The 118,370-nt window shown below is 51.5% G+C and overlaps 2 protein-coding genes across 2 annotated transcripts; both read right to left on the reverse strand.

Moving 5' to 3' along the window:
• Positions 1–3,000: 3,000 nt before the first annotated feature.
• USP10 (ubiquitin specific peptidase 10) lies at positions 3,001–83,501 on the reverse strand (the record flags this gene model as incomplete). The annotated part of the gene is given in 23 exon segments (XM_080703453.1): positions 3,001–3,188; positions 5,034–5,099; positions 6,920–7,064; positions 10,355–10,520; positions 12,471–12,648; positions 13,965–14,064; positions 16,663–16,766; positions 16,922–16,977; positions 17,848–17,957; positions 18,465–18,556; positions 28,379–29,407; positions 32,950–33,010; positions 42,410–42,478; positions 67,640–67,734; positions 67,737–67,802; positions 76,245–76,366; positions 77,595–77,674; positions 77,805–77,942; positions 79,356–79,388; positions 79,613–79,808; positions 79,859–79,873; positions 83,285–83,322; positions 83,439–83,501. Coding segments are annotated over 23 exon segments (3,210 nt in total).
• A 4-nt stretch (positions 83,502–83,505) lies between these two features.
• On the reverse strand, positions 83,506–93,068 carry KLHL36 (kelch like family member 36; the record flags this gene model as incomplete). Its single annotated transcript, XM_080703139.1, has 4 exons — positions 83,506–84,061; positions 86,125–86,282; positions 88,021–89,094; positions 93,009–93,068. The coding sequence occupies 4 exons, from the start codon at positions 93,066–93,068 to the stop codon at positions 83,506–83,508; spliced, it is 1,848 nt and encodes a 615-aa protein (XP_080559265.1).
• Positions 93,069–118,370: the final 25,302 nt, after the last annotated feature.

Raw genomic sequence — 118,370 nt, forward strand, 5'->3', positions numbered from 1 at the left:
CTGGGGACTAGCACCGTTAGGGACCACGACCGGCTGTGCCCCAGCACTGACAGGCAGGAGCCCCGACGCCAGTGGGCAGGCAGCGGAGCAGGAGGTTAGAAGACGCCGTGGGCAGGTCCTTAAGAGGAGGTGAATTGCCCTGCCCATGAGGACACCCTGAGGTGTTGACAGGCCGGCCCTCACCAACACTGGATCTTGGACCTCAGCCACCACAACCGTGAGAAACAACGCCTTGCTTAGTTGGGCGCCATGCTCTGGAACACTTGATATAGCAGCCCGACTGAAAGGGGCCACGCGTACTGCCTTGCCAAAGCCAGCTTTTGTCTTTCTGGTAAGAGTCATTCGAAAGGTCATAGATGAATCCCTCGTTGGCTGTCAGGCGGCAGGCTGACACAAGGGACGGCCAGCGACCTTAGGAGCAGATGCAGCGTCGCTGCAGTCACAGGTGGGTTGAGATGTCTGAATGTCAGTGGACACAACTCATCTCCGAGGACTCCCGAGAGAGAGACTTGCAGCGCTGCCAAGCCCTTCATGACCAGCTCTGGACTTGACAAAACATACATAGTGGGAACTTGGAGGCTCCGTGGAAACCACAGAATGATAGTTGAGAGGACATTTTCTCATATAAATACATAGGATGTATTTTAAGATTGGTGTACCAGTCAGGTGTGGTGGTACACGCTTATAATCCCAGCATTTGGGAGGCTGACGCAGGAGATAGCAGGTTTGCGGCCAGCCTCAACTACTTAGGCCCTTTGCAACTCAGTGAAACCCCGTTTCAAAATAAATAATAAAAGGTAGGCATGGTGGCGCACGCTTGCAATCCCAGCACTTGGGAGGCCGAGACAGGAGGTTCCTGCAGGTTCCAGGCCAGCCTCAGCTACTGAGTGAGGCTCTCAGCAACTTAGTGAGACCCTGTTTCTAGATAAAATATAAAATAGGTCTGGGGGTGTAGCCTGGAGGTACGCGGCCACTGGGTTCCATCCCCAGTACCACACACACACACACAAATAATAAATAAATAATAAAAGCAGGGCTGGGTGTGTAGCTCGGAGGTAGAATGCCCCTGGGTTCTATCCTCAGTACCAAAGGGAAACAAAACAAAACAAAACCCAAGACTGGTATGCCTAAGACATGCACTCTTGTTAGGCCTTGTTCCAGCTCCTATAAAAAAAAAAAAAAAAGGCATTAGCTGGGCGTGGTGGTGCACACTTGTAATCTCCGTGCTTGGGAGGCTGAGACAGGAGGATCGCACAGTATAACATAGGTCTGGGAGTATAGCCCGGAGGTAGAAAGCCTCTGGGTTCCACCCCCAGTACCACCACCAAAAAAAAAAAAAAAAAGGCATTACCCAAATTTTTAAACCTTGCTCCTGAGGGCACCCGGCCCAGGCCCTGGGGCACTGGGGCACAGCGCCCCTTGGCACCACCGACAATGGGCCATGAGAACAGAATGGAGGAGAGTGAGCCCGCGCAGCAGAACCCGGAACTCCACACAGTGCGTCTGCTGCATCTCTGGCCGAGTTCTTGCGGGTGTGGGTTGCTTTCCCCACAGTTAGCAGGCCTCCAAGCTCCATGCGTTCCATAGGAATTGTACATTATTTAATGAGAAGCTAATTACAGTGACTGCAATTCAGCCAAGCAAATCAGAATAGGGTTACAACTGGATAAGTAGGCTAAGCGGATGACGTTAGCACTGGAATCTTTCAAAGTAAGCTTTTTCTACCCCTCCCCAGAGTGGCCCCAGACTGTGATTAGGAACAGCAGCCAGGAAGAGTCTGGAGAGCCTCAGAAAAGGCCCCGCTCTCGGGACTCGGGCGCATTACTGTGCCTGCTGTCTGCCCAGCCCGAGGCAGGGGCGCATGGCTAGGAGCTCACTGCCCACTCTCCCTCGGACGTGACTCCTCTTCTCCCTCGGACAGACGGTGCCACTGGGAGGTGCTGCTAAGCTGCCCCAGCCCACGCAATGAAAAGGAGGCTCGGCCTTATTTAAACCCCCACCTTGATTGAGAGCTGCTGGGACACAGTAATAATGGAGGGAGAGGAAGTGGGGAGGAAACCCCTTCTCCTGCCAGCTGAAGGCTCGAGAGCTTCACTTACCCAGACTGGCACAGACCTAACTCTGGGACGCTAGACGCGCACAGCCAGAGCCCATGAGCTCCGTGTAGGGGGACGGCACTCACAAGGAAACACACCCTTTAAACCAAGTTGGTGATTTTATTGATGGGCGACAATTCATACTCCCAGGTGTCACTAAGCCGTGTTCGGTGGGGACGCGGCACCAGAGAGGAGCGGACAGCGGTCAGACGGCGCAGTCAGCCAAGGCCAGGCTGCAGCCTTTCGCCCATTCTCCGTACTGTACACAGAAGCACGAATGCGATTTGAAATCTTTTAATGGTAACAGAGTTACAATCACCCATCTATGCAGACTAGTGCCTTACTCCAGTTGATCTGCATCCGTAGGTAAGCGCAGCTTTTCATCGCACGATCAGACAAACGTTTTTTCTTGTTAGGAACCAGCAGCTTACTTATGTGTTTCTTCTCAAGTAAGAAATATTTTCTTCTCTGGTAATTGGCTCATTTTATCATTTATCAAAAACTAAAGGGTGGGGAGGAAAGTGTGATGGATTAAAAAATTTACTTTTTAAGGAAAGATAAAATTCATTTTCACAAATTTACAAGTGTCGCTGGTGCGGAGTTTATTCTACTAAGCAATTAGACTGGGAATCAAATGCAAGTCCCTTCTTATCTCAGGAATCAGCATTATTTCAGAAATATGGGTTTCTGTGTATTTTCTTAAATCAAGAGACAGTCTGTTTCAACCAAATGATTTTGACTTGGAAGCTGGAAGTCAACATAAATTACGCTGCGCACAAACCCAAGGCATCTCCTTCTCACTCTAGCCCGTTTCTGCAAAAGGGAGACAGTTTCTCTCTAAAGCGCCACTAGAGAGGCAGAGTTAGTGAGTGGTCTAGAAAGCGGCCCCAGGCACACGCGGCCGTCACAGCAGGTCCACTCGGCGGTAGTACAGGAGGTAGGCCGTGCGCTCGGCGGCGGGCTTCACCACCTGGTACTGGGTGATCACCTTGACTGTCTGGTCGTCGATGCGCAGCCAGCCATTGAGGCCAATCTGGAAGACGTCCGTGGTGTAGTGGCCACCCGTGGCGCTGCTGCCGTGATGGTAAACCACTGCAAGAGAGCAGCGCGCACGTTAGAGGAGCGGACCCATGAGCACCGCTACAACGCGAAGCCCGGAAGGAGCCGGACAGCCATGCACAGCTTCAAGGTAAGGGTGAGGCGCACACAGCTTACATATGGAATCATGTACATCTATATGCATAGAGCCATTTCTGTAAGATCTGTGTCTTATACATCTTAGAGACACACACACACACACCCCTCCCTTAGTGACACTTAAAACACCAACCACCTTCCAGGGGCATCTCCTGCCTACACAACCGTCCGCAGCCACCCCAGTCACTCTTTAAAGACACACACCTACAGACCCGGCCCACGCCCGCTGCTCTAGCTCCACTACAGACTGTCTCAAAGAGACAACACGAATCTTAGACAAAGATTATGGCATCCTTTAAAACAGTGGAAAACCACGTGCCCATTAGAAGGATAAAGCAGATTAGGAAACTATACTGCCATGTGTTTTTCATGAAGTGGACTCCCTGCCAGGTCAGATGGCAGGGTGAAGCCCAGGGTTACTGTGCAGGGGTAGAGAGGGAGGGGTTGGGGCTCCTCCACCAGGGGAAAGCGGGCAAGCCGGCAAGCAGCCCCAGTCCTGCCAACACCCACTCTCCAGCGTTCAGAGAGTTGCGCTCACTCCACACTTCCCAGCCTCACGGCAGCCCGGGTAACAAGGACGGCAACATTCCGCCCACACCTGGCAAGCCCAGCCGAAGGACGGCGCTGAGCATCCGACGGCCTCTGGGGATCTTGCTTTTTAAAATGCACATTATTAACTACATCTCCTGGGTCTCCAAACCATTTTAAAAAAGAATGTCTATTTACATTTTCCTGAAAATTCTAACCAGTCCCATGACCCTGTTTCTGAGATGGTAGATGATGCAGGAAGGGGAAGGGCCCTCCGCCGTGACGTGACCACCAACCTTCCCTGCAAGGGCCCTGGGGATGGATGCACGGAGGAGGAAAGGACGGGGCCACCCCGTTTCTCACCCAGGGCTCGCAGACTGCAGAGCTTGCCCTCCCGAGCAAGGGCAGGCAGCCCTTCCTTCCCCACTTGCCTGGGCCTAGCAGCTCAGGACTGTGACCGACTGCACTGCCTGGGCAGAAACCTGAGCCAGGCACCTTCTGACAGGAGCCAGCGTGCTCACCTCTGGAGTGAGGCCTCGTCAAGCCAGGAGTGGAGGGAGGCAAACAGACCCAGCCCTGCTCCTCACCCGGCCACAGGGCGGGGAGCGTCCCTGTCAGATGCTGGGCTACTAGCCAGGACACTAGGGACCAGAAGACAGGAGAGAGAAATGAGGGAGAAGATGGAAAGGCTGTCCAGCGGAAGGGTCAATAACTGTGCAAGGCCGCCAAGTGGCTGTGCTGCTTTGAACACGGGCTCACAGGAGCAACCACGAGGACAGACAAGGGAGACGAGAGGCCTGAGAGGAGCTGTGGGTGGGGGGGCAGCAGAGGGGCGGGTGCTGCACCTGAGGCTCTGTGCCAGGGGCAGAGGAGGGCGCAGGCTGGACCGGGTGGGCATGCGCCTCCTGGCAACCGCGCGGCTCACTCTAACCCAGCAGAGGACCTGCTGGCAGCCTGGCGCTCACACTGGCTTGAAGGCTCATTTTGAGGAGGCCTCATGCCAAGCCACCATGGGCCCAGATGGTGCCGTCACACCAGAAGCACCAGGCTTCAGGCAAAACACCTTCCCCAGTGATTCCCTGACTCGCTTGCTCCTGACAGAGACCTAACCGCAGCCAGCCTCTCTCAAGGCTAAGTGCGTTACAACAAAGCGCCTGGGCACAGACACATCCGTCCCTGCATCAGTAGGAAGGAATGCATTTGTTTACTTACCTGCGAAGAGCCTATAGGTTCTGTGGCATTTAAAGTTCTTATTTTTAACCCCCGGAGAAAGCAGTTCTGAAAAACAAAACATCAACAGCTTCAATCGATAAAAGCACTTAGAGAAAGGCTCAGAGTTACACGAGCGCATGACCAGAGGCTGTCTCCATCCGCCGACACCTGGCAGAGCCGGGGCTCCACTGGGTTGGAGCTGGCAGTGAGGTGGGCTGTGCGGCGCAGCACTGCGCGGTCCTGGCTGCCTGCCCTACAGCAGCACGAGTGCAGAGCCCACCGGAGCCCTCGAAGCACGCCCCGAGAAGCAGAAAAGAAAAGGCTGCCCGCCAGAAACCAGCAGGACAGGCGGGGAAACCCAAGAGCCAAAACACGTCGCATGGCGGCGTAGCGGGGAGCAACTGTAATCCCAGTACTTGGGAGGCTGAGATGGGACGATCGTAGGTTCTCAGCCAGCCTCAGCTACTTAGTGAGGCCCTCCTCAACTCAGGGAGACCCTACTTCAAAATAAAGAATAGAGCTGGGCATGGTGGCGTGCGCTTGGGGGCGGAGACAAGAGGATCGCGCAGGTTCGAAGCCAGCCATGCTGACTTAAGACACCCTGTTCCCAAATTTAAAAAAGTATAAAAACTGGTCTGGGAGTGTAGCTCGGAAGTAGAAGGGTTTCCAGGAACCCCAGTACCACCAAAAAAGAAAGCGGGGTGTGGTGGCGCACGCTTATAATCCCAGTGTACTTTGGGAGGCTGAGACAAGAGGATCGCAGGCTCATGGACAGCCTCAGCTACTTAGTGAGACCCTGTTTCAAAATGAAGACTAAAAATTAGGGCTGGGGTTGTAGCTGGGAGGTAGCACGCCCCCGGGTCCAATCCTGAGTGCCGCAACAAAATAAGCAAACCCTGTTCCGTGTGAGTCGGCACTGACTTCAGGCGCTCCCCAGCGAGGCCCCCAGGCGGGGCAGAGGCGGCGCCGTGCTCTGCAGCTCTGCGGTCCCTTCCCCTGGACACAGCCTCAGGCAGCTTCTCTTGCCCCCATTTGAGGTGGCAGCTGACACAAAAATACATGTAACAAGCAAAAAAGGGAGAGCCAATGAGATCAGTGCAGAAATCCACCCCAGGGCGAGGCGGCAAGACACCGGGAGGCCTGAGGCCCGCCAGGCTGCAGTGAGACCCCTCCCCAGGAGGAAAGAAGAAAGGCCGCAGGGAGAGGTGAGCGGTGGCCCGGCTCAGCGCGGAGGTGGGGACAAGACCAGCTGAGGCGCCATCACACAAGCAGGCTGGCCCCTCTTCCTGCCTCTGGACCTTGAGTGAGCGAGGAGTGCCTGTGCGTGCGAGGGCAGGGCAGGGCAGACGCACGCCCGGGCTGGGAGGGGCTCCCGACCCCCAGGAGACATGGGCAGGGAAAGCGCACTGCCCGCGCAGATTCCACTGTGGCCCTGCCGGGCCTCGGCGCCCTCCTTTCTGCCCGGGCGACACGGTATTCTGAGCGTGCCGGGGCTCGCACAGTCCCAGGGAGGCTGCAGCACCGCACAGTGCATCTCGCCAATACTCAGCCTCAACAAAGCTGTGCTTTCAGGAAGACAACTGCACTAAGGGAGGCTCTAAACTGCGTCAGGAGCGCACGGGCGCTGCGAAGCCCTGGACGCCGTGGCAACGAGTGCCATAGACCCAACAGGGCGCCGCTGCAGCCAGGCCCACTGCCCCAGGCCGGCGGAGGCAAGGAGCGCCCACCGATGCGCCGGAGCGCTCAGAAGTGATGCTCCTTCTCAGGGACAAAGAGCTCCTGGTTTTCTAAGCTATCAAAATGGCCTCTATTTTTAAGTCTAGAGTTAACATTTTAAAACGAGCAAACAAGCCAAGAAAGGCGCAACAGCCGGGCGCTGGCGTCACCTCTGCTGATCTCCAGGTCCACGGGGTACTCGACGCTCTTAACCAGCTTCTGGCACCCACCGGCCTTCTCGTACACGAACCGCTTCAGGTGCAGCACGAGGACAGGAGGGAGCCTTTCCAGGGTCACCCTCCGGCTCACCTCGACCTGGGGTACAGAGCACAACAGGACGGCCTGTCCCGAGTCTGGCCTGGGCGGCTCGGTTCCACCCGTCCCAGCCCCCCACCAAGCCCTCCATGCTGGGTCCAGGTGAGAGCCCTGCTCCGTGGCGTCAGCGACCCATCAGCCTGGGAATAGAGTGAACCCAGCAGCTCGAACTCAGCATGTGCCAGCCTCTTCTCTGACAATTCTCAGGGCTGTGGCTTGGATATGAGCACCTCCCCCAAGGTCTCAGTGCTGAAGGCTGGGTCCCCAGGCAGCCCCGCTCCGATGGGGCTGGGAAGGGCGGCTCGCCCGCAGCGGCGGAGCGATGATCTGATGCTGCTGGCGGGATGGCTGGTGGAGGCAGTCGGCCGTGCACGTGCCCATCTTCCTCTCTGCCCCCTTCTTTCTGTTCCGCCACCCTCTGCCACCCCTCTGCGCCTCCCTCTGGCCTCAGGCCTCAGCAAGGCGCTGGCCGAGTAGGTGGAGCCTCTCCAACCTTCTCTCCTTTTATTTTACACAGGTATTCTTCGTACAATGAAACACTAACTTACAAACATAAGACTGATAAAACTGATGCCAGTGTCTTTCTTCAATTAGATACTTTAAACAACACCATAGGAACTTACCCTTGCCATTAGGTTTTCTCAATTTAATAGACCCTTGAGGTAGGGATATAGTCAAAGGCCTAAAGACTGCCGCTTTAAAAAAGCTAAGTGTCTTTGTTTGTTTTTAGTAAAACATGTCTTCACTTTATCTAGCGTTCTCTGTACTTACACATTCTTGGATGCCTCCTGTTACTTACTTGAAAACTTTCAGTAGCAACATATTAAGAAAAAACTGCCAGAGGACGACAGACACGCCTGGCTGAAGACATCTTTTGAAAGCACGTGCAGGAGCCACCGCCGGCTGGACGCACTGACCCTGACAGGCGAGGTCCTGCTGCAGGAACCACTACACTCCCAAGTTCCGCTGTGCCTGAACACTCAAGGGTCTAATGTGTGAAGTAAGGAAGGTGGGAGCGTGGCTCAGTTTAACAAGATTAGGACAGGAAGGCTGCAGCCAGGTCCTGCCTATGAGTCCAGAGCGGGACCACAGTATCCACAGGCCACTTTCCAGGGCTTAGAAATCTGACTTCCACACAAAGTTCTCACCCAATGGCCAATCAGGAATTTTTTTTTTTTAAAGCTGGGCATTAAACTCAGGCATTTGACTTCTGAGCTACATTTTACCTCTGCCCTACTTTTTTATTTTTTTAATTTCAAAACAGGCTCTCACTAGGTGATGAGCGCCTCACTACTTGCTGAGGCTATCCTCAAACCTGCGATCCTCCTGTCTCAGCTTCCCAAGTATTAGGATTATAAGTGTGTACCACCATGCCTGGCTTTAAACTTGGTATTTTTAAAAGTCACATTCAAGAAAATGTGTTTTTTATAGTTATTTCCACAGAAGCTGCCCAAAGCCGTCCTTCTCAGCAGCCCGCTTCTGCAGGTGGTCCTCATCTCAGCTACCTGCCAGTCCATGTGTGATGGCAGCGGAAGAAAAGAGCCAGGCACAGGCCAGGGGTCTGTGGGCAGCGCGGGGAGCCTCCAGGCTGCCTTGGCCGGCTCACGGCCAGCAGAGAGGATGGCAATGGCAGCCAGGGTCAGCCTGGACAGTGGTCCACCTCTGGAGAGTCACAGCTGCCGCAGACAGAGCCAGGCTGACACAAACTCAACCACCACCCAGCCTCCCACAGACACACCCGCTCCTGCTCTTCCACCCTCCGCCAGGCCTCTCAGTTATACTTGAAGTCAGCCACCAAGTTTCCTTCCAGGTCCTGGCACTTTTATTTTTTAAACAAAATTGCCAATCAGAAGCAAGTCAAAAAATATGGAGGAGGATTCAGCCTGACTTGGGCGGATCCTCCCAGAACCTGCCTTCTCCAGTCCAGAGCAGGGAGCCCTGGTGTTGGGCTCTGAGACTCCCCTTTCAAAGGCCAGCACAGGGCTGCAGGGTGGGGACAGGCCTGCCCCGTCACCCAACATGGGGACAGGGTTTCGCCTCACAGCCACCATATAATGCTGATATTTATTTATTTTTATTTTTTGGTGGTACTGGGGTACCTGGAAGCCCTTCTACCTCCGGGCTACACTCCCAGACCTATTTTACATTTTTTGGAAACAGGGTCTCCTAAGCCAGCGTGCGCAGCTGGCTTCGAACCTGCGCGATCCTCCTGTTTCCGCCTCCCAAGTGCGGGGATTACAAGCGTGCGCCACCACGCCCGGCGTTATACGGCTGATATTTAAATACAGCCTCACAGAAACAGCGCAAATGGTCCCTAGCCAGCCTACTCACTTCCCCAGCACACGGCCTCTCCCACTCTCAGACACAGAACAGACCTGCTCTACCATGGAGCAGGAAACCAGGAGAGCCCTCCCGAGACCACAGAGCAGGACGCGACCCTTTCTTCTGACAGCTGGTGCTGACTAGCGCTACCACCTGCTGCTCTTAACTCACAGATAGGAGGACGCAGAAGATTTCATCCTCCATAGAGCAAACCAAAGAGCAACAGCATCTGAACATGGCTCGCCACCTTCCAGTGTCCTTAAAGATCCGCAGCCAAACGTGCAGCAGCTGTGCCTAGAAGCCCTGACGTCCTGACTGCTCGATGTCTAGAAGCCTGATGTCCTGACTGCTCGATGTCTAGAAGCCTGACGTCCTGACTGCTCGATGTCTAGAAGCCTGACGTCCTGACTGCTCGATGTCTAGAAGCCTGACGTCCTGACTGCTCTATACACCTGCTGCACCCAGGAGTGCAGAGCCAGCTGTCGGCCTCTGTGGGAGGGGTGCCAATGCTGTGGCACCATGATTAGTCGGACTGATGACCCAAAAGATCAGTGCCCTGTGTCACAGAGCTAGAGCTAAGAGCTTATTGGAATCATCTGTTTTCTAACTACTCCAACTTCAAAATGTGCAAATTCAGTCCAAAAAAGAACTTTTTTTTTTTTTTGCAGTACTGGAGTATTCAACCTCTGAGCTACACCCCCAGCCTTATTTTTTATTCTGTATTTTGAAACAGGGTCTCACTGAGTTGCAAAGGGCCTACGTAGCTGCGGCTGTCCACGAGCCGTGACCCTCTCGTCTCAGCCTCCTGAATGCTGGGATGACAAGTGTGGGCACCACGCCTGGGAAGAAATTCACTTTTTTCTTGAGAGGCAACATTCAATTCCATTCCCCTTTCTCCTTAATTCTGTGTTCTTTCCACCAAACTGGAGCGCCTCAGTATAAAGGTTCAAGACCGACTGTGAACATACCTCTTGTTTGGTCTTTGTGGTATAGCCTTGGACAGACTCCCTTGCCACCAAGCTTTCCAGAGCGTCCTGGACTGTTCGGATCTTGTCAGACTGGATATCCAGCTGCAGCGTGAAAAACGGCTGCAAGGTGGCAGATTCCTTTGAGCTCTGCTGGTAAACCACAGACCTGAGAATCAAAGCACAGACACCAGCTCAAGAGCTCACTCCTGGCCATGCTCCCACGGGCAGCCAGTGGGAGAGGAGTACACATGAAAACCAGGTCGTCTAATAGCAAGCACGTTCAGAAAACAAGCGCATCCAAACAGCGAAGCCGACACACACTGAACCTAAAGATAATTGCCGAGCACCACCTCCTAGCTTTTAGCGGCTGCATCTACCCGCTGAGAAGTCTTCCTTGCTCAGGTGCTCTGGACAAAAACATTCATCTTGCGCTCTTCCGCCTCCACGCCACACTAGTACTTGACACAGCGGCTCGCCAACATGGCCACCGTGCTGAAGCCTCGTGCTGCGGATGAGGGCAGTCACCGGCTGCTCGCCACCAGATCTCTCAGGCCCGCAGCCACGCGGCACGTCCCATACCACGTCTGCGGTGCCACGCGGCACTGCTCAGCGCGGGCATCCCCAGGCCAGACCTGGCACCAGCTCCACAGAGCCTCCAACCAGGAGACAGAGGACACAGAAGGGACTTATTTGAGGTCGCATGGCCGCTCAACTGGCTCCTAGACCACTTCCACCCAGGATCAGAAGCTGGCTTCTTGAGGGCCTGGGTGAAGAGCTGAGCTACCGTGAGCCCGGGAGGCTGCTTGGTCTCAGAGACTGGCCAGCTCCCGATGCCAACAAGGAGTGCTTCTTCCCCACCGCAGCCTGCAGGCCATCCGGCCTCAGTGCTGCTCCTGCACCGCAGTGCCGGGCCACGCTGCGGTCCTGAGGAGAGGCCGAGGAGCCGGTCCCGTTCTCAATTCCACATCACAGCGGGACTGCAAGCTTTGTAAACAGAAGCTGCTGAGGATGCTGAGAATGAGCAGAAAGCTGCTTAGGGAAGGCGGGTCCCGGGTCCGCCGTGTATGGCGGCGTCTCCTGCGACTCCTTCACTTTCTGGCCAACGTGGCTGATTCTAAACGCCAAGATGTGGAGACTACCTAAGTGTCTGTCCACAGACGGACGCTTAAAGAAACCGCCACATACACACCACGGGGTACTGCTCAGCCTTAAGAAAGGAGACCCTCTCGTTTCCCACAACACGGACGGGCCTGGAGCTCATTATGCTAAGTGAAATAAAGTCAATGGGAAAAACGTGTATACTCACTCCGTGTACTCAATCTTAGAAAAGGAAAGTAAAATAAACAGATAGAGGTCAAACACTGACTAGCAGGGCAGGGTGGAAAGGAAATGGGCGCCGCGGGGCAGAAGACCCAGAGCAGCCGCATGGAGGTGCACACGTTCAAGACGGCGCACCACGCTGCATCATAGCAGGACGCACTGTGCTGGGCTTCTGCCAACGAGGGTGTGGAGCTGTGCTTACCACAATCAAATGAGGTCACCGCGTGAGGTGACAGGTGTGGACTCGCGTCTCTATGGCAACCGCTGCACTGCCTAGTCTTCATATCACGTGGCACTCAAACATGCACATCCATGCAAATCAACAACGGAATGCCTCCCGTCAGGTACGTGAAGTTTTTTTTTTTTTTTTTTAGGATCTGGGGATGGAACCCAGGGGCATTCGACCTCCAAGCTACACCCCCGCCCTAATTTTTATTCTTTTTCATTTGAAACAGGGGCTCACTAAATTGCAGAGGGCCTAAGTAGCTGAGGCTGTCCACGAACCTTGATCCTCCAGTCTCAGCCTCCCTAATGCTGGGATTACAAGCGTGCGCCACCACACCTGGCTTCACGTGAATTTCTTAACGAAACCCATGGTTCCATCAGCTTGCCTCTCTAGCTACCTGGCATGACAGCAGGGCTGCAGAGGGCCCTGCAGGTGATGGGAAGGCTGACCAAGAACAGGCAGGCAGGCAGAGCAAAGCGCGGGCTGTTGGGACAGTTCCTACTCCTCCCCCTGGCAAAGCGACCATGTCCTCAAACAGGCAAAACTCCATGATTTTAGAAAGGTGTAAACCTGATGTGTCCACCAAAGATGCCGGTGATCGGGGTCTGCACGAAGTCCGCCTGGCGGGTGACGGAAGCCTTGTTCCTGGGGCCCACTTGCTCCCACTCGTCCTCGCTCCCCGCGCCCGGCTCTTCCTGCTCATCAGCATCTGCCAAGTGGCTTCTGGGGCCGTTGGAAATCCTAAGTTCTGAAAGGATAAGGAAGGCCTGCTTAGGCTACTATTTACAACAGAAAGAAAAAAATAAACACATCTTCTGTTAACCACCTGAACAGATAAGAAAACATGCATGCGTGCGTGCATTTGTGTGACTGAGGACTGATCCCAGAGCATTCTAGCTCCAAGCTACACTCCCAGCCCTTTTAATTTTTGGTTCTGAAACAGGGTGTTGCTAGGTTGCTGAGGCTGGCTTCGAACCTGTGATGCTTCTATCTCAGCCTCCCAAGTACTGGGATTACAGGCATGTGCCACCATGCCCAGTTTCAACTATAATTTTATTTGTGGTTATATTTTTTGGTAATGGGGATTGAACTCAAGGGCATTGGATTCTGAGCTCTACCCCCAGACCTATTTTTTTTTTTTTTATTTTGAAACAGTCTCACTGAGTCCCTAAGCATCGCACATTTGGACTTGCCGAGGCTGCCCTTGAACCTGCAATCCTCCTGTCTCAGCCTCCCGAGTACTAGGATTACAAGCATGTGCCACCTCGCCTGGCTTCAACTCTAATTTTAAATGCAAACTCAGGATGTGTTCTGCACGGAGAGCCCAGCGGCCAGGTGTCACGTGCGCGTCTTCACAGAGCCGCCCTTGTCTGTGCTAACTGTTGCACAAGGCACTCTTGGGACGTCTGAGAGTCCTCAAGATGGGCTGGAAAGTGGAGGCAATTTTGTAATTAGTTGTTTCTTCATCAGATTAGGGCTTGTGGTCATGTGGAGAGGATCCTTATCCTTGGGGAACACATGCTTTAGCAGTGAGGGGCGAGCAAAATTATTATCTGCAACTTGAATCAGTCAAAAAATGTAAACACACACAATGAATGTGTGCGCACACATGAGCCGGGAGGGTGGGTGAACGGGGAGGGAGGGAGGGAGGGAGGGGTCAGCTGCGGTGCCGACCATTATGGAGCTCTATCAAACCATCCTTCCTGCCTTTCTGTATGCTTGGTCACTTTCCTAATTAAAAGCTGAAGGACAACTGCAGAGGGTCTAGGTAATTTCAATTTATCTGTATGTAACATCCTCTATGGTATATAAATGCTAATATAAAAATAAGCAGCTGGGCACAGTGGCAAATGCCTGTAAGCCCAGCCCTTGGGAGGCTGAGACAGGAGGACTGAGGCGTGAAGCCAGCACACTATAACAGAGTGAGACCACTTCAAAATGCAAATAAAAAGGGGTGGAGGTGTAGCTCAGAGGTAGAGTGCCTCTGGGTTCATACCACGATACATACATACATACAGCCTATAAGAACATTAGTTTTACAGGGAACGCAAGGCCGTGACCTACTTTCAGCGCCTGGTGAGAGGAGCTTCTTGAGGCTCAGCATCTCCTCGTGAAGCCCGTTGAGGATGAAGCCCAGGTACTCCTCGGCGTCTTCCTGCCGACCCTGCGAGACCGGAGCACCGCGTTACTCAGACCATCGCCCACGGCGCGCAGGGTAAATGCAGAGGAGTTCCAAAACTGACGGCCAGGACCCCGGGGCAGGGAACACGGGGAGAAACAGATTCAATACTTATCTCTAGCGCTAATGGAGTTTTATATGCTCATTATTGTTTTCAAGTTTAAATTTTTTTCCAATAGATATACATTACTTTATAGTGAAAAGAGGTTATTTAAAGTTACCTTTTTGTTGTTTAAGTGAAATAGAAGACCAAGAACGGGGCACTCAGGGCACCCGTGTGAGCGTGGGGTCTCTCCCAGGGGGCTGTGAAATCAGCCTGCTCACTTTCTTCCGTCCTCGACTCATGGGCGACTTATCAGGGAAGGGACTCGAATCGTGTGTGAAACGGTTCTGATTCAGAGCGAGCTGCTCTATACACAAGCGGGCCGCAGCAAGACTCCAGCTGGTTGGTTGGTAGCGCACACTGGCTCTGTGTGGGTCTGTATTTACCAGGACGGGTTCACACCACGTTCTGGGAGCCTAACTGCCCGTCCCCAGGACTGGCAAGCTCTTCTGTTTGAGATCTCCGGGAAGACTACAGTGGGGTGCATGCGCTCCAGGTATGGAGAGCACTGTTGGGGGAGCCCGCTCGGTGTGTGTGCAGCCAAGGGCAAAACAGCAGGCTATGGCCAGAGGAGAACCGGCCCGCAGGCCTGAGTTGCTTGCCCAGGAATGGCCGACTGGCCGGAGAGCGATGGGACAGCTGCTGAAGCCCGAGTCTGACGATGTCAGGAACTCGATTTCAGAAAGGTTCCACCACTCAAAGAACTGGCAAAGGACTGTGCCCGCACCCTCTGCGAGCACTGTTCTACACTAAACACCTGTGTTCCTCCTGGGCAGCTGAGATTTGGGTTCAGCCTCGGTAGAGGTGCCTGTAAAAGCCCGGGGCAGTCTCCGGCGAGCTTCCCTGGACGTGGATTCCCTACACGCTGCCCCAACCTGGTGCTGGAGGACTGAAGCGCATGGCGCAAGCCGGCGCAGGGGAAGCGGCTGGGGTTCCTCCAGACGGGCCCAGGCACACTCTAAAACCACCAGGCTTCCCTACGCACCAGGTGCTTCCCTTCCCTGACTTTGGCCTCCTCTGCTGCAATTCAACGTAAGCAGGAGCAGCAAGTGGAGCCCTGAGGCTGCCAGACAGTCGCTCGGAGCGTGGCCAGTGAGCTCAATGCACAGGAACGCTCGCTGCACTCCGGCTCCCAAACGCTCCACACACTCCCCGGTGCTGGGAAAATGGACACCCAGGCCAATGCTACAGCTGTACCGGGAATTTAACCCCAACACTCACAGCTCCCTGATGGTCTCCCACGGCCCTGCCAGGACTCTTGTCCTTCAAAGCAACGAGGCTTCCATTTGACTTTATTTAAGTAGCATTTTCTCAATTATTCCTCCTGTCTTAATAAGTCTCCCTAAGGCCAGAGGTGGTGATGCGTTCCTGAAATCCCAGTACTTGGGAGGCTGACACAGGAAGATTATAGGTTGGAGGACAACCTCAGAAAGTAGTGAGGCTCTCATCAACCTAGCAAGACTGTTTCAGAACAAAACTAAACTTAGGGCTGGGGCGTAGCTCAGTAGAATGCGCCTGGGTTCCATCCCCAGTGCCGCACACACCAAAACCTAGATTTCCCTACGCATCCTTTCGCCTGCTCACACTGACTCATCATTAACTTGATCAAGGAAGAAGTGTTCCAGTTAACTGCACTGAAGCCCCTCCTGACTCATCCCCCACAGTCCACACGGCCATTTATAAGGCCTCCCGGCTTCTTTGGTCCTATGACTTCAGTACCAAAATCTAGGATAAGAAATTCAGAAGCCAGGCATGGTGGCGCACGCTTGTAATCCCAGCATTTGGGAGGCTGAGACAGGAAAATCTGTGTTCATGTATAGCCCTCTGCAACTTGGTGAGACCCTGTTTCAAAATAAAGAATAAAAAATAGGGCTGGGGGTGTAGCTCAGAGGTAGAATGCCCCTGGGTTCCATCCTTAGTACCGGGGTGAAAAAAAATCCAGGCAAGTAGGTCAGCGGGGCAGAGCCATGTGCCTAGCACAAGCAAGAGCCTTGGTTCAATCCCTAGCACAGAAAAACAAAAACAAAAACTGTGCTAATAAAAGCCAGGGGCGCTGAACTGAATAGCAGAGGCCCGAGCATGCTAAAGACAGAGCTCTCCTGAATGCTGCAGCCGTTCCAGGCGTGATACACTGCACTCCCCACAGAGCGGCACAGAGCAGCAGCCTGCCACCTGCTCCCGGGCCCCTGGGCCGCCTCAACCTCCAACAGCTAACAAGGAGCCAGTGGCCCGTTGCACTCACGGGTGGGCTGGGCCCACACAAAGCCAGCACTGGGAGCAGCACGCAGTGCACAGGGCACTGCGGAGCCAAGGCCAACTCTCTCAATGCGACTGACCAGCCAGCACCACCATAAACGCAGAAGCACTCAACACTCCCAGCTTTTGGCTGGAGAAAGAGGGCAGGTGCGGATCCAGCGAGAGCTACCAGACACAGGGCGCCACACCAACCCGCCCGACTCGCTCCAAGGGCAGGCTCGGACCTTTTCAGACAGGCTGGACTTGATAACTGTCAGGAGTCTATAAATATACGTAGGTTCGAAAGCAGCTCCGGGGCGGATATCCCTCACGATTTTATCCCCAAGGGCTGCAACGGAAACAGGACAAGGATATTCGTAAGTAAGAGTACATGACAAATGACAGGCTGCAGGCTCATCAGCACCAACCCCACCGCCTGCAGCCAACGGAGCACGGGAGCACTGCTCAAGAGCACCCCGGGCCACGTGCCTGCGCCTTACTTACCCTGCCGGGGCTTGGGAGGTACTGGCATGTTCGTGAACTCGTTCATTAGCCGGACACTAAACATGGGAAAGAAGAGGGAAGCAGGGCATTTTCTGAGAAGACGTGCTTTTACTGCAGAGGCTGGTGGCTAAGTGGAATGGTAATGACGACCATGCAGTGGACATCAGGCAAGCAACCCTGTGACCACGTGTGAATTCTTAAGTCTTTCCTATACACATTTCTGGTACATTTTATGTGATCTCTTAAGCTAGCAAATAATGTTTTCTACTGAATCTAAAGAACACAGATAAACAATGGGTTTTTTTTTCTTTTCTTTTTGCAATACTGGGGATGGAAGCCAGGAGCATTCTACCTCTGAGTGACACCCCCAGACCTATTTTTTATTCTTTTTTTTTTTTTTTTTTTTTTTTGTTGTTGTTTTTGTGTGGTACTGAGGTTCCTGGAAACCCTTCTACCTCCAGGCTACACTCCCAGACCTATTTTATATTTTTATTTGGAAACAGGGTCTCTTAAACCAGCGAGGATGGCTTCGAACCCGTGCGATCCTCCTGTCTCTGCCTCCCAAGCGCAGGAATTACAAGCGTGCACCACCATGCCTGGCTTTATTCTTTATTTTGAAAAAGGGTCTCACTGAGTTGCAGAGGGCCTCACTAAGTAGCTGAGGCTGGCTGTGAACTGCGATCCTCCAGTCTCAGCCTCCCAAATGCTAGGATTACAAGGGTGCGTGTGCCACCGCCCGACTATAAACAATGTTTTAATTCCATTTCTGGTTAACTTCCATATAAAAGCATGAATACTGCTTTAAAAAAAAAAAAAGTGCAGGAATCCCTTATAGAAAATCAAGAACTCTGTTCAACTCTTCAACTCAACTTCTGATTACAGGAGAAGAACCCACCCTTGACAGTACTGTTAAGCACCTTACTTACAAGCTGTCTATCATGGGCGTAGATGTGCAAGGCCTTTGCACTTTTGAGTACAGAGGAATGAACTTCATCAGGTGATACATCGGAGGACAAGCCACCAGCGCCTGCAGGGTCTAGTGTGGGCAGTAAGGAAGTGTAAAGGAAATTACAGACACGGAAACTCTCCTAAAGGGACATTAAGTGCCAGAGGGTACAGAATAAGCCAAGGACGTTGAACTACTTAGAAATGTAAACACGGGAGAATAAACCAAATGATCGAGAATAACTGCCTCGTAAATCCAGGCGTGATCTACCATGCCATCGGGTTACACTCAGAACTCGATCAACCAAGACCAGCAGATCAGAAGAGAACTTCCAGTTCTAAGTGGTGACTCTGTCCTCTCATTTGGGACTGGTGTATTTAGATTAAAGCTTGCAGGACTAGGTCATTCACAAGTCAACAAACGTTCTGGGGGTGGGGGAGTGGAGTCGGGAATAATCCAGTTTATAAGCAAGGTTGTGGGGTTGTGGGATTCCAGACGTGGGCCGGCTGCCTCGGGGGAGCTGCGTGGAGTCACATACACCTAGAGAGACCGCAGCAGTGAGTCGGCGTGGGTGCGGCGTCCCGGAAGGAAGGATACGGCATTAATGTAGCACCAGTTTCCTTTATTGATGAGCCCACGAGGTTGCAGTGATACTGGCTTATGTATCAGGGTTACATTCTCCAATAACTCTGAAAGAGCGAATACGCACAGTTAGAAATAAATGGCACTGCGTGAACGACTCTGAGGTCCTCTAGTGACAAAGAACCCGCCAGCGGAGCGCATCTCAGGAAATGCGCTGCTAAAATTCCATTCAGTTCAATATCAAGCACATTTTTTAATGATTAACTTTTTTCAAATTAATATTTCTCCCAACATTAAATTTTTCTAATCTTCTTGTGGGAATGAAACTAGGAAACAAAACAATTTTAATAAAAAACAGGGGGGAAAAAGCAATATAACATGGGTACTAGAGAACAGATGAAGAGTGCAGGCTTTTCCTCTCACCGCTGACAGCCACGCACACCTCATTAGTAAATAACAAAGCTCCTCAGGCATTAGTGGACAGGCTCCTAAGTGCAAGCCCAAACCCGAGGCTCAATGGCGCTGGGGTGAAGACGCTCCCTCTGGGGACAATCATCTCCTGCTAATTGCGCTGTGTTTTTCCATTAGAGTCCAATTTAGCAACGGTCTTACACACTACCATTCCTTATTCTACTTATAAGCAAGCTTTTTATCCTCAGATTCACCCTCTGATAGCACTCTTTTCAGTGGTAAGAAAGCTATGAATGTCATCTTTATGCAATTAACCATCAGGAACGTTTTAGAATAAGACAAAGTCACTCCCTGTAATAGCCTGGAATAGTGATGGCTGCAATTTATAGGCACTTTTTATTTTGTTGTTGCTTTGGTACTAGGGATTGAACCCAGGAGCGTTCTACCTCTGATTTTTTATTCTGAAAGTCTCACTGGGTTGCTGAGGACCTCACTAAATTGCGAGGCTGGCCTTGAACCCGCAATCCTCCAGCCTTGTCCTCCCAAGTACTGCGATGTCAGAGTGTGCCACGATGCCTGGTGATGGCCATGTCTCACGCTTGGCGTGTTTGTACAACTCACAGATGCTCGCTGGCTGGAGGTGCTCCTTAGTAATCCAGAACACCACCACCAGCACCTTTTCACTGAGAAAGCAAGAAGGTTCAGACTACCAATGGTGACACGGGAGGTGGGCAGCCTGGCCAGGCCTGAATTCCAGTGTGCCACACCACACCACAGCATACCAACCGCCTCATCTTAGGCACCATGCACGGAAAAACCTTCCTTTTCTAAACTGCAGGTGTACTGGCAGACCCATGTGCACAATGCAAACGTGCGCGCACACGCCTCTTGATGCCCTTCCTTTTTCTCTGAGGAACAACGGGGAATAGTTTTCACGTAGTTCCCCGACAGTACTCTCTCCTCTGATATGGAGCGGGCTTCACTTGAAAATGCCGCAGGCGCTCCGCACGGGCATCTGTGCACTTGTCTTTGAGCTGTGTTACCATTCAGCCCTCCGCTCCCAGCGCGTGCCAGACATCTGCAATTACTCAGGACAGCACCATACCGAGAGCCGGTGCGTTTTCACACACACATCCGTACCGTAATTCAATGGCACAATGCTTTTTTTGTGTACTAGGGATTGAACCAAAGGGCATTCTATCGCCAAGCTACACCCCCATATCTATTTAATTTTTAGTTTGAAACAGGGCCTAACTGGGTTGATAAGAGTCTAACTACTTGCTGAGCTGTGCTCGAAGCTGTGATCCTCCTGGCTCGGCTCTCAGGTACTGGGACCACAGGCTGTACCGCCACACCGGCGAACAGCATGACATCTTAAAGCAGCATACCCATGAGTCTTCGGCACAGTATTTTTGCATCTAATAACAATCAGAATTAAGTTTCCATGTGATTATAGTGCGCAGATGATCGGCTGAAATGTCCAGTGACTTCCTACCTCTTGCTGCCAGCTGCCGCCGCCTGGCACAACTAACTGAGCAGCCACCCCTGTAGCCAGCTCACGGGACCTGAGGAAGGGGCTCGGCGTCCCTGCTGTGAGCCCCACACAGTGCAGGCCCAGCTGGGGACGAGCTTAGTGGAATCTGAGGACTGCGGCCAGGGGGCTGACGGCAACGTAAGGAAGCCGCAGAAGAGAAAGACCAGGAGTCAGTGGGGCTAGGTGGGTACCACGCAGAGGAGGACGGGACAAACAGGCCACGCTCTGTGTGTGACGTGAGTGGTTTCAGCCTTGGAAGGTGGCAGGAGGTACCAAAATGATGCCAGTGGATGGCGTACTCACCCCCACACACGCGCAGGCCCCCAGGCTGGGACACACACGGCAAGAGAAGCAGCGGCTCTGGATACCGCGGGAGAGCAGGTGGGGCACAGGACAGGGCCAGGGCTGGGGAGCCAGAGGCAAAGCTGGGCGGCGGCTCCCTGGGGAGCAGAGCCCTCGCCTTCCCCTGCCCTGGGAGCAAAGCCTGGGTGTGGGGGTGGAGGAGGTGGGCAGGCCTGAGCACTCTCATTTCCGCCCAGTAGACACCGGTGGGAGACACAAAGCGAGCAACCAACCAGGGCCTGCACTCAACCTACCTGAAACTCCCCTCGCCTGGCAACTGTTAAGAAACTAAAACCCTGGCTACAGCCAGGCCCAGTGGCGCCCGCCTGTAACCCCTGGACTTGGGAGGCTGAGACAAGAGGATCACAGGTTCAAGGCTAGCATGCTGTAACATGGTGAGACTGTCTCAGAATAAAGAAGGAAGGACTGGGGTATTACAGTTCAGCAGTACAGTGGCCCTGGGCTTAATCCCAGTACCACAAAAACAACACAAACAAAAACTGGTTACAGATAGTCCAGAGGACTTTGAATTCACAACTTGAGTTTAAAAAAATCAAGAGAAATGCTTTAGACAAGATTACAGTCTCAAGAGGGACACGGGTGCCAGGCAATGGAGCGGGCACACTTGGCCCACCCGAGCAGTGCTTTGCATCCTTAAGTGAGCCGTGGCTCAGAACCCAAATGGCCCTGTGAACCAGAGCGCCCAATCTGAAGTCAACTCGAAGCTGATTTCCCTCCAACTGACTTGCACAGAGGCCAGGCAGGAACCTAAGTTAGTTTCCACAGTAACCCGCACGCAGAGCCAGTCTCTGGCTTGAGAAGCCAGCAGCAGGTACGCGGCCCAGCTCCCTGGTTCTCTGCCACAATGTCCAGTTCAAGTCTTTTAGCACCACCTAGTGGTTTGTTCAATAACTGCAACAGAAAGACCACAGAAGGTACAAAACCAAGAGAGCCGCTTGCGCCCGGCACACACAAAGCGCACAGGCGCACTTGCTGAGAAGGCACTCGGCCAGGCTTTCGAGCCCCGGGCATCCTCTGAGAGAGCCTTTTGGTACCATGCTCTTAAGTGCAGAATAGACCTTGATGGACAGAAAGCAGGGAGGAGATGCCGACAGTCTGGGCTGCCTGTGTGCTCTGCTCTCCTAGAGCATTTCCTAGTGCTCTTCCCGGCACGGCCGGCCTGTCCCAGCAGCAGCTCGCGCTCCCTGGACTGGAAGTTCACCTGCACGGGCTAGCTGCTCAGCTGGGCTCTCCCTGCTCAAGGTAGCGGGGCCCAATGCCCTCCTCTGTCCCCACCTGCTTCTCCCACCCCTATGGCCACGGCCCCACACACTCTGCTCTGCTAATGAGGGTGGCCACCTGTTCCTTTCTGGGTGTACGCCTTCTGTGGCCCCCAAAGGCCACCCCGATCTGTGCTCGCTGCCTGGATGCTGCGTGGCACACGGTGCGTACCCAGGAGAAAGCAAGACCCCTGGGTGATTAAAGCCCACGGAGGCCCGAGCTGCTGGCGCCAGCAACAAGTGCACACAGTCCTTGGGGCTCGCTCTCCCTCGCAGCTGGGGAAGCCAGCTGAGAGGCCCTGCCGAGAGGCCCGACTGTGGGCAGGAGCCCAGCACACACCAGGAAGGCCCGGTTCTCACCAAGGCGCCACCGCGCACTCGGTCGGCGGCCTTGAGCGGGCCACTAACTCCTGGCTGTGCCCCTGCTGAGGAGCTGACCACCCTCAGCGAGAGAGGGCGGTGAAGCGGAGCGCCTGTGCCGCCCCGAGGCCTGAAGGCCCGCTCCCAGACACTCCGGAGCCGCCGCAGGACACAAAGAGGAAAGGCAGGCAGAGGGAGGCGCAAGCACATGGGGATTTAAAAAGCCATTTTCAGCATCTTAAGAAATAATTCAACCCTAACTCCCTAAAGCTTGAACTTTTGAATATTCTGTGTATATTAGTAAAGTTCCATTCCAGAAGGAATGGGAGATTGTGAAAAAACTCAGATTGGGTATCTGTTTTGTTTTCGTTCTGGAGATTAAACCCAGGGCACTTCACCTCTGAGCTACACCATCACTTTTTTATCTGGAAGCAAGTTCCCGCTAAGTCGCCGAGGCTGGATCTCGTGTCCGGCCCTCCTCCAGTTCTGTTAACACGTGGTACACTGAACCTTTTCCAGGATCAACTGGAATAGCCATGAAGCAAAACTGACACCAACACACACCAAGCTGGCCAGCCATTCCTGAGACAGGATGGCCGGTTTGAGGACAGCCTTGGTCAGCAGCGAGACCCTCATCAACCTAGTAAGACCCTGTTTCCAAATAAAAGAAATTAAAAAACAGGGCCAGGGGTAGCTTGGAGGTAAAATGTTCTCAGGTTCAATCCCAGGACCAGGGGAGCATGCGCGCGTGCGCACACACACACACACACACACACACACACACTCACTCACTCACTCACACACTCACTCACTCACACACAGTCAACATCCAGCTACTGAACTGAATTCTGTGACAACGAGCGGAAGCAACTACTCTAATGAGCAGGACTTTGAGGCCCGCGCATGAAGCCACGTTCAACCTTCTACTACAGCTCTTCCTTTAACTGAGCTCCTGCTCTGAGCAACAGCATTGCACTATGGAGGCCGAGGGAGCCAAAGGAAGGGGCTGGAGGCACGGCCAGTAACGCCAGTACTAGGGACGCCGAGGCAGGAGGACTGCAAGTTCCCAGCCAGCTCCAGCAGCTTACAGAGCCTGTTCAAAGGAAAAAATGGAATAGGGACCAGAGACAGAACGCCCGGGTCCAATCCCTAGCACCAAAAACAAAACAAAAGAGGAATCAAAATGAGGAAGGGCGACCAGAAGGGAGGGGCAGGCTATCTCTGTGGCTGCACCTTTACCTCTGACCTGCGCTCCAAAGTCATGACTGCTGGAGGGGTGTATTCTGGCTTCCTTTAGGGCAGAAAACCACAAGCGTGTAATAAACGTTCCCCAGGAGCCTCCAACTGCTGGCTGCTGCTGTGCTCTACTGCGGAAACCCACGCAGAAGCCAACCTCAGGACCCCGTTGACACTGCCGCTCCATCTTCTGGTTAGGAGCTGGTGGGGCTGCCCAAGCAGTGCTTATGGAATGGCGAGAAATTCCAAAATGACTCATAAGAGATACCAAATTGAAACTGGTGTCTTCACTTCTGTAACTGCTTAACATTAAAAGGCTGGATTTAAGCTCAACTGCTTTAGGAAATTTGTTGACATACAGAAAAAGAGTTGTTTAATATACCTTCTTTTAGCTCAAGACATAACACTCTCACTCTGACACAAATGATCTGATGTATAAACACAACGGCAACACTAGCATGATATGAACTTCTACATCAACAGAAGTGTGATTAACCTTACACAGTTTTTACACATCAAAGTTCATTTTCCTACAGTTAGGATAGAGGTCACATTACCATTTATAATTCATGAACACACGAGGAACAGAATTCTGATTCTTTTTTCTTGGTCCTGGGGATGGAACCCAGGGGCACTCTACCACCAAGCCACAATCCAGGCTTTTTTCTCTTTTTTTGGAAGGAGGAGGGAGGTTCTAGAGACTGAAATCAGGGGCACTGAGTTACACCCTTGCCCTATTTTATTTTTTATTGTGAGACAGGGTCTCACTCTATCGTGGTGGGTCTAAGTTGCTGAGGCTGTCCTCGAACCTGCGATCCTGCTGTTCGACCTCCCGAGTACTGGGTTTACAAGTGTGTGCCGCCATCCCAGCTAGCCCTTTTTATTTTGAAACAGCGTCTAGGCGGCTGAGGGTCCACTCAGTTACTGGGGCTGCCCTCAGACCTGTGACCTCCTGTCTCAGCCTCCCCAGCGCGGGGAGCACAGCGTGAGCCAGCGCGCCCAGCTTCGCTCATTCTTCAGGCTCAGTAAGTGGCCACACTCGACAGTCTGTGCTGCTCTCTTCCTACATCCAGAACACTCTCTCTGCTCTCTTCCTACATCCAGAACTCTCTTTTCCTCATCCCCACTGCTGGGGAGGAGCACTGGCTATCTCGGCGAGCTAATGTGGTGAAGTGACCCACACACGCCGTTACCCACTGGCTACAGATCAACTTGTTTTTTCAGCTGCATCTCAGGTCAGTTCTATGCAGTAGACACAGGAGAGATACAAGCCAGTGAATCAGCTACAAGCTGAACCCCACCCACGGGGCGGCCCTGCAAACGGGGACACAATGCAGTATCACTGTGAAATATGTGAGCAGTCATCTCAAAGGAGGCAAGTGTACGTGTGACTTCTAAATCACCCAGACACAGAACAAAACATGCTTCCTTTACACTTAAACACATGTGGACGTGGCAATTCTCTTTGAGTAGACCCAACGTGTAATGGCTGCCTTTCCTGGACCATACACAGCGATCTGCCTACCCTCTACCCGCGAGGAATCCCGAGGCCCCAGCTGCAGGGCTCTGCAGTGGGCTAACCTCAGACTTCAGCTACACAGAGCAGAGCCGACTGCAGGGAGCCACAGTTAAAGCCCAATGACTGAACAGACTGCTAAGACTTTTTAAATGAAGGTTTTTTTCTTTCTTATTTTAAATTCAGGTTGAGAAAATGTCCTGGGGATGAGAGCTTTTCCTTTGTGAGGTAACTTTAGGGGGAAAAAGTATAATTACAATACTCTCATGACTGAACTTAGAATGGGCATTTTTAGTTTTTTTATTTTTGAGGGGGTCTGAGGAAAGAACCCAGGGGCATTCAACCTCCGAGCTATACCCCCTGCCCTAGTTTTTTATTATTTAATTTGAAACAGGGTCTCACTAAGTTGCAGAAGGCCTAAGTAGGTGAGGCTGTCCACGAACCGCGACCCTCAGGTCTCAGCCTCCTGAATGCTGAGATTACAAGCGTGCACCCCCACGCCTGGCTTAGAATAATAGGCATTTTTAAATGCACTACTGTGCATTTTTTGTTACAGGTTAAAAAATTAACTTCTAACTTATTAATCTATACAAAGGCTTACACTGTCCTGATTATGAGAGTAGGTCCTTGCAGTTTGGTACACACTTGTAATCCCAGTACTTGGGAGGCTGGGACAGGAGGATAGCAAGTTTGTGGCCAGCCTCCACAACTTAGTGAAACCCTGTTTCAAAACTGAAAATTGAACCCAGGGGTATTATACTTCTAAGCTACACTCCCAGCCCCCACTTTTTTGCAGATCTGGGGATTGAACCCAGAGACATTCTACCTCCAAGCTACACCTCCAGTCCTATTTTTTTATTGTTTATTTTTGAAACAGGGTCTCACTAAGCTGCAGAGAGCCTCACTAAGTAGCTGAGGCTGGCTGTGAACCTGTGGTCCTCCTTCTCAGCCTCCCCAGTACTGGGATTACAAGCATGTGCCACCTCGCTTGGCTCTCCCAGCCCTTTTTATTTTTTCATTTTGAAACAGGGTCTCACTACATTGCCAAGGCTGGCCTCGAAGCTGCGATCCTCCCGTCTCAACTTCCCAAGTAGCAGGATTACAGATGTGTATCACAAAAATGTGGTTTTCTTTAAAAAAAAAAAAAAAAAAAAAAAAAAAAAGATTGCTACCATCCTTCCACCGCCAAGCAGGTGCTGTCACTACTGGAATTCCAAGCACTCCTGAGGGGGCGTGGTGTGCAGCTTGCGCCCAGGTGAGGAGTGCTTTTTTTTTTTTTTTTTTTTTTTTTTGGTGGTACTGGGGTTCCTGGAAGCCCTTCTACCTCCGGGCTACACTCCCAGACCTATTTTTACATTTTTAATTAGAAACAGGGTCTCATAAGCCAGCGCGCGCGGCTGGCTTCGAACCTGAGCGATCCTCCTGTCTCTGCCTCCCAAGCGCGGGGATTACAAGCGTGAGCCACCACGCCCGGCGAGGAGTGCTTTCAGGGCTCTGAGATGTTGCATCGAGGAACATCACACACTGGCTCAAGGAGACGGACGCTGTGGCTTGGCTCACCGGCCAGTGTGGAAAGCTGACTACCAGACTTCCTGACACGCAAAGCCCAAGAGCAGCTTTTGCTTCTGAGGTGAGTACACACAACCACACAGCTAGCTTTTAGCTGTGACTTCCACCTCCACCTTACACACAACTGTGGCTCGTGCCGTGGGTGCCAGGGCGTGTGCGTGTGTGTGGCCTCCCCGCTGAGCTACACCCAGACCTCTTTACTGTTTAGTCTGTGACAGGTCTTGCTAAACTGTGAGGCTGGTCACAAACCTGCAATCCTCCTGCCTTGGCCTCCTGAGCTGCTGGGATCACAAGTGTGCACTTCCCACCAAGCTGCTTTATATTTTTATAGAGTTAAAATAAAATGTTAAGCTAGGCATGGTGGTGCACGTGTGTAATCCTAGTACTTGGGAGGCTGAGACGGGAGGACCGCAGGTTCGTGGCCAGCCTCAGCAACTTGTGAGGCTCTCTGTTACTTAGTGAGAACCTATTTTAAAATAAAGAATAAAATATTGAGCTTGGAGTGGATCTCAGAGGCAGAATGCCACTGGGTTTAATCCCCAGTTCCTAAAAAATAAAATAAAATGTTAACTTTGGGGTGAACTCTTTTAAAAATTTTTTCTTGTCAAGAGCTGACTATGCTGTGCTAAGACAGAATAAAATCCATATGACCAACCCTAATAGTCATTAAAATGAGAAAGACCTAGCCAAGCATCAGGTGCACACCTGTAATCCCAATATTTGAGAGGCTAGAACAAGAGGATCGCAGGTTCGAGGACTGCCTCAGCAAGGCTGTGAGCAACCAGAGAGACTCTGATTCAAAATGAAAAATGTAAAGAGGCTGGGGGTGCAGCTCAGAGGCAGAATGTCCCTGGGTTCCATTCCCAACACCTAACCCATACGTGCACGCATGCGTGCACGCGCGCGCGCGCACACACACACACCACTGGGTATGCACCTATACTTAGAGGCTAAACGAAGACAACAGCAAGTTGGAGGCCAACCTTGAAAACTCAATTTAAGATCATCTCAAAATTAAAATTAAAAGAGTGAGGTATGTAGGTTGGTGGTAGAACAGCCCTGGATTCAATCCCCAGACACCCCCCCCCCGAAAGAAAGGAAAACCCCATTATTAGCAATGACACCTTCTTATATCCTAAGAAATATAAAAAAAGAGTACAAAGTGAGTTTAAGTCAGGATTATCATAACAAAGGTAGAAAACAGCTGGAACACAGGAACCTCTCATTGTACATTAAAAAAGTGAAGAATCGATCAAAAGGCGGAAACTAAAAACGGCACAGAAAGGACTTGTGGTTGCCGCAGACCTCTCTTACTTCACATAAAGGGAAGTCATCCTTCTCCTCCCTTTCCTTTTCAAGCTACACTCCCAGTCCTATTTTTGAATTTGGAAGCGGTGTCACTATAAGGTTCTGGGGCTGGTCTTGAACCTGCAACCCTCCTGTCTCACCTCCCAAGTGCTGGGATTGCAGGCATGGAGTCCCATGCCCAGCTTCATTCTGTTTCTAGGTGGCTTTACGTTCAGATCCTTTAAGACACAGGCAGCCTATAAACACTCCTGGCAGTCTACTGCTGCTGTGGGTGCCACCTGCGGCCCGGTGTGTCAGCCCCACTGTCCTCAAGCCCGTTCACCGGCGCCGAGTCTGGCCCCATCCTCGCTCAGCCTGACCTGTTTAACTGTACCTGCAATCTTTATGGCTACAGGATCCTCTGAAACTGGAACAAGCCCTTCTTTGACTTCCACCTGCTTTTCAGAGACCGGGGGAGATGGGGCAGGAGAGGAGCACTTAGTTTCCACATAGGCCACAGGCGAGGAAGAAGAGGGCTTAGAGTCGTGGAAGAGGCTGGCCCAGGACTTGGCGGGCTGGCCAACAGGGATGGCGCCAGGCACGGCACCGCCGTCAGGAGGTGAGGTGCCCTCGAGCTTCACGGCGTCCGAGTCCATGCTCTCCAGGGTGAGCGAGTCCACCCCGTTGGCAGCTGTGGCCTCGCCCCCCGAGGATTCAAGTATCTGTCCATTTGCAACCACAAGGTTCTCAGTAGTACAGGCAGCAGCACAGGGCTGGGCCACAGCTGTCCTTGGCAGGCCGTCTGCAGGGAGGCAGGAGGGCTCACAGTCAGTCCCGCGGCAGCCCTCGGGCTGCCCGGCAGTCCTGGCTTCTCCGTCCAGGGCTCCTGGGAAAGGCCCATCGGGCACGGAGTCGCCGGGGAAGTCCGTGGGGTTCTGAGGGCTGCTACACATCCGGGGCGTACCAGAGGGGAGCGCGTCGCCCGTGAACTCTGCATCCTCCACACCCTCGCTGCTGGGCGCGGCTGAGCCGGCGTGGCCGTTGACCAGGGCCTCCGTGGGAATGCCTGCATCGCCGCCATCTTTCAAGTAACTGTAATACCCTGGAGGCCGCTTCTTCTTCTTCTTCCGCTCCCTTTGCCCAAGGCCAGCCCAGCTGCCATCACTCTCCAGAGCGTCCGCTCCCACGTGAGAGCTGCTACCCGATGGAAGCGCGGGGCCCGGGCACTGGCAGTCCACGGAGCTGCACTTTCCTTCTGAATCGAGGCCATCGGGGGTCTTCCTGGAGGCCACACAGCCCAGGATAAATTCGGGAGCCTGAGGGTTCAATGTGCTTGAAATACTGTAGCTGGGTGTTCTCGGCAAGGCGTCACTGGGTTCAATCACTTCGTTAACACCAAACTCTATTCTCTGGTATCCGTGTCCTGTTTAAAAGTAAAATGACTGGTAAATCCCACTCATTAAGACCACAGCTCTATCAGCTATAAGAATACCACGTTGCTTTCTTTTTGAAAACTAAAACTGCGAATTCCTTTCCTAATTAACAAAGCTATTACATATTTCTGCACTGAATAGTTTGCTAGAAATGAATAATGCCTATAAAAAATACTTAACTGGGGAAATGAAAACCCAAAACCTGTACTTCTGCTCAGCCCTCTGGGCAGCTAAGGAAGACTTTCCGGAGTCAGGAATTAAAAGCACCTGTCTAGCTGGGAGGCTCACTGCAGCGCACACGCTCACCCAGGCTCAACCCCAGCACCACAGGAAACCACCACCAACAGAGCCTCCAGGAAACCCACCTCAGTGCGCTCACCATGCTTGAGATGCAAGGACACACTTCGGACGTCTTAGTTTTTTAAAAAGCCTGATGACTTAACCAGGGGACTAAGACACCATCCCATCAGCTTCTTAGTGTGAGCCGAGAGCTGCAGACGTGAACTGCAAGGCAGTCCTGTAGGAAGCGCACTTGCTGAGAGGCCCTCTGCTCAGTTCCACCTCTGGAAGCAGCCCTCATGGACGGGTGAGTGTCCACTACTGATCTCAGACTGGAACTACCTTCATGAGTGATGAAGAAGCTTCCAACAACACTACAGATACGTCTGGACTGTGAGCTTATTTTTATTTTAGATCTTTAGAAGCTTTCAGTACTTTCTCCTGGTCACCCACGTATTCTACACATTCATGCATTCTAAGATGTAGTTTTCACAGCTCATACCTCTGAAACTAAGTTGGGTATGAGAACCTTGTCTTTCAACAGACTTCAGTCATCAATTCTGCTTCAAAGGGGTTATACATTTAAGAAAGGGACACATGCCATGTATGTATGTATGTATGTATGTATGTATGTATGTATTTTGTGGTCCTAAAGACTGAATCCAGGAGCATTCTACCTCAAGTTGCATCCCCACCTTATTTTACTCTTTAACTTTGAACAGGGTCTCTCTAAGCTGCTGAGGATGCTGCTAAGTTGCCGAGGCTGGCCTTGAACTTGCTATCCTACTCTCAGCCTTCCAAGTACTGGGATTACAGGTATGTGCCACCATGCCCAGCTGTAACTCATTTTTTAAAGTATAAGTGAAAATGTCTTCAAGTCTAGCATAAGGGGACAATTTTTTTCAAGGATTCTATTTCAAGGAAAGCATCATAATGCCCCAAGAACTATGTTCTACTGCAGGAAACTGAATACATTTTTACCTTGGAAAGGCCCTCTGAAGTCTTTTGTAGAAATGAAAAATACAGCCCCAGAGAGAGGCCAATTACATGCCAACTAGTGGGGGCGGGGGGCTGGGCAGGGCCTACGCCCAGGCTGCTGAGCCGAGCCTCATGTGCTCTGATATCACAGCTGGGCAGGCCAGGGAGTCCTTGACAAGGACACTGACGACGGCTCTAACGGCAAACTGCCATGGAAAGCACACTGGGACAGGCTGATCTTTTGGCCTGAGTATTGGCTTTCACGCCCTTACTTTGAAGAGAAACAAGTTTGTTGTTAGACCTGGTGGCTGGTGCCTTTGATGTCCAGCTCTCGCCTACTCCATCAAGTCTCGAGGCCTCAGTGCTATGTGGATTTAAACAAAACGTGCCTGAACTGCTGGCGCCGCACACAGGAGAGCCCGTGGCCTGGGGCATGTGGTAAAATGCTTTAGAATCAGCATGCACGCGTCTTGCTGCTTATGCAAGAACGGGTAGTTCTAGAAGACACAGTGCCTTCCACCTCTCCATTCTGAGTCTTATCAGGGAATGAAATATTCTAGACCATGAAGTGACATCAACAGAACCATTCGGTACGTGATGGCTACTACCAAGACACTACCAGCGCAGTGTCTGGCGGCATCCTGGACGGCAGGCTCCCAGCCTGGGCAGCTCCTCTTCTCACCAAGGAATGCTCACAACAGACACAGGTGCACAGCACGGTGCAGAGCTCAGACCAGGGGGCCTGTGAACATGGCTTCAGACAGCCCAGCCAGCACCTGGCACCTAAAAGCTCAGCGGCTGTGAGCAGCAGATTTGTTGGGGGAAGGAGACCCACTCAGGAGACGTGACAATCTGAGGACAACAGCGCCAAAGGCAAGGTAGGATGGGGCAGCTTCGGGACGTCTCAATCAGGAGCCACGAGGGGTCCGTGGGCCTGGAGAGCAACGGGGGTGGTGAGAATAGCTACTTCAAGCTTTAGGGTCTCACCAAACAGGCAGCGCTACGGGGAAAGCACGTGCTGTGACAGGCGCCTTGCAGGGCAGGTGCAGCTAAGCTGTGGTGGAAGAAAGAAGAAAGCACTTTAAATCACAGCCAATAGGCGCAGAGGGTTGCAGCATCCCACATATCCGCTGCAGGCTGACGGGCACTCAGGAGCGAGAGCCCAGTCATCAAGAGCTGGGCTGCCGCAGAGGGAGGCAGGCTCATTACCATCAGCAGGTAGGCAAAGACACACGAGAACCCAGAAGGCTTTGGAGAAATGAAAGGGGCCTGTCACTGCGCACGTAGGTAGCAAGACTCCAGTTGCGTTTCCAGCAGAGTAAGAGATGGATTTCGGGACAGGAGCAGAGAGTGGAGGTAAAGAGCTGAGAAGCAGTCTGCAGGGAGCCGGGAGAGTGGGAGCAGGTGAGGTGAGGCCTCGGCACAGGCTGGGCGGGGCCGTGCCCGTCTGCAAGCACAGAGAAGCCCGTGGCGCACGCTCACCACAAGCAGCGGCAGAGGAGCCCACAGACCCCACGCCTGGAGTCGGGCCCAGCCAGCTGAAAAGTGGCTCTGAAGGCTGAGCAGCAGCCCGAGTCCCTGGGGCTTCTTTTATTTTGCAAACTGGCATAAACTATTACTAAATCTGTTCTTTCTCCATGGCTTCCTACCACTGTATTTCTTATAAAATTGCTAATAATTCTAGCTATAGCCACTTTCTTAGGCTACTGTGGATAAAGGGCTTGGTCTGTTCAAGCTTACTTATGTATAAGCCTACACTGTAATTAAGACCCTCAGGAGTCTGACGTCCAAATCCCTGGCTCTCCAAGGAACACTTCCTTCAGCTGCTCAGAGGCACACTGAACTTTGAGCATCAGGGCTAGAGCAATACAAGCACAGCTGCATCTCAACCAGCCCCAACAGGACACCCCAGGAGGGGGAGCCACCACCTGGGGTCGGCCACACAGGGACGTGGATGTGTTGAACGGCAGGCGTGAAAGCTCCAGGCAGAGGAGCCGGGCCCCAGCAACCACCCAACCACCCAAGGAGCTCCCTGGCTGGAGCGCTGGTGTGAGGAAGAGGCCGGGCCGAGGGCTGGTGAGAAGAGGAGCTGCCTTTCAACACCGGGCTCCCAGCCGGTCCACACAGCAATCCCCTGCTGCGCTGCGCTGCTTCACAGCAAGGGCTCCACACGGCCTGGAGACGCTGCCGTGACGTGGGGACGGGAAGACTGTTCAGCAGCTTGCCACCGGCACACCTGCCCGGGCTCCGGGGGAGAGAGGGAGAGCCAGCTTACCAGGAGGCAGTCCATCTGCAGCCCGTGTGCCACACGGAGCTGTTCCGCTGTATGGAGGGAGCTGCACGAGGAATCGGAGAACACATTTTAATTCAACAGAACGTTAAACCCAGCACACACTACTACTGCATTAGGGCGACATTCCACTAAACTCTACCCACGCAACACCTCACAACATGACTCCACCTGAGCAACGCATGTGGAGAGTCGAGGAGAGTCGCCATCACCTTCTCGCAACGAGGATTTAGAACGCCACAGGAATGCTTTCAGATCGCTCTCATTAAAAAACAGATCCAAAAATGGGGTCAAAAAGTGAGCAATGACGGGGCGTGGTGGCGCACGCTTGTAATCCCCGCGCTTGGGAGGCAGAGACAGAAGGATCTCGCAGAAGCCAGCCGCGCCTGCTGGCTTAGGAGACCCTGTTTCCAAATAAAAATGTAAAAATAGGTCTGGGAATGTAGCCCGGAGGTAGAAGGGCTTCCAGGAACCCCAGTACCACCCAAAAAAAAAAAAAAAAAAAAAAAAAGTGAGCAACGGACTCCAAGAGACGTGCGGCTACGCTAGTCTCCTGGCACCTTCTCACAGCTGTCAACAGCTGGGCCCCTGCTCTGCCCTCCAGGAGAAAGGGCCCGGGGCCACGGCTCCCCTGTTCACAGTCTGTTTGGAGGAGAGAGAGTAAAATGGCACGGGCCTGGCTTCTTTGCAAAAGCAGGACAGTAGTGTGGACCTCCCAAATACTTCTTTCCTAGAAGCTGTTCCGCAGTAGAAATACTTCACGTGAAATGGTTAGGAAAAGAAAGTGTAGGAGAAAAGGAGTAAGCTAAACAGCCAAGCCACAGCTCGGCACCGTGGGCACCTGTGATCCCGGCACTCGGCAGGTCAGCAACCAGCGACACCTTAGGAGGCCCTCCCTCAGCAAATCGGGGAGACCCTATTTCCAGTAAGAGGTCAAATCAGCTGGGGGTGTAATTTGGAGAGAGAATGCCTCTGGGCTCAATCCCTAATACCCAAAAGAAACAACAACAAAAACCCAAAATAAACAGACAAATCATTGCTGCCTAAAGGCGGCACAACAGCAACAAGGAACTTCCCAGCTCTGCTCACTGCTGAGCGCAGCTGGCTGGCCTGGCGCCCGCGTGGGCTTGGGGCGGGCCAGGACCAGAGGCTCCAGGTGGGCCTCATGACTGCTACTATTCAAGAATCTCTTGGAGGGTCACACAGGTTGAAGCCAGCCTCGGCTACTGAGTGAGGCTCTCAGCAACTTAGTGAGACCCTGTCTCCAAATAAAGTATACAATAGGTCTGGGGGTGTAGCCTGGAGGTAGAAAGCCCCTGGGTTCCACCCCCACCACACACACACAAAAGAACCTCTGTCTTAGCAACTCCTTCAGCTGATATCTCCAATGAATTGTTAGCAAGCCAATCCAATAACAAGAGACCAAAGTTTCTCTCTCCAGAAAATTATTGGTAAACAGAAAGGCTGAAAAAACAAAACAGGGTGATCTGAAAGAAGCGCCACTCACTCGGGACTTGGAGCTGCACGCGTCCCACCGCCAGGGGCGCCAGCACCCAGCAGCTGAAGAGGGCAGCGCTGCAGGCTGAGGGCTGGCTCCCTTCACCTAGCGTGCAGAGCCATCCCATGCCAGCGCTCAGCTGGCCCGGACGGCAGGGCACGGGGTGCATGCGTAGAGTGGTGTACGCAGAGGTGTCAGGGCAGCTCCAGCCAGGCTAGTGCCCCTCTGCGGTCACGAAAGGCAGCTGAGAAACTCCCAGACAGCGTGCCTGCAGCTCCTGTCAGTGACGCTGCAGAGGCCTGGAGATGCACTCCAGGCAACCGTGAGCACAAAAGATGCATAGAACAAAAAAAATTTTTTACACAGAATCACTGCAACATCAAGAAACCATCTTTTTCAGCGCCAAAACAAATAAACTGATTTCATAATCCCACATATCCTATCAGAACAAAGTTCTCTTCACACATGGCATTCTGGTCTGCTCAGTGAAGAACAAGACTGCGAAGAAAACCTTGAGCCCTGAGAGAGAGCAGCTGGCTGGCCACGTGCGCCAGTGACACCAAACAGTACCGGGGCTGACTGTGTCCCCAGCCCAGCTCATGCAGCTTAACCCCAATCAAAAGTTAAAGATATTAGGACTGGAAACTTCCAGTATTTGGGAGGCTGAGACGGGAGGACCACAGGTTCACAACCAGCCTCAGCAGCCCTGTGAGGCCTTCTGCAACTTAACAAGACCCTGTTTCAAAACAAAAAATAAAATAAAATAGGGTTAGGGTGTAGCTCAGAGGTAAAATGCCTCTATGTTCAATCCCCCATACCACCAATAAAAAAAAAAAAAACAGAAACAATCTGAAAGTGGTGTTCCAATAGAACCTTTGGGAAGTGATCAAGGTCATCAGGGCGGACCCCCAAGACTGAATCCTGGGGACTTTATCATAGGGCAGACCCAGACACAAACGAGCACACGCCCCTGGCAAGAAGGCAGCACAGATGAGGCCCACGCCGTGTCCCCGGACTGTCACCAGAATCAGCCTTCTCTTTTTGTAAGGTTGCCCTGCCTTGGGCTGTTCCATCACAGCACAGAGCACACGGACACACCGTAACTGAGCAAGGATGACTGCGGAGGCAGGACAGCACCAGCCCGCGCCGCGGACCCTGCTGCTCTCCGTGAACTCGGAAGGGGGCCACGGCCATCGGAGAAGACTGTAAGGGGAGATGACAGACCTCAACCAACGCAAGGGCCACACTGCCGCGTGCGCCTCAATCACCGGCTTCGGTCTGCGGCTGGACCAGCAGCGCGGCCGTGGAGAGAGCTAACACGGCACGCTTCCCACAGCTGAGCTGCCCGCACCTGGCTCTGCAGGCCAGTGGCGCTTTTTATTCCACAACCTCCACCACACAAGATACCCTTAGTCTGTGGTACCTGGATAGAATAAACAGTGGAGCAGGACGTGGTGGTGCACACTTGTAATCCTAGTAGTTGGGAGGCTGAAACAGAAGGGTTGCAAGTTCGAGGACAGCCTCAGCAAATAGACTCTCATCAATCTAACGAGACTCTGCTTCAAAATAAAAATTAAAAATAGGGCTGGTGCTGTAGCTTGTAGAATGCCCCTGAGTTCAATCCCCAGCACCACAAAAATCAATAAACAGTGAAATACAACTGTAGGAGTGGTTTAAAGTTCATCCTTTAATTACACAACTACTTATACAAATACAAAATTTAAAAAAATCAAAGCATAGCGGAGCTTGAGACAGGAGGATTGCATGTTCAAGGGTAGTCTCAGCTACTTAGTGAGACCTTGTTTCAAAACAAAAAATAGCCAGAGCTGGGTGTGGTGGCGCACACTTGTAATCCCAGCATTCGGGAGGCTGAGACCAGAGGATCGCGGTTTGCAGACAGCCTCAGCTACTTAGTGAGGCCCTCTGCAGCTCAGTGAGACCCGGTTTCAAAATAAAGAATAAAAAATAGGGCAGGGGGGTGTAGCTTGGAGATCGAATGCCCCTGGGTTCCATCCCCAGACCCGGGAAAAAAAAAAAAAATAGCCGGGCGTGGTGGCGCATGCTTGTAATCCCCGCACTTGGGAGGCGGAGACAGGATCGCACAGGTTCGAACCCAGCCTCTCTGGCTTAAGAAACCCTGTTTCCAAATAAAAAATACAAAAATAGGTCTGGGAGTGTAGCCTGGAGGTAGAAGGGTTTCCAGGAACCCCAGTACCACCAAAAAACAAACAAACAAACATAAATAAAAAATAGAACTGGGAATGAGGGTCAGGGGTAGAATGTCCCTGTACTGCAAAAAACAAAGAAACAAACAACCATAAGAATCCCATCCCACACTGCCGGCGGAGCAGCGTGAGTACCGAGCTGCGTCCTGAGGCTGCCCTCAGGAACCAGCACTCCTCCCTGAAGTCCCACTAAGACACCACACTGAGAACAGCTGTCCTAACTGCACGCTGCCCCAACACAGACACACGTTCACACAACACGCGACACGGCCTGCACTGCCCTGTGGACTTGTTTATTCAGTTATGGCTGAGGTGTATGCGTGCCTCCCACAAAGGGACTCTGGTTATTTTCAGGAATAATTAGCACTTCCTTCCTCCCTATTTTTGAACATCAATAACATGACTATAACTGGGGCTCAAGAATGCTTATTAAATAAGTTGCTTGCATTTTTTCCATTGAAGAATTTTTTTTCCAGTACTGGGGGTGGAACCCAGGGGCATCTCCCTCTGAGCTACACTCTCAGCCCTAGTGTTTTGTTCTTTACTTTGAAACAAGGCCTTACTAAGTTGCAGAAGGCCTCACTCAGTAGCCGAGGCTGGCCAAAACCATGATCCTTTTGTCTCAGTCCCCCAAATGTTAGGGTTACAAGAGGGCACCACCACACCCAGCTTATTCTTTATTTTGAAACAGGGTCTCACTGAGTTGCAAAGGGCCTCAATAGCTGAGGCTGTCTGCGAACCAGAGTCCTCCTGACTCAGCCTCCCAAATGCTGGGATCATAAGCATGCACCACCACATCCAGCTGAAGAAATTCATTTTTAAATCACTCTCACCTAAAAACTAGCACACAGCCCCAGATAAGTTAGTAGTTATCTTTAAGGCATTAGTGTTAACATTTAGTATCACAGACAAAAATCCACCCAAATAATTTTCTCCAGGTTCTATTAAACTAATGTCCACAGTTTTCAAACAAGCAAACTTAAAGACAAAAGCTCTCCGCCTAGACAGGTGATCCTATGGTAAAAAGGTAGAAGGCTGCTGCCTTTTAATACCCCTTCATTTCTTAATTTGGGGTTTTTCCTTTCTTGGCATCATGTAGAAAAAAACGTTTCACTAAGTTCCTAAGAGCCAAAAAGAAGCCTGACAAACAGGGCCAGGTTCTAGTTTATGCTACAGCCAAGTGGCGGCAACAGTGGGCGTAGGGCGTGAATCACTTTACCTGTGAGGCGAAGGCCTGGGAACGGTCGTGCAGGGAAGGACGTGCCAGCACCGACTCCCTCCCAGCCTGAGAGCCTCGGCCCTGCGTACTCACATACTACGAGCGCGCAGACTGCGGACCGCGCTACAGTGATTACTATCAAGCCTGGATCCGACTTTGCTAGTCTGCATTTCCCTTTGGAGGGTAAACAACATTCGTCATACTCCCTCAAACTTTAAGGCACACTCAAAGCCAAGAAAAACACAAGAGCCTAAAGCCCAGAGACACTAAGATTTCTACGGCTGGAACTGATTCTGATGAGACAGCATCATTAAAATGTTTGATCTAGCGGGGCGTGGTGGGCACGCTTGTCATCCCAGCATCCGGGAGGCTGAGGCAGGAGGATCGCGGTTCGCGGACAGCCTCAGCTACTAGTGAGGCCTGTGCAGCTCGGCGCAGCCCTGTGGGCGTAGCTCAGAGGGAGAACGCCCCTGGGCTCCATCCGCAACGCTGCAAACAAACGAAGAAACACACTTTAAAAAGGGAGAAGAAAGACGCAGTGGCAGTGCCGGAGCAGACCAGCTCCCGGCTCTCAGAAGGGAAATCGGAGCGTTCTCCTCTTTTGTCTTCTGCAGACACTAGTTTTTATTCTAATACTGGCTTCACACACGCACACGCACGCACGCACACTGAAAGTATGAACATTGAGCTTTATCATTTTTAAATCCTCAGCTGTCCCTGAGTCGCAAAGGGCCTCACTAGGTAGCTGGGGCTGGCCGGGAGCCCGGGTCCTCCTGCCTCAACCTCCCAAATTTGAGGGTGACGAGCGTGTGCAACCACACCCGGCTTTTTTTCCCCCATAAGGTCCTCTATACACATTTATTTGCCACTGGAAATTTAAACAGCAGCTCAGCTGAGTTTCAGAGTTCTTGCAAAGGATCGCCACATCTTTCTATGATTCAAAGACGTGTTTAAAACGAGAATCATTAGTAGAATTTGTAAAGTACAGCTCAATACTAACACTTAGGAATATGGAGTCTGATTATATGTTTACTAGGTACTTGGGGTTTTCATCAGAAAATATTAATTTAATCCTTGTTCTACAGAAATCTAAAATACATACATTTTATTGCCTCAGGAAATGCGATATAATAATTTAACTTCCACTTCTTTCCGGCTCAGATTGCTAGATCCTTTAATATGACAACATCAATAACCATGCGTGATGGAGAGGATACTGAGTTTAATTCATTTGTTTTTCAAAGTGCAATCTCACATAAACTTTATTTTCTTTCATTTCTTTCTTGTTCTTAAAGTAACAGAGAACAAGCAATCAATCTCTCTTACTTGTATACAGCCTAAATAATATTTCTAGTATAGCCGGGCGTGGTGGCGCACGCTTGTAATCCCCACGCTTGGGAGGCGGAGACAGGAGGATTGCGCAGGTTCGAAGCCAGCTGTGCGCTGGCTTAGGAGACCCTGTTTCCAAAATGAAAATGTAAAAATAGGTCTGGGAGTGTAGCCCCGAGGTAGAAGGGCTTCCAGGAACCCCAGTACCACCAAAAAAAAAAAAAAAAAATTTCTAGTATAATCCCATTTGGTCTTACCTCCGCAGCTCTGACACTGCTTAGCACTTGAGCAGTCAAGCTAGAGGAATGAAGACCAGCACGGCAGGAGCCGGGCCCTGGCCTGCGAGCCCTGCTATGGGGCCGCTCCCTGCCCACTCCACGCAACAGACAGACATGAGATGTGCTTCCAAATATGCACTTGTAGGCTTCACCAAGGGTGGAAAGGGCAAGTTAGTCCTCAGTAACAGCTGAGATTTTACCTGATACACACTTCTCCCCCTTTTATTCCTTTGATGCATTTTTAAGAGTTTCATATTTAAAACATGTATCTGAAATAATGTCCCAGACACATTCTTATTAAACTAAAATAGAAAGCATTAATCACATAAAAAGTGGACATTTTAAAAGATCCGGGGCTGGGATGTGGATCAGTAGGAAAGCTCTTGCCTCGCATGTGAGGGCCCTGGGATGGATTCCCAGCACTACGAGAAAAAGGAAAACCAGAAGACCTGAAGTGAGCCGGCGCGGTGGGCGCGCTTGTCATCCCAGCACTCAGGAGGCTGAGACCAGAGGATGGTGGTCCACAGACAGCCTCAGCTACGTAGTGAGGCCCTCTGCAACTCAGTGAGACCCTGTTTCAAAATAAAGAATAAAAAATTGAGCAAGGGGTGCAGCTCGGAAGTCAAATGCCCTGGGCTCCATCCCCAGACCCGCAAAAAAAGGGGAAAAAAGACCTGAATGAATGGTAAAACATACTACAATTATTTCCAGAAAAACTCAACATCAAACGACATCAGTTCAGCCACGTGGCAGCCCACGCTTGTAATCCTGGTACTCAGGAGGATGAGACAAAAGGCTAACAGGCTCACAGCCAGCTTCAGCAATTCAGTGAGACCCTATTTCAACATTAACAAAACAGGAATGGTGGTACAGTTCAGAGGTAGAATGCCCCTGGATTCACTCCCCAGTAAAACACAAAAACGATATCAGTTCTAACCCAGACGAGTTGGTACACGCCTATAATCCTAGGACTTGGGAGGCAGGCAGAGACAGGAGAATTGCAGGTTCGAGGCCAGTGTCAATAACTTAGTGAAGCCGTTTCCAAACAAAAAATAAAACCCAGCTGAGGGTACAGATTGAAAATAGAATGCCTCTTGGTTCAGCCTTCAACACCGCCCTCCAAAAAAAGGAGTAACAAGTTTCTTACAAAGCAATCCTTAATTTTAATTCATTTCAAAAAGATTTTTCGTGGGTCTTGACATGCTGATCACAAACTCAAATGAAAAAATTAAGATGCAAGGTGGTCAAACACCTGTGAATTGGAAAAGCCAGGTGTGTGCACGACCAGCAAACTAAGCGCGAAGCTGTGCGACCACAGTGAGTGGCTGCAGAGAGACCGGCAAAGGCCCACAGAGCGGGGCCCAGAACGAGACTCCGCAGTGGTGGAGTGTGCGGTGCCGCGGCTCAGCCAAGGATGCTGCTCAGAATGGGGCTGAGCACATCTGCTGCTGCCGCGGAACAGAAGACAGGCCCACACTCACACACAGCATCAGCACCTCAGCCGCAGACGAACTGCAAACCCAAGTGTGAAAATAAAAGGTTTACAAGAAAACAAATGTCTTTACTGTCATAGGGAATAGACTCAGAGGTATTTTTAAAAAAGTAAAAATCCAAAAACAGGGGGGCAGGGATCAATGTACTTGACTTTGAAATTAAAAACATAATTCCTTTACCCAGCAAAATACCCAAAAGTACATTATATATGAAGCTTAAAAGCTCTAATGCTATAGGGAGAGATGATGCAATATACAAAACCAAAGACCATTGAGTCTACAAATCACTAAGAAAAAGACAAGCCATAGGGCTTGAAAACACGAAGGATACAGATAATCATAGAAGACAAAACACAAAGGCTAAACAGCCTTATGAAAATAATGAAACAGTGACCAACTTGGAAAATGTGGATTAAAACAACGAAAACCCATTTATTACACTAAAATTAACAAAAAGTCAAAGTGTGCCAATACTGAGAATTAGCAAGAATCTTTTTTAAAAAATGTGAAAACTTGAATGTGTTGCTGAAGGGAATATGGACTGGAAAATCTTCAGAAAGCAAACCAGCAGGTGGTCCTAAACTAAAGATGCTCCTTCCTGCCCAGCAAGCCCATCTCCAGGTCTAGGTCCTAGAGGCCTCCAGAGGGCAGCGGGAGGAGGCGTCAAGTATGTTCACGCCAACATTTTTAACAGTTGAACTGGAACCTCTAGGAAAACAAGTCAGTCTGATGGCACATTTGATGCATGACACTGAGCAATTAAAACCATAGAACAAGCACAAATGGATACTTAGAAAAACATGAAGAACATAGCAACTTAAAATTACCTACAAAAGGGTGGATACAGCGTATCATTTACATGACACTTAAAGCACTTAAAGCAGGGCAGTTTACTACCTGGTGACAAACATGTAGCTAGTAAAAGGAAGGAGCCCACACTGGCTGCTGCCAGGTCCTTTCTGGAGGAGGGGTGGAGATGAGAGGGGCGCGACACGGGCGGCAGCTGTGTGCTCATTGTTAAAGGTCCAGCCAGCCCGGCGTGGGGGCGCACGCTTGTGATCCCCGCGCTTGGGAGGTGGAGCCAGGCGGATCATGGGGTCAAAGCAGCCTCAGCTCCTGAGTAAGCAACTTAGCGAGGCCCTGTTTCCAAGTATAAATAGGTCTGGGAGTACAGCCTGGAGGCAGAAGGCCCCTGGCTTCCACCCCAGTACCACAAAAAAAAAAAAAAAAAATACAAGCAAGATGTTGTACTAGTCAAATTTAGCTGGCGGGTCCAGGCATTCCTCATGTTAGTCTGTACTTTTCTGTATTTCATAGTTCTTTATTAAAAAGCAAACTAAAAAATGAAAACAGAACCAGTATTATACCTATACATGTATTCACTGAGAATAGTTTTGCCTTACCTCAACTGAAGAACGAGGAGTTACAAAGAACTGATTGAATTCATCCGGACTAAAATCTCCAAAAATATACTAGAAAAAAAAAAAAAGATAACCAGTAATCACATAACTATACAAATTATTTATCACTCACCCCTCACCAAAAAGCTTTATATCTTAATGATCCTCTGAAATATTTGGGCTAGAATTCCCAAAATTCTTTCTTAATTTAACAAATCGAGGGGCCATAAACTGAGATTTTTTTAGATTTAGTATTTTCCAATTTCAAGAAAGAAAACACTTAACCTTGTTCATAAATAGTCAAAGAATACTCTGAAATGATAAGGCTTCTTTTGAAACCCGTGTGTGTGTATGTGCGCGTGCGCGCAAGCACACGCACAGAAGCCAGCCTGTAGAGTCCTGCTTATGGAGAAGAGCTGCGTTCCACCACCTCCAAGTACCTTTGACCTCATCTCCCTTTGCTGACTCATGCCACTACCTCCATTTCCGTTTTCTTTCAGGCACACCAAAGAAAAGCAGAGGGTCAAGTGGCAAGACAGTAATTCCAAAAAAGAAAATGTTAGTGATCCTGGTCAATGATCTTTATATGTGTAACTCTAATTTTAAAAATACACTTGACTGTGATGCACTGACACAGGTGGACATACCTGGCGCTCTAGTTGTATGTCCTGATTTCACAGATCTCTGTACATGGCTTTCTGGGGGGAAAAAGAGCTGTGCAGGCAACAGTCTGGCAGAGTTGCGCGGGCGATGGCATGGCAAGCACCCGGCAGTTCATGTACCCCCTGGAGTTTTAACAAGTCAGTCAGACAAGAATCAGTATGGGCAGATTTTTACAACATTCATTCACTCATCCGTCGATATTTATTTAGCATCTACTAAAGGCCCTGACAATGATCCTGACTGGGTATAAAAATGGAAGCAGAGAGCCGGGTGTGGGGGCGCACATTTGTAATCCCAGCCTTTGGGAGGCTGAGACTGGAGGATCACGGTTCGCAGACAGCCTCAGCTAGTGAGGCCCTCTGCAACTCAGTGAGACCCTGTTTCAAAATAAAGAATAAAAAATAGGGCAGGGGGTGTAGCACAGAGGTCGAGTGCCCCTGGATTCCATCCCCAGACCCACACACACACAAAGAAGGAAGCAGAGCTGGGGCTCCACTGCTCTGTGGAGATTATAACTGATGATTAACAGGGAAACTTACAAGCATGCAACTCAAAAATAACTAAATAAGCCGGGCATGGTGGCACACGCCTGTATCCCAGTACTTGGGAAGCTGAGACAGGCAGATCGCAGGTTCAAGGACAGCTTCAGCTACACAGTGAGGCCCTCCGCAACTTAGTGAGACGCTGTTGGAAAAGAAAATACAAAATAGGGCTGTAGCCCAGAGGTAGAACGTGTCTGGGTTCAATCCCCAGTACCACAAATAAAAATAAAAATAACTAAATAAAAGCAGGACGTGATGGCGCAGCTTGTAATCCCAGCACCTGGGAGGCTGAGACAGGAGGATCATGGTTCGAGGACTGCCTCAGTTAATAATACTTAGGGCTGCCTCAGTTAATAATTAGGGCCCTTTGCAACTCAGTGAGACCCTATTTCAAAATAAAGAATAAAGCTGGGTGTGGTAGTACACACTTGTAATCGCAGTACTTGGGAGGCTGAGACAGGAGGATCACACAGGTTCAAAGCCAGTCTCACCTACTTAGTGAGGTTCTCAGCAACTTAGTGAGACCCTATATTTTTTATATTTTATATTTTTATATTTCAAAATAAAATATAAAATAGGTCTGGGGGTGTAGCCCAGATGTGGAGGCCTCTGGGTCCCATCCCCAGGACCACAAAAGTAAATAAAGAATAAAAAATAGGAATAGGGGTGTAGCTTGGAGGTAGAATGCCCCTGGCTCCATCTCCAGTACTACAAAGAATAAATAAATAAAATAAAGAATAAAAAATAGGAGCTTGGTGAGACTAGAGGATCGCAGTTCACGGACAGCCTCAGCTACTTAGTAAGGACCTCCGTAACTTAGTGAGATCCTGTCTCAAAATAAAGAATAAAAAATATTGGACAAGGGACGTAGCTTGGAGGTCGAATGCCCCTGGGTTCCATCCCCAGACCCGCAAAAAAAAAAAAAAAAGAATAAAATAGGGCTGGGGGTTCAGCTTGGAGGTAGAATGTCCCCGGGGTTCCATTCCCAGTACCAAAAAAAAAAAAAAAAACCTCTTCCTAAATATTACATAAATAAATAATAATACTATTATGAGTACAAAAAGTGGCAGCCAACTCTCACATCCTGTTGGTAAGAATGCACAGGGGAGAACCCTGCTAGAGGGCAGCATCTACCAACACTAAACAGTAAAACAAAAATGTCTTCACCTAATAGACAAGTCCACAAAGAGACTGCACAGACAGTAATGGTCTCAAAATGATTTACCATCTGCAGCAGGAGGGAAAGTTTATCTACGTTTTACCCAGGCCCGTACCAAGAAAGGGAAGGGAGAAATATCTAGGTTAAAGGAAAATAAAAACTAAGGACAAGCCAGGCGCGGTGGCCCAGGCCTGGAGCCCAGTACTAGGAAGGCTGGGATGAGAAGATAGCAGGTTCTAGCCTCAGCAACTTGACGAGATCCAATTTCAAAATAGATGAAAAGCATGGCGATGTGGCTTGAAGGTGGCACCGCCTGGGTTCTGTCCCTAGCACTGAAGTTCAATGCCGCTCTTCTTGGTCATGACTTTAAGAACTGAGCACCAGTGTGGCTTTTCTTCTTTCCTAAACTGCATCCCTACGACCACCCGAGACACACCTCTATGTACTGGCTGTTAGCAGTACTTCAGTCGCCTCTGCTTTACCCTCTGGAGAGTGGGGTGCTACCTCAGCTAGCAGGGTGCTCTGGGAAGGGGTTGTGCAGAACTGGACACGCCAATGTTGGAAATAAAGAAGTTACACTCCAAAATGAAGCTAAGTTTCCCAATCTGAGACCAAGGAAGGGCTCAGGGAACATGTTTATGTTCACCTGTATATCTGCAGCTCTTCGAGACAGATCCAAAGGAGCCACAGAAAACTACTTTATGAAGAGAGCAATCTGGAGACGAGCACTCCAACAGCACTAGAGGGCGCCGGAGCACTGCGCTGTTGGCCTGAACTTCCCTGGTCCTCTCCCCATGCACATTTAAATATGCGGACTGCCCCAAATCAATGTTCTTCGCCGTCAAAAAGGATGACACTGAGAGATCTGGCTCCCAGGCAAGCCCTCAGGTAACGCTGGCCAGCGGGTCATTCGAGCAGTCCCACGGAAGCTGGCCAGCCAACACAGGGGCTCCAGAGACAGTTCCCTCTGCGGACGTGAGGCTGGGCCTGGCGGGGCAACGGCTCGCAACACAGAAGCTGAGAGGCAGGTTTCTCCTCTCTCATTTCCTGATGCAAGTGGATTTGAGCATGTGAAGAAATATTACAGAGAAATAAACTGCCTTGAGTGATGAAAGCTTTAATTTCATCTGTAAAACAAAGGTGTACTGGACTGGACACCCTCCAAAGTTCTTCAAAGTTCCAAAGGATGCCCAGATTGGACGCAAACTAAGAAAATGAGCAGAAAATGTCAGTCTAGCACTCAAGAGACACGATGAACCCTGAAACCATGATGCTAACGGAAAGAAGCCAGACACCCAAGGCCACAGACTGGATGAACCCACTGACAGTCTATCTCCACAACAGGCAAATCTGATAGAAACGGAGAGTAAGCTGTGGTTATGAGGCTAAGGCACAGGACAGTGGACAGTAACTGCTAATGGAGAGGAGGTTTTCTTGGGCGAGATAAAATATCCTGACTGACTGTGGTGAAAGGTGCACAACTTATGAAAGTATTAAAACCCACTGAGACGCACACCTGAGAAATGGTGGGCAGAATGGCACAGGAACATCTCAGTAAAATAAGAAAAAACAGGCCAATGGCTGCATCAAAAGGGAAAGCTTGGGGTGCGCTGGGAATTAAACCCTGTGGCGTTCTACCTCTGACCTACACCCCAACCCTTTTTATTATCATTATTCTTTTACTTTGAAACAGCTGCTAACGTGCTCACTGAGCTGATGACAAAAGGCGAATCGCTAATCCCAGCATCGCCATGATGGGCACGAGGATATCCACTCAACACACGCTGCTTTCGCCTCTGGAAGTGATACAAGTGGCCTGGGCACATCCCAGGACGGCACCGCTCAGGCAAGGCCAGGCAGGAATTCCACTACCAACGCCTGCATGAGGGTGTGGACAAACCAATCCATTGATAAACACAGGACATCTGACCTGCAAACTGTAATGAGTTACCTATGGTGAAAGTAAGCAGCGGCCAGCAAGGTGCAGAGCCTTGCTTCTCCACTGAATGAGCCGCGGCGGGATCCAGCTTTACTCTGATGGGAGGCAGGATCCTGAGAAGGGCACAAAACATATGCCGGGCTATAAAAGCATTCCCAGAGGCCATCTCTCCCACTTACAACTAGAGCATCAAAGTACTATGGCTTAGTATCTACTTCTATGTTTGTGTATTTGAGGCCGATTATTAAAATCCTATCAAAAAGTAGTCCTCTCAGCCAGGCATGTGGCACATGCCTGTAATTCCAGAACTTGGGAGGCTGAGATAGGAGGATCACAGGTTCAGGGTCAGCCTCAGCAATTAAGTGAGACCTTCAGCAACTTGGTGAGGCCCTGTTTCAAAATGAAAAACTAAGCCAATGGTGGCGCACGCTTGTAATCCCAGTACTTGGGAGGCTGAGATAGGAGGATCACACAGGTTCGAAGCCAGCCTCAGCTACTTGGTGAGGCTCTCAGCAACTTAGTGAGACCTTGTTACCAAATAAAATATAAAATAGGTCTGGTAGTGTAGCCCAGAGGTAGAAAGTCCCTGGGTCCCATCCCCAGTACCAAAAAAAAAAAAAAAAAAAAAAAAAAAAAAAAAAAAAACTAAAAAGGGTTGAGGGTATAGTTCAGAGGTAGAATGCAACTGGGTTCAATCCCTAGTACAAAGGAAGGATGGATGGGAGGAAGGGAGGGAAACACCAGGTGTGTTGGTGCATTCTTGTAATCCCAGCATTTGGGAAGCTGAGACAGGAGGATTGCGGCCAGCCTCAGCTACTTAGTGAGCCCCTTTGTAACTCAGTGAGACCCTGTTTCAAAATAAATAAAATAAAAAATAAAAAGACCTGAGGTTGTAGCTTAATAAAATGTCCCTGGGTTCAATATCCAATACAAAAAAAAAGGGCGGGGGATGGATGGATGGATGGATGGATGGATGGATGGATGGGGCAGCTGTCAGAACTAGCAAAACAGCTCTTGGAGACCAGGGGATGGTTTTAATATTTCATTCACATAAAAAGAATTCCCAACCTAGTACTGTATATTTGTAAGCACCCACACATTGGGATTTTTTTTTTAAGTTTTGTATTCCACGGCCCAAAGATTCTAAGAAGTGGCACAAAACACCACCTAAAATGTTGCGTGCTGTGTGCAATGCACCCACCTTTAAGTCCTTGTCCCGTCATCCTGCCTGGCTCAGTCTTTCCAGCCACTGAGACCCTCACACCATGTTCTCAAATTACACGCTACACAGAAGACAACCATTGCCAAAAACACGGAGGCAAAGCTAGAGTGTGTGGCTAAACAGAGTGCTACACAGGCAGAAGCCTGCAAGTGCCATCTGTCCTACAGAGTTTTTCACTTAATGAACCTGCTGGAGCTAAACCAACCAAAGCTGGGCTGGGAAGGCCACCTGCCAGGAAGAAAACACATCCCTAAACCAGAGCCATTCGTGAACACGGAAGCCTGACTGCCACACTGTCTTCTAACTTGGTGGCTTAGAAAATCCAGAGCTGCCTAATGGGAAAGACCAACGTGGGCTAAGACAAACTCCACTCCTTTCAATTTAAAAAGAAGTCCATAGAGAATTTATCCTTTAATGAGTTGCTTAGGTTTAATGAAAACTGAAGTTTCATTAGATGGATTAGTTAAAGAAGGATAAAGCTGCAAAACCACTATTTATAATAAAAATAAAGTAAAGCAAGAGAGCCCTGACAGCGACGGGCTCTGCCCACGTCCCTAAGTGCAGCCCCACTGCTAACTTTTCTATTTAACACTCACCTCATCACCCGCTGAAAATGTCTTCCATGGGTTTTAAGTATGCCCGTATAGTTTACTCAACTAGCACCAATTATGTTTGGACATGTTATTTAATTGTGTATTTAAGCTCAACTATTAATCCCAGCATTCAGGAGGCTGAGACCGAAGGATCGCCATTCACAGATAGCCTCTACTTAGTGAGGCCTCCTCAACCTAGCGAGACCTCATTTCAAAATAAAGAATTAAAAATAAAAAAAAAAGCAGGGGGTGTAGCTTGGAGGTCGAATGCCCTTGGGTTCCAGACCGAAAAAAAGAAAGAAATATGCAGCCTGTCCCCTTAGGGTGAATAAGTGGCGCTCAGGGTGAACAGCTGGAAGAGGGGTTTTCTACCACTCGGCTCACAACTTGTTTCTGTACAAGTAGGACGCTAACCTGGCTGCACTCGCCTAGCAGGGGAGCAGGTCAGCCTGCCAAGACCCAGGCCCACCCCAGGTGCTCTCAAGCCTGACTGCTGCTACACTGCACTATCAGGACACCCTCAGGCATACATGCAAACCCCAGACAGTGGTCTGGGGTGAAGGCAGCCTTGTCTAGATCAGAAATGCTCCCTCCTGAATCTGAGGTGAGTAGGAGTGTTCACAGACCCAAGAAAAGTCTCTACCACGGCGCCACTGAGAGGGTAGGAGAAACCAATCAGAAAACCCGATTGGTGAACAGAGCTACTTCTCCATTTACCCATGCCCAAAACAAAAGATGTGGTGAGTAAATGTGTGACGATTATGCCCTTTCCAAGCCAGCAGTGGTGTGTAAATGGGAACCCTGTCAGTGCTGCTAAAGGTTCACTGATCACCACCAACCAACGAAGGCAAGAAAAGCTAAATGCCAGTCCAAGAAAGCCCACAGCGCAACTACACTAGAAATAACTTGATAATGCCCCTCAGTTCCATCCCCAGCCCCCACATACACAAATTCCTTTTGAACAAAAGACACCTCTTTTGTAACTGAATTCATTTCCTCTTTGCTTTTCAATTAATTGAGCTCTAACTTTCACCTCAACACACATTCTGAAAAATAACATCCCACCCAAGATCACTGCTGACTTCCCAAGCCAGCCAATCCCTGTGAAGCACTGATCACTGTCACACACATGGTCATAACTTTTCTTCAGTGATGACTTCCACACCACACAACCCAAGCCCATCTTTTTAGGGGCTTGTGATTTTTGTTTTTGTGGTACTGATGACTGAACCTGCGGTGTTCTACCTCTGAGCTGTAGCCCCAGTCCCATTTTGTTTTTTTATTTTGAAGTGGGGTCTCAGTTGCAGGGCTCTCACTCAGCTGAGACTGGCCTTGACCTGCAGTGCGCCCACACCAGCTCAAGCCCGTCCTGCAGCCGCTGCTCTCTCCTCTTCTGGGTCGCATCTAGGTACTCCCCCGAAGCAGCTCACTTCCTCTCACAACTTCAACAATGGTAACAATTTCAAATTCACATCTTCCACTTGGACTGTTCAATATATCCCAGTTCCATTTTTCAGGCTGCCAAATCTAGAAACAGTTCTACTTTATGTTCTAATTTAACCTTAAATGCAAAAGGTCCATTATTTTCTCAAAAGCAGGTTCTACACTTATGTTAATGGCGCACTTCATTGTTCTAATTTCTTAGGTAAGAAACGTTGAAAATATCTTGAATTATATATGCCTTTCACATCTCAACTATCCTAAGATAATGACAAACACCAAACTTCTGGGACAATCTCAGCACAGTATCAGACTGTTCAGGAAATATCTGGCAAGAACATCACCAAATGAATAAACTGAAATAAGGATTAGAGTGAGCAAATCCACATCAAAGTTATATTCAATTGAGAAGCAGGAAAGAGGCCTCGGTAGATCAGAAGCAGAGGAGGCTACACTAACTCAGTAAGAACAGCCGAAGAAACAAACAGCAAGTGTCCCGTCTCCTCAAGCCACAATCACCACTGAGTACGAGATCTCAATCAATGCCCTGCCACACCTGGCAGCGCGCGACGGCCCACAACTAGACGGCAGCCTCGTGCACGGCCTGGCACCTTTAGAGGACTCAAACGCTGAGTGACTGTAGGCCTCAGCAGTTTTGTCACCAAATTAACCACACATTTACTGAGCACCAACAGCATATAAAAGCATAAAATGGCATTTAAAATGTTTACACTACATTTCCTGCCTTCGGGAAAGTGGGAAAGAAGAATAAAAGGAGGACAGAGCTCCACAGCACACTGAATTCTAGTACTATCTATGTTGTAATTGACTATACATATTTCACACCATTTCTAAAAGGCAGTGGCAGACACCCTTGAGAAACTAATACAAGAGAACTGGGCCCACTTCTTGGAGAATGCACATACATTTCTGCTGTGATTTCAGAACTCCACAGATCTCCTGAAGTCCCAAAGTCCTCTACTCCTGCCACACAAGGCACGATCACCACGCAAGCACTCGAGGCACTGCCTGGCGCTCGCAGCCCTGGGAGCCTGCCTCCGACCAAAACCCAAGTGTGCATATGTGCAGCTCGTGCTAAGCGTGAGGAGCACGGCCGCTGTGCCTCCTGCCACCCTCGGGCCTACCATAAAGCGCGCACACTACCCTGCATGCTGCTCTCAGACCCTGCCCCTAGGGCTCCAGCTCTAAGCTGGTGACTCTTCGAAGTGAAAGGATCACTACTGGCTATGCTGGGACAGCGGGTGTAGCCAGGATGCAGGGTCACCCCAACTGCAAGGTATACAGAGGCCAAAGACAACCGTTGGGCCTGGTATAGGCCGTCCCTGCCCCCTGCCAGCCTCATCTCCCAGGACACCTGAGATTCGGCTGCTCTGCATGGGCTCACCATTCTGCTTAGTCCCCACTCCTGTCTGCCACGCTCACTCTCATCTGCCTACTGATCTCCTGCGTCTTTCAGTTCTGGATCTTGTCCACCTAGGCACAATACTTAGAACCTAATAAGAACCTACTGACTGACTGGTGAAAACAAAAACACCCTGAGGTTTAGAGAAGCCATCCTTGCCCCAGATCCAGGAACAGAGCAGGAAGCTGGGTTGCCCTCAAGGCAGACACAGGAACAACGGGCAACAGTAACACTGAAGGAAGACTGTAAGATCAGCACGGCCTTGGGCATCGCATGGCCGCCAAGGGACACTGGAACAGGAAGAGGGAGGCCACTGCTCGGAGGTGACCAGGGGCACGGCAGCCCCTCCCCGCTGGACAGCAGCCACCTGTTCAGAAGGCCACGGGGGAGCCCCCAGGCACGCCACCGCCCAAGCCAGTGCGGTTCAGGAGTGCCGCAGAGGGCGCAAAGGCAAGGACGCCAGCCAGTATCCTCCTGCTCTGGCGGCATGCTGGAGGCTGTGCAGACTCGAAGCCTGGAGTGGGTGCCACCCTGTCCTCCTGGGGAAGCTGGCAGGATGGTGCTAATACAACAGAAGGGGAAGATGAGAAGAATCGGTTCCGCAGGCCTCACTCACAGGCTGAGTCAAGCCAGCTCGGAAGCCTGACCTGCCCCAGAACTCCACTGCAGAGCCAATGCCTCTGGCGCACACCAGCTAAGGAGCAGGGCTTGCTTTACTAAGACCACTCCATCTGAAATCCCAGGCCCTGCTCAGTCTATGCCCCACTACAAAGGCCCTCCGCCCTCTCCACCTGCCCCAGGCCTGCTCGCACACCCCACAGAGCTCAGGGCTTACTTACATACCTGTACCGCGCCCCAACTGTTCTCATACCTCAGTTACTACTTTCTACACAGTAGGTCGCTTTGGTTACCTTCATGATGGCCTACAGCAGTAGCTAAAATAATTGGTCTTCACCAAACACAAGGCGAATAACAAATCCATTTATAAACACATTTTTCTCAGGACTTTTCAAGTACTCCGTAAGTGCAACTTATTTTGATCCTATCAGCACAGGGGTTTTCTGGGGGTAGTACTGAGGATGACACCCAGGGCATTCTACTTCTGGGTAATTCTATACCCCTAGGCCTATTTCATTCTTTATTTTGAAACGGGATCGAAGTACTGAGGGCCTCACTAAGTAGCTGAGGCGGCCACAAACCTGCGGTCCTCCCGTCTCAGCCTCTCAAATACTGGGATTACAAGTATGCATCGCCACGCACGGCGCAGTACAGTTGCAAAATCCAAAAGTATAAAAGCTTTCCTCTTTTTTGTGTGTGTGTAGGGGAACACGGGGGTTGAACTAAGAGGCTCCCCAGACCTATTTTATTTTTATTTTTGGTGGTACTGGGGGTGGAACCCAGAGGCTTTCTACCTCTGGGCTACACTCCCAAACCTACTTTTTTATATTTTATTTGGAAACAAGGTCTAAGTTGCTGAGAGTCTCACTAAGTAGCTGAGGCTGGCTTCGAACCTGTGCGATTCTCCTGTCTCAGTCTCCCAAGTGCGGGGATTACAAGCCTGTGCCACCACGCCCGTCTTATTTTTTTATTTTAAAACAGGATCTCACTAAGTCACTGCATTGGCAATCCTCCTGAGATCCTCCCGAATTACAAGCGTGCACCACCACATCTGACTCAAGTTCATTTCTTTTTAAATAGTACTTGGCAAAACACACCTCCCCCTTTCACTCCACACCTAATCAACAAATTAACGTTCACCTTTCAGTTTATAATTATATGCTTTATTAAGCAGAAATAGTATGCAGTCACAAACAACTTAGATTCAAAAAGATAACAAACATCTCTTTTAATGTGCCTAAGATACAGCTTGTGAATATTCCGTAGTCCTTAAAAACAATACTGAAGAACTGGGGCTACGGCTCAGCAGGAGAGCACTTGCCTAAAGTGCTCAAAGCCCCGGGTTCAATCGCCACCACATACAAAAATAAACGCATGTATGTACATAAGTATGAATGTATGTTCACTAAGTCAAATCATGTTCTCAGCCCTGGGGGCACAATGAGGAGCAAAATGAAAAAAAAAAAAAAACTGCCCTCACTGAGCTTCCGTTAGGGAGGCAGAAAACTAGCAAGAAGCTGTGCCAGGTACTGGAAGGTGGGATGCTGAGAGGCAAGAGGGCAAGAAGGCCGTGGCTTGAAGGGGTGGCGACAGGCCTCTGCGAAGCCGTCAGGGGTGGCCGCGTGTCCAAGAGCAGAGGGTCCAGGTAGCAGCCACGTTCTCACTCTCGCAGAAGCTGGGCTGGGCCTGACACACACCTAGTGGGTGAATGATGCCTTTGGCTGTAGTATCTAAGGACAAAGGTGAGAAAATCAAAAATAACTGAAGAGAACTGGAAAGCTTTTATTTTGAAACAGGGTCTCAGTAAGTTCTTGAGGATCTCACTAGATTGCTAAGGGTGGCCTTGAACCGCGATCCTCCTGTCTCGAGTACTGGCTTACAGGCATGTACCATCACGACCGGCTAGAAAGTTCCCTTCTGATTTTCATCAGTAACAATCAGGACCCTCTAGCTGGGAAGGACAGCCTCTCCATGGTTCTTGGGTTGGCTAGACAAGGTCAGCAAAGCTCACTTGCCACGTCCTCGAACTGGACACAGAAGAGCGCTAACTAGTCCAGCACCCTTGCAGCAAGTGCTTGCCGGTAACCACCATAAAGGCAGTGAAGGTCCTGTATTTGCTCAGTAACTGCCCATGCACTTTACTTCCTGTCCACCTTAAAAAGAAGAAACCAGTTTGTCTAGCATGTGTCATGGTTGAGAGGTCAACTCTTTCCAAACACAGCTCTGGCAAAATGATCCAAAGAGTAGTCAGAACTAAGATATTGCTATATCACTGTGTGAAATTCAAGTTACATTCAGCTCAGCTTCCAGCCAAAAGTGAAGAGACTGCTTTGGAAGATTCAAAATGTTAAAAACGCTAGTTCTTTCTCACTGACTAGAAGTCACAGATGAAAAACAAAGTTTATACTTTTGGCATAAACCCAAGCTATGCTGTTGTGGCACAGAAGAGCAGATAATTAGATAAAAAGCAGTGTACCAAGAGCAATTATTTTAGTAGCAAGCTGCAGAAAACTAGGAGAAAGAATTTCCTTAGTTGCCAAATCCATAACTAGCAAGAGAAAAAGAGTGCGAGAATTTCTGATGGCAGCTTGGCTAATGCCTCGCACACATCCCTGGAGAGGAGTTACAAGTTAGTGCCCAGGGTCACAGCAGCTGGGGTCCTACTTAAGACACGGAACAGTCACTACCAAAGCAGCTCTTTTGGCTTTGGGGAACACATCTGTAATTTCTGCAAGTGCTTTGCAACTTATAAACCCAACACAGGCCCAGGCAGAAAACAAATGCTAGATAATGTTTGCTGGAAAGAAATTAGTCATTCACTTAACACATTATGTCTCACCACCCTATGTATAGGACACCTATCCTAAATTAACCAACAACCATACATATATGGCCACTGTCAAATACATTATTGTTTTTAAAGTTCCATTCTTTTGAGAAATCGGTGAATGATTTGAGTGCTTGAAAATATATTTCTATATGTAGATGAAAATATATAAAAATGTATAAGCTCTAGGTTATGATTTTCAACCTAGTTAATGCATCTGTATCAATTTCATTAAAATACTTGGGAATCAAAAAATGTGGGGCTTGGCCGGGTATGGTGGCGCAAGCTTGTAATCCCAGCATTCGGGAGGCGGAGACTGGAGGATCTCGTGGTTCAAAGATAGCCTCAGCTACTTAAGAGGCCCTTGCACAATTCAGAGAGATCCTACTTCAAAATATAAAAATACTAAAAAATAGGTCTGGGGGTGTATCTCGGAGGTGCAATGCCCCTGGATTCCACCCCCCAGTACCGGGGGGGGGAAAAAAAACAGGTGAGGCTTAAACCAGGCATGGTGGCGCACACTTGTAATCCCAGTACTTGGGAGGCTGAAACAGGAGGATGGCGCATGTTGGAAGCCAGCCTTGGCTACTTAGTGAGGCTCTCAGGAGCTTAGTGAGACCGTTTCCAAATAAAATATAAAATAGGTATGGGAATGTAGCCTGGAGGTAGAATGCCCTGGGTTCCATCTCCAGCAACACACACACACACACACACACACACACACACACACACACACACACAAAAGGAACGGGGGCTTAATCAATGAACTTCAAACAAAAAAGACACCTCACTGGGAGGAGCTGTGACAGGTTTTCCGAGGGGCAACGAGGTTCAGCTGCCTCTGCTGGCTTACAGCTGCTCCTCACTTCTACTCAGTGCTGTGACCACACCTAGCCCGGACGAAGACATCACCTTTGCTCTGTCCAAAACATGCTTTAATTATTCCTACTCGACAGGGTGAAGGGTGAGCTGCACAGAGTCGCGCTGAGGCCCCAGAACTTGAGGCTGGCTGAGCTAGCGGGAGCTGTATTAACAGAGGGGGCCTTATTCAGTGTGTCTGGGGCAATTCTGCTGCTGGCAGAGGGTGCCCAAAAACCATGAACTAAAAAATACTGAAACAAAGGTTCCAGATTCTCCAAGTTTGATTCCAAATGTAAGAAAGAAACATTTTAAATATTTAACAGAAATCACCTCAGTCCTGGAATCTTATGGGTGATAAGCCTTCTTAATATTTTACTAATCATGGAAGAAATGCTCATTTTTAAAGGTGCCCCTAGCCCGCAAACACAGGAATTACTGTCCCAAGTCTCCTTCTCTATTCATCCAGTCATCACTGAGGACACTCAAGGACTACTCATTAATCTGCTTAGGGACCCCAAAAGGATGTCCTACTGTCCCCTCAAAGTTACAAGACTTAAGACGCTTGGGATCCCATACTAAGGCGAGCTCCGTGGCTTCCCAGACCGGGGCAGGCTGCAGTCAGGTCCCACACTCACGCAGATCCCTGTCAGACCCAACCCAGTCCTCTCACAAAGAGCGCTGCGCCCAGGGCTTCCTCAGGCCTGCTCTGCAGAGCGCCTCTGCCCCGCCGCGCTCCAGGACCTGCCTCCCTGACGAAGCACCTGTCGGCCACAAGCTGGCCTCCATTTCCAAACTTACCAAAGGCGAGGGACTTCTCCGCGCATCCCCCTCATAGGTCGTCTTCCACTTCTCAGCCTGGAAAACTCCAATGCAAATGTCCCCCTTCTAGAAGAAACATCTCTCCTGCTTCCCTGAACACTCAGTCACACCCTGGCCTTCTGCCCTCCTAGTCCAAAGTCCAAGAACAGCCAGACAGGTAGGGGCTCACTAAGTTGCAGATGGCCTCACTAAATGGCCAAGGCTGGCCTTAAACCTGTGATCCTTCTGTCTCAGCCTCCCAAGTACTAAACAGGACTACAGTGTGCAGGAACATGCCCAGCAAGTTCATGCCAATACTTTGGAGGCTGAGACAGGAGGATGGATCACAGGTTCACAGCCAGCCTCAGCTGACTTAGTGAGGCCATTTGCAACTTAGTGACAGCTTGTTTCACAATAAAGAAAATGAATTGGACTGGGGGTGTAGTTCAGAGGTAGAATGTCCCTGGGTTCAATCCCCAGTATCACACACACAAAAAGTTCAAGAACCCTCCCACTGACCTCCTTCTGGCCAGTGACCCCGACAGTCTATCCTGTAGCTGGCAGAATATAATCCCAAACTGCCACCTTTGAGTATGAGGCTCCACAGACAAGCATCGTCCATCCTCTTCATGTTTTTCTCAGGATAAAACAGCATCTGACAATGGCTACAAGGCCTGGCCACCACCCTCCCCGCCAGCTCTGCGCCGGAGACACGGCTCCGCACTCTCTGAAGCACTCCTGCTCCTCTGAGCATCCCACCATGGCGCTGTCTCTGCTCCACGTCTCAGCAAATGCAGCGCTTCTGGGAGACCTTTTGCCTCCATACAGTGTATTGTCTTCCTTTGGGACCCATCTCCTTCTGGGTTTGGTCCTTGAGGTTGAACCCAGGTCGTTCTACCTCTGAGCGACACCCCCAGCACTGAGGATCTTGCTAAGATGCTGTGCCTGGCTCAATCCTCCGGCCCTTCTCTTTCCCCAAGTACGGGGATGGCGGTGCGCATGGCGGTGCGCATGGCGGTGCGCACCGAGGTCTCGAGCCTAGAGTAAGTGCGTCACCTGATTACCCGATCAGCAGGCGCTCTACTCACCAGACTGTCAGCTCCAGGTAAGAGATATGCCTGGTCTATGTATCACTCCAACCTCATCCTTGCAACAGAAAAACCACTGAGGAACTGCTTTGTTTTGGAGGGTTTGGGGGGATGTGTCACTGCTGGGGAACATATTCAGGTGTGAATGTTCTACCACTGGAATGCATCCCGAGCCCTCTCTACTTTTTATTCTGAGGCATGCTCTCACTAAGTTGTCCAGCCTAACTTTGAACTTGCAATCTTCCTGCCTCAGCCTCTCAAGGGTGCCATCCACAGGGTGCCAGGGTGCCTGGCCACAAAAACGATCTGATGGATGAACAAATGAATGTGCGATGTCTGCCGTTGACCACGACGTCCCCAGTCTGCATGGGGACAGCCTCCCTAGGCCGGACTCCCCACCAAGGAGCGTGCCCCCACTGCTCTGTGGCCTTCTAAAGCACAGGCGCTCTCTGACACTAAATTCCCAATATCTAACACCAAAGTCTCTGAAGAATCACAAAAGATAAAAAGTCCTCTATAAAGTCAGCCTCAGCTACTGAGTGAGGCTCTCAGCAACTTCGTGAGACCCTATTTCCAAATAAAATATAAAACAGGTCTGGGAGCATAGCCCGGAGGTAGACAGCCCCTGGGTTCCACCCCCAGTACCACCAAAAAAAAAAGTCCTCTATAGATGGTTGTAAATAAAAGTAACTATATCCCTAAGATAATTCCAAACTAAGTAAGTTGCTACCTTTTGAGGACCTAATTTTGCATTTTATTAGAGTAAAAGGTAGTTATATGTTGGGAAAGGGGCCTATAGGGAAGGAGAATGCTGTATTATTTTTAACCACCGCAATACTTTAACAAAACATACTAAAGGAGAAAAGATAATTATAGAGAAGATGGTGAAAAATTCAGGCTAATTACTCAGTTCTCTACCACTTAGAGATAGGTGACCTATCAGTCTCTCCAACTAATGAAAGGTTTGTCCTCTGGGCATTCACTCACAGGCACAAAGGAACCTAAAGAATTTGAATGGAAACCATCTCTTCCCTTTTTGGGGGCATTAAACCTATGGCATTCTACCTCTAGCTACAAAGCCAGACCTATTTGTTTGTTTGTTTGTTTATTTATTTACTTATAGAGACAAGGTCTTGCCAAGTTGATGTGAACCACACTGAGTTGCTAAGACTGTCCTTGGATCTGTGATCCTCCAATCTCAGCCTTCCCCAGTGCTGAGATTCCAGACATGGGTCACCTCTTCTTACTATATAAAAAGAACATGGTTACTGTAAAAAGGAACTGAATGTCTTCAAAACCAGTTTTCTCTAGGCAGGCATGGTGGAGAATGCCTATAATCCTAGTACTTGAGAGGCTGAGACAGGAGGATTGCAGGTTCATGGCCAGCCTCAGCAACTTAGTGAGACCCTATTTCAAAAAATAAAATTAAAAAAGCCAGTGCAGTGGCACACGCTTGTAATCCCAGGTTTAGGAGGCTGAGACAGGAGGATCACAGTTTGCAGACCTCAGCTACTTAGTAAGGTCCTTTGCAACTCAATGAGACCCTGTTTCAGAATAAACAATAAAAAAATGGGGCTGGGGGTGTATCTCGAAGGTAGAATGCCCCTGGGTTTCATCCTCAGTACTGCAAAATAATAAAATAAAATAAACCAGGAGTGGTGTACTTGCAATCCCAGTTCCTGGGAAGCTGAGACAGAAGGATTACAGGTTCACAGCCAGCCTCAGCTACTTAGCAAGGCCCTCCACAACTTAAGTGAGACCCGGTTTCAAAATAAAAAATAAGCCGGGCGTGGTGGCGCACACTTGTAATCCCAGCGCTTGGGAGGCTGAGACAGGAGGATCGCACAGGTTCAAAGCCAGCCTCAGCTACTTAGTGAGGCTTTCAGTAACTTAGTGAGACCCTGTTTCCAAATAAAATATAAAAAAGGTCTGGGAGTATAGCCCGGAGGTAGAAAGCCTCTGGGTTCCACCCCCAGTACCACCAAAAAATAAAATAAAATAAAAAAATAAAAAAATAAAAAATAAGTAATACGGCTGGAGGTATAGCTTAGAAGTAGAATGTCCCTGGGTCCAATCCCCAGTTCTAAGGAAAAAAAAAAAAAAAAAGAAAATGAAAACAGGGCTAGGGGGTGTAATACAGATGCAGAATGCCCCTAGGTTCATCCCAGTGCCACCAAAAAAGAAGTGTAATTTTTAAATTGCGGGATATTTTATTGCTCAAAAATGCGGGCCCCACTTCCATAGCCTTCTGCATAGTGCATCCCGAGGAGCCGCGCTGGCCCCAGAATGTCTACCTGCTCCATAACAAGCTTCACTCGCACAGATGCCGCAGTGATTCTGAAAAAGAGGATCTGCTCTAAAGCGTTCAGTCCGGCGACCACCTGGTTAGGACGGAGTGTTACGAGGCAGTAAGACAACAGCACAGAAGATGAACAGGCGTGCAGCCAGGGAGGAGGATGACTGAACACTTGTTTCTTTAAATACACTTCACTATGCACAGTTCAGAAAATGTCTTTATTTTAATTAAAAACAAATTAACCCGGGCATGGCGGCTCAGGCTTGTAATTCCTGCTCTTGGGAGGCTGAGACAGGAGGATCGCAGATTCTTGGCCAGTCTCAGCTACCTAATGAGGCCCTCCACAACTTAGTGAGACCCCATTTCAAAGTAAAAAATAAAAAATAGGAAGCCAGGCGTGGTGGCACTCGCTTGTGGCCAGCATTCGGGAGGCTGAGACAGGAGGATCCCGGTTCTCGGACAGCCTCAGCTACTTAGTGAGGCCCTCTGCAACTCAGTGAGACCCTGTTTCACAATAAAGAATAAAAAATAGGGCTGGAGTTTGGAGGCAGAATGCCTCTGTGTTCCATCCCCAGTACTGCACCAAAAAAAATAAAAATAAAAATAAGGGCTACAGGTGTAGCTCGGAGGTAGAATGCCCCTGGGTTCAATCCCCAGTACCACCACCACCAAAAAAAAAAAAAAAGTTAGCAAAGACTTATCAAAATGCACCCCCTACAAAACTTAGTGGTTAATAACAAATCCTTTAAGCATTTCATTCATTCATTCCTTCCTTCATATCATTCAGAAACTACTATGGGGAAGTCACAATGTGAAAAATAATGCCCTCTACTAGTCTCTTTCAGAAAAGCAATTTGGCAAAGTAAAAAACAACACAGACTCTCAGAGCTCAAAGGCCTGCTCCAGCCCCGTCCTTCACTTATCAGCAGGTGACCTTCGTCACAGCCTGTCTGACTTCACTCTGGGAAGTGATGATAACAATTCAGCTGCAGTGGGGATCCTATAAACGACATAGCACACGCAAACCAACACTCTTCAAATGCCGAGCACTGCAAGGCCTAGTGCTATACAAGAAATGTGTTCTTCCTTGCCCCACAGGAGACCTACCCAAAGGGCCTATTTCAAGTCTTAAATAAATATATATGGTCTCTGGCAATCATCTATGGGAAATTATTACTTAAAAATCTTAAGAAGTGGTATATGGGAGATTTCTACACCTCAATTTTGCTGTGAACCTAACTCAGCTCGAAAAATAGTGTGTGTGTGTGTGTGTGTGTGTGTGTGTGTGTGTGTGTTACTGGAGATGAACCCAGGGGGCTTTCTATCTCCAGTCTATACTCCCAGACCTGTTTTTTTTTGTTTGTTCTTTTTGTGTGTGTGTGTGTGGTACTGGGGTTCCTGGAAGCCCTTCTACCTCCGGGCTACACTCCCAGACCTATTTTATATTTTTGAAACAGGGTCTCTTACACCAGCACAGCTGGCTTCGAACCTGCGGGATCCTCCTGTCTCACTCAACCTCCCAAGGACTGGGATTACAAGTGTGCACCACCACTCCCGGCTACCCTGTTTTTTTCTTAAATACGTGAGGGTGGAAGTATGGCTTAGTATTGCAGAATTTGCTTGCAATGTGCAAGGCCCTGAGTTCCATCCCCCAAAATATATCAAGTGAAGGTTTGTACAACACTGGGCAGAAGTCTAAAATAACTCTAGAATCAAACTTCATCATCAAACTCTCTACCCCAAAGATTCAACAAGTCTTATAAAAAAGTCTCTCACGAGAAGCATTGCTTCACTTGAGTTATAAATCGCCTAGTAAAAGAGAAATGGGGTTTAAAGAGTGCTAGCGCAGGCGCGGTGGCACAGGCTTGCAATCCCGGTATTTGGGATGCTGAGCAAGGAGGACCAAGGTTCACAGCCTGCCTCACCCACTTAGTAACGCCCTCCGCACCAACTTAGTGAGACCCTGTTTCAAAATAGACAGGGCAGGGGGTGTAGGTCGGAGGTTGAATGCCTCTGGGTTCCATCCCCAGACCAGCAAAAAATAAGACAAAAAAAAAAAGAAAAAAAAAATAGGGCTGGGGATGTAGCTTGGAAGTAAAAATGCCCCGGGTTCCACCCCCAGTACTACAAAAGAGTGCTAGAAGGTCTCTTGACAGTTACCAGAATACCAAATGAACCCACAAGTAAACTGATCTGACTAAATTTAAAAGAATGTAACAAAATTAAAATTAAGAGGCATTGCTTGTATCCATGGCAAAGAATATATACTTTCATGTTTTATGTGAAAACAAACAAAACAGACTGTAACTCCTTACTCGAAAGGTAAATAAAAAATTATCACACATTAAATGTTCTTAGGCAGTTCTAGTTGACAAGGTCTGTCTTACAAAATGTATTTTATACAGACATTCGGCTTTATTCTAGGTATTTTAAAAGCATAAAAAACATGCCAGACAGTATGGTGCCACACACCTGTAATCCCAGTATTTGGGAGGTAGAACTAGTAGGATCGCAGGTTTGAGGCCATTCTCCTCAACCTAGCAAAACCGTGTTTCAAAATTCAAATAAAAATAAAAAGGGCTGGACGTGTAGCTCAGAAGTAGAACCTCCCTGGGGCCAATCCCCCGTACTGTAAATTTTAAAAATATATAAAAACCAATCAGGGCCAGGCGTGGTGGCGTACACTTGTAATCTCCGCGCTTGGAGGTGGAGACAAAATCACACAGGTTCAAAGCCAGCCTCGCTGGTTTAAGAGACCCTATTTCCAAATAAAAATATAATAAAATAGGTCTGGGAGTGTAGCGCAGAGGTAGAAGGGTTTCCAGGAACCCCAGTACCACCAAAAAAAAAAAAAAAAAATCAGGAATGGTATTATACCTGTAATCCCAGCAACTCTATAGGCTGAAGCGAGGAGGATCACGCGTTCAAGGCCAACCTGGACAATTCAGTGAGACTCAGTCTCAAAATGTAGCCGGGCATGGTGGCGCACGCTTGTAATCCCCGCGCTTGGGAGGCGGAGAAAGGAGGATCGCGCAGGTTCGAGGCCAGCCGCGCTGGCGTAAGAGACCCTGTTTCAAAAATATAAAATAGGTCTGGGAGTGTAGCCCGGAGGTAGAAGGGCTTCCAGGAACCCCAGTACCACCCAAAAAAAAAAAAAGTAAAAAGGGTTGGAGCTGGCACCTGGCACATGCCTGTAATCCCAGCACAGGAGGATCACAGGCTCACCAACTAGCCTCAGATACTTAGTGAAGCCCTCTGCAACTTAGACCATTTCAAAATAATTACAAGCGTGGTGGCGCCCTCTTGTAATCCCAGCATTTGGGAAGCTGAGACGGGAAGATCCAGATTTCCTGCCAGCCTCAGCTATATAGTGAGGCCTTTTGCAACTCAGTGAGACCCTGTTTCAAAATAAAAAATAGGGTTAGGGGTGTGCCTTCGAAGTAGAATTCCATCACCAATACTGCATGGAGGGGGGGGGGGATGAAGCTACTGGTGGCACATCCCTGGGTTCAATCTCCAGTACCAAAAAAAAAGAAAGCAAGTTATGTATAATATATATTACACACACACACGCGCGCGCGCGCGCGCGCGTAGTTCTGACGTGTACTCACAACAATGGAAAGCTTCTATTTCTGTAGGTGTGAAGCTGTACCCACCACGCCCCACCTGGGCAGCGATGTCATTTAAGAACCCAGGGGTACCCTGTTCATAGGACTCCTTCCCCACCCAAGCGGGGACATCTGCGGTAACGGTCTAGAAGATGACCTTCTATTCTGTGTGCTCTTGATTCTGATTTGCAAAGGATCAAACCCAATGCTCGGGCCTCAGGCGTGCCACCCAAGCAGGCTAGCCGACGCTGCAGCCCCAGCCCACATCCTGTGTAGCTTTACTGCTTGTTTAGTTTTAGTGCTTCTTCACAAAATAAGAACAAAAAGAAAACAAAAAAATCTGCCATTATCAGATGAGAGAGGGAGAGAGACAACGAGGGACGTGACACCGGCTATCAAAGGCACAGGACAGATGGGAGGTACTTCATGTAATGCACCGGTTAGGAGACTCTTGAATCAGAGGCAGGCACAGGAGATGGCCCTCTAGCTAGTAACAGAAAAGTAAGTGGAGAACTGATGTGAACAATGACACAAGCGGGAAAGGTGGGGTTTGAGAGCCTAAGAGCAGCCTCCTGAGGTGCTGCCCCCACTCTCCCCTCTCCCAAGCTCGCTCTTGTGAGCCACAGAGCAAACTGCAGGAGAGGTCTGTGCCCTCCCAGAGAGCACCTTTCTCTCCCAGCCAGACACCTGCCCTCCTCCCTCGAGTGGGCACCAGGACCCGATGGGTGTCAAGACTGGGCAGGATGCAGGGGAAGCTTCTGGTTTTCTAGGTCTCCAGAAAAAGAGCCAAGGAGCTTTCCGGCAGTCAGAAAAACAGCCAGCACATGAAGTGTGCTGAACTTGAACTTACACATCCCACATCTAGGTTTAAGATAAATCACATATTTCCTGGTCCTTGAAACAAAGGTCATAAATCATCCTTGGGCTACCATATGTGCCTATACCAGCTCTTACCCAACGTGGACACAGAAATGGGTCTCCTCTGAAACACCACTTCAACACAGGAAAACTGCAGTCCAAGCACATGCAAGTCTTTGGAAATGAGCATCTACACTGCTGAAGTAGCACTAAGTGACAAATGACAGTAATCCAGCGGCCCAGAGCCAACAAGCTCCACTGCATACAGATCTGTTCTGAGTCAGTACTCTCACATGTGTGGCAATAGGCAGCAGCGCAGCAGCCCAGTTACAAGTGCACAAGCAAGCTCTTCCTATTCCTCCTCACTCTGGTGTACTACCGTGAGAAGCACCTCCCCAGTCACCTTTAATATGTCACTGGAAAACCCATCAGTAACATGTACTCACAGATCTGGAATCAGCAGAAAAAACAAAGTAGCCTTGATGAAATTAACTCAAGTGGAGATGACACAACTTTCCTCAATTACTTCAATGTTACACTCTGACACAGCAAAAAGTAAACAGTCACGGAGCTTTGGGATCCTCTTCTGTAAGAGGCACGTGGCTTAAATCATTTTAGTTCCACATAAAGGAAGCAAGCTCTCTCAGTGGGTCCGCTTACCACGCACTGGAGTGTGAGAGCTGTGCTCCCAATAGGAGGAGCTGAAGGACAGGAGGCGGGGCCTGGGTGTGGTGTGCCTGCACAGGAGGCTACAGAAACCACCCAGGTACCCGTCATTTTCTAACTTTTTTTTTTTTTTTTGCAGCACTAGGGATGAAATCTGGGGCCTTGCACATACTAAGCAAGTGCCCTACTGAGCTACATCCCCAGCCCAGTTTTCTACCTTTTAACATCATACAGCAATTTAAATATTTTGCTGTCACTATATAAAGGAAAATTATCTCCAAATATCCTGTCAGCATTTCAAGTTCCCGTACTTCAGTTGCTCACTAGATCCCAATCCAAATGAACCTCTGAGTTGTACGATCCAGCTGCCAGTTATAAACAGATACTCAGCACTACACTCTGCCATATGCTTCCAACTGGACCCAAGAATTTCAGCATGTACACAGTGGAGGCCCCACTGTTGAGGTGAGCCTGCAAATCCAAAGTGGGTGCAGGAAGCATTCCCGTGGGGACTATGACTTCAGTGCTCACAGAATTCCTGAGAGCTTCCAATTCATCCTCAATTTGCCAGAATTCATCCTCTGTGTTTGTTTTTATTTTTATTTTGGGCGGTACTGGGGGTGGAACCCAGAGGCTTTCTACCTCCAGGCTATACTCCCAGACCTTTTTTATATATATTTTATTTGGACACAGGGTCTCACTAAGTTGCTGAGAGCCTCACTCAGTAGTTGAGGCTGGCTTCGAACCTGTGCGATCCTCCTGTCTCAGCCTCCCAAGTGTGGGAATTACAAGCGTGCGCCACCACGCCCGGCTTTCATCCTCTGTATTTGTTAAAATGATGAAAGACGGTGGCATTCTAAATAACCAAGTTGTCCATTATTGCACTGCAATCCCAGGAACAGGGCTCAATCAATTCTTTCCAATATGGAGCGAGGCTATAATCTACATAAACATTTTAAACTGTAACCTTAAAAGGCAATTTGAAAATAGGACCCTTACTATGAACTTGTGATTATTCCCAACAGTAAATAAGTAGTATGCATATCGTGGCACCTGACACATGGTAAGCAATCAGTATTTGCTGAGTGAATGAATGAATGAATGGCTATTATGGCTGCAAGGTCCTTAGGACATCAGGCAACTGAATAGACAAATCTCTTAAAAGTACTCAGCCTGCAACAGGACTCAGTAACTGAATCTTATATATGACTCTACTGTTGTTACTACTACTATTCTCTGAATGAAATTGTGAGAAACCAAACCATCACCTTGCTCCCTTCTTCACCCTAGATCTTGTAAGCATCTAAATCACACTTTGAAAGAATAAACCTGAAGTGTTTTTAACATTTGTGCCAATCCAACTTTCTAAAGATGTGTTCAGGCGATTTGGTTATATAAAACACAAACACCAGGACAATAAACACAAATGAAATTTCAACGAGTTTACTAATTAACATTTCAATCAATGTCGCATTATGACTGGTGCTTATTAAATAAAGGAAGCGAAGTACGCCTAAACCATGCCCTCTCCACCCCCAAGTCACCAATATTACAGACTAGTTTATAATGAACCTATGCCTGTTCCTGCTAATTTAACCAAAAATAAATAAATAAAAAAAGCCATTTAGTTAGTACTTAAGTTGACCTAAAGGCAAATACCAAATCTTAAGAAATTATTCAAAAACTCCTAAGTGCCTTTCTGGTAACAAGAAACTAAACACTTGAACAAAAAGCTACACGGAAGGTGGGGGAGGGGTTCTGATGCAAACTGAGGTTAAGTGCCACAACTTGAACAAAACTGCACTTTCGATCTCACTTGTTATTAAAAGGTTCTCGAGTTTTAACTCCCACAACAGGCACTAGTGACAATTATTAAAATCATTACTTAGAAGCGGTCTAATCGGGTCGGCTTCCTTGGCCCACAGAAAACAAACACCGACGGCTGGGGAAGCGTCAGGACTCAGTTCTCCAAAGAGCAACTTGGTTTTTAAGTCCCCAAATTTCGCCTGGACACTGTGGCGAGAGCGCGTGCAACAATTCCTAGGGGTCAGAGGCCGACAAGCCAGGGGTCTACAAAGGCGAGCCTGGCGAGCAGCGGCGCTGCCGACTCGGGGCCGCGGCAAAGGCAACCGGGGCGGCAGGCAGGGGGCGGGAGAGGGGCCCCGGGCTCCCCGCGCCCGGCCGCTGTCAGGGACCCGGAGCTGGGCTGCCCGCACAGGCTGCGCGCGCCACCGCGGCGGGGTGCATGTGGCCAAGACGAGCTCGTGGGCGAGCGCGGGGAGGTCCCCGGGACGCGGGGCCAGCTTTCCTCGCCCCGGGAGCCTGGGCGGCGGCGCGGGTGCCGGGCCGGGCAGCCCGCGTGGCCGGGGCGGGGAGGACGGTCCCGGCGGGGCCGAGCAGCTCCGCGGGCCCCGGCTGCGCGCACCCTGGAGGCCCTGCGGCCGGCCGGCGCCCGGCTCCCGAGCCCGCGGCCTGGGGCGGCCTGGGGCTGGCGGCCGGCGAGGGGCGAGGGGCGCGGCGCGGGGCCTAGGCCGGCAGCGTGCCCGCCCGCCCGCCCCACGGCGCCGCCGCCCGCCGCCCTCCTCCCGCCGCCCGGGACTCGGCCGTGCGGCCCGGGACGCGGCCGGGCTACCTGCGGGTTGCGGAGGGCCATGGCGGCCCGTTTCAATGAGACTCGGCGCTGCTCCGGCGCCTCACGCCGCGTCCACCGCCGCCGCCATCTTCTCGCCGCACGTCCACGCTCCCGGCGGCCGCCGCGCCTGCGCACTGCCGCGCCGGGGGCGGGGCTCGCGGGCCTCAGTGCGCCTGCGCGGAGAGGGGGCGTGTTCAGCGGGGCCCGCGGGCCGCAGTGCGCCTGCGCGGAGAGGGGGCGTGTCCAGCGGGGCTCGCGGGCCGCAGTGCGCCTGCGCGGAGAGGGGGGGTGTCCAGCATGCCTTCCCGCCGGCCCGCGCGGCCCTGCCCGCTTCCTCCCGGGCGGGGCGCGGTGAGCCCGAGGTCAGCCTGGGCTCTCTCCGCTCGCGGCACGCGGCTCTCCCTCCGCCCGGCCTCCCGGGGCCACGGAAGCCGCCTAAGGAGCCCTGGTGAATGGAGGCCCATTCATTTGTTCTCTCGGGGCCACCCACCCATGTTGCCCGGATCCGCGACTCGCCTCTTGCTAGGCGCTGGAGACTAAGACGCAGCGCGTAAAAGCACAGGTCGAGCTGGGCGTGGTGGCGCACGCCTGCAGTCCCGGTACTGGGGAGGCTGAGACAGGCGGGCCGCGGGTTTCCAACACAGCCTGAGCCATGTTGCGAGACTCCGCAATGCAGCGAGACAGTGTCAAAACAGAAAGCAAGCTGGGCGTGGTGGCGCACGCTTGTAGTCCCAATTCTTGGGAGGCTGAGACAGGACGATCACAGGGCTTTAGCTTGGAGGTTGAGTGCCCCTGGGTTAAATCCCTTGTACAATAATTAATTCATTAAAATAGGGTTGAGGTTGTGGCTCAGAGGTAGAATGTCCCTAGGTTCCATTCTCAGCGCTCCCCCGAAAAAGTGGATATATTTGTTGGGTTTAAAGATGCTCGCCTGTAATCCCAGTACTTGGGAGGCTGAGACAGGAAGATCACAAGTTCCAGACCAGCTCAGCGACTTTGCAAGACTTTCGCAACCTAGCAACACCCTGTTTCAAAATGAAATAAGTAAATAAATAAATGGGCTGGAAATGGAGAATGGCTAGGAGGTAAAATGCCCCTCTGTTCAATGCCAAGTACCACAAAATACACACACACACACACACACACACACACACACATCCCACTTAATGTGGGCCTGGCCGAATGTCTGTCACCTGTTAAGACACGTGAGCAGCGGTGCAAGACAGCCATTGGTTCTGTCCTTTATTCTTTTTTTTTTTTTTTTTTTTTTGGTGGTACTGGGGTTCCTGGAAGCCGTTCTACCTCCGGGCTACACTCCCAGACCTATTTTTGCATTTTTATTTGGAAACAGGGTCTCCTAAGCCAGCGCGCGGGGCTAGCTTCGAACCTGCGCGATCCTCCTGACTCTGCCTCCCAAGCGCGGGGATTACAAGCGTGCCCACCACGCCCAGCTTTTTTTTTTTTTTTTTTTTTGCGGGTCTGGGGATGGAACCCAGAGGCATTTGACCTGCGAGCTACACCCCTGCCCCATTTTTTTTATTCTTTATTTTGAAACAGGGGCTCACTGAGTTGTGGAGGGCCTCACTAAGTAGCTGGGGCTCTCCATGAAACGAGATCCTCCGGTCTCAAGTCTCCCAAATGCTGGGATTACAAGCGTGCACCACCACGCCCGGCTTGTCCTTTATTCTTGATGTCCTGGGCCTCACACCTGGTCACATACTGCACTGGCCGTCATCTACCATTCCAAGGGAACAGGGAAATTCCAGGCCAGGTACCTCCTGTTCCTAAACCTTGGTTTCCTCCTGTGAATGAGAAGAGTAAAATGTCTGACTCAAAGGGCTTCAGCCAGGGTCAGATTCGATGTGTGGGTGCTCACTGGCCAAGCACTCAGCAAAGATGCGCTACTGTGATGATTATTGAGAACCCCGAGGGCTGGTTTCACTTGCTCAATACCTACCAAGAGCTTGCTGCTGCCTGGTGCTACACAGGGAAAATCAACAGTAAGGCCCACATTCCAGCAGGTCTGGGCTCTTCAGAAATGGGATGTACTGAAAAATGCCCAGTTGCTGAGAAGGATGGTTTAAAAACAAAAGAGGAAAGGCATGATGGCACATGCTTGGAATCCCAGCATTTGGGAGGCTGAAACAGGAGGATCATGGTTCAAGGACAGCTCATCTACTTAGTGAGACCCTCTGCAACTCAGTGAGACACTGTTTCAAAATAAAGATAACAAACAGGAAGCTGGGTGTGGTGGTGGGCACTTGTAATCCCCGCCGTCGCTTGGGAGGCTGAGACAGGAGGATTGCACAGGTTCGAAGCCAGCCTCAGCTACTTAAGCTCTCAGCAACTTAGTGAGACCCTGTTTCCAAATAAAATATAAAATAGGTCTGGGAGTATAGCCAGGAGGTAGAAAGTACCTGGGTTCCACCCCCAGTAACACCAAAAAAAAAAAAAAAAAAAAAACCAGGGCTGGGGGTGTAGCTCAGAGGTAGAATCTCCCTGGGTTCCATCCCCAGTACCGCAGAAAAAAATAAAGAATAAAAAAATAGGCCTGGAAAGCCGGGCATGGTGGCGCACACTTGTAATCCCAGCATTCAGGAGGCTGAGACCAGAGGATCCTGGTTTGCGGCCAACCTCAGCTACTTAGCGAGGCCCTCTGCAACTTAGTGAGACCCGGTTTCAAAATAAAGAATAAAAAATAGGGCTGAGAGTGTAACTCGGAGGTCAAATGCCCCTGGGCTCCATCCCCAGGCCGGCAAAAAAAAAGAAAAAAAGGTCTGGAGGTAGAAAACCCCTGGCTTCCATCTCCAGTATTGCCAAAAGAATATAAATAAATAAATAAAATAAATAAATAAAGGAGCTGAAATCTAACAACTGAATACACTGTCTGGCCACTAGTGGATCATCTTTTTTTTTTTTTTTCTTCAGTCAGTACTAGGGGCTACCCTACCCAGTCTTAATTTTCAAAGAGTCCACAAAGATATTAACATATGACTACAAAATGAGATAAATCAAAAGCTCTGAGCCAGGCGTGGTGGCACATGCTTATAGTCCCAGCTTTTGGGAGGCTGAGACAGGAGGATGGTGATTCGTGGCCAGCCTCAGCTACTTAGGCCCTCTGCAACTCAGTGACTCTGTCTCAAAGTAAAAAATAAAAAATAGGGCTGGGGGTGTAGCTCGGAGGTAGAATGCCCCTGGGTTCCATCCCCCATACTGAAAGAAAAAAAAAGCACTGTTGGCAGCAATCTAGAGCACTGGAAGAGTCAGAAGTTCAAACCTTACTCCCCACCCGCTGGCTCGGTGAACTTTGGCAAATTACCCGCCCTTTCTGTCAATCTTTGGTAGAAGGAGATGTGGGAGGCAGGATCACGCTCTTTACTCCAGCCCAAAGATATCCATACCTTAGCCACTAGGATCTGGGACTGTGTGATCTTACATGGTAAAAGAGATTTTTGCAGACGGGATTATGTTAAGGACCTTAGATTGGGAGAGTTATCCTGGATTATCTAGGTGGTTCCCAAGTAATAATTACAAGGGTCCTTCTAAGGGAAACAGGGAGGGGGACTAAGGACAGAAGAACATGTGAAAGCAAAAACAGAGTGTGGGACAGGGAAGCCGGCATCGTTGCGCACACTTTAATCCCAGCACTCGGGAGGCTGCGACAGGAGGATCCGGGTTCGCGGCCAGCCTCAGCTACTTAGTGAGGCCCTCTGCAACTCAGTGAGACCCTGTTTCCAAATAAAGAATAAAAAACAGGCAGGGGTGTAGCTTGGAGGTCAAATGCCCCTGTGTTCCATCCCCAGACATGCGAAAAATAAAATAAAGACTTAAAAATAGGGCTGGGCCGGGCGTGGTAGCGCACGCTTGTAATCCCCGCGCTTGGGAGGCTGAGACAGGAAGATCGCACGGGTTCGAAGCCAGCCTCAGCTACTTAGTGAGGCTCTCAGCAACTGAGTGAGACCCTCTTTCTAATAAAATATAAAATAGGTCTGGGAGTATAGCCCAGAGGTAGAAAGCCTCTGGGTTCCACCCCCAGTGCCACCAAAAAAAATAATAAATTAATTAATTAATTTAAAAAATAGGGCTGGGGGTGTAGCTTAGAGGTAGAATGCCCCCTAGGTTCCATCCTCGGTACTGCAAAAAAAACAAACAAAAAACTTGAGACTGAGGTGAAATCCAGAGGAGACCTTAAGCCAAGGAGTGCAGACGGGGCCTCCAGAGACAACAGAGCTCTGGCTGCCTACCATGTGACTTGAGTTCGGTGAGTCAGCTGCCTGCCTGCCTGCCTGCCTGCTTTCTCTCTCCCTTTCTTTCCCCCCCCCCCCCCCCCAGGATTGAACTCAGGGGCATTTTACCTCTGAGCTATACCGCCGAGCCAGATTTTCTTTTTATTTTGAAACAGCCTTGCTAAGCTGCTGAAGGCCTTGCTAAATTTGCTGCGACTGGCCTCACACCTGCATCCTCTGACACCATGCGGGGCTCAGGGAGTTTTCTGACACACAGAACTATACACTAGAATTCCTGTTGGTTTATACTGATACGTTGTGATAATTTGTTACAGTAGTGACAGGAAGCTGAGACAGGGGACACCTACCCTGGGAGCCACTGCCAGAAGGAAATGAGAAATGAGCCTAGATCCCTAGGTGTGGCACCAGGGCCTTCCACCTCCCAGTAAACCATGGTCAGGCACTTCATTACTGTGCCCAGAGAGAGTGGTCTGAGGCTCCCTGGAGAGGACTTGGAGCTAGTCTTGGGAGTAAGGGTTTGTCGGAGCAGGGCGTGGTGGCGCATGCGTGTAATCCTAGTATTCTGGAGGCTGAGACAGGAGGATCATGGTTTGAGGACAGCCTCAGCTACTACTTAGTGAGGCCCTTTGCAACTCAATGAGACCCTGTTTCAAAATAAAGAATAAAAATAGGGCTGGTCATGTTGCTCAAGGGTAGAATGCCCCTGGGTTCCATCCCCAGTACCAAAAAAAAAAGTTTGTCAGAGAGCCTTGGGGATCAGATAGCCCCTCGAAACCAGTGGATGCATAGTCTGTCAAGGACGGTTGATGGTTGACCCGAGCGGGATCTCCATTTGGCCTTCCTACCTGGAAAGGCCTTCTCTGAAACTCCGATAGCAGAGAGGTGGGCCGCAGCCCCGTGATCCTGGGCAGGCACCTTACCTGTCAGCCTTCATTCCTTCATCTGTGAAATGGGAGAAATAATATTTCCCAGGGGTAATGAAGAAAGAAAGCTGCTTAGTGAGGCCTCTGCAACTCAGTGAGGCCTTGTTTCAAAATAAGGAATAAAAAAAAATAGGGCTGGGTTGTAGCTCAGAGGTAGAATGCCCCTGGGTTCCATCCCAGTACTGCAAATAAAAGGAAGGAAGGAAGGAAGGAAGGGAGGGAGGAAGGAAGGGTGGGTGACCAAGGTCAACTCGGCTCAGCCTGCCGGGGCGGGGTGCTGATGAGGGACACAGACCCCGCCTCCACCTCCCATGGCTGCGGTGATCTCACCTCACCCCGGTGTTCGATGGATCATTCCTCCCTTGTATTCTTGCTCCCTCCCTCTTTCAGTGTGTGTGTGTGTGTGTGTGTGTGTGTGTGTGTGTGTTTCTGGAGATTGAACAACATAGAGGCATTCTATACCCCCAAGCCTATTTTATTTTTATTTTTATTTTTATTTTTTTTGTGGTGCTGTGGATGGAACCCCCGGGGCATTCTACCTCCGAGCTATACTCCCAGCCATATTTTATTCGTGTGTGTGTGTGTGTGTGTGTGTGTGTGTGTGTGTGTGTGTGTCTAGGGATGGAACCCAGGGGCATTCTACCGCCAAGCTACATCCCAACCCTACTTTTTATTCTTTAGTTTGAAACAGGGTGTCACTGAGTTGCAAAGGACCACACTAAGTAGCTGAGGCTGGCCTCGAACCTGCAATCCTCCTGCCTCAGCCTCCCAAGTTACTGGGATTACAAGCATGGGCCACCACATCCGGCTTAGAATGGCCTCTTAAAGAGCTCATAATTTTATTCTCTTATTTTAAAACAGTCTTACTAAGTTGTAGCCAACCTCACTAAGTTGTTGAGGCTGGCTGTGAACCTGCGATCCTCTCGGCAACTTAGCAAGACCCTGTTTCCAAACAAATAGCTCAGAGGTAGAATGCACCTGGGCTCAATCCCCAGTACCACAGTGAAATAAAATAAAATATGAGATCTGGTTTGCGCTGCCTGCCTCAGGAGCAGAGACTGCGGCGAGCCGAGGTGACGGATGGGTGGCGGCCGCTGACGCCCCGCGGTGACGGTTAACGCCGTGCATCGTATGATCAGTGTGCCGGGCGCTAACACTGCCACTAACGCTCTCGCCTTTGTCTTGACTGGTCACCCCTACAAAGCCTTCCTTTTACCACTCTTTGAAGATTTGTTATTTTTCATCGATTTCCATTGGACACGGGGTTTTCTTTTCTGCCAGGCAGATAGCCCCGGGGACTAGAGAACATTCATCCATCTACAAAAATGTGTATCATTCTCCTCCAAAGGCAAGATTGGTGGCGCATGCCTGCAATCCCAGGACTGAAAGGCTGAGGAGAAGGAGCACCGATTCGAGTACAGCCTCGGCAACTTAGCAAGACCCTGTTTCAAAAATAAATAAATACCTGGGCGTGGTGGCACACACTTGTAATCCCAGCATTAGGGTGGCTGAGTCAGGAGGATCCAGGTTTGCAGACAGCCTCAGCTACTTAGCGAGGCCCTCTGCAACCGAGTGAGACCCTGTTTCAAAATAAAGAATAAAAAATAGGGCTGGGGGTGTAGCTTGGACGTAGAATGCCCCTGGGTTCCATCCCCAGTAACACAAAACATAATAATAATAAATAAATAAGCCAGGTGTGGTGGCGCATGCTTGTCGTCCCACCACTTGAGAGACTGAGACAGGAGGATCGCGGTTCGAGAACAGCCTTGGCTAGTTAGTGACGCCCTTTGCAACTCAGTGAGACCCTATTTCAAAATAAAGAAAAAATAGCCAGGCATGGTGGCGCACACTTGTAATCCCAGCATTCCAGAGGCTGAGACAGGAGGATCGCGGTTCGCAGACAGCCTCAGCTACTTAGTGAGGCCCTCTGCAACTTAGTGAGCCCCTGTTTCAAAATAAAAATACAATACAGGGCAGGGAGTATAGCTTGGAGGTTGAATGCCCCTGGGTTCCATCCCCAGACACACACACACACACACACACACACACACACACGAAAAAAATTTAAAAAAAAAATAGGGCTGGGGTGTAGCTCAAAGCAGAATGCCCCCGGGTTTAGACAGATAGATAGATAGATAGATAGATAGATAGCTGGGTATGGTGGCTCACGCTTGTATTCCCAGTACTTAAAAGGCTGAGATGGAAATCACAGACTGGAGACAGTCTTAGCAAGTAGTGAGACTCTTCAACCTAGTAAGACACTGTTTCAAAATAAAAATAAATAAAAATAGGGCTGGAGGTCTAGCTTGAAGGTAGAGTGCCCCTGGGCACAATCCCAAGCACTGCAAAAAATATAAGTAGCCAGGCGTGGTGGCGCACGCTTGTAATCTCCGTGCTTGGGAGGCTGAGACAGGAGGATCGTGCAGGTTCAAAACCAGCCTCAGCTGGCTTAAGAGACCCTGTTTCCAAATAAAAATATAAAAATAGGTTTGGGAGTATAGCCCGGATGTAGAAGGGCCCCAGGGGTTCCATCCCCAGTACCACCAAAAAAAAAAAAATTATATATATATATATGCGGGCTGGAAGTTCAGTCCCCAACACTACTAACGATAATAATGAAATTTGGAAGAAAATATAACCCATGACCCCACCAGGCAGCGCTGTCATAAACACAGACATGACAGCAGTCCCAGGCGTGGCCCTGGGAGTCCGGCATCTGAACTCTGTTCCCAGTCCCCCACTTAGCAGCAGGGAACCTGTTGACAAGTGCGAACCTGGGAGGCTGAGCGTGCGCTGTGCCCCTCAGCCTGCAATTTCATTCGCTGGAGTCCTTGGCGTGCTGGCGAGGCACACGCCGGAGATCGCAGCGGCTCCGTGCTCTGCACGCTGGGGGGAGCGGGAGCTAGGAAGCTCCTCCTGGAACCTCCAAACTGACAAATGGTTTTTGACTAACTGGCTTTCCAATTTAAGATGCGTTAATAGAGGTTTACAAATAATAATAAAAGCTGGGTGTGGCGGGGCACACTTGTAATGTCAGGACTGGGAGGCTGAGACAGGAGGATCTCAGGTTTTGTGGCCAGCCTCAGCCACTTAGTGTGGTCCTCTGCAACTTTGTGAGATCCTATTTCTTTTTTTCTTTTCTTTTTTTTTTCTTATTTGCGGGTTTGGAGATGAAACCCAGGGGCATCTGACCTCTGAGCTACACCCCCTCCCCTATTTTTTATTCTTTATTTTGAAACAGGGTCTCACTAAGTTGCAAAGGGCCTCAGTTAGTAGCTGAGGCTGGCTGCAAACCTGGATCCTCCTGACTCAGCCTCCCGAATGCTGGGATTACAAGCATGTGCCACCACGCCCGGCTGGAGTTATGTATTTTTAGCACCTCTGAATATCTGCAAGAGTGGGGCCAGGGCCCCTGGGGGGCTGAATCACCGTCACCGTGTGCCTGGTAAAATGATCCTGTGTCATTGAGCGGGAGCCACAGAGCCAGCTGAAGCCGGAGCCCGTTTGGAGGGGGCTCGGCAGTGTCGGCTTCCTGCCCCGTCAACAGGAAGGGCGGCCTGGAGGTGCAAGCTCTAGGCTGCGCAGACAGGGCTCCAGGATGTCCTAGGTGCCTCGAGCTGCGAGCATGGGCTGCCTCTGGCCAGGCTGTGCTCAACCCCGGAGTTCAGATTTAATTGGAGCCGTGGCTGGTGGTGCACGCTTGTAACCCCAGCATGTGGGAGGCTGAGACAGAAGGATCGCGGTTCGTGGACAGCCTCAGCTACTTAGCTGGTGGTGCACGCTTGTAACCCCAGCATGTGGGAGGCTGAGACAGAAGGATCGCGGTTCGTGGACAGCCTCAGCTACTTAGGCCCTCTGTAACTTAGTGAGCCCCTATTTCAAAATAAAGAATAATATATATATATATATATATATATATATATATAAAGAATAATATTTATAAAGATATATATATAGGGCAGGGGTTGTGGCTCGGAGGCTGAATGCCCCTGGGTTGCATCCCCAGACCTGCAAAAAAAAAAAAAAAAAAAAAGAAAAATTTAACTGGGACAAACTGGGAGTGGGTGCTAGCTGGGGAGCAGGAGGGCACTGAGCCCAAGAAGGCCACAGGTAGAGAGGGGGTAGGTGCCTCAGCGAGCCCTGGACTTGAGCACACATCAGAGGAGCCGGGTATGGTGGCACACGCCGGTCACCCCAGTCCTTGGGAGGCTGAGACAGGAGGATTACAGGTTCGAGGCCAGTGCATGGTAATTTAGGGAGATCCCGTTTCAAAATAAAAGGAAAAGGTTTGGGGGTGCAGCTTAGAGATAGAACACCACTGGGTTCATTTCAGTCACACACACACACACACTCACAAGAATCCCTCAAAGGGCTTGCAAAAAAGCAGCCAACTAGGCCAACTCCAGGAATGGCTGAGTGAGTCTGTCTGTGGGGTGCGCTGGGAGTTGCATTTCTTCTTTTTTTCTTTTCAACTGGAGATTGAACCACAGGGCATCTACCTCCAAGCTATCCCTCCAGCCCTTTTATTTATTTATTTATTTATTTATTTATTTATTTATTTATTTACTGTTTTGTGGTACTGGGGTTTGAACCCAGGGGCAAGCTACCATACAACATGGATACTTAGGAGGCTGAGAACAAGGCTCCACAGGTTTGGAGCCAGCCTCAGCACCTTAGCGAGGCCTAGTTCCTAAATAAAATAGAGCTGGGGTGTAGCTCAGAGGTAGAATGCCGCTGGGTTCAACCCCCAGCACCAAAAACAAATCTGGGCAAGCCATGACCTACCTGGCCCATGGCAAGAGCAGAGAGGCCAAAGGCGAGTGTGGGGCCGGGGCCGAGGGAGGAAGAGGAGCTGTCAGGTGCCCCTGCACAGGGAGCCCAGGGAGAGCTGCCAGGCTAAGCCGGTTAGCACCCAGATTCCTCAGTGTCCCAGAGGATTAAGATGACTTTAATCACTGCCCAGAATGATCTGTCACTCAGCAAGAGATATCGCACCTTATCAGCTTTTGCTGCCCCTAGTTTCCCCGTGCTGCCTGCCAAATGCACCACCATCACTGGCTGCGGTCCTTTGGCCCAGAGAACCCGAGATGACTGCCGAGGGCCTGGCGCCGACTCCCGAGCTCCAGTCCTCACCTGGAAATGGGGCGGTACTGCTGAGCGCCTTCGGCAGCCCAAGAGAATGAATCCTGGGGAGGAATTTGCAGCTGGCAGCTCACTGGCCCAGAGGTAGGGGTGTGTGTGTGTGTGTGTGTGTGTGTGTGTGTGTGTGTGTGTGTGTGTTACTAGGGACTGAAACCCAGGGTCATTCTACTTCTGAGCTACACCCCCAGCCCTTTTTTATTCTTTATTTTGAAACAGGGCCTCACTGAGTTGCAGAGGGCCTCACTAAATAGCTGAGGCTGCCTAGGAACCGCGATCCTCCTGTCTCAGCCTCCCAAATGCTGGGATGACAAGCATGCGCCACCACACCCAGCTTCAGAGGTCACTTTTAACCCAAAGGTGGCTGGTGCACATTGGTGACCTGCTTGCTTGCAGGTGGCCTGGCCAAAACCCACAGGATAGGGGAGCGAGCTTCCCCTCCCTATACCCTGAGGAAAATGGTGCCCCCAAGAGTAACAAACTGCAAGCTGGACACAGTGGTGCACACCTGGCATCCCACTACTTGGGAGGCTGAGACAGGACCATCACAGTTCAAGGTCAGCCTCAGCAACTTAATGAGACCCTCTTCCAAAATAAAAATTAGCTGGGTGTGGTGGTGCATGCCTGTAACTTCAGTACCTGGGAGGCTGAGACAGGAGGATCACAGGTTCAAGGACAGCCTCAGCAAGTAGTAAGACTCTTGTGAACCTAGTGAGATCCTGTTTCAAAATAAAAAATTAAAAAATAGAGCCATCAGTGTAACTCAGAGGTAGAATGCCCCTGGGTGCCAAACAAATAAAATAAAATGTGTGTGTGTGTGTGTGTGTGTGTGTGTGTGTGTGTGTGTGTGTGTGGCTTAGAGGTAGAATGCCCCTGGGGTCAATCCCTAATATATATAAAAAAAGCTTCTCATAGCCTATGACAAGCCTTGTTTTGTTTTTTCTCTTCTAATCGAATTACCAAAATTGACACAAGTTTAAGCACACACTTTCATTCTGGGTCAAAGATCTGAATGAAATTCCTGAACACACAGTCATCAGGGGCACAGTCAACGCAGAACTGCAGCGCCCGGCCCATAGCGCTAGCGGGAGGTCTAGTTCATTTCCAGATTCCACTTGGGCCCCACATGCAAGGGGCTCATCTTCACATGGGCAGAGCGAACAGAAATACAGATCATTCCAATATCCACCCGAGACTCGCAACGTGACCAGAAGATGCACCAGCCCCTAGCAGGCAAATTATTTTAATGCGTTTCAAGAACTGAATACTGTGTACAGAATTCAAAACAAAGGGGTGGGGGGTAGGAAGGGGTAAAACAGAGAAGCCTTTGACATCAGGTTACAAGTAGTACAAAGCAACAAATTAAAACAATGACAGACCTCAGTGACATTAGTAGCCAGGACGGACCTGACGGCCACCTTGGCAGAGCTCTTCACTCATCTGAAAGGGGCCGGGGGCTGGTTACTATTGACCTCATTCAAGACAAGGGCCTTGCTCTTCCGCTCCAAGCGAACCTGTCCACGGCTCCCCTAATTGCCCGAGGTGGGGCTTCTTTCCTCCAAGAACACTGGCAGGGAGGGCTTTCCCCTGCGTCCCTGAATAAGAGCATTCATTCTACTAACTAAGGCAGCCGAAAGACAGTTTCTTGAGACCCCTGATTCCACCCATGTCGAAAGCAGAGCACAGCCAGGAGCAACGGCCAGGCGGAGGCGGCGCTTCCGACGGTGCGAGGTGGCGCCGTCTCGGTGACCAGGAGCGCACACGGTCATGTCTTCAGGGCAGGGGTGGATGGGGTAGAGCGGGACCCCGGCCGCAAGTGTGCTGGGGAGCTGGTCCCTCCACACCCCACTGAGGTAGGAGCTTGGGAAGAAACACGGAGCTTGAGGATGCCGTGCATTCAGTGTCCTTACCAGCCAAGCGCGCCCCTACAAAATGCGAGATGTGCCAGATCAGCCACAGGGAAGGGCAAGGCGGAAGCGGAAGCCACAGGAGGCGAGGGTCCCGGCACTGGCCACGGGACATTGGTTGTCAGAACGAATCAAGGGCCCGAGATTGGAGGCAGGGACCACAGCAGGCATTTCACAGGAGAGTACTTAGCAAATTGTGTCAAAAAGTATCAAAACAGTCCAGAAAACTAAAAACAGCCAGGCTCTACAGATGCTGGGTCAGGGTCCCTAGGTGCGTTGAGCCGCGTCTCTCCTGGAGGCAGGTGCTGGGGGCCCGGGCCACTGCTGCGGCTGCCCCTGCAGGTTTGAGCCGGGCACGGGGTCTGGCTCAAGCTCTGGGAGCCCAGGCCCGTGAGCTGCGGTTTGGCCAGTGTTGGCCAAGTCCCTGTAGTGGGAGCCTGTGTAAAGGGGGCGGTGACCCCAGGAGGGGCGATGGGGATGACAGGGACTTTGGCTTCCTGCACTGCCACGCGCACTGACACATCCCTCTCACTCGGGGCCAGGTCCTTGGAACCGCAGGTTAAGGTATCTGAGCTCACAGAACAGGACCTGGGCCCCAGTTCGACTCCGCCCCCCTTTGATGTTGGCTTCTCACCCCAAAACCAAACACCCCCCCACCCTGAGAGCTCTGGAAGTCTCTACTAGGTCCCCTCATCACTAAGGGGAGGCAGGGCGTTCAGAACATAAACAGACACCCGAGGTTCTGCCAGCACCGAGGTCTCCAGGCCCTGCCTGGGAGTCTTACTAAACAGCAGAATGTCAGAATTGCCACTGAAGGCTCAGGGCACCGGGCCGACGAGATCAGATGCTCCACGAGATTTGCTTTTGATTTTTTTTGAGACCAGGTCTTGAGATGCTGGCCAGGCTGGGCTCACACTCACGGGCTCTAGTGACCCCCCCCTGCCTCAGCCTCCTGAGCAGCTAAGTGTATTTTAAACAGCAGAAAGCCCACTTGCTGTTCTCAGCTTTCTCGTCTCCTGGCCTGCGTCATTCTATTCTTGTCTTAAACACACTCGGTTCCAGCTCAGGTTAAGGATGGAATCCCAAAAACATAATTGATATGAAGTCAAAACTCGAGTCCTTTAAAAATAAGAAAACGCAAACCTGGAATAAGAGCCTGCCGTGCTTATTTTAAAAGACCAGTGTGTGGTGAGCAAATCCACGCGTTCTCAAAGCTCCCAACAGCTTGGAACCTGGACGGTTTAACACCACACCGGCAGGGTGTGTCACCGGTCTTCAAATGGTCTCCACGCCACAATATGGACCGTGCGGTTCCAACACGGCCGCTAAACTCCTTCCTCCCATTCTCAGACTGCACGGCCCAGTGAATTCCCAACTTAAAAATACAGGTAGCAACGCCCGGCCCAAGTCCCAGCGCCAGCCTCCGTGCCTCCCCGTCAAGACCACAATCTCCCTCAGCACGGCAGCCGCCGCTGTGTGCAGCGGACCCGCGGGTCGACCTCCGCACGTGGTGGAACGCTTCAGCCTCAGTGATATCAGATTCCGAGCTGGGAAAACTACAGACCCCATTCGCGTCGCCACGTCAGGAGAGACGTCACAAGATGCAGTGTGACATCGCGTGCAACCCAGCAGACTCAAGGATAGAGGCCGGCGCCTCACCTCCATCCTGGGGCCAGCCGCAGCAGCAAGACGGCAGCCGACTTGAGCTAGAGCAGTGGTGCGCCCGTTCCCAGCCTCAAGGCCGCCCTGCTCTCCAAAGACCCTCCGCTCTCCACACTGTCCCTGCCCTAACCTGCATTCTGGGTTAACCACCTGTTTGTTCATGACCCGGGGAAAGAAGATGGCAGACATCATACCGTGCCTTCTGAAGGGTCTTGAGGGATAAAACTTCTCCTGGAACAGCAGAGGGTTGTTTCTGCAAAAGCATTTTATAGGAGTCTATGACTGGGAATGAGATAAAAAAAATACAAAAAGTTTCAGGCTCAAAGAAGTTTGGAGTTTGGAAGTGGTGGGTGGAGAGAGGGTTAACAATTAATACAGGACTTGGAGCCTTTTAACACACCAGCGTGTTTCCGAGTGCCGCGAGGGGTTCACAGCCTGGGTACGCCTTGCAGAACCCAGACAGCTTCCAAGTCTCTCTGGACTCCCGCATCTAACTAACCAACTACCCGACTGCCTGCCTGTCCAGCGAGGGCCGGTGACGGGCATCACAGTGTTTGTTTTGGCTTCTTCCAGTATCAGGGTTAACAATGAATCCTGAGGCTTCCTCGTCTCCGCTGTCAGATCTCTGCTGAGCTAAAAACCACTGATGCCTCCCTGGGCTCTGGGTTAAAGCCGAGTGCTTTGTGCTGTGTGATAGTGGGGGCCCCAGTCTGACTTGAGAGACCTGTTCTAGAAACTGTGCAGGAATCCGCGCAAGGTAGCTGCATGTCTCAGTGGTAGGAAATGCGGACTGACAGCTTCCGCGGCCGACAGAAGTCCCACCTGACCAGCACTCCGTGGGACCCTGTTCCTGAAGGACTGAGGAGACAGATCGAGACTTGGCAGAGCTGCCGGGTGCCACAAACCCACGCAGCAGAGGACCTGCGGGAATATGTTCTTGGAGGCCCGCGTGCTCGCCTGCCACGGCTCCTGCTGGCTCCTGGAGCTACGCTGGAGGAAACAATGGCAGGTCTTAGAGCAGTGCATTCTGTCTTTCCTGAGAAATAAACGTAGATTTTGGGGGGCTTGGCACATCAGTAATATGACAGTGAATTTTAGGGGGAAAACAGATTGCAGAAAAATATTTAAGAAGAACTTCATGCCATTTTCCCCCTTTCTTTCTTGTTTACCTAAAATCTTATAGAATTCACGAGGATTACCAGTCAGGAAAACGGGTTTTTCGGAACCAAGTCAGCTGATAGAGATCACAACAAGAACAATTCTCTAGATAAAAGGCCCGGGGCTTGGCTCACTCCAGGAAGCCCGGGGCCCTGCCCGCGCCTGCCCAGTGTGGCCAGGCCGAGTGTGGGCTGGGTGGGGCACAGCCTCGGCAGCCCTGCTCCCAGCCCTGCTCCTGGCAGTTCTGGATCTATCTGACCATACTGAGAAGGGCCTGGGAGTTTGTTTGTTTGTTTGTTTGTTTGTTTGTTTGTTTGTTTGTTGGCAGTACTGGGATTGAAAGCAGGGACATTCTGCCTCTGAACTACACCGCAGCCCTATTTTATTTTTAAGCAGGGTTTCGGTAGGTTGGTGAGTCTCGCTAGCTGCTGAGGCTGGTGTTGAATCTGCGATCCTCCTGTCTCAGCCTTCCAAGTACTGGAATTGCAGGCGTGCGCCACCGTGCCCAGCTGGAGTCTCTATCTTTAAAACCAGGTCTGGAGAGACTCAGAGTAAGTGGCCTGAACTATTCCTTCATCAAGGCCCTTAGTTTCACTACCAAAACCTCACCTGTGCTCCTGGGGGACAGTCAAAGGACCCTTGGGGACCTGTTCTGTGGAAAGAGGGCCAGAGCAGACACAAGGGGCTCGTCACTGCCTGGGCCCAGGTTTAGTTATTCAAGCAAGATAATGTGCAAAGTTAAACATCGGATTTAATTGGTTACTGTGATATCATAGAAATACCAGGAATCATAATAGAAAAAGCCCTGGGGGCTGCGCGTCTCCATGCGGTCACTGGGCGCCATCCTGGTGCCGCCGGCCCCTGCCCTTCTTCTTCTTCTCCTCCAGGGGTGGCTTGAGCGCGCACACACAGGCCGACAGCCCGGCGATGGCCTTGGGCAGGTCGGGGCCGCGGCTCCACTTGTCGGCCTGGCTGTCATACACCTGCACAGCCTTGGAGAAGGCAGTGCTCTCCCAGCTGTAGCCGCCCAGGATGTAGATGCGGCCCTCCCACACGGCCACGCCCGACTCGCTGTTGGCCTGCAGCAGCGGCGCCACGCGGGTCCACTGGTTGCACTGCGGGCTGTAGGCCTCTACACCCAGCACGTCGAAGCGCTCCATGGACTCGATGTTGTCGTCGCTGCCGCCGATGGCGTAGATGCTGTCGCCCAGGCTGCACATGCTGTGCCAGCCGCGCGCCGTGCTCATGGGCCGCCGCTCCTCCCACACGTCCGTCCGGTGGTCGTAGCACAGCAGGTTCTTGCGGTACGGGCCGATCTGGTAGTCGTGGCCCCCCGAGATGTACACGAAATCCTTGTAGATGGTGCCCGCGTGGCCGTAGGTGAACCTGCGGGGACGGAGGGCAGGCGGCTCAGCGCTGTGCCAAGCCTCACCCCCACCAGCCGGGCACCTTTGCCCTGTGGAGCGGGGCAGCCTCCCCGTCGGGGGACCGCGAGGACGGGAGTAAACCTGGGGGCCCCCGCCAGCCGCCATCGGACGGGGAAGAGCTTGAAAGCAGGGGCCTCGAACCTCCTGCCCCCAACTCTCCATCCCTCACCTGGGACACTCAGCAGGTAACAGGGCTGCCTCCCCGCTCTAGTGCCCAGAAACAATGCCAGCAAGGTGCTACTTAGGCACCAACACCTGACCGCATGGCCTGCCAGCTGAAGGAAAGGGCGCCACTCCAGCCACAGGACACTGGGGAGACCAGGCTGGAGGCCGAGAAATCAGCTGGGAGGGCATCTGTCAAAACCCATCAGGGGACAGGCTAAAGACACACAGGCTGGACGCTCGTGCGGCTGATAGCAAGCTCCCAGCACTTGCTTCCAGCAATGAAGCTCACAGAATTCCTGTGAAGAATTCAGAGAGAGGAGAGGCCTGGAGAACCCGTGTGCTTTCTGTGCAATTTTCTATAATCCTAAAACTCCTCAAAGCACTAAATATATTGAAAAGAAAAAGGCCCAGAGAACAAGGTCTTGCGCTTTGGAGCAGCAGGGACCTAGGGTGCAGGGAGGGGCACGGGGTGGGAGGCGAGGGGCACAGGGCAAGCCGCAGAGGCCCCACTGTACCAGTGAGGAAGTGTGTGAAAGAAGAAACGTGTCTAGGATAGAAACGGTCAGGCACGCACGGGTCACTGCATCCAGGACGGCGTACGTTCCGACTTGGCAAAGCCATGTGAATCGCTAAAGAATAATGTAATTGTCGGAGCGTCTGTGTACTTAAATCACACTGGCTGGCGCAGGGACAGCGGTGACCACAGATGCTCTGCACGCTCCCTGGCCTGACTTCTCCATCTGGAGAACGGGGTGATAAAGGGCCTCAACGCAGGGGGACCAAGGGCTCTGGCTGGCCCAGCGCAGGCCGGACTCACACCACTGCCTGCTCCACTCGCTGTCGCCTGGTCGAGGTGACGGTCACAGGGGACCTGCCTCTTCCCCGCCAGGCTCTGTGGGTACCCCGGGCTCAGCGCACCCGGCGCCAGGCCTGCAGGGCTGCCGTGGGGCGGGGAGTGCCGGCCACTCAGAGGCTTCTTGGACCATGGATGTGAAGGCGATTGTTTGTCTAGGAACTGAGGGACTAGGACTCAGGTCCGACTGTGACGGTGGAGCACGAGCCTGGGCTCTCAGCATGGGGAAGCTGTGAGGAGGTCTGCAGCGTTAAGACAGCCTCCGCAACTTAGCGGGTCTTGGCAATCTAGGGAGACCCTGTCTCAAAACACAAAAATAAAAAGGGCTAGAGCAATGGCTTGGAGGGAGAAAGCCTCTGGGCTCAACCTCTAGTGTGTCACACACACACAAAACAAAAGTACAAAACACAGGTACACCTGTACCCCGCGTACTTTTCTAACTCTCGGGGACAAATTCCCCGAGACACCTGGGCGCCTGTCACAGCAAGGCGGCTGCGGGGAACCGGCCATGCACGTGGAGCCCTCCGTCTGCCAGCGTGACACTGCAGATTGTGGCCCAGGGCTCAGGGAGGGCGGAAGGGCTGCTCCACCTCCCTGGGGTGTCAGCAGCGCCCCACCCAGCCTTCCCATGATGCTGCAGGGCAGGCACAGATGGGGAGGATCAGACAGTGCTCCCCTGCCCAGACTCAGCAGACTGTCCAGGAAAGCCCTTCCTGCCATGGCTCGATACTCTCAACAGCTCTTGAACCAAACAGACTCAAAACTGGGGGACAAATCTGCTCCAATCTGCTGTGTGAGCAGCAGAGCAGACACTTCCACCCTGACCATGTGACACCAGAGCCCGCTCCCCACCTCCATGGCCCACGCCCCTTGGGCTGTCTCCGCTGCGATGTCTAGCCAGGAAACCCCTGAGAACTGGATGCCGAAATACCCAGAGCGCGAGTAGACTGACTTTATCCCATAAAGGGTCGCACGGGAAGGGCTGGTGCCTGAACCCTCATCACCTTGGCAAGCCAGCCACGTAGGACCAGGAGTCAGTCTTGGGACTGTAGGTCTCCACCGAGGAGAGCGCACCATTCTCGTTCCGGCCACCGACGGCCACCAGCATGTCTTCGACGGAGGCCAGGTAGAAGTCCACGCGCCGCTGGTTCATGGAGGCCACCTGTGGAGGCGACACACCTGTCCTTCCTTGCTCAAGCCCAGGGCCGCGCCGTCACAGCCGCGCTCTCCACTATGTCTGCTGAGCCTACGGCCCAGGAGGCAAGCGGCGGCCCATGAGCTTGGAAGAAAGGAGCCCGGCCGGAGCAGAGGGGCCGCTGGGTGGGGCTGCTCTGAGCCCCTGAGGTCTCTGTAAGACGCTCAAATCTCCAAGAGGGGTCGGGGCACATGGCTTTCCAAACATGTCTGGCCCCATGGTCAACCTCGTGGACTAGGGCTCCAGAGGGCACACAGTTTAGCACCGCCTTGCTCAGCAATCCTCTGAGATGAGAAATCCATCTTTCCCTTCCTATCTCCACCCCATATTAAAGAAAATTAATGCGGACTGCCATTCATGTTAACAGAGCAGAAAGTGGTGCTCCAGGGAAGTTAAAGCCCCCCACTCCCTTTTCCAATAATCCCAGCGGAACACATGAATGAATGTCCCGCATGTGATGAGGCATCCGGGCTGCCACCATCCCAGAGCTCGGGGACGGACGCCAAAGCTGGAGCCTGCTTCTAGTGGCCTGCCAGCCCGGGGGCTAGGTGGGGATTTAACTCAGGGCCTCACACCTAGGCAACACTTTACCGCTGAGCTGCACCCCAGCCCTTCTGTAAAAATTTATTTTGAGCTGGGCGTGGTGGTGCACGCTTGTCATCCCAGTACTTGGAAGGCTGAGACAGGAGGATCGTGGTTCGTGGCCAGCCTTGTTACTTAGTGAGGCCCTAAGCAACACAGTGAGATCCTGTTTCAAAATAAAGGATAAAAAATAGGGCTGGGGGCATAGCTTGGAGGTAGAATGCCCCTGGGTTCAATCCTCAGTATCACCAAAAATAAACATTTTTTTTTTTTTGGGACGGGGTCTGGCTAAGTTGCTGGCTTTGAACTTCAGATTTTCCTGCCTCCGCCTCCCATGTGGCTGGGATTATAGGCATGCACCACCACACCCGCCTGGGTTAGATATCTTGAGCATAAAACTGAATCCATTCTGAGTGTTAAGCTCAGAAAAACACCAAGTTAAGTAATAATACGGAGGTGTGAGTATAAAGACTGGGACGGATTCTCCTAGGTGGTGGTCTGGAGAGGACTTGCAAAAGCGGGGGTACCGTCCCTAAGCCGGGTACGTGTCAGTCAACATGGCTGCGACCCATGAGATTCCATCCTGAGATGCCCAGCGAGGCCTCGGCCACGTTGGGCTGACCCGGGTCTGACGCGCAGGCTCCTGCTCTCCCCAGCATCAGGCCCTGGGCCTGCGCAGGGCCGGGGTGGGGGGTGCTCGGCCCCCTTGAAGCAGCTTCCAAAGCTCCGCCAAAGCAGCGCCCGAGGCACAGGGCGCCTCGCCTGAGCTATAAGCCGGCAGCCAGGAGCCCGGCGTGGCCATTTCTGCCCAAGCGCAACTGGAGGTTGAGTACTCGGTCCCTCAGTCCGACCGGCCACAGCTCGGGCGCTCAAGGGCTGTGGCTCAGTGGTAGCAGCAGGCGTGGGCCAGGTCCACCCGTGCAGTCCACCACGGCGACCCTCAGAAGGGGCCGTGGCCCTGGCTCTCCCAGCAGAGCACGGACCGGGAGGGGCATCGCTTTATGGTCACACCTCGTGAGAAGGACAGTGGTCCAGGCCCGAGAGGAGGAAGGGGAAGTCAAGGCTAGGTCAAGGAAAGCAAAGAGGCCTCAAGAGAAAAGAAACAAGCTGGCTTTGCTCTCACCTTGATCCACTGTTTACAGCGGGGGTCATACCTATAAAGAAGGCTGGAGGCCGCGTCCCCTCCGTTGTCCCGCGAGAAGCTGCCGCCCGCGATGAAGACGAAGCCCCCCAGCACGGCGACGCAGTGGTGGCTCCGCCGGGCCGGCATGGGCGTCTCCTTGACCCACTGCTCGCTGCGGGCGTCCAGGTAGCAGTTATCGTCACTCAGCTCCAGGCAAGTCTCGGAGACCTCGCCGCCCACGAACAGCAGGCGCTCCTCCTTGGTGCGCAGCGCCGTGCGCTTGGTCTGCAGGACGGGCTGCGCCGCCAGGCTGTTGTGGTAGCGCACCGCCTCCTCGATGAAGCCCTCGCAGCCGGCCTCCCGCGGCAGCAGCGAGCACACGGCCGGCTTGACGCGGTGCAGCAGGTCGTTCTTGGGGATGAGCGGGAAGTGGATGTTCTCCAGCACCCGGTGGGCGTGCGCCTCGCGCTCCGGCTGCTGCGTCAGCCACTGCAGCGCGGCCTGCAGCAGGTCGTGCTCGCACTCCCGCTGCACCTGGCTGCTGCTCAGGTACACGCACAGCTTCTGCATGGAGACCGCCTGCAGGAAGGCGGGCGTGAAGGACAGCGTGCCGAAGTGGCTCAGGACGAAGCCGTCGATGAAGGCGTCGAGCCGCTTCAGGCTGTAGATGGAGGCCAGCTCCTGCAGGTACAGGTAGTTGTCCTCGCTCACCTCCTGCTCCAGGTACTCACAGCAGAAGTCCACCGCCGCCCAGATCTGCAGCAGGTGCGCCGTCTCCAGGATGTAGTCGATGTTGCCGCCGTCCAGCGCCAGCTCCCCGCTGTACAGGAAGTCTACCACGGCCTTGAGGCCGACGTAGGAGGCGCCGACCAGCTCCACCTCCTTCTGGAAGGCCTCCCGCATGCCCAGGGTGAACATGGAGTTGAAGTAGTCGCTGCACACGGCCAGCAGGTTGCGGTGGGCGGGCACGCGCTGCTCGTCGGCCACGAGGACCACGTCACAGAAGAGGCCCCGGAGGCGCTGCTCGTTCAGCCGCTGCAGCACGGTGGTCGAGTGGTCGGCCCAGCGGTACACCTGGACAGAGAAGGCGCGTCAGGGGCAGGATGCAGCTGCCGCCTGCGGGGCCCTGCCAACCCGGGGGAGGGGGCGGCATCTGAGGTAAGGCACGAGGAAGAGACCAGCATGAAACCCAGGGTGCGTCTTCTACGAGGTGCTGTTTCTCTACTTCCTTCGTTTTCCATTTTTTGATCCAAGCCAGGGGCATTCTACCTCCAAGCTATGCCCAGCCCTTTTTATTTTTTGTTTGAAACAGGGTCTTGCTAGGTTGCTGAAAGCTTTTTTTTTTCTTTTTTTTTGGTGGCGCTGGAATTGAACCCAGGGGCATTCTTCCTCTAAACTATACCCTTAGCCCTATTTTATTTTTATTTGAAAATAGTGTTTTCCAAGTTTGATGAGAACATCGCTACTTGCTGAGACTGTCCTGGCACCTGCGATCCTCCTGTCTCAGCCTCCCAAGTACTGAGATTAGGAGTGCGCATCACCACGCCCGGCTTAAGCTTTCTTTTCTTTTCCTTCTCTCCTCCTACTCCCTCCTTCCAGGCCTGGGCACAGAGGTTTGAAGTGCAGCGGCTGGGCAAAGGCCCTAGGCTCAGGGGACTCTGGGCTGAGCCCTGGACTGCCGTGTGCTGGCTGTGCCGTCCCAGGGAAGCTGAGCCCCTCCCTGGGCCTTTCCCTCATCTGGCTACTTGGCCGAGGGTACTGACCACCCAGGTTCAGGGAGTTCAGAGACAGGCGTGGCAGGAGCGCAAGCCTGAGGAGCCATGCCGCCGTGCCCGCCCTCTCCCAGCAAGGCTCCGTGCTAAGGCCGACGGCTCGCCCGTCTCACTCGGTGCCCAGCACGGTCACGACACAGGCGCAGCCCCATTTCACCGCTCGGTTCCAGGAGGTGGCAGATGACACAGTCAACTACACTGCCCTGGGGTCCAGCTTTGAGAAGTGTGGCTCTGCCACGTGCTGCAGCCAAGGAGATGCTGCTCGCGAGCCCTCCGGGGGCTCATGGCACGCCACACGCCCTGCTGTGCGCGCCACACGCCCTGCCGCGGACCCTCGAACCGTCAGGTGAGGAGCACAGAGGTGGAAAGACCGAGAAACTTGGCCAGTGTCTGCCCCACAGGCCCGCGCGCCCGGCCTGCGGGTCAGCCCTTATCAGCGCGCTCTACTGGAACAGAAGCTCAACGTGGGCAACACGAGTTCACCCACTAGAACACTTCACCAGCAGACAATGACTGGGTGCCGAGTGCCCCTCTAGAAGGTACCACACGTGTGAGAACCAGACCAGAGGTTCTGAGCCCCGGGAGGAGCAACCAGAAGGACGCCGGGGACACTGCACTCTGCTGTATCTGCTCACTATAAAGGAAAAAAAGAACTCAACACGGGGAGAAGACCATTCAGAAACGTTCAGGAGAGCCTGCCTGTTCAGGGGGAAAGACCCGGCCAGCCTCACAGCCTCGAGGGCTGGCGTGGAGGAGGGGCAGAGATGGCGGCGGGCTTGCACCCCGCTCTCTGTAGGTCCCTCTCTACCAGTGCCCTGGCGGGGGTCCTCTCTTCCTCCCTCCCAATCCACTCTTCGCTGCTTCTGTGAGCAAAGCACTGTACTTCCTGTGGCCCCGCCACGTCCACTCAGTCACTGTCTATCAGAGGAGAGAGCAGGGCCCAACAGCTGCTACCTGAGGCTCCTCCCAGCTCTTCTGGAGAGAAGGCAGGCCTGCTGCTCTTCCAGGACGCCTCCTGAGGGGGCGTCTGTTTATTCTGGTTACTCAGGGAGGCAGGCAGGCCTCACTTGGCAGGCCTCAGGGAGCAGGAAGGACTGGCCCTTTCGGGGTACAGGCTGAAGGAAGTTAAGAAGCACCCCAGCAGCAGGCCCCCGGTGGCTCTGAGCTGGCCAGGGCGCGGAGCCTCGCTCACATGGAGGCACACTTGTCCCAGGCTCCGGGAGCACTGGGGAACCTCCAGAGAGCACTGCATGTGGCGTCTGATCCAGGGGCCAGGGAAGGCAGGGGGGTGACCTTGGCGTGTCCCGAGACATCCTGCCTCCTCTGCCTGGGCCTCGACCACAGCCTGCCCCTAGCAGCACAGCCTCACAGGTGACAACTTTCAAAACATGCGCACAGGAGTTCCCGATTTGTTTCTGTGCTGGAGATGGAACCCGGGGGCATTCTATCTCCAAGTTATCCCCCCAGCCTTGTTCTATTCTTTCGAAATAGAGTCCCGCTGCGTTGCTGAGCCTCACTACTTGCCTAGGCTCCAACCTGTGAGCCTGTCTCAGCCTCCCAGGTACTGGGATCGCAAGCTGAGCTCCCAATTTTAAAGGGCCGCAAGCCACAGCGTTTTGGCATTTCGGGTCACTTAGGAGCTCCGGCTCCCAGCGGGCTTTGCCGGCACCCGCCCTGTTCAATCCTTGGCTTCCTGTTTCTGCACATTCTCACACACAAGGCCAGGTAGAGAACACAGGTGGCCAGGTGAGTGCCTGAGGGAGGCAGCAGGCAGGGAGCCTCCCTCCTAATGAAGCTCCGCCCGGGTGCTCCTGCAGCAAGGCTGCTCCACAAGCAACCCGGCCCTGCTGGCAGAGTCTCAGAGGCTCCCCGCTGGCCCAAGCAGCCAGGGGCACCAGAGCTTCCCCTCTACCCAGGTCAGAGCAGCCAAAGCTGCAGTGTGCCCTCCCATCTGCCTGCTGGCTGCATGGTGTGCTTACTGTCTAGACATGCAAGGTGCGCTCAGGCCTAGGGCGCGCAGTGCTAAAGACACACATACAGTCCACCAAGGGCAAGAGAGCCCGGTCCTAAAAGCGCCATTGAGTGAACATCCAGCTCGGAGCGGAGCGCGGCGCTGAAGGACAAAGATTTCCAGTGCTATCAAACTTAGAAAGCGACACTGTCTCCGCAGCCAAGGTTGGGGACAAAGCTCCTTTGAGCCAGCAGCCGGACCCTCCTGAGCTTTCACAGGAGATAAGGCCGGGCTTGGCGGGAGCCCGCCCAGTCAGCTCAGCTGGCAACAGGAGGCAGCCTCTCTGCAAGGACACCCCGCTTTTCTTTATGTGCCTCTGCAGCGCCTCCTCCCCTTCCTCAAGCCTGCAGGCTGCTCTCCCCAGGGCAGCGACTCTCCATCTACTCCCACCCCCTCGGGAGCCTTCCGAGGATTCTCCCACACGGGCATGCCCTGTCCGCCTGGGCCGTGTGCACCTAGCGTGCTATGCCCGCAGAAAGCAAGCGGCTTCTGCACCCCGGGAACCAATTTTCACCCCCTTGGGGGTGGTAATGCCCTCATCAGGAATGTAGGATTTGAGGCAACTGTAAATTTTAATCCTCAAAGGGAACATTTTTACAGAAAATGGGGCATTTTTAGCATTTGTAATTGTAAGACGAGTGCCCCCTCTTCAGGCAGCGCCCGCCTCCCAGGGCTCAGAGGGAGCCAGGCATGCGCACTCCCTCAGACCCCTCCCCACATCCCTCCGGTGACTTCCACGCGGCCAGCCTGACCAGGGCTGGGAGAGTTTCCTGGGGAACCCATCCTGGCTCCCTCTCGGGGTCCCAGAGTCCTGAGCTAGGAAGAGGGGCCTCCTGAGAACCACGGTCGCAGGCCAGGTCCTCCATGGGCCGTCCCTGGAGACGCGGCGCCCACACAGGGACAGCAATCTGAGCCTGTCCCACCAGCCTCCTAGAGTTGACACAGGAGTGAGGCTGTCACAGGGGAGGATGCTCAGGATGCCACCCCGAAGAAGGGGACCGCCAGCCATCGTGTGCAGACCTCCCCTGCACCGTGGGCCGCCTCCGCCTTCACGACGCCCTCTGCTCCCTGCCCATGTCTGCGGGTGCTCGGCGTGAGAGACGGACGTCACTAACGGACCATGGTCAGCGTGTGAGATTGGGGTCACCGGGAGCACCCTCATTTCCCAGGCACTGTGCAGGAGAGGGGAGTGAGCGCTCACAGACCTTGGACGACTCGCTGATCTTGTAGGGCCGGGACACGCGTGTCTGCCTGCTTCCCTCCATTGTAAAGCCGCGGCCTAAAACGAGAAAAGGAAGGATTCACTCTAGGTCGTTCATCCATGGCGGGCACTGCTGGCAGGTACCAAGGACAAGACTGCAGGAAGTCACGAGAGAGAAGGGTGTAGCTGACACTGAGCTGAAATACAGGTGCCAGGACTGTCTACAACATCTAACTAGTGCCCCTTTCCTTTATCATCTAAAACTGGACTACATCATAGCACTTAGCTCTAGTCACAAGAACTCACCTTTTTTTCTGTACTGAGGATTAAATCTTGGGGCATTCTACCTATGAGCTATACCCCAGCTCTTTTTATATTTTGTTTTGAAACAGGGTCTCACTAGGTTGCTAAAATTGCCGAGTCTGGCCTTGAACCTATGATTGTCCTGTCTCAGCCTCCCAAGTATTGGGATTACAGGTGTGCACCACCACACCTGGCTAATACCCACCCATCGGAAAGCGGCCTTTTGGCTGGATCAAAGTTAAATGATAACAGGTATTTCAGGACCCAGATTACAGCCCTGGAACTGAGATAAGAGATGTTCCTGTGCCATCTGCTTTAACTCCAGAACGACTCTGCCACAGATGAGGACAGAGATGTGGTCACAAAGCTCATCAATAGCTGGCAACCAAACCTGGGTCTCCCCACCTTCCACACCTAGGCCTTTCACCTGTGCACGCGCAGTGAGGCCCAGATGTCTCCAAACCCCTCCTTTGCAAACACCACGATGAGGTCAAGGATTTGGCACAGGGATGTCTACTAACATGTGTGAGGTTCATTCTAGACACACACACACACTGTCCTCAGGTCTTGTGCGCGTCCACGCTTAGCTGTGCTACAACCCCACAGGCCAGAGCGATTTTTCTGCCTGAGGGAGAAAACCCGCAGGCAGGAGGCCTCTGCTGAGGTCTAGGCCCTGCCTGGAACATAAACATGAACAAGTTGTTAACCTCCCTGAACCTCCCGGTCAAACCTATCACCTCGCTGGACCTCGCCATCGAATCCACAGAACTGGCTGGTGCACTGGCAGTGTTGGGTTTCTACCAGGGTGGAAATGCCAAGCAACTCGCCGACAGCCACAGCTCAGAGGACAGGGATGGCACCCTGAGGAAGGGCTGAGCTAAGGACCTGGGCTAGGTTCACAAGGGGATTGAGGGAGAGGAATTCTTGCAGTCAGAGTCACAGAGAAGAATGACTTTGTTACCTACTGAACAAACAGCCTTTGTTAATTTAAAAAAACGATGAAGCAAGGAGTTAGCATTACTGCTACCATTAATGGGAACACTGGAGGGACACCTTGTTCCCCAGGGGCAACTTCATCCGCCTGGATAAACTAGCAACTTTGTGACCAAGACAAGCAGTGCCCCCCCCCTTCCCGCCTGCCCCTAGATTGTTTTGAGGACCAAGGAGGAAAGGGAAAATCAACATTGACAAGTACCTAGGCACGCCCTGACTTCCTCTTTCATCTCAGGCCCTCGGCGACTGGGGTGCCTTCACCCCAACCTCAGGTGGCTGAGGGGCTCACCCAAGGTCAAGGAGCAGAAAACACGGGTACCTTCTCTCCACGCCCCCCTCCGGCCCTAGCCAGGGCTCAGATTTGCTGTCAAATACTAGAAGCTTTCTTTTCTAGGCCAAGATATCTAGAGAGAGTTCCCGGGCGCTGGAGGCTCCCCTTTGTCTCCGGGCCAGTGGTCTGGGTTTTCTACCGGGGTGTTGGGTGTCAGCTGCTTCCTGTGCTTTTTGCAAGCAGGTGAAGGGTCAAGGCCATCGCCATCCACAGTGAGGATCCCGTTACGCGGAAACGGTCCTTCGGCAGACAGGGAGCAGAGCCCACGTCCCGGCCGGGAGGGTCCCGGGGGAGCCTCCGCCCTCGGCGGGGGAGGAAAGGCTGCGCGGCCGGAGCCCGCCCGGCGGCCGGTAGCCTTCGCCGTCCCGGGGCCGCGGGCGGAACGGCGGGCACAGGGGCGGCCGGGCGGCCCGGGGCGCGGGGGGCGGAGGCGGGGGCCGCGGCGGGAGCGCGCACTCACCTGCGGCCCGCGGGCCGGCGCACAGCCGCACCTGTCGCACCTGCGGGGCGGCGGCCCTCCCGCGCCGACCCGGCCCGCGCCCCCGCCGCCCCGCCCGGGCACAAAGGGACGCGGGGCCCCGCTCGTGCGCCCGGCGACCCGCACGCCGCGAGTCCCGACGGCAGGCGGGGCGGGGCAGGCCCACCCGGGACGCTAGGGCGCGGGCGGCGGGCGGGAGGCGCGGCGGCGGCGGGGCGCGGGAGCCCCCTGGCCCGAGCGCGGCGCGGACATGGCTCCCCAGGAAGTGCGAGCGGGGCGGAGCGGCTCCGCCAATGGCGGCGGGCGGGGGAGGCGGGGCGGGGCCTGCGCGACGGAGGCGGGGCCGGGTAGGGACGCGGGCGCAGCCAATGGCGACGGCAGGAAGAGGCAGGGGCGGGGCCTGCGCGACGGAGGCGGGGCCGGGTAGGGACGCGGGCGCAGCCAATGGCGACGGCAGGAAGAGGCAGGGGCGGGGCCTGCGCGACGGAGGCGGGGTCGAGTGGGATGGGGGGACGCAGCCAATGGCGACAGGAGGAAGAGGCAGGGGCGGGGCCTGCGCGACGGAGGCGGGGCCGGGTGGGGGACGCGGGCGCGGCCAATGGCGACGGGCGGCAGAGGTGGGGCGGAGCCTGCGCGGGGGCGGGGCTTATCAGGATAGGGGGCGCGGCCAATGGTGGTAGGCGGGGCCTGCGTGCACAGTGCGGCCGACCCAGGACACTCCTAGGGCCGCCCGGGTCCCGTGTCACCTAACGCCTTCAGATTCACCACCCGCCCCGCCGCTGCGACCCGGCGTGGACAGACTCGAGCGCAGGCTCGGGGCAGAGCTCTGGCCACCGGCCTTCCTTCAGGGGGAAGGTCCCCTGCGCCCCCTGCGGGGAAGCCTGGGCGGACAGGTCCCTCTGCATCATGTTTCTGTCTGGCTTTCTGCTTTGTTCTAGTTCTTTCCATTGTCGACTGTCCTCATTATTATCTTTGATTTTGTGTGTTACTTGGGATTGAACCCAGGAGCATTTTACTGCTGGACTACACCCCCGGCCCTTTTTATTATCAGTTATTTATTTATTTTGGTGGTGGGAATTGAACCCAGGAGCTTTCCACCTCTGAGCTATACCCCCGGTCCGATTTTATTTTTTATTTTTGAAACCAGATCTCACTAAATTGCAGATGGCCTCAATAAACTGCTGAGGCTGGCCATGAACCTGCTAACCACCTGTCTCAACCTCCCAAGTACTGCACCACGCCCAGCTTTTATTTATTTTTTTATTTTGAAACAGGATCTCACTAAGTTGCTGAGAGTCCCACCATTGCTGAAGCTTGAACCTGCCGTCCTCCTGTCTGGGCCTCCCAAGTACTGGGATTACAGGCATGTGCTGCCATGCCTGGCTGGCTGTCCTTATTTATGTATTTATTTACTTATCTATTTATTTTTGCAGTGCTGAGTATCAAACCCAAGACCTCAGAGTATCTACTACTCAAGCTCACTCCCTGCCCACTCATATTTTTTAGAAACCCTCCAGAGCAGGGTTTACAGTAGATTTTATTTCTGGCTGGTCCCCCAGGCAGGTACCCAGTAGCTGCACAGTAGATATTTGTTGACTGAATTGGTTAAACTATCATCAAGCTATCAAATGTCAGCCTTCTCTTGTACTGCAGCCTGGATGAAACGTGAAGACAGTACACCAAGGGAAGGAATCCAGACAGGCACAAACGGGCACATGTTATATGATTTTGCCTGTGCAGAATCCCAGAACAGGCAAAACTGTCAAAGCTGGAAGCACACGAGGCACGGCCAGGGACGGGGAGGTGGGGAAGTGATGGTGGCTACAGAGTGTGGTGGCACACACCTGTAATTCCATTACGTGGGAGGCTGAGATCAAAGGATCGTAGATCTAAGGCCAGCCTCAGCAAACTTGGTGAGATCATGTTTTAATGTCCACTTTTTTTTTTTTTTTTTTTTTTTTTGCGGGTCTGGGGATGGAACCCAGCGGCATTTGACCTCCAAGCCACACCCCCTACCCTATTTTTTATTCTTTATTTTGAAACAGGGTCTCATTAAGTTGCAGAGGGCCTGGGAGGCTGAGACAAGAGGATCACAGTTCACGGACAGCCTCGGGTACTTAGTGAGGCCCTTTGCAAGTCAGTGAGACCCTGTTTCAAAATAAAGAATAAAAAATAGGGCTGGGGGTGGAGCTTGGAAGTAGAATGTCCCTGTGTTCCATCTCCAGCACCACGAAGAAGAAGAAAAGAAGAAGAAAAAAAAGACGAAGAAGAAGAAGAAGAAGAAGAAGAAGAGAAGGAGGAGGAGGAAGAGGAGGAGGAGGAAGGAGGAGGAGGAGGGAGGAGGAGGAGGAGGAGGAGGAGGAAGAGAAAAGAAGGGCCTAGGGTATAGCCCAAATGTAGAATGCTCCTGGGTTCAATCCCTAGTACACCCCCAGTCCCCCAAGAAAGATGTTTGCTCTGTGCAGAGAGTTTGGAAAGCAGAACAGAAGGGGAAGACATCACCCGAGGAGCGCTGCCGTCGGTACTGAAGGACAGGTGGGCCCCACGTTTCCCCACGTGTATCGTCCCTGTGCGCCCAGGCACACGCGCCCCTCCTCAGCCTGCTCTCCCCTCTTGCAAAGATCATGAGTTTTTCTCATGCCGACGAATTCTCTTCCGTGATTCGGTCTAACTGGCCGCCTGATCCTGCAGTGGGAATTATACACTTGGCCTTTCCAAACTTGTTTGGGGGCGGAAAGCTGGTGCCACCATCATAAACAACGCTAAGGTGAGCATCCTTACACGCACTTCCTTGAGCGCCTGTCTGCTGAGAGGGCAGAATCGCTGGGCCAGAAGAGGTGCATACCTGTGAGGCTCTAAATCACAACCCTCCCCTGAAGGAGGCTCCTAAATGGTGCCCCCCCCAGGGTGGCTCTATACTTCCACTTTTTTTTTTTTCACTAAGGCTGGAACCCAGGGGCATTTTGCCTCGAAGCTCCACCCCCAGCCCCATTTTTTTTTTTTTTAAATTTTGAAACAGGGTCTCATTAAGTAGCTGAGACTGGCCACAAACCTTCAGCTCCTCCTGTCCCAGCCTCCCAAGTACTGGGATTACAAGAGTGCGCACCACGCCCGGCCATCTAGGTCTTTCTGAGCACACAGCACAGGCTGCAAAGCTAAGAAGCTGGCCCTGGCTGGAACAGTTGGGTCTGTCACCAAACAGCTGGGGCTTTCACTCTGTGAGGTGCCTATTATTTCCATGCTTAATATCTTAATTCAAAGAGTGAATGTTGCCAGGCGTGGTGGCGCAGTCTTGTAATCCCAGCATTTAGGAGGCTGAGACAGGAGGATTGTGGTTCAAGGACAACCTCAGCTACTACTTAGTGAGGCCCTCTGTAACTCAGTGAGATCCTGTTTCAAAATAAAGAATGAAAAATAGGACTGGTAATGTAGTTCGGAGGTAGCATGCCCTTGGGTTTCATCCCCGGTACTGCAAAAAATAAATAAAAATAAAAACAAAAATAGACCTGGGGGTGTATCTCAGAGATGAATGCCCCTGGGTTCAATCCCCAGTACTGCAAAAAGTGGCAGAGGGCCTCACTAAATAGCTCAGGCTGGCATTGAACCTGCGATCCTCCTGTCTCAGCCTCCCAAGTACTGGGATTACAAGTGACGCCACCACGCCTGGCTGCTTCTTTTATTTCTTACTACGTCGCTGAGGGTGGTGGTAAACCTGGGATCCTCCTGTCTCAGACTCCGAAGTACTGGGGTCTTCAGTACTTAGGGCTGTGCCTCGGCCTGGTGTGCTGGGGTTGCAGTGATAATGAGTATCTCAGTACCCTTGGAAGTAGGGGTGCCCAGCTGCAAGCCAGATTTTCCCCAAGACAGCTGAGCCCGCAGGAAGCAGAGGCCTCTTCTTAAGGTGGCTTGTGGAAGCAGCTCCATTTCTTCCTGGGTGTTTCAAGGTTCTGGAGGAGGAGGAGGAGGAGGAGGAGGAGGAGGAGGAGGAGGAGGAGGAGGAGGAGGCTGCGGCTGGGCCAAGGTAGGGGGCCAGCCCTCCAATCACCCCATTCTGCTTGCCAAAGGTTTGTCCTTGGCCCAGCTTGCTTCCCAAAGGCTGAGTAATCTAGAAAAATTGCAGCTCCGCACAAAAGAGCAGGCCTACAGGCCAGCCCGGATCCCGTCCACACGTGGGATTCTTGGCGGGCACACTTCCGTTGAGTTAGTATGGTGCCAAGACATCCTGCTGCCTCGGCATCTATGTGTTGAGACCCCACTCCACATAGTAATCGGCAAGGACGCCCCGAGAGGCAGGTATCGTCTCTGGCCAAAGCCCCCCAACTTATAGATACCCTTCACTATTATTCCTTTTAACTTTCTATATGAATTGCTCCAGTGATGTGATTTATAAAACTGAGTCAGTGAAGATGAACACTCTAATAATCTGTCCAAGCGTCCTTGGCTCTGCTCAACAATAATGAGAAACTGGCCAGAATTCGGGTACTGTGATAAGCACCCCAGCTGCAGCAACCACAAATGGCCTCCGACCTTCACCGTTAACTTCGATAAAGTAGCTCAGTTTAAGGTAACTTTGTTTACCCTTGAAATCCTGCCCAGAGACAGAGAAAAACTTTGTGTGTGACCTTAAAGAAACAACTTAGCTGCCCAAATATAATAGACCCAAAGAAAAAGACTGTTAACTTTTATCTCAGTGTGAGCACTCCAGGAGACAGAAAAAATGGCCGCATAGTTAGAAATGAATATGACAAAATAAAGGACAGACATTCTAAATATATATATATGTATGAAGAAAAGGAAATACCGTAAGAGTAAGAAAAGCATTTTTGCATGAAAAAGAGCTTATCATAAGAAAGTCCCAACTGGAAAAGAAAGAAATTAGAAGGTTAAAAGCAGGTTGCAAAGAGTTTGTGACAGGGAAGTGAATTATTAAAGATAAGTAGACTTTTAATAGGCTTGTTGTTTAAAAAAGAGTGCTCAGCAGTTAAGAAAATACATCTGACAATTAGAACTAAAAACCTTGTGGTGTTGTTTGTGGTATTTTGTCTGCCAAACTGTGTTGTGAGTATGCTTAAGCTTTCAGATTCAGAAGATAAGATGCCAATACCTGAATTACCAAATCTCCTCACACTTGTTATATGAACTGAGCCCAAAAGATGGAAAGTTCCAGGAAGGGTTAAAAGAAGATTCCCCTGAGAAGCTCCCAAGCCTCGACTATCCTGGGAGGCTGCCACCTGGAGCTGCTTATCTGCAAGACCTTGGAGAGAAACAGAAGTTAATTCTTCAAAGGCCAACAGCCAGCTGAGAGACACCAGCCCCCCTTTTCTCTTAACTTTACTGGTGAAGTGTATAAATTTCTTGGGTTTTTCATAATAAAGTGTCATTGGCTCAAGAAGCCTTTGTCCACCTCAGGTCCTTTTTCCAAAGCGTCGTGACTAAAAACTTAAAGAATTCATAGAGGGGAAAGGACCGCTGCAGATAAGGATCTGCAGGACTTCGCTTGCCTTTTGTCCCATCTTTCTGAGGCCCCCGACCGCTAGTGGACTTGCCCCCCACAGAACTGAGCTAGTCGGTAACAGTATGGGTCAGAGCAGAGGTCAGGAAGAGGAGTGGGCTAGCAGTTGGGGAGAGCTGCAGGGGCGTCAGGGCCAGGCCTTGGGTGCTCCCTTGTCCCGCATTAAAGAGAGACCTGAGCCAGATATGGCGGCGCACACTTGTAATCCCAGTATTTGGAGGGCTGGGACAGGAGGATTGCAGGTTCATGGCCAACCTCAGCCATTTAGTGAGGCCATCTGCAACTGAGTGAGACCCTGTTTTAAAACACTTGTAATCGCCGGGCGTGGTGATGCACGCTTGTAATCCCTGTGCTTGGGAGGCGGAGACAGGAGGATCGCACTGGTTCGGAGCCAGCCTCGCTGGTTTAAGAGACCCTGTTTCCACATAAAAAAGTTAAAAAATAGGTCTGGGAGTGTAGCCCATGGGAGTGTATCCCTGAGGTAGAAGGGCTTCCAGGAACCCCAGTACCACCAAAAATAAATAGATAAAAATTTTAAAAAATAAAAATAAAAAAATAAAACACTTGTAATCCCAGTACTTGAGAAGCTGAGACAGGAGGATCATGGTTCGCAGACAGCCTCAAGTACTTAGGCTTTCTGCAACTTAGTTTGCAAACCTGTTTCAAACTAAAGAATAAAAAAATTGGGCTGGGGGTGTAGCTCAGAGGTAAAAATGCCCTGGGTTCAAATCCCAGCACTACAAAAAATAAAATAAATTTAAAAAAGCATGGTGGCACACGCTTGTATTCTCAACATTCGGGAGGCTGAGATGGTAGGACAGCCTCAGCTACTTAGTGAGGCCCTTTGCAACTCAGTGAGACTCTGTTTTAAAATAAAGAACAAAAAATAGGGCTGTGGGTGTCACTCGGAGGTAGAATGCCCCTGGGTCCCATCCCCAGCACCGCAAAATAAATAAATAGTAAAAAAAAGACAACAAAAAACTAGGGTTGAGGGGTGTACCTCAGAAATAGAAATTCCCCTGGGTTCAATTCCCAGTAACATGAAAAACAGAGAGAGAAGGAGAGGGAGGGAGGGAGGGAGAGAGAGATAGCGAGCGCCCTCCCTGTCCTCGGGTGGCACTGTGGCCCCTCGTTCCTCTCCTCCAGTGCTTTTCTCCCTGTTCTATCTGGATCTGAGCCTTGGCCTGCCTGCTCCCCTGCCATGCAAGCTGCCCCAGCTACTTAGCTCCATTGTACCTCAGTTTCCCCTCTCAGGAAGACAGCACCTGCTCCTCCCTCAAGGTATTGATGTGAGAGTTATCTAAATTAATTAAGACGTTAAGCCGGGCGTGGTGGCACAAGCTTGTAATCCCCGCGCTTGGGAGGCTGAGACAGGAGGATCGCGCAGGTTCAAAGCCAGCCTCAGCTACTTAGTGAGGCTCTCAGCAACTTAGTGAGACCCTGTTTCCAAATTAAAAAAAAAAAAAAAAATATATATATATATATATATATATATATATATATATATATATATATATATATATATATATTAGGTCTGGGAGTATAGCCGGGAGGTAGAAAGCCTCTGGATTCCACCCCCAGTACCACCAAAAATAAAAAATAAAAATTAATTAATTAATTAAGACGTGACCGAGCCAGGTACATAAAGCTCTGTAAGCACCGGCTTTTGCTGATAACACGGGGCACTTAGCAAATGGAGGACGTGCCTCGGCTTACATCTTACATCTTGGATTCCTGTTAAAATGGACGTGGTTTGGAAATGGACGTTTTCCAGTAGCCACGCAGGCCGCTGTGGGCATCGACTTCAAGCATTTTCTTAAGGTCTGGCTTGGATGGGAGGCAAAGGAAGCCACGAGCGGGACCGAGGTCCGCAGGGAGGGACAGGGACCCGCAGGGGCTCCCTGCACGCAGGCGCACTTGTGCTGAGCTGCGTGCTCTGGGGTTGAAGCTGCTCTCCAGCAGACTCACCACTGAGGTCCCTGCAGGCTGGCAGTGCCCGCAGCCTGATGGGTCCATGGCATGGGGCACCCCAACCTTCACTCCCCCCTTTTTTCTGGTACTGGGAAATTGAACCCAGGGTCATTATACCTCTGAGCTACACTCCAGCCCTATTTATTTATTTATTTATTTATTTATTTATGGTACTGGGGATGAAACTCAGGGGGGCATTCTACCTCTGAGCTTTATCCCCAGCCCTAATTTTTATTCTTTTATTTATTTATTTATTTATTGGTGGTACTGGGGATGGAACCCAGGGGCCTTCTACCTCTGGGCTACACTCCCAGACCTATTTTATTTTTATTTGGAAACAGGGTCTCTTAAGCCAGCTGAGGCTGGCTTTGAACCTGCACAATCATCCCGTCTCAGCCTCCCAAGCACGAGGATTACAAGCATGGGCCACCACGCCCGGCCTTTATTCTTTATTTTGAAACAAGTTCATATACTCATCAATAAAATCTTATAAAGTGTCTGACATGGCCAAGATTAAAAAAACCATGGCTGCCAGGTGTGGTGACACACACTCGTAATCCCACCATTTGGGAGGCTGAGACAGGAGAATCAAAAATTTGGGGCCAGCCTCAGCAAGTTAGTGAGGCCCTCTGTAACTTAGTGAGGTCTAGTAAGATCGTGGCCCTGGTGGAGCTGACCTTCTAGAGGAGAGAGGACAATAAATAGCCTTCATCTCTGGGGATTATGTTCAGGATTAGATGAGATGGAGCAGGAAAAGCTTTTAACATGGTGCCTGGCATATCCAACATGCTTAATAAATGTGACCTGCTCTTACTCACTGTGATCTGCCCAGCTCCCACCCCCACAGCTCTGCCCCTCAGGAGGGAAACCCCGTAACATGCGCGCCTCCACTCTCAATCCCCTACCCACGGCAGACATCGTTAATTGATCACCACTCTCAATCCCCTACCCACGGCAGACATCGTTAATTGATCACCGTACACTTTCCCCCAGCTCAGAGGTAGCTTTGGAACTGTAGGAGTCTCAGGCAGCAGCAGTAACAGGTGCGTATGGTCAGAACTCAAAGTCACGCTTTTCCAAGCACCTGCCTTGTTCCCTGACAATAGCGCCCGAGGCTGGGACCCCTGGAGTCCCATCTGCAGCCTCCAGGCTCAGTCTAGCACACCAGTACCTTGTCAGCTGAGCGGCTGCTTCTGCTCTGACCTGCTGCCCGGAACGTTGTCTCTCTCAGCTGCTCCGGAGTGGACACCTGCCGTGTTCTCACCAGCTCTCCCGAGTCCAACCCTGTTCCCCTCTTTTATTCAGGAACAATGGGTTGTTGCTAGGCTGGGGCTGCTGGGAAGTGGGAGAGACAGCCCCTGAGCCCGCAATTGCAATACTGTCAGATAAGGGCAGGGCGGAGGCTGGCTTTGGGCTGTGGGAGGCCAAGGGAGGAAGGAACACAGGGTCCTGGGAGTCTTCACCAGCAGCAGGTGCTGTCTCCATCCTCCCCACCTCCACCCGGTCCTCCCTACCTCCACCGCCAGGCTGACTCCCGGGCTGTCCTCCCCACAGCCTGAGTCTTGTGGTTCCGTCCTAGCGGTGTTCGCACAATCATTCGTTCGGTGTGGCGTGGCGTGGCAACCTGGGGTGGAAGGATAGCCCGAGTTCAACCCCGGCTTCTGCCTCTGGCCAGCTGAGTGACCTTAGGTTAATTACCAGCCTCTCTGTCTCGCCTTCTGGCTGTTTCTTTCCTTTTTCTTTCCATTCTTTCTTTCCTTTCTTTCTTTCCTTCCTTCCTTCCTTCCTTCCTTTCTTTCTTTCATTTTTGCGGTGCTGGGGATGGAATCCAGGGACATTCTACCTCCAAGCGATACCCCCAGCCCTATTTTTTTATTCTTTATTTTTGAAATAAGGTCTCACTCAGTTGCAGAGGGCCTCACTAAGTAGCTGAGGCTGTCTGCAAACCCACATCCTCCTGTCTCAGCCTCCTGGATGCTGGGATGACAAGCCTGCAGCCCCACACCCAGCAGCTGTGCTGTTTTATAACCCGCAGTGCACACGTCGGTTCCGCCTGCGCTTCATCCAGACCCTCAGGCCTGGGAGCGCACACCTGCTCCTCCTGCTCCTTTCAGGGAGAATGGCCCCGGCTCCTGTCGGGAAGCTGGGAAGATTCAGCGCCCTCCCTTGGAGCGCAGCCTGCAGCCGATCCCTGCAGATGCGCATCTGGCTCCCGGGCTCCAGGGCAGTCGTGGGACACTCCACACGCCAGAGCTCTCTGGACCTGAGGCTGGACATTGGAGCTCAGGCTGGACTCCTGTGAGGCCGCTCGAAGCCTGGCCCCTGGCCTTCTGCCAGGTGTCCCCTGAGAGCCTTCCTCGTCAGGCCACAGAGCATGTCCCGGGGCCTGGGCCTCGGAACCCTGACCTCAGGTGCCCCGGGAGCAGGCAGGGAAGAGCAGGCCACAATACTGGTCTCCTCTTTTTTTTCTCTTCCTTCCTTCCTTTCTTTTTTTTGGTGGTACTGGGGATGGAACCCTTCTACCCCGGGGCTATATACCCAGACCTATTTTATATTTTATTTGGAAACAGGGTCTCTTAAGCCAGCAAAGCTGGCTTCAAACCTGCACGATCCTACTGACTCCGCCTCCCAAGCGTGAGGATTACAAGTTTGCGCCACCACGCCCGGCTCTTTATTTATTTTTAATTTTTTTATTTTATATATATATATATATATATATATATATATATATATATATATATATTTTTTTTTTTTTTTTGCGGTACTGGGGATGGAACCCAGGGGCATTCTACCTCCAAGCTATACCCCTAGCCCTATTTTTTTTTTTTTTTAATAATAGGGGCATTCTCACTGAGTTACAAAGAGCCTGAGGCAATGCTCCTGTTTCAGTCTCCCAAATGCGGGGATTACAAGCCTGCCGCACCACGCCCGGCTTATTCTTTATTTTGAAGCAGGGTCTCACTAAGTTGCGGAGGGAGGGCCTAAGAAGCTGAGGCTGGTCCTTCTCTTTGAGATAAAGCAACGACTGCCTCTCCTGGGCCTTCTTTTTCTAGCCTGGGTTCCCCCAAAGCCAACAACCCCACTGTTAGCATTCAAGTCCAAGTAGATAATTGGGAATGTTCAGGAAGCCCCAGAAGGGAGGGACAGGGTCCTCAGGGCCCCATCAAGCCAGTCACTCCCAGGGATGCCTGGAGCTCCCTGCATGGGAAACGCTGGGGACAGTGTGGAGCAAAGCCAGCCAGGTGAGCCGGGGTCCCCACACATCACACTGGAAGACGGGGACTCACAGCTGCTCTGGGGGCTAATCTGTGTGTGCTCCCAGCCTCCTAGGCACGGGCAGCGCCCCGCCATGCCTGTGGATCTTGGGAACAGGCCTCAGGCTCAGAAATGCAGACACCTGCGCCAGAGGAGCAAGGGACAGGCTGAACCTGAGCCATCCTCCTGTCTCCGCCTCCCAACCTCAGGGATTACAAGCATGCGCCACCACGCCCAGCTTTTACTCTTTATTTTGAAACAGTCTCACTGAGTTGCAAAGGGCCTCACTAAGTCGTAGCTGAGACTGGCTGCGAACAGCGATCTTCCTGTCTCAGCCTCCCTCACGCAGCATCTGCCACGCCATCCTGCAGGGAGACTTCCCTCCCGCTGGCGTCCTCCCCAAAGCTGCTGCTGCTGCTGCAGCCCAGTCTCCGATGAGGACGTCGAGGCGAAAGAAAGAGGGGTGTATCTCTCTGTTGGCTTTTTTATTTTTTATTGTAGTACTAGGGATTGAACCCATTCTACTACCTTCATACTCCTAGCTTTAATTAATTAATTAATTATTAATTAGCCCATACTCCCAGCTTTAATTAATTCATTAATTAATTTTTCAGTACTGGGGATTGAACCCAGGGGCATTCTACCTCCGACCTATACTCCCAGCCCTATTTTACTTTTATTTTTACATTTACTTATTTATTTATTTTTGTGGTGCTGGGGGTGGAACTCAGGGGCATTCTACCTCAGAGCTACACCCCCAGCCCTGTTCGTTCTTTCTTTCTTTCTTTTCTTTCTTTCTTTCTTTCTTTCTTTCTTTCTTTCTTTCTTTCTTTCTTTCTTTCTTTCTTTCGTAGTACTAGGGATGGAAGCCAGGGGCTTTTCTACCTCAGGGCTATACTCCCAAACCTAATTTATACTTTATTTGGAAACGCTATACTTTATTTGGTCTCACTCAGTTGCTGAGAGCCTCACTGAGTAGCTGAGGCTGGCTTTGAACCTGCGCGATCCTCCTGTCTCAGCCTCCCAAGTACTGGGATTACAATCGTGTGCCACCGCGCCCAGTAAAAGATATTTCTTTACCTGCTGTGTGCTGTTGTCACAGGCTGTTTAAACAGGAGGATATTCACTTTAATACTATTGCAGATGTTGGTGGCTCTTTATGTATCTTGGCCCTATTTCTCCCTCTGTGTGGGTCTTTCTAGTATAATACTTGGCTTCTGTAGCGTCTAAGAAATATTTCCTATAAAAGCTTATGTGAGTCTGAAATTATATTTTAAAATGTTCTAGTAAACCAGGTGTGGTGGCGCACGCTTGTTTTTCCCGCGCTTGGGAGGCGGAGACAGGAGGATAGCGCAGGTTCGAAGCTAGCGCGCTGGCTTGAGATCCAGTTTCTAAATTTTAAAAGTATAAAATAGATCTGGGAGTACAGCCTGGAGGTAGAAGAGCTTCCAGGAACCCCAGTTACCCCCCACACACATACAAAATGTTCTAGTAAAAATATTGTTTAAAGGGCTTCTGTGATAAGCTTTATTTATTTGTTTGGTGTTAGTGAAATTAAGAACCTAATCTCACCGGGCGTGGTGGCGCACGCTTGTAATCCCAGCATTTGGGAGGCTGAGACCAGAGGATCGCAGTTCGCGGACAGCCTTAGCTACTTAGTGAGGCCCTCTGCAACTCAGTGAAACCCGGTTTCAAAATAGAGAATTAAAAATAGGGCAGAGGGTGTAGATTGGAGGTCAAATGCCCCTGGTTCCATCCCTAGACCCGCAAAAAAAAAAAAAAAGAAAGAAATTAAGAACCCAGATTTTCAGATTACATTTGCTTAAAATCAGACAAAAAAACATGTTTCTGTCTATAAGGAATTTTAGCCTGTTAAGGATAAAATGAACAGTTTTTTTAATTATTAATATTATTATTTTTTTGGTACTGGAGATTGAACCCAGAAAAGTTAAACTCTGAGCCATACCCCTAGCCCTATTTTATTTCGTTTTTTAGTTTGAAAAAGGATCTCATTAGGTTTCTGAGTCTTGATATACTGTCAAGGTACAGCAGATGTTTTCTTCCCTGGTTCTGGTGTGAGTCCCGCTCTGGAACCGGCTAGATCTGTCCTTCTGCATTTCCCCGCTGGCTCTGGGTCCCTGCGGTCTGGGTGGGACTGGGGCGTGGACGGTGCTGCCCGGAAAGGCCTGGCCGGAAGCTGCCTTTCCCAGGCTCCCTGGCCAAGGGCTTCCCTGGCTGAAGGGAGACTGGCGGGCAGGAGGGAAGGAAAGGCGGGTCTACACAGTTTTGGATCAGACCTCCAGCAGCCACCCTTCCTCCGGGCCTGGGCTTTCCCTGGTGAGCAGCCCTCAACTGCCTGGCCCTCCTTCCCCCCTGCCCTCTAGCCCAGGGCTGGTTGCCAGTCTATGCCAATGCTGTGGGTGGGGCTCACCAACCTGCTCAGTCTCAGCTCCCCTCCCCATAGCCAGTATGTCTGCATCTCTTCCTGCTTTTATACACTCGGACACCGGCACGTGTATCTGAGCGTTTCTGCTCAGCCTGTGGTCTCTGCCACGCCTCTAACGCGGTTCCAGATTGCCCACAGCTGCGCAGATCTTGGGGACTGGCACTCAAGATGCCAGCGGCCCCCGCAGACGTCACCTGCATTTTACACATGTGATCCCGACACAGCTGAGGTGTCCTGCGTGGCAGAGGAGGAGGAAATGGCAGCTGAGGAGGGGTGTGGAAGAACGGGGGATCGAGGCGAGCTCCTGCTGACTCTGCCAACCGCAGGGTCCCTCAGCCACTGGACCCTCAGCCCTGAGCCTGTAGCTCAACCCTGGTTAGTTCCTCCCCTTTTTTTGTGGTACTAGGGTTGGAACCCAGGGGCATTCTACCTTTGAGCTACACCCCTAGCCCGGTTTTATTTTTTATTTGGAAACGGGATCTTACTAAGTTTTGGAGAGCCTTGCTAAGTTGCTGAGGCTGTCTGGAAACCTGTGATCCTCCTGTCTCAGCCTCCCACATACTGGGATGGCAGGCGCGCACTGCCGTGCCTGGCTGCAGAAGCACCTTCTCCCGTCCTCAGCCCCTGGCCCCGCAGCTCCATCTTTCAGATGATCCTGGGAGCCTCTTTCCAGAGCTTTGGCAATCCTGAGATTGGCTCTGATTCCACGAATAGCATTTCCTATAAATATCCCTCCTGCGTGAGGTACCTGCTGCACAGCGCTAGTCACCGTGCGGAGAAGGCAAGTTTCAGTGTGACATTTTATCCTAATGATAGCCCAAGTGGGAATTTTTTGTTTTTATTTAAGTTGTAGCCATAAGGAAAATGCAGAAACCAGGACCCTGACCTTCAAGAGTCTGTGAGGGCTTTTGTAATGACAGAAAAAAAAGCATGCAAAATCCATGTGTTTAAAAAAAACAACTCAAGCCGGGCGTGGTGGCGCACGCTTGTAATCCCACCATTGGGGAGGCTGAGACAGGAAGATCGCGGTTCGTGGCCAGCCTCAGTTACTTAGTGAGGCCCTTTGCAATTCAGTGAGACCTTGTTTCAAAATAAAGAATAAAAAATAGGGCTGGGGGTGTAGCTCAGAGGTGGAGTGCCGCTGGGTTCCATCCCAGTACCACAAAACAAAACAAAACAAAAACAAAACAAAACAAAAGCAATGCAGAGAGGTCTTAGAGCCGTGCGGCTAACCGATCTGGGTCAGAGTCAGTCTCTAAATCGTGTGTAGCTGTGGCGGCCAAAGCCCCCGAGGTCAGACCACCTGGGTTCCAGTGGCGTCTCCAGGGTGCTCAGACCCAGGGCGGTCTCATCTCTTGAGGCCTCTGTGTGAGATGGGTGGGTGAGAATTTCCTGAGAAGGGAGTGGTTGAGCATTTGGTCTGGTGCCTGGCACCTAGGGCATGATGCCCAGGAGGGCTTTGCTGATGGTTCCACCTAACGTAGTTACTACATAACATGTGATATGTAACATACAATTTCTACTTTTATTTATTTTGCCAGTAGTGAGGACTGAACCCAGGGGCATTCTACTTCTGAACTACACCCCTAGCCCTATGGTTTTGGTTTTTTTTTTTTTTTTTTTTTTTTTTTTTGGTGGCACTGGGGTTCCTGGAAGCCCTTCTACCTCCGGGCTACACTCCCAGACCTCTTTTTACATTTTCATTTTGGAAACAGGGTCTCCTAAGCCAGCGCGCGCGGCTGGCTTCGAACCTGTGCGATCCTCCTGTCTGCCTCCCAAGTGCAGGGATTACAAGTGTGCGCCACCACGCCCGGCCTAGCTCTATGTTTTATTCTTTTTTTTTTTTTTTTTTGTAGAACTGTGGTTGGAACTCAGGGGCATGCTACTTTGAGCCACGCTCCCAGTCCTTTCTTTTCAAATATAGTTTTGATTTTGAAATGGGATCTCATTAAGTTGCTGAGGGCCTCACTCGGTAGCTGAGGCTGATCATGAACCTGTGATCCTCCTGTCTCAGCCTCTCAAGACCTGGGATTAAAGGAGTGTGTCACCATGCCCAGCTATACAATTATTACTAATAATACATAACATGTCTTGCCTTTCTGGTGTCGTTGTGGGGCTCAAAAGAGACAATAACACATCAACTAGCATTTCCTGTTTCTATCCACTGTCCGTTTCCTGAAGCAGTAACAGATTTAAAAGTTTTAGAGCCAGGTGAGGCACATGCTTATAATCCTAGTACTTGGGAGGCTGAGATAGGAGGATCACAGGTTGGAGGTTAGCCTCAGCTACTTAGTGAGACCTTGTTTCAAAATAAGAAAATAAAAAGGGCTGGGAATGTAGCTCAGAGAATACCTCTGGGTTCAATCCCTAGTACTAAAGGTATTAAAAAAAATTTTCCCCTTGGGGACTAGAGGTGTGGTTCTATGGTTAGTCTATGCCTGGCCTGTGCAAAGCCCTGGGTTCAATCCCCAGCCACACACACACACACACACACACACACACACACACACACACACACACACTTCCTTTATGTGCTGTCTTATGCTCTCCCTCCCCTGCCAACCCCATTTTCTCCTCTATACCATTTTTTGGGGCAGTGCTAGGGACTGAACCCAAGGCATTCTACCTCCGAGCTATATCCCTGACCCCCCCCATCATATTTTATTTTTTATTTGTAAACAGGGTCTCTAGGTTGCTGAGAATGACTTTGATTGAACCTGTGATGCTACTGTCTCAGTCTCTCAAGTACTGGGATTACAGGCATGCACCACCATGCCCAGCTCTGGCTCCTCCTCCTCCTCCTCCTCCTCCTCCTCCTCCTCCTCCTCCTTCTCTTTCTTGCAGTAAAGGGGATTAAACCCAGGGCCTCACATATGTTAAGCAAGTGCTCTTCCATTGAGCCACATCCCGGCACTCTGGGCTGTATTTATTTGGACCAATGCTGACCGCTTCCTCCTGTCTTGTCTGCATTCTGTGGTGGTAGCAGAACACACACGGAGGGAGGCTGGGTGTTTACCAAGGACAGAGCTTTTCATGGGCTCACGGGACCCGGGAAGTCCACGAGCCTGGGCGGGCGCCTGTCCAGCTTCTGTGAGGACCACTGATGCTCTGGCTCCCGGGGCGGCCTGGTCCTGCGCGGCTTGCTCCAGTGGGAAGGAATCCTGTCCCAGCAGAACTGGCCCGGCTGCCAGCTAGGTGCTATTCCTGCATAACTGCCTAATCGCCTCTTAAAGACTCCACTCCCAACTCTAGTGCTCGGGCGACACAACTCTAGCAAACCACAGCCAAACAGCACCCCCGCTCCTGGATTTCTTCCCCCCCTCCCCTGTCCAGGAAGTGCATTTTGGTTTTCTCTGCAGCCTCCTCTTCCTGCAAAGGCGATGCTCCTTGGTGCTCCCTCCAGGCTTTCCTCTTCTACCTATGAATCCTTGCTTGCCTTTCTTTTTTTATTTTTATTTTCTTTTGCAGTACTGGGGATGGAACCCAGGGGCATTCTACTCCAGACTACACCCCCAGCCCTATTTTTTCTTCTTTATTTTGAAACAGGGTCTCGCTGAGTTGCAAAGAGCCTCACTAAGTAGCTGAGGCTGTCCTCGAACCACGGTCCTCCTGTCTCAGCCTCCCGAATGCTGGGATTACAAGTGTGTGCCACCACACCGGCTGCCGGCTTTCTTTTTTTTTTTTAGAGCAGGCACTGGGGATTGAACCTAGGGGTGTTCTACCTCTGAACTACAGCCCCCAGCCCTATTTTATTTTTATTTTTATTTACTTTTTTTTCGGATCTGGGGATGGAACCCAGGGGCATTTGACCTCTAAGCTACACCCCCTGCCCTATTCTTTTTTTATTATTCTTTATTTTGAAATAGGGTCTCACTGACTTGCGAAGGGCCTCACTAAGTAGTTGAGACTGTCCACGAACCACAATCCTCCGGTCTCAGCCTCCCAAATGCTGAGATTACAAGCGTATGCCACCACGCCCGGCTTTTTATTTACTTTTTTTGTGGTACTGGGGATTGAACCCACGGGCATTGTACCTCCGAGATACACCCCCAGTCCTATTTTTATTTTTTTACTCTTTTTATTTTTGAAACAGGGTCTCACTGAGTTGCAAAGGGCCTCGCTAAGTAGCTGAGGTTGTCTGTGAACTGTGAGCCTCCGGCCTCAGCCTCCCGAATGCTGGGATTACAAGCGTGCGCCACCACGCCCGGCTATTTTTTTTATTTTTATTTTTGAGGCAGGGTCTTGCCAAGTTGCTGAGGGTCTACTCAGCATGAGGTCTTGCTCAAATGAGGGAGGCTGGCCTCAAGCCTGCGATTCTCCTGTCTCAGCTTCTCAAGTTCTGGTATTATAGGCAAGTACCACTATGCCCACCTCTCATTGGCATGCCTAGTCCCACAAGTCCTAAGTCTGTGTCTCAGAGTCTCTGCTCTGGGTCTCCAACCTGCAGGTCTTCAGGACATCACTATCTCCATATCCCAAGAGCACTTCAAAGGCCACCTCATCCATCCATCACCTGCCCAGTATGAGTCTCTCTCTCTGGTACTGGGGATGGAACCCCAGGAACATTCTACCTCCAAGCTACACCTCCAGCCTCATTTTATTTTTGTTTTGAAACAGGATCTCACTAGGTTTGATGAGAGTCTCACTACTTGCTGAAGCTGTCCTCACACCTGAGATTCTCCATATCAACCTCCCAAGCACTGGGATTACAGGCATGTACCACCACACCCAGCTTCCCCTGACTCTTTTTAGTTCAGATACATTTTATTTCATTTTTTTGTGGGTCCAGGGATGGAACCCAGGGGCATTCTACCTCCAAGCTACACCTCCAGCCCTATTTTTTATTCTTTATTTTGAAACAGGGTCTCGCTGAGTTGCAAAGGGCCTCACTAAGTAGTAGCTGAGGCTGTCCGAGAACCTCGATCCTCCTGTCTCAGCCTCCCGAATGCCGGGATTACAAGCCTGCGGCACCGTGCCTGACTCAAAGATACATTTTGGGGAGTTGAGACAGAAAAATTGCAGGTTCGAACTAGCCTCAGCAATGTAACAAAATTTTTAGCAACCTGCTGTGAGCCTGTTTCACACTTGATCTTAGCCAAAAGGTCGAGAAGTGATGTGACCCTGTTTCAAAAGGAAAAAATAAAAGAGGAGGCTGTGGTGGGGTGTAGGTCAGTGGTAGAATGCTCCTGGGTTTAATCCCCAGTGAGAGAGAGAGAGAGAGAGAGAGAGAGAGAGAGAGAGAGAGAGAAGAGAGACAGACAGACAGACAGACAGACAGACAGACAGACATTTTAAGGAGACAATTCAGTGTATTCACAAATATGTGCAAACATCATCACCAGCTAATCCCAGGACATTTTCGTCACCCCGCAGAGAAAGTCCATATTCATTAGAGGCCACTGCCCCCGCCCCAGTCTGTGGCGACCACCAATCTGCTGCCTCTGTAGATCTGTCTATTCCAGACATTTCCTATCAATGGAGCCAGACACCGTGGTGTCTTTGTGTCTGAGCTCCTGCTTTCAAGGTTCAGCAGGCTCCAGCGTGAATCTGCCCGTGTCTCCTGTTGTGGCCCAGTACTATTCCATTGTATGGAAAGGTCGCATCTGCTCCCTCCAGCCTTTAGCGGATGGTCACTGGGGTGGCCTCCCCTTTGGGGCTAGTATGAATAATGCTGCTATGAATATTCATCTACGCTTTTTTATATGAACATATGTTTTCATTTCTCTTGGGCATATGCCCAGGAGTGGAATTACTGGGCATATGGTCACTCTGTGTTTAATATTTTGAGGAATGGGCAGGCTGTTTCTAAAGCAGCTGTACCCTTTACGTGCCCGCCCGCAGCGTAGGAGGCTCCACTTTCTCCACACCCTCGGCCGCACTTAGTGCTGTCCAGTGTGAGAGGCGAGAGGTGATGGCTCATGGTGGCTGTGATCTGTATTTCCCTAATGACTGGTGTTGTCAAACATCTTTTTTGTGCATGTATGGGCTATTTATATATCTCCGGAGAAGTGTGTGTGTGTGTGTGTGTGTGTGTGTGTGTGTGTGTGTGTGTTACTGGGGATTGAACCCAGGGGCATTCTACCTCTGAGCTACACACCCCAGCCCTATCTTATTTGTTATTTTGAAAAAGGGCTTCACTCAGGCAAGGCCGGTACTGGGGCCTCCGAGGCCAGGATAAGAGCCTGCCAAGGGGTTAGGCCGGTGCTGGGGCCAGCGAGGCCGGCATCGGAGCCTGCCTTGAGGCATGACCAGTGCTGGGGCCTCCGAGGCTGGGCTCGGAGCCTGCCGAGGGGTTAGGCCGCTGCTGGGGCCAGCGAGGCCGGCATCGGAGCCTGCCTTGAGGCAAGGCCGGTACTGGGGCCTCCGAGGCCAGGACAAGAGCCTGCCGAGGGGTTAGGCCGGTGCTGGGGCCAGCGAGGCCGGCATCGGAGCCTGCCTTGAGGCAAGGCTGGTACCGGGGCCTCTGAGGCCGGGATCGGAGCCTGCCGAGGGGTTAGGCCGCTGCTGGGGCCAGTGAGGCCGGCATCGGAGCCTGCCTTGAGGCAAGGCCGGTACTGGGGCCTCGAGGCCAGGATAAGAGCCTGCCGAGGGGTTAGGCCGGTGCTGGGGCCAGCGAGGCCGGCATCGGAGCCTGCCGTGAGGCAAGGCCGGTACTGGGGCCTCCGAGGCCAGGATAAGAGCTTGCCGAGAGGTTAGGCCGGTGCTGGGGCCAACGAGGCCGGCAGCGGAGCCTGCCGTGAGGCATGACCAGTCCTGGGGCCTCCGTGGCCGGGATCAGAGCATGCCGAGGGGTTAGGCCGGTGCTGGGGCCAGCGAGGCCGGCATCGGAGCCTGCCGTGAGGCAAGGCCGGTACTGGGGCCTCCGAGGCCAGGATAAGAGCCTGCCAAGGGGCTAGGCCGGTGCTGGGGCCAGCGAGGCCGGCATCGGTGCCTGCCTTGAGGCATGACCAGTGCTGGGGCCTCCGAGGCCGGGATCGGAGCCTGCCGAGGGTTTAGGCCGCTGCTGGGGCCAGCGAGGCCGGCATCGCAGCCTGCCGTGAGGCAAGGCCGGTACTGGGGCCTCCGAGGCCAGGATAAGAGCCTGCCGAGGGGTTAGGCCGGTGCTGGGGCCAGCGAGGCCAGCATCGGAGCCTGCCGTGAGGCAAGGCCGGTACTGGGGCCTCTGAGGCCAGGGTAAGAGCCTGTCAAGGGGTTAGGCCGGTGCTGGGGCCAGTGAGGCCGGCATCGGAGCCTGCCGTGAGGCATTACCAGTGTTGGGGCCTCCAAGGCCGGGATTGGAATCCTGCCAAGGGGTTAGACCGGTGCAGGGACCAATGGCCAGCATCGGAGCCTGGCGTGAGGCAAGTTCACTCCTGCAGCCTCCAAGGTCGGGACCAAAGCCAGCTTAGGGGTTTGACCGGTTCAGGGGCCAGCGAGACCAGAACTGGGTCCTCCCATGAGGCAAGGCCGCTGCGTGAGCCAGCGAGGTCTGGATCAGTCCACTGAGTAGCCAGGCCACTACTGGGACCATCAAGAGTGGGATTGGTACTTGCAACGCAGCATGCACAGAGAAATATCGCAGAAAATATAAATCAGACGCTTCTCTTAATCAGCAATAACTAGGAGGAAAAGGGCAACAGGAAGAGGTTGAGCTATAGAAAGGGCCCTATAGTGAAGCAACTAATGTGATCAATCAGAGGGTATGTAATACTGGAGGACGGAGCCTCTTTAAAATGCAGGAGGTACATAAACAAATGTATCAAAGTAAATCACCAAAGAAGTGTGGGATGGAGGGAGGGGGAGGGAATGGGACGGGGGCTGGAGGAGGGCTAGTTGGATGATGTGTGCTTGTATATCCTCTCAAGTCTTGTACTCCAATGTGATTGATATATGACTACAATGCACCAATTTAAAAAATAAATTAATTAAAAAAAAAAAAAAAAGAAAAAGGGCTTCACTCAGTTGCGAAAGTCCCGCTAAATTGCCGAGGCTGGCTGAGAACCTTTGATCCTCCCGTCTGAGCCTCCAAGTTCAGGATTACAAGTGTGCGCCCCCACACCGGGCCGGGTTGATTTTTGCATACAGTGTGAGGTAGGGGTCCAGCATCCTTCTTTTGCATGGACTGCTACCATTTGTTGAAAAGACTTATTCTTGTCCACTGAACTGTCTTGGTACCTTTGTTGACAATCTGCCGACCAGAAAGGTTGAGCATTTATTTCTGGACTCTCAATTCTATCTCACGCATCCATACTTATGCGTGCAGGTTCACAGTCAGCCTCAGCTGCCACCTCTGTCTTCTCCCTCGCCCAGCATCCACTGTAGGACGACAGTGAATGGGGTTCGGTAACAATGAATGGGGTTGGTTGTGGTCATGGAGCTGGGCAGACAATGGCCATCAATGTGTCCATGGCCTCGTGAACCTGATATTCTCCTAAGAGTGAGTAGGTAAAAGAAAACCTATAAAAGAAAATGAGCTGGGTGTGGTGGCACACGCTTGTAATCCCAGTACTTGGGAGGCTGAGACAGGAGGAACACCATTCGCATCCAGGCTCAGCTACTTAGTGAGGCCCTCCGCAACTCAGTGAGATCCTGTTTCAAAATAAAGAATAAAGAATAGGGCAGGGGGCGTAGCTTGGGTAGGATGCCCCTGGGTTCCACCCCCAGTAACACACACACACACACACACACACACACACACACACACACACACACACACAGGAAAAGGTGACTTGAATAGGGATTTTTCTCTTTTTTTTGTGGTACTGGGGTTCCTGGAAGCCCTTCTACCTCTGGGCTACACTCCCACACCTATTTTTACATTTTTATTTGGAAACAGGGTCTCCTAAGCCAGCGAGCGTGGCTGACTTTGAACTTGCGCGATCCTCCTGTCTCTGCCTCCCAAGTGTGGGGATTACAAGCGTGCCCACTGTGCCCGGCCTTGAATAGGGATTATTGAGCGTGATAAAAAACAAACGGTTCTGGGGTGAGGTATCTGGCAGAGGGTGAGCCAGGGCACTTTCCACCCTGGGGTGCTAGGGAAGCCGCTCTGAGAATTAGCCATGCCAACGCGAGGTAAGGGATGCTAAGACAGTGAGTGGGGCATGAGTGAAGATGAAGCAGACATCCAAAGAGAACAGATGGAGTCACGCAGAGCTGTCGATCCCAAGCCTTGACAAGACCGAGCCTGAATCACACCTTGATCTAATCGGAGCTTCTTAGCTGTTGGGACTTTCTTTCTCTCCATTGAAGTCCACTCGTCTCTCCCACTGGGTGGAGGATATTTGTGTAGTTCAAGTTTGGACACAGATCTATGTCATAATTTCATGGCCAAAGAATAAGAGTAGGAGATACAGATTTTTTTTTTCTCTTAAATGATTGGAAGGCTTGGCGCTATCATGCCGGGACACCAGGAAGGAGCTGAGTCCACGCCCACGCCCTTTGGCCATGGTAACCTAGGGGAAAGCAGAAAGGAGAGGATCACCTTTCCAGAAAAAAATCTTGCATGCTGTGTGCTTGGCTCATTTACATGACATGCCTGCCCCCTGCAGGCCAGTGAGCGCAGGACCCGCTCTGGGTGCTATAGTGGATGCCAGAAATGAATGGACTCTAAATTTGAGCCGGGCGTGGTGGCGCACACTTGTAATCCCCACGCTTGGGAGGCTGAGACAGGAAGATCACACAGATTCGAAGCCAGCCTCAGCTACCTAGTGAGGCTCTCAGCAACTTAGTGAGACCCTGTTTTCCAAATAAAATATAAAATAGGTCTGGGAGTACAGCCCGGAGGTAGAAGAGCCCCGGGTCCCACCACCAGTGACACACACACACACACACACACACACACACACACTTGTATCATTTACCCAGTTAATTCTGTGTGTGTGCATGTGTGTTACTAGGGGTTGAAACCAGGGCTTCTCAAATGCTAGGCAGGTGCTCTACCTCTAAACTACAACCCTACCGTTAATTTTATTTTGAGACAGGGTCTCACTAAATTGTCTTGTGATCCTCCTGCCTCAGCCTCCCTCGTAGCAGGGACTGAAGGCCTGTGCCATCGAGCCCCGCATGGTATTTATTTCTAGTGTGCAAGGTTTTTTTCTG

Source organism: Muscardinus avellanarius, assembly GCF_963383645.1.
Source record: "Muscardinus avellanarius genome assembly, chromosome: 10".
In the NCBI taxonomy this organism is placed as follows: Eukaryota; Metazoa; Chordata; class Mammalia; order Rodentia; family Gliridae; genus Muscardinus; species Muscardinus avellanarius.